The 144,179-nt window shown below is 45.7% G+C and overlaps 1 protein-coding gene across 1 annotated transcript; it reads left to right on the top strand.

Annotated features, from left to right (window-relative positions):
• The first annotated feature begins 13,747 nt into the window (after nt 1-13,747).
• Nucleotides 13,748-99,505, top strand: CLIC3 (CLIC family member 3). The gene is made up of 6 exons (XM_086921160.1): nt 13,748-14,059; nt 89,629-89,738; nt 90,699-90,824; nt 91,061-91,167; nt 93,444-93,619; nt 96,775-99,505. The coding sequence occupies exons 1-6, from the start codon at nt 14,009-14,011 to the stop codon at nt 96,934-96,936; spliced, it is 732 nt and encodes a 243-aa protein (XP_086777286.1). The 5' UTR covers nt 13,748-14,008; the 3' UTR covers nt 96,937-99,505.
• The last annotated feature ends 44,674 nt before the right edge of the window (nt 99,506-144,179 follow it).

Raw genomic sequence — 144,179 nt, forward strand, 5'->3', positions numbered from 1 at the left:
CCTCTGGGGGGAGGTTGGGGGTGCAATCAAGCTCTGGGCCAGGGCTGGTTTTCGGACGACTTTGATACAGGGCCGATTGCAAAAAACGTCCCTGTAACAAAAACGGCCCCCAACCTTGCGGCGCACCGGGGGATTGCCCGGTGCCCGCAACAGCCAATCCGGCCCTGCTCACAACACATCAGAGAGCGGGGAGAGTGGGTTGGATGAGGAAGACCAACTTGATAATGGAGGCCGAGAGAATTAATGTACAGCCTATATGTATTTGGTTTACGCCATGCCCTGTTCCTCACTGTGTTATATACAAGGATGATTATTTACCTTGTGATTGTTTATCTCCAATACTGCAACCTGTACCAAGTATCAACAACAAAAAAGAAGGTATGACCCTGTATGCTGTATCATTGACGATATGTTTTTATAATTGTAAATGAAAAATAAAGTTTTTTAAAAAAAAAAATCACCCCATGACCGTGGGACTACCAAACCCCCTCGCAGAGATTCTATAGTCCACATATCCTTGTAGCGGCTAGTTCACCGGTACGACACAGCATTCCTCCTTTATTCTAAAACAAATGCAAACACAGCCTTGAGATGATAATCAAGACATCACAGTACAATCAATCAATCAATCAATCAATGACACTTATAGAGCGCGCTACATACCCGTAGGGTCTCAAGGCGCTTGGGGGAGGGGGGGGGTGCCGCTACTGCTCGAACAGCCAGGTCTTCAGCTTCTTCCTGAAGGAGAGGTGGTCTTGGGTCAGGCGCAGGTCGGTCGGTCGGGAGTTCCAGGTCTTGGCGGCCAGGTAGGAGAAGGACCTTCCTCCTGTGGTCGCTCTTCGGATGCGGGGGACGGCGGCGAGGGCGTGGTTGGCTGATCGGAGGTGGCGTTTGGGAGCGTAGAAGTTGATCCGGCTGTTGAGGTAGCTCGGGCCTTGGTCGTGTAGGGCTTTGTGTGCGTGGGTGAGGAGGCGGAAGGTGATTCTTTTGTTGATGGGGAGCCAGTGAAGGTCTCTCAGATGTCCGGAGATGAAGGGTGACCTTCGTATTGGATAAAACAGTATACTTAGACAACTTGGGTTACCTTGTATCGGAGTGCATATTATCACAACAAATGATCTCGCAACCGGGTCGAGGGCACTAGGTTGCTGCGTAGTACATACCTGGTGCAAGTGTTTCAGCTCGTCAGATTGTCTGGTTACGAAATTTCTGTTCCTCCCACTGAGATTCTGATGGAGCTGGCCTCACTGGCTCTACTACTCACTAGTTCAGGGATCGTAGAAGGTCTACTTTCCGCCACAGGTACGTCTTCCAGATCGCCCAGGTCAGCGTCTTCTTCTTCCAGTTTTCGGACTAGGAGAGCCTGGGTATAAAACTGCTTGACCTGGGAGATGGTAACTTCTTCTCTGCGACATGCTGTCACTTTAGTACTATGAATGTGAACAATTGTCCATGGGTGTCGTTCAAAAGGCAATCTAAACTTGCTCCCAGGAGACCTGCCTCCGACCAACTCCACATTCCCTGTTTTGAGAGGGGACAGCTTTGCATTCCGGCACTGGCTGGAGCAAGCATTGGAGGCACGTCTCTTGTCAAAAACTCTCTGGTCATCAATGGGATCGGGTTTCCATGTAGGGAGGTGAGGGATGGAGTTCTGAACTACCCGCCCCATGGAGAGAGGCCCTGCAACCTGCCCTTTGGTAGAATGTGGGGTCTGGCACTATTCGCGCAAGAAGGAATATATAGCCCACTCATAGGGTTGTTGATTGGCATGTGGATTCCTGATGACTGTTTAGAGCTCTCATAAACCTCTCCACCTCCCCGGTGGTTTCTGGCCAACAAGAAATGACCTTCTTGTGGCCAATGCCTAAAGATTTTTAGTATGACGCTACCTCTTGCCCCTGAAATGGCAGTCCATTGTCAGTCCTCAGTTCCTTTAGGACGCCATGCATAGCCATTATTTTCTCCAATTTGGTAGAACCTTTTGGGCGCTTTGAGAGGTGATGATTTCCACTTTGTAATCTTCAATTAGCCTCATGGCATGCCTTCCAGCAGGTAGGCTCCCAAAATCTAAACTTGCACAGAACCACAGCTGTTGCAGTCCTCTCTCTGTTAGCACTTGCGCCGGTAGACTAGGCCCTACTGACGCCTGACCCCACAGGCAAGACCATACCATAGTCTTGACCTACTCATCCATCAAGGGGAACCATACCTTTGTTTGCAGACGGCTCTTGGTCTTGACCATCTCTTGATGCCCAGCATGGGCAAGCTGAACCACTTAGAAGGTGAGACTGGTGGAAATGACTAGATGATGTCTTATGACGAGAGGTCCATCCAGGTCAGCAGCCAGCTCCTGGCATACGTGATATAGGATTTCCAAAATGTGCTGGGTGTCTGATTTACGCAGAGCACAGTGGGCTTTGAACTTAGGCCACTAATTACTTCTGACAACCTCGATTTCTCTCTGGAGCTTTTGTCCTGTGCAGCTGCTTATGGCTTCCACGGAAATTGGGAGAGGGCTTGATCAATCCACAATATATCTTACATATTCTTCAGTTTCGTCTGATTATTCTTCCTGGACTCGCCTAGAAGCCCGGGTGTGCCTTGACAGATATCTGCACACTTTTGGGACCCCGGGCTGTATTCTACTTTATTTCCTTGAAGTTGAAGTATCTACTTCTCAATCTGTTGGGGTGGTTTAGAGGCTGTCCCTCAGAAGTGTGAAATGAGGGGTTTGTGGTCGGTGCTAACTACAAAAGGAGGTCCATAGGCATTCAAATGGAAATGGTGACACCCCCAATGCATGGTTATGGCCTCTTTCTCGATTGTCGAGTATCTCTGTTCGGTCTTCGTGGGGGATCACCTCTCAAATGCCACTGGGGAGTAATCTCCTCGTTCAGGTCTTTGCAGAAACACCACTCCCAAGCCATTTGGGACGGCATCCACTTTCATAGTAGTTTCTCTCCTGGGGTCGAAATACATGAGAGTCGTGTTAGCTGATAAGCTGTCTATGGTTGCCTGATACATATGTTCTTGTTCCAAGCCCCAGGTCCAGGGGACTGAGACTTAGTGAGGTGGCAGAGTGGCTGGGTCAGGGTTTTCAAGTTTTTAATGAATCAGCCACAATAATTTACCATGCCTAAAAAACAGCTAGCCTCTGACACTGTGTAAGGTGGGGGCCCTTCCTTGATATCTTGCACCTTTTCGGCACCCAGTGTCACTCCCTCAGCTGAGAATTTATGTCAGAAAAAAATAAGCTTATGCTTAAGGAATTCGCTTTTGCTTTGATTTAGGTTATGCCTAGAATCTTGTTTCCTTTGGAGGCCTTTCCTTAGCTTGCTGTTGTGTTCTGGTACAGACTTGGCATATAAGAGAATATCTTCACTGACACTGACTACTCCGGGGTGACCTACCAAGAGTTTCTGTATGGTGTTCTGGAACACCTCAAAGGCACTGGAAATGCCAAAGTTTAGTCTCCGGTAGCGCTAAAGTCCCATATCAGTGGAAAAAGATGTTATATACCTTGATTCCTCCACAAGGGTGAGCTGGTGGTAGCCTGATCTTAGGTCTACCTCCGAGAACCAGCTGGCTCCACTTAGTTCTCCTATCAAGTCGTCGTGGGAGTAGTCAGATGATATTCCCTTCTAATGGCAACATTGCGTAGCCACATACCTACGCATATGCACACTTCGTCCGGCTGTTTTGGCTTCCATGTCAGCATGATAGGGATACTCCAGGTGTGGGCCTGTCATTTTCTCAATTATCCCTGCAGCTTCTAGCTTCTCTATTCCCTCTCTACCTGAAGCCTCAGGTGAAAGGCAATTTGTCACAGGGCTATGGGCTATGTAACTTAATTTCTTTACCCTTCAGGCACTCAATACCCTTGAATACTACAGAGAATTCTGCCACGTTGTGGCACACTACCTCCTGATGAACTCCAAACGCAAATTTGACAATCGCCAGGGCCTCTGCAGCGTAACATCCAAGCAGCATGCCATGATCACACTCGGTGACATAGGTCTGGGAGCCTACAGACTGAGACCCATGGGCAATCGATGTCCGGAACTTTCTTCACAAAGGTGAAGGCGTATCTTGTTCAAATGCAAATACCCTGATTGCTGCTTTTTGGAGTGGCGGGACAGGGTGCAGGCCCTGATATTCCTCTGCGGACATTATGTTAATAGACGTCCCAATAACTGCAATGGCTAGTATTGGATGTACTCCTACTTATATTTGGCACTGGGGTAGATGACGCTGCAAACGCAATGCTACACCTATTGTAAATACAGAGTGGATCTTATGCTTGGCACCCATGTCCTTATCCATGTCACTGTTTCTTGTGTGTCCGGCACTGCGTTGACGGTAGTTCAAGAGGTCCATCCTCACACACTCCCTGTCACTCTGAAACAAAATACTAATTTCCAGTCTTTTAGGAAGTCTCTCAAAACATATCTATTTTCGACTTCCTAACTTACTTTACAGATTTTAATACCTGATTGGGAATTTTCCAGCAGCAGCGCAAGCGCAGAGATACCCCTTCGGGGGTCGAATCCTGCACTATATAAGAATATAAATAAATAAATAAATAAATCCTTTGCTCGAGCAAAAGACCTTTGCATATTGATTAAAATTCCCAAACCCTGAACATTTCTTTCCCCTCACCAAGCAATTGAAAGATGAGTTGGACTACCACAATAACCGCAGGATTGAGCTGTGTAGTGACATTCTTGGGTTTACTAGGGCTTGCAGTTGGTACAATGGCATTAACTGGTTCCATCATTACCGCCCTTTGTAGGGCAGATTCCATGAGGCCTGAGCTTTAGATAATTCTTTCTTTCTGCCCATGGTTAAAATGTCTGCCAACGATTTGCCTGACTACTGCAGGATGCGCTCACAGAGCTTTGCTGGTACGCACCCTTGGATTATTTGGCCTCGTATCTCCTCCCTCTCATCCGCATACCCACAGGTGCTTGCCAGTTCCTTCAGTTGTGTGTAGAAGATTTTGATTGACTCCTGCGCATGTTGCCTGGCCTGGCGGAACACGAATCTTTCATAGTCATGATTTGCCATCGGTTCAAAGTATGCGTTAAGAGCGTCTATGAGCATGTTATGCGTCTTCGGGGCAGCTTCTGTAATGGTTTGGGGGATCTTATGGATGGTTTTACCCCCAAGATGTAGGATCACGGCCCTCTTTCATTCGTCCTCATGTCAGTGGCTTTGAAGTATAACTCCACGCTTTCCACCCAGTGTCCCTACCTGGGCGCATGCGCAGAGGGGGCTCCCTCAAGTCACAAAGGGTTCTATTGCAGGAATGTTGGCCATGATAAGAGGTGGCACTCGAGTTGGTACTCTGCACACGTGATGCGAACGCTCTTTGCAAACTTAGCACTGTTGAGCTATATTTGGATGGGCTGGGGTCTCCACGTACGCAGCCACTGCCCTATGGACGTGAGGGCTTCTGTTGCAGCTAGCACTAGGGTGACCAACCGTCCGTAAATTTCACGGACAGTCCGTAATTTGGACCTCACGTCCGTTGTCCGTGAGGATCCTTTTTACGGACGCCTTTTGTCCGTACTTTTGTCCATCACAGGGAGCAGCACTGCTCCCATGTGAGAAGCCTTAGCCCCTTGATGGGGCGCTGCGCGCTCCTCCTCGAGCACAAGAGCAGCCCCACCCGCCCTTTGTCATTTTGTATGGGGCTGATGATTGCCACATACAGAATGACAATGGAGTGTTACTGCATGTGGTGGGCCTCCTCCTGCCTCGGTCTAGGGCAGCGCATTTTGAAAGAAATGTGCAAACACGCAAATGCTGCTACAGAATCCAGTTCATTTAAAGAAACTGGTGAAACAAGTTGAAAAGAAGGGGCCCGGGCTAGAGTTCTTTCTGGCTCATCATTTTAGAAAAGTGCGGTTTCAATATTGTATTGAACAAAGCTATGGTTGCTGCATTCTTATTTTATGCATCTAACAACCACTGACAAAGCCAATACTTCGGGCTTGTTCTAGGTGTAACGTTACTTGTTATATATCTGGATACAATGACAGAAGAGGGAAAATACCAGTCCAGTTGCACACTATGCTAAACACAGATTTTTAGCTTAGGTGTTTTAAGCCCCACCCTTAATTACATCGAACACCCCCTTTTGAGAGACGACCCCCCCTTTTTTTCATCCAGCTTAAAGCCCTGGAAACAACACCATGTCACAGTCACCTCACATCCTGGCACTGTACATTGTGCATGACTCATGACTTCCACTTTTTCAGATTGCCTATGTGCAGGGGCATAGTGAACCCTCCACCCCCCCCCCCCCCCTTGCTTTAGGAACTACAGCAGGGGTGACATTTTTGATAGGTCTCATCTGTCTGGAACTCTGCAGACGAAGGCTCAGCTCATAATTAATATGAAAAGGTTGGCAGGTGAGTGAGTGAAGGGATGAATGGATGGCTGGATGGATTGGTGAATGGATGATTGAAAAGGTGAAAAGATGGATAATGGCAAAAGGATGGATGGATGAGTGAAAGGGTGGATGATTGGTGAGTGAATGGGTGGATGGATGAGTGAACGATGGATGAGTGATAGGGTCAATGGATGGAATCATTGAGTGGATGAGTAGAAGCAGGGCACAAGTCCTAAAACAAGCATTTGCAATGCAATAGGTCTCGCATTAGGAACGTTTGAGCTGTTGGTATTGTAAATGACAAATTTTATATTTATCTGTTGGTTTTGAAAATACCAAAATTAATAGCTTTGTCATTTACAATGCCAATAGTTTTAACTTTCGCAAATGTGACACCTATAGCATTTGTAATGCAATATGTGTTGTATTTACGTGACTTAGATGTTGAGTGCAGTGTAATTATGTGGCGTGTAATTATGTGGCACTGAGTGGTATTTGGAGTGCATGTTGCATTGAGTGCAGTGTAATTATGTGGCGTGCAATTATGTGGCACTGAGTTGTATTTGGAGTGTATGTTGCATTGAGTGCAGTGTAATTATGTGGTGTGTAATTATGTGGCACTGAGTTGTATTTGGAGTGTATGTTGCATTGAGTGCAGTGTAATTATGTGGTGTGTAATTATGTGGCACTGAACTGTATTTGGAGTGTATGTTGCATTGAGCGCAGTCTAATCAGTAGAGTGTAATTATGTGGCGTGTAATTATGTGGCACTGAGTGGTATTTGGAGTGTATGTTGCATTGAGCGCAGTCTAATCAGTAGAGTGTAATTATGTGGCGTGTGATTATGTGGCACTGAGTGGTATTTGGAGTGTATTGTATGTTGCATTGAGCGCAGTCTAATCAGTAGAGTGTAATTATGTGGCGTGTAATTATGTGGCACTGAGTGGTATTTGGAGTGTATGTTGCATTGAGCGCAGTCTAATCAGTAGAGTGTAATTATGTGGCGTGTAATTATGTGGCACTGAGTGGTATTCGGAGTGTATTTTGCATTGAGTGCAATGTAACTATGTGGCATGTAATTATGTGGCACTGAGTGGTATTTGGAGTGTATGTTGCATTGAGTGCAATGTAATTATGTGGCGTGTAATTATGTGGCACTGAGTGGTATTTGGAGTGTATGCTGCGTTGAGTGCAATGTAGTTATGAAGCATAATTATGTGGCACTGAGTGGTATTGTGTGGAGTGTGTTGCATTCAGTAGAGTATAATTATGTGGTGTGTAATTATGTGACACAGTGGTATTTGGAGTGTATGTTGCGTTGAGTGCAGTGTAATTATGTGGCATGTAATTATGTGGAGTGTATGATGTATTCAGTAGAGTGTAATTGTGTGGCGTGTAATTATGTGGCACTGAGTGGTATTGTTTGGAGTGTATGTTGCATTGAGTGCAGTGTAATTATGTAGCATATAATTGTGGCACTGAGTGGTATTGTGTGGAGTGTGTGTTGCATAGGGTCCAAACCATGAGGCGAGCCCTCACCCCCCCCCCCCCCCTAGACACTAGCTTGTTGTTTATCAACTTCATGTTACGCAATCACAATCCGGCCCTTGAGCCCAGGCTCCTTCCTGCCAGTGAGATAGATCAAAAGAGACTTCTTGACCGTGCACAGACAGGCAAAGGGAAAAGAACACAATCATCTGAGATGCAGGTAGGTTACGTTTTAAATAAATACTATTATTGTGGCGACTCGTTACACATTTTTGCCAATACTAATATTGCATTGCGAATTCGAGGGTGACTACCGCTGTTGCCCCCAAAAGAAATCACCGCCGCAGCCCTGCTCCGTGAAAACCGGAAGTCAGGCACTTTTGGCCGAGACGGGGGCGGGGCCTGCAATCCAGCAGGAAGTTCCGCCCGCCGCCGCCGAAGGAAGCAGTGAAGCCGGCCGACTCCGACCAGCGCTGCAGAGGAGACACGCCGAAAGAGCCCGGTGAGTGGGAGGGGAGGGGGGTGTACGCTAGGGTGACCAACCGTCCGTAAATTTCACGGACAGTCCGTAATTTCGGCCATCTGTCCGTTGTCCGTGAAGGATTCTTTAACGGACGCCATTTGTCCGTAATTTTAACCGGGCACGGTCGCACATCCCTAAAGCAGGCACAGCTTCCACCCACCTCCCTTCTTGACTTGACTTGACGCATTCAGGGCTGTTCTCTGAATAGATGCCCCTGCTCTTGAAGCTGCAGCCCCCACCCCTCACACCTCCAACCTTGATGAGCTGTTAAGAGGTGCTTGAAGGTGGCTGAGAAGGAGGGGCTGCAGCTTCAGGAGCAGGGGCATCTATTGAGATGCAAACAGCCCTGAATGCGTCTTGTATCTGCAATTTGTATTTGTATTGCAAATTTCCTTTCATAATTCAGGTGTGGATAGTGCACATTTATTCCCACGAAAATTGCTTGGCACAAATGCATTTACACTTTTTTTCTAAACAAGACATTTTTTAAAACTGAAAGAAGATTGCATTGTTGATTTATACACTGGGTGTGTTCTGTGTGTGAGCAAAGTTGTTCCTCCTGTTGCTTTTCATGTGCTTGTTCTGAGGAAGTTTGTATTTCTGCTATCCGTGCTGCATATGTTCTGGGTCAGTGGACGATGTACTGTGCAGGGGAGAAGATTTATTTGCCCTCTTTGTGCCGAGCCCCTGGGGGAAAGTATGGGCTCTTCCAATCTAACGGTGTGCGCACACTGGTTGGCTGCATAATCTGGGTGTTCAGGAGTTATGAACAACTGTAGCTTCCATGGGACGGTTTCAGCTGGTTCATGAGGCTGAGATCGGTAGTAGCTCCAGACGAGGGGTCCGGTTCAACAGGGATGAAGAGGGTGCGGAGCAAGCAGCTCTATGTCACCTGCAGAGTAGACACTTCAAGGGGTAATGGCCAGCCCCTCGACTCTCCCCTCACCCAGCACATTCACAGGGACATCTGTACTAGTGGCAGGAGGAAATAAAATGTCAATGTGCAGACTCCCAGGTCCCTTTTGGAACTGTGTAGTCTCTATTGGAGGTCATCCGCCAATTTGAAAGCAAACTACAACCAGGCGGAGCCCAGTAGATGCCACCTTGTACAAAGGCAGTTAAATTCAAAGTCCTCCCATTCATTCACAGTTGTAGGAGCACTCTCCAAACCTGGCTCTTACGTGTAGAGGGAAGATGACCCCGGTTAAGGGAGACTGGGCGGACGTTTTACATAGCCAAAAGCATCTCCTTCTGAAGGGTGCAGGAAGTCCTGCTGCCACCACTGTAAGTCGCTCAGAGCCTGAGGAGAGAGTGCCGTGGACGTGTGTGAGACATTCCCTTTCTGCCCAGGGCCCCAAACATCCTACAACCGGTCTGGATTACACCGAGGCAGCACCTGGTTCTCATCACAGCACAGAGCTTAATAACTGTCACTAAATTGTAAACAAACCTCGATTTTTCAAACGTGCAGTCTTTAATGTAATAAAATAAAGAAATAGCACAATCGCACCCACACTGATTAACAAAGTAAGGAGGACAATCAGTTAAATCAGTTCTCTCGGAGTATCTCCTTTAAGTACTGTACACCACAGTGGGGGCTGGTAAAAGTAACATTTTGTAAAGAGAGACTGACTTCTCGTTGTCTTGTCCAGGAGGGGGTGAGGAGCCCTACCCCACCCTGGAAGAGACCAAGATGATACTAGGATACTGCATGCCCACCCCTGTGCCCACCCTGGTGAATCCTGGTCCCCCCCCTTCCCACCCACCTCCCCCCAGTGATGGCTCCTGTCCCTCCCCCTGCCCCCCACCTGTGGTGGATCCTGTCTCTGCCCTGGGTGGATTCTGTCCCAGTCCAGGAATGGCGCCTGCAGCTCAAAAAGGCTCAGCTCAAAATGAATATGAAAAGGTGGGCGAGTGAGTAAGTGAAGGGATGGGTGGATGGCTGGATGAATTCGTGAAAGGGTGCATGGATGAATGAAAGATTGAATAGATGGATAATAAAAGAGGATGGATAGATTGATGAGTGAGTGGTGGAAGGATGGAAGGGAGAAAAGGTAAATAGCTGGATGTATGGGTGGAAATGTAGCTGGATGGGTAAAAGGGTGGATGGATGAGTGAAAGGATGGATGAGTGAAAAGGTGGATGAGTGGGTGGGTGGGTGGATGGGTGGATGGATGGATGACTGAAATGATGGATGGATTGATGAATTGATAAGTGCAAGGGTAAATGGATGGACAGATGAGTGAAAGGGTGGATGTAAGGATGGGTGAGTGAAAAGGAAAGTAGATGGACTAAAGGATGAATAGATGAGTGAAGGAGTAAAAAGATAAATGGATGAGAGAAAGGATGGATGAGTGAAGGATCAATGGATGGATTTATGAGTGGATGAGTAGATGGATGGGTAGGTGGATGGATGGAAGGAAGGATTGCTAAGTGAAAGGGATGATGGAGAGAGGAAGGGAGGATGGTGGATGACTGAAAGGGTGGATGGGTGGAAGGATGAGTGACTGGGTGGATGGATGAGTAAGAGAAAGGATGGCTGGATGGGTGAAAGGGTAAATGGCTGGATGGATGAGTGAATGGATGGATGGTTAGAAGAGTGGATGGATGAGTGTACAGATGGCTAGGGTGGATGGATGGATAAAGGATGAAAGAAGGGATGGATGAGTGAAAAGATAGATGGAAGGATACATGATGGATAGGTTTGCAAATGGTTGAATATGTTTGGATATGGCTGGGCTTACTTATATACCATTGCGCGACCTCTGATGTGTCTGTAAAACGTATCCAATTGTCCTGACGTTTTGTCCTGAATTTTGACCTCCTGTCCTGAATTTGTGTCCTGAATTTTGACCCTTTGTCCTGAATTTTTACACTCACCGTCCTGAATTTGCACCAATGCCAGTTGGTACGCGTGTGTGTCTGTTCGAATGTGTCTGTGTGTGTGCGCGTGGGTCTGCGTGTGTGCGCGTGGGTCTGCGTGTGTGTATGCAGTGTGTGTATGCAGTGTGTGTGGCTGGGTATGTGCGCATGCGTGACTGTGGAGTGTGTTTGCGCAAGGGAATGAGACACGAGAGGGGCAAGGCGACGTGCGCGCCCACGAGGTGAAATCCGCGTCTGCGCTCGTGCCCCTCTCGTGTCCACTCTCCCAAATACGGACAACATTAACTGTCTTCGCTGACAGCTTGCAATGCTTCGCATTGCAAGCTACGTCAGCTCGCCCTAAAAAGAAGTGGGGGGACGCTGCCACCGGAAGTGACGTCACAACAGGGAGTAACATCATGAAAGGTGGCTTGCACCATCAGGCTAATTGCCTCCACTCGCTCACCCCTTAGATGCGATTGCATCTGAGGAGTCAGCGTGTGAGCAGCATGCTGTGAGCTCCGAGCTACTCGTGCCAAAGCGGCCAAAGAGTGAAGTCCAGCTGTTTGGCAGGGGGGACGGCATCCACCCGGTAAAATAAGTAGGGGGACGCCGTCCACCTGCGTGGTACCCCGACTCGAGAACTGAGTAGAAGGATGGGTGGATGGATGGAAGGAAGGATGGATGGTTAAGTGAAAGAGTCAATGGAGAGAGAAAGGGAGGATGCGTAGATGACTGAAAAGGTGAATGGGTGGAAGGATGAGTGACTGGATGGATCAGTAAGTGAAAGGATAGTTGTATGGGTGAAAGAGTAAATGGATGGAAGAGTGGATGGATTAGTGTACGGATGGATAGGGTGAAAAGATGGATGGATGGATGAGTGAAAGTGTGGATGGAGGGATGGATGAGTGAAATGATGGCCAGAAGGATACACTATGGATAGGTTTGCAAATGGATGAATAAGTTTGGATATAAATGGGATTACTTATATACTATTGTGCGACCTCCTTTTATGTGTCTGTAAATCCTACCTTTTGTCCCGAAGAGGTGTCCTGAATTTTGACCACCTGTCCTGAATTTTTGTCCTGTATTTTGACCCTTTATCCTGAATTTTTAACCTCGCCGTCCTGATTTTGCACCTAGCTGGCACGTCTTGAAAAGGCATGGCACTTATTCTGTTGCGCAGCTTTACTATCTATCCCCTTAAAACCCCAGCCAGGCGAACAGCGTTGATGCCACCCACCTTTGAGGCCTGGAAAGGGCGCCTCTTGAGCATGAAGATGAAGGGCTCACGCGCCTGGTGATGCAAGGCCCTTGCACGTGGGCGCGAGCTGGCACGCAGTGCTGCAGCCGACCCGAGGCCACCAGGTTATTTCTCAGCATGCATGTGACAGGGCCCTGGGGCCCTCCGCGGGTCTGACGAATGGGCTGTCGTGTGTATTTGCACATTTAGCCAGGTGACATGTACTACTCTCATCACCCCCTCAGGAATCGGAATGCTAATTCACTTTGACTACAATCCGAAATTTCCAGCATCTGTGCGTGTCCAAATGTAGCAAGATTCCAGAAGGAGCCAATGTATGCCAGTGTGTGTATAATGTAGATGAACGTGTAACTTGCCCACCCCCTACAACTACTCTCTTCGAAGCTCTCGAATCACTTTGTATTCTTTTTGCAATTGCTTTTATTCGGTGTTTCAAGCCCCTGATTAGGCGTCGCGGCGCTTTCAGTTGGCAAAAGCAAATATACTGCATGTTTCTAACAAGTTATTAATTTTCCTACAGCTATAAAGTTAACTCCCAATTTGCCGCAGGGCTCCCAGCACCAGGGCAGGGATTTTAGGGTAAAGCCGGACGACTGGAATTATCAGATTGTGCGACTGTGGTGTTTTCTGCATAATTATGTTTTTTCGGTACTTGCCACATACATCAGCTTCTACATCATTTGCAGATTTTAACAAAAAAACAGTTTCAATCAAATGTTCTAAAAAATGCTACCACGCGTGTTGCAGAACTTGGCATGCCTGTTGTCAGGCAGAAGCGGGCCACTTTTCACTTGCTGAACGTTGTGGTGTTCAACTGATATTGATGTGGTGAAACCTTTGCCAATGCAGTTTTAACATTTCAAAAAATGGCACAACAGTAGAGTAGTACTCCTTCAAAATTGACTCATTACACCGCATAATTTGCCTTTTAATATCGGATGATTTAGTCGACCCTACCGCATAAACTGTTGCTTTCCTGCCGCATAATTCGAGCGGTCTTGTAATTATCTGATTGTGGATGGACAGCTGTGCGTCTGGCTCTTTGCTGAGCCTAGTTGCAGCCCCCCTTCCTCCCTGAGATGGTACGTGCCCGGGTACATCTGTGGCACGCCCTCCCCCGCACTTTCATCATAGGCTGCCATGGCGCATTATCTGTCCTCATGGGAGGATGAGACAACTCAGCGAAACCAACAGGTTCGGCAAGTCTTCCGCTACCGAGGGTGAAAAATGTAGTCGGTGCAGTCGCGCGCAGGGAGTGCCAGCAGCACTTTTAGCTCTCGGGAGACTTCTCGCGGCTCAAAGACACACCTGTGCCCCGTGCGAGCGTCAGTAGGCAGAAGCAGGCACCGCAGCAGACGCAGCGCCTGGCACTACAGCAAGAGGACCATCAGCACAGCCCCACAGCGCCCGGGACCCACCAGCACCACAGCGCCCGGGACCCACCAGCACCACGGCGGCCCAGCAGGCAGCGAGCATGGCGGGACAGAAGGTGCCAGAAAAAGACAAGATACAGCTCTTCGTCAAGGTAGGGCATCTACTATCCATACCAAAGTGTGCGACATAGATTCCCACAATTAGGTGTGCCAAGTTCGCTGGAAACCATTGGACATTTCGTAGATTTTCGTTTCTTTTCAAATGCACGAGGTTTGCTGAAAGGGAGACAAAACTCGCATTGTTTATTCCTATAAAATTGTTTGCAAAGGAACCTTGCACTTTTTATATTTGTGGAAACAAATTCTTAAAAAAGGGAGAATCAATACGGAAATGCAGTTTTTTTTTAAAAAGGCAAAAGTTTCAGTTGTATGAGCTTGCAATAGCTTGCATTTTGCTGAGTTGCTTCGGTTTTATTGCAGTTTTACGCACCGGTTCCATCAACACGGACTTCACTAATGGGCCAATCTTGGCTAAACATTTACTGAGGGTTGCGCTTGTGAGGCGCATCGCAAAGCTGCACTGCGCGTGCACTCCTTTATAAACCCAAACTATGCTTTGTGCCCTGCGAGCACCCGCGCTAGGCCGTTGCAAACAACGCCCTGCACACTTTCTAACACAGCCAGCACAACAGAAATGCTGGGGGCACCGAGCGATCTAGAACATACCATGGGCCTGGGCCCACCAGCCTCCCGAGGCGTAACAAAGGTGTTATAAGCATTAAATTGGGTCTCCGTCCTCGCTATGCTAGTAAAACAGCCACTTACTGAGTGGAGTGGACTCCTGAAACCCGTGGATCCGGTGTTACTGCACCTGCTGCACGAATAACAAGTGCGCCTCTGTCTATCTAGATGCCAACATGCCAAGCTGCGAGGAAGGAGTTTGGCCATCCGAAAGGGGTATTTGACCTTAGAATTCTTTGGAGTTCCAGCCTTGAGGAACACGTTTTTGGGGCGCGCTTCTTTTAGGAAGCAGCGATACGGAATGAGGCAGTCATCTCTCGAAGAAGGTGACTTAGCAGTACCGTGAGACTCAGGTGACACTGACACCTGTCCTTCTAGGGTAGCTTGGGTACTCAGGCCCGCGTGCCCAGAATGCATGAATGAATCAGGAGGCGTCTGCGGCATGCGCTGTGCGTGCTCCTACCGGCGTTGCCAGATTACTCCAAGTCCCTAGGACGCCACGTTTCCACATCTAGGCGGTCACTCAGCATTTTACCGCATTCGGGGGAGATCGTGAACTTTCACTTTCTCATTGGAAGCGTCGATTCAGGTCTCCGCGTGCACGTGATGGTGTTACGCTGACATGGGGGAGTAGGGAGCCAGAGAGAGACACAGAGAGTGGCGTGGCACAAAATGATGGGGTCCCCTGCAGAATGTGACCAAATGCAGAAAGGAGGCTAGCGAGCAGCTGGCAGACATTTAGACTCTGCAAAAAACAACAGGACGGGCTTTAAGGAAAGGTTGTAGCGATTGTGGTTGGCGCCTTCCTGGTCGTAAATACCTTACACAGGTCAGCCCACCCATCCACCATCAATGTTTGCTACTTAATACCAGATCCTTACCTGGCCACGCTTTGGATATTTGGAATATGTTGCAGGATTCGAAGGTATCCTGTTTGTTCCTGACGGAAACTTGGCTGTCTGACTCTTCTGCCCCCGATTTGGCAAATGCCGTACCCTCCGCTTACAATATATTCAGAAAAGATAGGCCATCTGGCAGAGGAGGTGGAGTGGCGATCATAGTAAATAAGAACATAGCATGTCGCACTTTCCCTGTAGATAATATACAGGGCAGTGAAGCCCTTGGCTTCACTCTTCAGCTCTCGTCTTCCCAGGCTTGTACAGGTATTCTTGTATACAGACCACCAGGCTCGGTGGGGCCGTTTTTAGAAGAACTGCAGGCAGCCCTATCGACTCCATGCCTTAGATCTAATCACTGCCTTCTATTGGGTGATCTAAATATTCATATGGATAATAGTTCAGATCCGGACACTCAAAAACTGCTGGATATTACTTCCGTGCTCGGATTACTTCCATATGTGGTAGGACCGTCTCACAATAAAGGCCACACGTTGGATCAGATTTTTTCTACTCTGCCTATCTGCGTTGATCCTCCCATGCCAGTTCTGTGGTCAGATCATTTTCTCATTTCTTTCTCCTTTCCTGCTATGGCTTCATCACGGTTCAAACCTGCTGGGTCGTTAAAGCATCTCTCTAAATCTTTCCATCTTCTTACTAGAGAGATGCTATCTAATGCTTTAACAAATTTTCCCTGTCCTACCTCTGACAATTTAGAGGATTACATTGCTCTCTTTCATAATTGGCTCGCAGATTGTCTTGAGAGCCTGGTTCCGGTCAAGAAACAAAATTCTGCCGACAAGAGGACATCTGCCCCATGGTTTACTCCTCAATTAAAAAAAGCACGACAAGATCTTAAGAAAGCTGAACGAGCATGGAGGCGATCTTATGACCATTCTGAGAGGCTGAATTTTAAGGCGCTGACTCGAGCCTACCATAAATCAATTTGGGCAGGTAAAAAATCTTATTTGGAATCCAGAATAAATGAGGCGGAGCATTCTTGCAAGGAAATTTTCAGGGTGGTAAAAGATTTTACCTCTCCATCTGCTTATACCCCGATCCATGCTCATTCAGAAGCCTGGTTGAAGGAATTGGCTGTCTATTTTGTACAGAAAATTACCACTATTCAAGAATCTCTCCTGTCCATTTTTAAGCAGCACACTGTGAGTCTGGGGTGTCCTTTGCCAGACCATGGTCCTTTCTTGTGTGACTTTCCTCCACTAGATCATGAGAGTTCTCTTAACATCTTGGCAAATCTTAAATCCGGATCTCCACAGGATCCTTGCCCTGCCAAGTGTCTAGCAAATATGGCACCTGTTCTAAATGACCTGGTTAATCCCATCTTGAATCTGTCGCTCTCATCCGGGGTAGTTCCTAAGGCTTGGAAGAGGGCCATGATCCTGCCACTCCTTAAAAAACCAGCACTCGACCCTTCAGTCCATGCCAATTACAGACCCATTTCCCTACTCCCTGCTTTGGCGAAAGTGACTGAGAGGTTTGTTCACAGATCTATTTCTAATTTCATCGAGGAAAATGGTCTGTTGCATAATACTCAATCTGGTTTCCGTGCGAATTTCAGCACGGAAACCGCGCTCCTTGAAGTCACAGACGCCATCAGGGAGGAGTTGGATGTTGGAAGAAAAGTTGTACTGGTTATGCTTGACCTGTCGGCGGCTTTCGACACCGTTCCCCACGCACTTCTCCTTTCTAGACTCTGGGACTTTGGTCTGCGGGGAACGGTGTGGAGTTGGCTTAAATCCTTCTTAGCCAACCGCGGACTAAGCATGGGCGAATTTTGCGGATCTCGCGTTCGCGGATTTTGCAGATTTGCGAACTCGCAATCCGCAAAATCCGCGAATTCTCGCGAATTTGCGGATTTTTTTTTTTTATATTCGCACGGGTTTCTGCAAGTTCGCGAGGGTTTTGTACAATTTCGCAAATTGCGAAATTGTACAAAACACGTGCGAACTTGCAGCAACCCGTGCGAACACAATATTATGAAGAGAAAGAAGCTCCTGGTCACAGGAACAGCACGGGGATTGCGCTCATGAAAGTCAAGGATGCAAAGGCCTCTACCCAGCATCACAGCTGACTTTCCACGGTAGATTTGGGAAGAGGCGCACCTGTCCAGCCTCGAAGACGCTCATGATTGTTTTTGGGCTAATGAATGAGTCACTGAATTTGAGCATCAACTAGTTCGAGCGACCATGTGTGTGTTACTATGCAATCGCCCCGAAGGGCGCAGGGGTCCCTTGAGTGAGCTGTCCATCATAGTGGGTGAATGGCGGGAAGACGGTGCAAACTGCGAGTGTGTGCGCAGGGCCAAACGTGCGGGGCTTCCATGCGAGTTCACATGCCTCTTGTGTGCATAAAAGGTCAGAGAAAGATCAGTTCAGCAGATGAAGAGAAAAAGCTCCTGGTCACAGGAACAGCACGGGTATTGCGCTCGTGAAAGTCAAGGATGCAAAAGCCTCTATCCAGCATCACAGCTGATTTTCCACGGTAGATTTGGGAAGAAGGCACACCTGCCTCGACGACGCTACTGGAAGGGTCACAGGAAGGGCATGTGTTGTAAATATTTTTGGATGGCGCCGGCAAGCTGCCAGCGCCATCCTAAAATACTTACTAAATTAGCTTCAACAGGAAGCTCTAATAGATAAAATAAAGCAGGTGCGAGGAACGGATTTTCCGCCCATGCTTACCGCCGACAGACAATCTGGGCGCCTCCCTACTCCGCCGAGATGTCACCGCTAGAAGTGGGGGTTCCCCAAGGTTCCATCTTGAGCCCCCTCCTTTTTAACATCTTTATGGCTCCTCTGGCGGTGATGGCGGAGTCTTTCGGCGCCCGGATTGTCACCTATGCCAACGACACCCAGCTCCTCTTTGTAAGCAACAAGGATGGTCTGTTTGATGACGCCCAGGTTAGGGGTTGTTTGAGCGCGGTTTTTGAATGGTTTGGACGTCATGGACTGAAGTGCAACTCCGACAAGTCGGAGTTGCTCTTCTTTGGTTGCACTTCTGAGCCTGATTGGAAACCCTGGTGGCCGCAGGATATGTTCCCTCCCGCTAGCTCATCCTTGAAGGCCAAAAATTTGGGAGTTATTATAGACAATGATTTATCTTTCGGACCGCATATTTCCTCTCTTACTGGGAAATGTTTCGGCATCCTTCGGATGCTTCGTAAATTTCTCCCCTTAGTGTCCATCCAGCACAGGAAAATCATTGTCCAGGCACTGGTCGGCTCTAGGCTTGATTACGCGAATGTTTTGTTTCTGGGACTTCCCAAATATCTGGTTAGGCGTCTACAAATCGCCCAGAATTCTGCGGCCCGAGCCATCTTTGGTCTTCCAAGAAGAGCCAGAGCCACTGATCTTCTTTCAACCCTACACTGGCTACCTATTGCCAAAAGGATTCTTTTTAAAACTTTGACCACGACTTTTAAGGCTCTACATGGTATAGGCCCTAAATATATTTCCAAACGATTGTCCTGGTATCATCCCTCCAGATCTCTTAGATCTTTGTCCCTATCTAAAATGAATGTTCCCATTATCAAGCGCGCTAGAGCAGGAGGACGGTCCTTTCGCTACTTGGCTCCTCATGCTTGGAATGACCTCCCAATTTCCTTAAGACAGGCTTCTAGCCTTCTGTCCTTCCGAAAGGCCCTTAAAACATGGCTTTTCCCTTAAATTGGTGTTTGCTTTCCTGTATCTGCGTGTCCTCTCAGTGTTATGTTCTCCCTTCTTCGATGGGCTCCTTCGATAAAGCGCCGGGATACTCCCTGGAGTGGCCGTGCGCTATAGAAGTATAATAATAACATAACATAACATAACATAACAGTTGATGGACAGAATGCAGAACAATGCCATACATTCACCCCAGTACAGAGATCTGGGCCTAAAACCATCGTTTTTTTGCTTATCATGCCACTGGATTCAAGCTATCCTGGCTGAAGAGGGGTGAAACCCCGAATCCGGTCCTAGGATGCTTTTTTCCGGTCCAGGGAGGACCTGGCTTGGCAGTTCGGGTTGGACTGTTCCCATGAGGCACAGGGTCAAGACTGATTTGCATATGGCCAGGTCTAAACTGGGGTGGCATGGTGAGCAAAAGAATGATGGATTTAACCCAGATCTCTTGACTGGGGGAGAATGTTTAGTGGTTTAGACTCTATCAACTCAAAAAGATGATGGCCGTAATACTGAACACTGCCAAACATTCACCCCTAGTCACAGATCTGGGTTAAATCCATCTTTTTTTTGCTCAGTATGCCTTTCCGGTTTGGACCCAGCCATATGCAACCAACCAGTCATCTTTTTCTGTTGCTATAAGTCATTAAGACTCCGCAAACAGGGCTCATTAAGAGAAAGACGTTTGAGGAGAAAGAAAAGGAGAAGGAAATGTGGAGGAGGAAAACGAATGAAGACGTGAGAGGAGATAGGCCTTGTAGGGGAAGAAAATGAAGCTAGCAGGAGGAAGGCAGTAGAGGCAAAAGGAAAGAGCTCAGGGGGAGGCATAAAGAGGAGGGCACCCAGGGCATGAGTCGGGGGTACATGTGGGTGGACGGCGTCCACCTACTTTTTTCACAGGATGGACGCTGTCCCCCCTGCCAAGAAGTTGGGACCCACTGAAAAAGATGCTGACTTCATCCAGGTGTAATTTCCAAACACTGAGACACTTTCAGCAGCGCCTGCAATTTGTTATCTGCTTTTGATCTGCAACAACGCGCAGATGGGGGGGCTTTCTTATTTCTGACTCCTGCTGGGCCCATAAAGGCCGAATTTGAGGGGTCATAGGGCCTCCTTTTGTTCGAGTCTCCTGGCTGGCCGCAGTTAGGAGCCTCGCACCTAGAAGCAAATGCAGCAGAGGGAAAACAAAGGTTAGCACTTCACACATACTCAGCCGCGGTCGGTAGTGGGTGTACCTGCAGGACGGTGACGTGGGGAGGGGGAGGGTCAGGGTGGAGGGTAGTAATGTATGGATTACGGACCTTTACAGGTATGTAAACATTTAAATAAATAAAACGAATTTTGTTGCGTGCACTGCATCCCCAAATGCGATGCAGTGCGCACAACGAAATTCAAGAGCAAGGGGACTGTTTTCCTTGCGTGCATTAGGGCCCATGGCACCCTTTCTATGCCACTGAGAGTAAGCACTTATGTAGAGCACTTTACATTCCCACGTCTCCACTCCCTGTTCTGATATAACAACACTATACTGCATGATAGCTGTTAGCTGAAAAGCCAGGTTTGGTGTAGGTGTGACATGGCAAGGGGTTGCCCTAATGCAAAGAAACTGGGGGAATGCTTTTATAACCAATCTTGCCCGCTCTCCTACTTTTAGGACACGCCCATTTGTTTTTAAAATAACAGATTCACATTTTACCAAGTTGGCTCTCTGAAAACATTGCTGCCCAGTTGAAGGCACTGAAAGATTGGATCAATTTTACCTCCACGGTAGGAGTGAAACAAACTGTAATGTCTCTTGATGCTTTAATAAGAGGTTCTCCATTGCACACATTTCGCACTGGTGTAAAAATAGGAAATACAAAAAAAGAAACCCTAGAAGGAAAACGTGCAGTGTCAAAAGTGCCACCCATGGTCTGACCTACATGAGGCGGATGAGCTTTATACAGGAAGCCTAGAGAACAGAGTATCTCCTGTTATGTGCACAGCGTTCCTTTTTTATTCACTTATATCTTTTGAATCAACAATTGGAGGGCAATATACCCTAAAACCGAAGGGGGTGACAAGATAAATGAGCTTTGAGCCATCACGAAAATAAGGGCTACTAAAAATAAGGAAATTTCAATCCCGAAAGGCCACTACCGAAGGGCGTGTCCTTATTAAAGAATACAGTTAAGGTCAATCTATCACCTGGATGGTCAGTGAAGAAATAGTGTGAAAGTGAGAACGGATAGCTGAGAGCTGATTGTTGATTATATCGAATACTCGACGGAGGAGTGATATCCTGCTAAATTTTAGTCCTGAAGAAGGTGGTTGTATATATTTCCCTTATACCACCGAAATGCGTTGACGCTACTTTTTTACAAGGAGTCCAAGTAGCTATAAGGATAAGAGCAGGGCTCTCACCTGGTTTCCTCCCTTAAATAATAGAATTGGACCTTCATAGACAACGGAATCTTACCTGTGTCAATAGAGTTTCCTCTCGTAGATTTAATTTATGTGGTTCTTTTCATCATGCATTGTAATTGTGTGTTTTGTATTGTATACGTACGCTGGTTTTTAAATTAGAGGATAAGGAATTGCATTGATTCAAATCCAAGGAGCTGGAAGCTTGGTTCTCGTGTTTTAAATTTTTTTTTTTTTTTTTAATAAACTAATAGTTTTGTACGTGCTATACCTAAATCTCAGTGGGATTTATTTAGTTTGACCTTTTCAAGACCTCAAGGGGTCCGCCCTCTAGGCATTTTAATATCCCATACGTTGAATGTACTAGGGTGTGAATGATGCTTATCTGATGAATGTAAGAATGGTGCAATGATATATAAGGTTCTAGGGGAATATTGTGTTTTCACTGTAAAAATAGGAAAAAAACATGCTCATTTGGCACCCTCTGCTGCTTGTCTTGTATCGAACCAGTCCCACAGCGTCTACCTCAGTACACCCGTGCAAAAAATTAAACAACAGTAGCTTTGCTCTGCTTTGGTGCGTTTACATACTAAGGAATGCAACGTGTTTCTCTCCACTTCTAAAATATGAAGAAAAAAAAATATTTAGAAACAAAATCAGTTTGCTTCATTTTTCAACAAGTGTTAATCATAGGCGGGCTTTTGCCTTGTTAAAAATTGCGTGAGGTAACGCTATGGATAAGCAAAAGTTGTGCCGTATATTTTTTGCAATTTTTCCAGATCCGGTTCAGCGTGTTTATTGAATTGCAGAGCGGGGCAAAATCTAACTGTGGCCTATTTAAAAAAAACTTTGAAAACTGCAGTTAAGCGATTGTTTTGCTCCATTCCCAAGACTAACTGGGGCCCAAATAAGCCTCTTATTTGCTGAGAAATGTTGTTTATTTAAATATATTTTCTTCTCATTTTTGCACTGCTCCAGAAGGCCATGTGACCAAAAGTGTCAATAAAAAAACAATAAAAGGGTATCATTTTCGTAACCTCAGAAAGATGAAAGTCTGTGTCAGCATGACTGGGCTGAGTAGTGGTTTGAACTTGTGTTGTTTCATCAAGTATCTCTTTTGTAATCCCGCTGTGCCATCTCATCGGCAAAGAGAGGCATTCCAAGGCACTGATGGGCATCTATCTCATGTTTAATGACTGGTTCCTTTCTTACGCAGTGATTAGTCAGGCACGCACCACCCCTTTCTACACAATGCCTACTGTTCCAACACGCTTTGATGGGTGCCATTACACCTTTAATGAATCTGCTTGTTCTCCAAGCCCCTGACGTCAAACTCCTGTCCCCTTCCTTGATTCTCATCCCCCATGACAGTCTCCTTAGGGTAGAATTATCTATTACAATTAGTTGTTTTAATGACATATAACAAGTCGGTGTATCTCAAAGACAAGTTTGAGCAAAATCAGTCTCTCTCCAATTTCTCCCAAAGCAGGGCAAGTATTTCTTTGAGGCGAGGCAAGGCAGCGGCCTTCGTGTTGCACCAATTTAGAAGAAACAGGTAGGAAAAGATGCTTTTTTATTCGAGGTTGGGGAGAGCTCCAGCAACAAAATGCTATTTTGCCTGGAGTGATGAAAGTTCTTTCAGGTCCCTGTCCCGCACCCTTTTCCCAACAGCTCTGTAGGTTTGAAGTCACTGTCCAAAAAAAAAAAGAAAACATTTTTCCCTCAGCTGTCCTACTTTTGCTTTCATTTTTTTGAGACTGAACAGTATTTCTGCTTGAAAGATCTCACTGATCTGCAGTATGGCTAACGTTTTAAAATAAAAATCCCTAGAAACATTCACCTGCATCATTTTGTAGGCAAGCGCACCACGCGCCTACAAAATGACACAGGACGCATAACTAAAAAAACACAATGTGCAAAAGCATAAAAAAAAGGAGGCAGACCAGAAGAAACATGAGTGGTTGGAAGCAACACAGAAGGCGCGGTTGGGGGGAGGAGAAGCAATGAGCGGGCTGGGGAGAAACAAACAGGCGAGCAGGCAGTGGTGGGGGGGGGGGGGGTACAGTGCTGGGGAGGAGAAGCAACGGGTGAATGAGGAGGGTCAGTGTGGGGAAGCAACATGGAGGGTGGGGAAGGGGAGGAGAAGCAACGGGCCAGCGACCACCTGGAGCTGACGGTGGAGAAGCACACAAGTAAGAAAGCAACTGGGGGAGGAAATGAGAGCACTTTAGTGGAGGGGGCAGGGTACAAGAGGAGAGAATACACAAGGGAGACAGCTGGAAAAAGTATGAACTCTGATGATGTACTTAATGGAAAAAAAGTGGTGCTTGAAAAGCAAGCAGTGGAAACATAGAAGTCAGCCCATCCAGTGATGGTAAAAGGGCAATGCTCCATGGGAGGGACAAATAGATGCCTGGTAAGCTGGGACACAAATTAGAAGCAGGCAAATGAGAGTGACAGGCAAGCCAACCAATGGTAGGCCTTCAAGCCCCTGCATGCTTATAGTAAGCCCACAATTTGTCTCTCAACAGACAGAGCATGTTCTGCCTCGTAGGTGGGACCTGAAAATAAAGGGAAAACGGAGCTTTCAGCCTCTTTAAAGTCTTTGTATAGTGCACTTGTGAAGTGCGGGTCTGCTACACAGATAGTTGAAGTGCAAGTTTGCCTGAAAATGCTCCTCTTGTGCCTGCGGCATAAACATAGAAAGGAAGGGTTCCACTCCTCTTCAGCAGTTCTTGATCTGTAAAATAACTCTTCACATAGGGGCATGCCTCCGAGGGGGAAGTCTTGATGTACATATTTTGTTACATTGAGGCTAGAGAATGTGGTGTCCACATAATGTGCACAAATGCAGTGGCGGCTCGCAGAGGTAACTCTGTGGGGTAGTGAGGTGAGGCGGGAGTGGGGCTGGGGGGTAGTGGAGTCCGACATACGACGGCAAAGGTGAACGTAAATAAATAAATATCTGCCGTCATATGTCAGACTCCTATACAAACCCCCACCCACCCAGCCCGCCCGTCTCACCGCCCCACAGCATTACCTCTGCGAGCCGCCACTGGACAAATGTGTGTATTGTGTTTTATACTGCACCTGGAAGACGTTTACAATGTGTGTGTATTTCATTTTTGTAATTTCTTTTTTCTTAATATATGGTAAATGAGTGATCTCATATGATAGAAAGTAACATTTCCCTAGCTGTACCTCATGATGAATTGCATGCCACTTTGGTGTTCCTAGTCCTTACAACAGCACTTAGCGTGCGGCTTGCCTCTATGGTGCCACAGAAATCATTAACAGCTTGCAATATCTTAACTGTGTACAGTCAGGGGTACTTTATGTAGTATAATATGAATGGCAAGTCAGGGGTTTGCGCTGTGGAATAACGGCTTCTGCTTCTTCAGGGCGCATACAACACTCACTTCCGCACAAACTCTGTTAAAGGTTTGCTGCAAGTTGTTGTTTTTCTGCTTCTGTCACTAAAAATAGCAATATCTTCCCAGGTGGGCATGTTTTCCCTTGAATTCCCTCTTGTGTAATTACGCTTTGATTGAAACCTAAGCACAGCTTTTCTTCTCGCCCCAGGGCATTTTAAGGGAGTTAATGACCGTGCCTGATGACACTGGCAGGAAGCATGAGGGGCAGTAGATCTAAGAATTGTTCACCAGATGAAACCAGAATCCTGTAGCCCAAAGCAAAGCAAGGCAATGCTGACAATGTAATTTTTCTTTTAAAGCCCGCCCCTCTCACTCCCAGGTTGGCATTTAAATCAGAAGTCTCAAGCTCTGCAACTTGTATATTTATCTGCTGCCCTCCATATGCACAGAGTCCATGCTTGACAGAGCAGATCCCAGCAGGACGAGGCTTATTGGCCTTCTGTCTGAGAAGTGAGATCTCTCTACTGCGTTGTATATATTGGTCAACTGCCTGAGAACTTAGAGCGGAGCAGGAGTTTGCAGAGTATTTATGGAGTTTACAAACTTGTACATCATCAGCACACCTACTTTTCCTTGGATATGAGGTTCCGTAACCGCAAGTACATTTATCCTGAGATGCTTCAGTACCCCCTGCTACTTACCTGGCTGCTGGCTCCTCAGAGACTGTCTCCTGTAGACCGTGCCGGCTTGCCACCATCACAGCGTGGCATAAACAGTCCACCAGTGTAAATACCACAGCTACCCAGAGTAGGCGGGTCAACAAGTATGTCAGTCAGTCGCCTCATAAGGGATCCAGTCGTCACCATATCCCTTATACTCGCCCTTGTGGCTCGCTCTTGCACATGAGGTATCGTTTGCCATCTTGTGATTCCTCACCAAGGGCAGACGCACCTCTACCCTCCATAGTGGTAACCGTGACGCGTCCTACACCTGCCTTCGGGCAGTAGACAGAGTGAGGTGCCATAGAATTATGTGTCGGTCATTTCTTCGAAGACACTGAAGCATCCACATAAGGTCCTGAGTGCCTTGACTCCCTGGTGGAGTAGTGTCTGACTTGACATAGGGCCAAGTCTGGTGCAGTGTGCACTACAGGACAGGGCGGTGGGGCCCTACACAGTGGCCTCACTCATCCTTAGGGGTTGACAGATCTGTCAATAGTGGCCAACAGTATGTTCACGCTTACTGCATGTCCAGAGGCTCAGAGTTTCTCTGTTCTTGGCCCCTCACGCCTTATAAAGATGGAGTGCTTGGACCAGGAAGGACCTGAGAAAGTACTAGCCAGTGGCTCTCAGGACCCTAGGGTCCAGTCTGAGAGGGGGTCTCCTGAAAGAAGATCTTCCTTCTCCACTCCCCCATACCTTGGTGGTAGGGCCAAGGCCCTGCAGAGCAGTCTTTAAGCAGCTTACATTGGCTCTGTACAGACTGTCATTCAAACTCATGCTGATGTCCATTGCCCTGCAGGAGCATCCTCAGGGCCCCATGGACTAAAGCTTTGTAAAGCTTCGGCGGTCTTGTGAATGGACTCAAAGGATGGTGTCAATGTGCATTCGTACCAGACCATTCTACCTGCACCAACAGGACTGCACGTGCATTCAGGAAGCCTTTGTGAAGCACTTGACAGCACTTGGGGCACAACACAGCAGGCTCCATGTGAAATACACACGTGAAATGAACAAAAGCAGAAGAAAGAGAACAACGTGAAGGACGTTCAGCTCCTGCACCAAAGTGATGTTTTACTTGTGATCCTACTCCGACCCTATTGCGGACGTGAGATTTTTGATCGATTATCTGATCGCCCTAATTCTTATCTCACTTAAGTCCCTTTGGATCGGTTATTGACTGTCATTGAGTAAAAGGCAACCTTACATAGATTAAATCAATCCCAAAGACTGACGCAACTCTAAAGAACCACCTACTACTGAAAAGTTTTAAAGGTTTATTATAAAGCCAAAATCAATTGCAAGTACAAACACCTCAATATAAGGTTCAAAAGATACACAGGTAATAGGATGAACATGAACTCTCTAAGAGATCTCAATCGACAGAAGAAAACTACTAAAACCAATTCAAAAATCAGTAAGTTGAATATCATTGACACAAGGTGAATCTTAAGCGTCATTTACAGGAAGTAAATAAATCAGGTTAAACTGTCCCTACACTATGCTAGATGACATCCCTACTTAGCAAGTTCTTTACCTAAAAAGGTGTCAGCCTTGGACTTCCGAAGAAGCTCAATCTCTCTTAGTCTCAGATGGAAACCTATGTCCTGTAGCAGTACCCTTTCTGCCTACCCATCCGCTCTCTAAGGGTCCTCAGGCCATCTGCTCTACCTCCTCCCCAGGGTGCTGTCCCTAATACAAAATCACAGTATGGGTGGAACGCCCCTTTGGGACGCCCACCACGTATGCAATTCACGTGGTCTCGCTTCTGTTTTTTTTCCATAGTTTCGTTTCTTTGGATCGTCTGTTAAGTTGACCTTGCTTCCCAGGCTTCGTCTCCAGCATGGCGGTACCCCCATGACATTCCAGTCAACTCCTCCGGACCCGAGCCTATCTCCTCAAACAGAGCTCTATTCATCAAGCTTTTGATTGGTACCCCCCTCGCACCTGCAAACAGACACTTCGAAACAGGGCCCCAAATTCCAGGCTCCCCTTATCTTACTAGGCCGTAAAACTTCGACCAGCATTGGCAATTTATTTTAACGAGGCTTTGGCTTTTAACTCACACGTGCAGATCAAAGACAACCCTTTTTATCTCTTCTGGCCCACTAAATTATGTGCAGTAGTCTGCACTCTATGAACCCTTATTTCTTTAGCTTAAAATAATATGCTAACATACCACACTAAAGTTATACAAACACTTCTATAAAATATTGCCTTTAACATATATGTAAGCAAAATCATTGATTATAATGAAACCATGTCGTGTGAAAGATGCAATAATACATTTCGTTTTTATACAGTGCCAGATAGTCTGCACGTTTCTTCGCTTTGCATTTTACATCCTTCTTCATTTAGCAGCTACATAACATGGAACCTAATTAACACACCTAACATTTCTAAGTATTTCCACACATTTCTACATTAGCCCACACTCTATAAGGGCTTTCTAATTCTACTAAGACACTCTTGATACATTTCTCATTTCTCAAGTTACATTAGCTAACTTTACGCCACAGGCTTGTAAATATGGCGTATACATAGTTTTCATTCAAATTGCGCTCTCTCAGTTCCCCCCTTTGATGACCTCTAGGGGTCATCACTAGTACATCAATTTGAATGTGTCACACAGAACTTGTTGCAAGGCTCCCCCTTTTTATCGTTTCTAGAGCTCTCAGACTCCTATACTGATGATCTTGCATAGCAGCTAGTCTCCTATCCTGTTCTCTCATAGACCTTTGCAACCTGTTTGATCTATACCATTTGTACAGTCTCACTAAACCCCACAATATAATTATGCAGATTACAATTATGAAGATAGGCTTCAGAATATACCAGACAAAACTCTTCCCGAGATTGGCAAACCAACCTCCAACTTTACCCATTCCATGACCTACTTTTTCCCAAACATTTACCCTTGTTAGGTCTTCAATTTCTTGGTGAATCTTAGTAATATTCTGTATAGCCTTCTCAAGAGGTTTTGAATTGTCTGGAATGTAAGTGCAGCATTCCTGGACCTTCAAAGCCTTACAGACTCCGCCCTCTTTTGCTAGCAGAACGTCTAAAGCAAGACGGTTCTGAAGGACCATTGCCCTTATCGATTGCATCTCCCCTTCCACCAGCATTAGTGATCTTGCGGTACTGGCAGACAATCTATCTACAACTGTAGCCAGTCTCCTGATCTTGACATCATTAAGTATCAAACCTAAAAGAGGAAACATGGCGCCAAATACGTCTCCGACTACTTCAGCATCTCCTACATCTCTTTTCCCCCTTGCTGAAGCCTTTCCCTCTATGATCTCTATATCCTTTGCATGATATATTTTGGGGAAGACAATTGCCAAATAACATGAGCCGTACCAATTGTCAGGCAATTTCACGTAGGCATTTCTTCCACATACAAAATATACATTAGGAATCACTTGCATCTCTTTCAAGAAATCTTTTGTGTAATATTCTAATCGGAAAGCGTGTTCACAACTAACTTCACCTACAAACACACTCTCATAATAAGTTTTGCTTCTGGTTAGACATAGCTTCCCTTTCTGTGTACGATCTAAAGCTATTGGACCATTACTACCCTTCTTTTTGTGTGCCTTTTCCTCCTCGGTCCAATCTGTTTTCCACTGTCCTGACATTTTCAAAATCTTTTGCCTTCTGTAACGATCATCAACTTGTCCAATAAACTTTTTCTCAATCTCTGACACTTTGCAAGTCAGATTATTTCGGCGTGCATATGAAGTATCTAATGTATCCCAAGGAAGGAAGAATTTAGCCAATCTATCTTCCTTCTTGTAATAGTCCCACTTATTCATCTGTTTATAGTTCGGGACTTCTGGTAACACTGAATCATAATTGGAAAAGTAGTACTCAAACCCATCCCGTCCATAAAATATACTAAGCAATAAACTACATGTAATCCCATATGTCAATGGAAGATGATGATATCGAATGCCTTCATCTACGGAAGCCGGCAATTGCATGCAGACATAGCAATCCTTGTCCTCCATGGCGTCAATGTACTCATATAACAGTTTGGCATATGCGTTGGTTCTGAAATTTCCCTGGGACTCATCTACATGTAACCTACGGGCCTCAGCTGCCAGTAACGCTTTTTCCTGAATTACATTGTTCTCCTCCTTCTTTCCAGCAAGGGCAGGTTTCAAAGTCGTTACAGGCTTTACATCTGTTATCTCAGTTACACTTGCATGTCCCACTATGTATGATACAGTGACTACTATGGTTATAAGAGAAATCACTACTGCTATAAGTGTGCCTATTATGCATTTTGCTTTGCGATTCGAACCGCCGGTCTCCATGTTATCAGATAGTGTAGCTTTTCTCTGAAAGAGTCTCTTTTGATTACTTCATTCGACTTTCATTTGCTTTCTCAGTCTGCGAACCACACTTGGAAATTAACAAAGTCTCTTTGTAACAAAGTCTCTTTATGTTTCACAACAGACAACCCTAGCCCTTCTCCGTCCACTAAATGAAATGTCCCTAATTTTCTTCTTTCACTAGGCGCTAGGTTATCTTCTCTCTCTCTGGTTTATTTACAAAGTCTTTAAGTATCTACAATAATTCTGGTGCCAGCAGCTCTAATGGCATATTCCAACAATTCTAAACGAAGGATGGTTTCCTCGTGTGCTGGTACTGGATGACCCAAGGTTGGAAATTCTAATCTGTTCAGTACCAAATCTTTGATGCGGCTTAGATACAGAGGGACGGGGAGTGTGAACGTTAGCAACCCTTCAGTTTCTATTCCAGGTGTCAACAGCCGTACTTCCACCGTTACAATTGGATCGAGGTTGGTCACCTGCACTTCCCTCACCCTCCCGGATCTCTGCCCCCAAGACATCTGCCGCCAGGTAGGTCCACTCAGGAGTGGCGTATCTTCTGCAGGGCACACGTACCCTCCTTGATCTTCTTGGGCCCTCAGAGTCTGAGTCCGCTGCACCTTCGTCTAGGTCTGAGTCTTCAGAAATCGGGACAAGAGTTCTCTCTGGATTTGCTCTCAGGCTTGGCCTTCTCCTTCTTTCCGGCCAGCTAGCTTCTCCACTCCTTGTCCTCCTGCTCCTTGTTCTTGCACTTGACTCTTGACCAGTTGCAGCTTGATCAGTGTCTGATTCGTACTCCCAGCTACTTTCTCCTTCTGTAGCAGCTTCAGTTTCGCTGGTGTATTGACCGTCCTCGGCCTGGTCAGACACGCTCTCAGTCTCCTCTGACACCTCTACAGCTTGGCTGATCCCCTCTGTGGCTTCTCCGCTTTCAATTGGATTTTCATCCGAGAGAGGAGCTGTTTCTTCCGGAGGTGCTGGAACTCTTCGAGTGTGTGAGGCGTGGATCCAGTTGGACAAGCCTCCACACTTTACTGCAGTGTTCGTGATCAATATGACTTGGAAAGGTCCACGCCAGCGCACGTCTAGGCAGTTCTTCCTTACGTGCTTCTTCACCACGACCCAGTCCCCAGGGCACAGGTCGTGGCACAAGTCTTGAGACGATGGAACTTCAGCAGCCTGCACCTGAAGGGACACAGAATGAATGGCGTCAGAGAGTCCCTTACAGTAGTCCAGGATTAAATCATCTGTGATGTTCAACAATGCTGCAGTTGGAACGGATGGCAGTCTCATAGCCCTCCCCATTAGAACCTCATGTGGGGAGAGACCTGTCCTTCTGTCTGGTGTGCTACGTATGCTCATAAGGACCAGTGGCAGTGCATCAGGCCAACTCAAGGATGTCGATGAACAAACTTTGGCAAGTCGGGACTTAATAGTACTGTTGATTTGTTCCACAATCCCTGAAGCTTCTGGTCGATAGCTACAGTGCAGCTTCTGGTCTATACTTAGGGCTGAACACAGCATCTTCACAATTTCGCTGTTGAAATGTGTTCCTCTATCTGATTCCAAAGAGGCCGGCACCCCGAATCGCGGTATCAGTTCTCTAAGCAATAACTTTGCTACTGTAAGTGAGTCACACCTGCGTGTGGGGTAAGCCTCGACCCATCTGGAAAAAATGCAGACAATCACTAGGACGTATCTGAGGCGGTTGCACCTTGGCATTTCAATAAAATCTAATTGCATTCTATTGAATGGCCCCCCAGACCTCCCTATGTGGCTCAATGTGACTGGTGTTCTTTTCCCTACATTCAGTTGTTGACAGATCACACAACGTTGACATACTGCTTCTGCCGCTACTCTAAACTTTGGGTTGTACCAGGTTTGCCTGAATACCCTCACCATGGCATCTCTACCTATGTGTGCTGGTCCATGCAATCTCCTTGCCATCGGACTGACTAGTTCGTTTGGTAACACTGCCCTCCCATCTGCAGAGATCCAAAAATCCATCTCACTCTTGATACAACCAGCTGTTTCCCAAGCCTTTTTCTCAAAATCAGGTGCATTCTCTTGGATACATTTCAACTCATCCCAAGTGTCTACAGTTTCCAACAACATAGTTAACTTGGTCCTTTCCTGTATCCCCCCCACTTCTACCTCTGTAAAAGAGTATCCTTGTTCCGCACAGTAGCGTGCGACCTCATCAGCATACCTGTTGCCTTGTGACTCAAAATCATTATTTCTAGTATGAGCTGTACATTTAACAACGGCAATTGCTGCTGGACCCTGTAGTGCTTCCAACAATAAGCGAACAGATTCCCCATTGCGAATGGGTGAACCTGAAGAGGTCATGTAACCTCTTTGAGACCATAACTGCCCATAGTCATGAACTACCCCGAAACCATACTGGCTATCGGTGTAAATGGTAACTCGAATTTTATTACCTGCTAAACAGGCACGTGTCAAAGCAATGATTTCAGCTACCTGAGCGGAGTGTACTCCTTCCAGGCAAGCGGCTTCTACAACTCCGGTAATGGTACAAACGGCATAAGCTGCTCTCAGCTGACCAATATCGTCTCTTACGCATGAGCCATCAACAAAGAATACTTCATCGGGGTCGGTCAATGGCTCATCTACGATATCTGGTCTTGGTTTGGTGCATAGTTCAGTCACATCAAGGCAGTCATGATCTGTACATACATCATCATCAATGTCATTTGGAAGTGGCATCAAAGTGGCAGGATTCAAAACAGAGCATCTCTTGAGGGTCACGTTCTCGGCAGCCAAAATGACTTGCTCGTAGCGCGTGAGCCTGCTGTTTGTCATATGCTGTGTCTTGGTCCTGGTCATCAACAGTTCAACAGAATGCGGTACGTACACCACTAACTGGTGTCCCATAACTATATTTTCACACCTCTCGATGCTGACACCCGTTGCAGCAACGGATTTGAGACATCCGGGCAACGCTGCGGCTACTGGATCTAAGGTAGCCGAGAAGTATGCAACTGGTCTACGGGCATTTCCGTGTATCTGGGCCAAAACTGACAAAGCACAGCCTTCCCTTTCACAGCAGTAAAGTAAGAATGGTTTCTCGTAATCAGGCATCCCTAAAGCCGGGGCACGACATAAGTCCTCCCTCAGCTGCAGAAACGCCATCAAACAATCCTTGTCCCATGGTACCGGATCACTCACCCCCTTGTGCGTCAGTTTTTGTAAAGGTTTTGCCTTCAGTGAAAAGTTAGCTATCCACTGCCGACAATAACCGACCATTCCTAGAAACATCCTGACTTCTCTCTGTGTCGTGGGCGAATTCATTTTCATGATCGCCTCTATCCTGTCTGGTGACACCTTTCGTTTCCCTTTTTCAATCCTGTGACCCAAGTACTGCACTTCTGTCAAACAGTACTGTAATTTGCTCGGAGACACCTTGTGTCCGTTTTCAGCAAGATGATTCAGTAGGGTGATGGTGTCTATTTTGCAAGCTTCCTCAGTTTCTGACGCCACAAGTAGGTCGTCTATGTACTGGACCAGAACCGAGTTCTGTGGCAGTACTAGACTTTCAAGATTTTTCTTCAACAGCTGATTAAAGATCGATGGACTCTCTGTATACCCCTGTGGGATACGACACCATGTTAAAACGCGATTTTCCAGCTTAAAAGCGAAAAGATACTGGCTTTCCTCATCTAAGGGGATTGAAAAGAAGGCCTGGCACAGGTCTATCACTGTGAACCATTCAGCTTGGAATGGTATCTGAAACAATATCACGGATGGATTCGGTACCACAGGACAACATGAAACAACTATGTTATTAATCTTTCGAAGGTCCTGCACTATTCTATACTTCCCACTAGGCTTCTGCAAACCCATAATCGGAGAGTTACATGGGCTTCCCACGATTTCCTTCAGTATTCCCTGCTTAATCATGGATTCGATCACAGGCTTTATTCCTGCAATCGTCTCCGGGGTCAACTTGTATTGGGGTGTTCTTGGATACTCAGCATTTGGTTTTACCATGATCTTCACTGGCTCTACTCCTTTGATCAGACCTATTTCTTCCCCAGTGAAATCCCACACCTCAGATGACACCGCACCTCTCAAGTCCCATGGAAGCTCCTCCACCGTCAAGGTAGGATATAGTTCCACGCACACCTGTGAGTTTGCAACCTTAAAATCGGCATCATCATCATTAGTCTGCACTTCTACTCCTTGAGGTGTGCAATATATCGTACAGTTCAGTTTGCATAACAAGTCCCTTCCTAGCAGACACACAGGACTGGAATCGCAAACTACAAACTGGTGCTCATCACTGTACTTCCCAATTTTCACCGACACTGGTTCTGTCAGAGGATTTGTCATTCTCCTATTTGCGACTCCCACTACTTGGATCGTTTCCCCTGACATTGGCAGACCTGGGACCACTGCTGATCTCAGAGTGGATCGAGTGGCCCCCGTGTCCACCAAAAAGGTCGTAGGACACCCTGCCACTTCAGCCTCCACGTATGGTCCCCTCTGGTCTACCTCTAGGGCTGCCCCGAGGGTGCAATCTTCTTCTCTATTCACTCGCTGTCCCGTAAGGGGATCAACGTAGTAGCATTCCTCTCCTCCTACGAACAGTGGCAGTTGTCTATAGGTCTTTCCCCCGGTCGCAACTCGGGGTGGTTGAGGGAACTGGGCTCGAGGAGTCGGGGTCCCCCCTTTGATAAACTTTCCCTTTGGTATCGTCGTTCCCTTCACCAGACTGCTCTGGACATCGTCCTCCTCTGGTTCTAATTCTCCAGTCTCGACATTATAGGGGCACTCGCGTTTCCAATGTCCCACCTCGTTACACTGGTGGCACCTAGTCGTCTTTTTCAGTGTCGCAATATCTACCCTAGGTCTCTGTTTTTCCTCATCATCTTTACTCTGATTATTCTGCTTCTTTCCTAGGGTTCCGGTTCCCTGTTGCCGTTGTCCACCCTTTCCAGCTGACTGCATCTGTACCAACATCAGTTTTTCCTTAAGTTTCTTTGCTTTGGAGTCTATTTCATCACTGCAATACCTTGCATATCTCAAAATTTCATCTAATGGTTTGTTTTGCCAACAAATTAAATGCTGCTGGATCATCAAACTGATGTCAGGTCTCAATCCCAGAACGAACTTTGACACAAACTGTCCTATGTCTTTAGGATCCATTACATCCAACCCACTGTACTGTTTGAACGCTTTTAGCAATCTCTCATAATACTCATGGACAGTCTCCTTAGGTTCTTGGGTGGTTCGATCTATCTTAACCCAGTCTATGTCCTGCAACGGCACCTTATCTTTCAGCCATGCCATTACCCTCTCGTACTTCTCCATGACTTTCTCTGATGGCCCGTTTGTCTGGGCGTCCCTATCCGGTTCAGAAGTTGGCCATTCAACGCTAAGCTTGCATGCCGTCCACAAATCCCCTGGTACTACAATGTCAAACAGGGTGTTCAAGTCAACCCACAGTACTTTGGATATCTTTACAAACCTCTCTACCTGTTTATACCACTCCACGGGGTTCTCCCTCAGCTTAGGAAAAGAATTGGTAAATGCCGCTAAGTCCCCCCTACTCCAGGGTACATGCACGTAGTTTCCATTCGCGATTTCTCGCAAAGGGAAGGCTTCCATTCGCAGTGGCCCTCCCTCTGGGGACATCCCAATTGCACTCCTTCTGACAGTCCCTCTCTTGGACCATCTTTCCTCCCATTTATCCAAATCCCTCCACGTTCTTATACCCAAGATCAGTTCTTTTATGTGTATTTTCAACCCAATCGTCCTCCTTTCGTCTAAGTCCTGATCCGTGCAATGCAGTCTATGGTTACCCTGTAATGCTTTAGTTCTTGATAAGTCTATCATGTACCTGTTTGCCAAATCAGATAGTCTTTCATGTACTGATCTCGCCTTGCGAGTAACATCCTTTGCCATAAACAGTACCTCATCTTGTTCATACAGGTCGATTCTTTCCATTGGCAATGTGCCGTCTATTATCTCATCTAGATCTGATTTTAAACTGGTTACATTGAGTCTTTTTGCCTTTACCTCAGCTCTTAGTACCTCACTTCTAGATGGTCCGTCTACATTCCTCCCGTCCCAACTCCGAGTCCTACGCCTAGGCTCAGGTGAACTATGAGGAGTCCTCCCTTGTTCCCATCTTTCTAGATCCCAAGCTCTTCCGTCTTCCCTAGGTGTATGGTGGAATAATGCTCTATTCCCCACCACCCCGTTCTGTCTCTTCGGTTCTGCCCCTCTAGACACATGACAGGATCCCCCACTATTTTCTAAGCCTTCGCAATTCCCTTGCTGTCTAGTGTCACTCAGTAAATGGTAGGGTCCCTCACAACTCTCCATGTTCCCGCGATCCCGTCCGTGATCACTGGATGTGTGGTGAGATCCCTCGCGACTCTCCATATTCCCGCGACTCCAATGTTGTACATTTTCGCCCGGTGTGTGGTGAGTGCACCTGAAGCTGTCCCTATACTCCTGCGTTCTTCGATCCCCCTCACTGAGAATGGGGCGAGGCACCCCCCCACATCCTGTACTCCTGTCTTCATGCATTTGTCTATTGCCACTCGTGGTATGGCGGGTATCTCCTTTGCTTTCTTGACTCTTTCCGTCCCACTCTGGACTGCTTTCGCCAGCTCCGCAGTGGGAGAGGATTCTGTTATCTCGGTCTCTCCATTCAGCTTCCGATTCTATTCTTTTATTCTGAGTCTCTACGGCCGCATCCCATTCTTTCAAGTACTCCCTTAACTCCTTGAAGGATCTCGGTCGTGGTCCCCTCAGATCCATCAGCCCTCTCTGATCCCCTTGCTCTATTAAAGGATCCGTTACTGGATCCAATGGGGTACTCCGACCTCTCGGTCCTAGCAACTGCCTTTGTGAATTAATCGTATTGTTCCTGCTTTCCATCTCTGCTCTTTCCCTGTCCAATCGTGCCTGTTCTTCCTCTCGTGCTCTCTCTGGGTTGTAGATCGACACTACAGGACCTATGGTAACAGGTACTTGTAGAGCGTCCGGCAGTTGGTACGACCTTGCACACTCTGTTTCCGGCACCTTTTGTACCACAAACCTTCCGACTACTCTCTGTTCTGGACTAGGTTGAGGTATTTCCTCGCCTTTTTTGGGTTCCCAATCTGATATGGGGAGCGGTCTATATTCCCCTTTTCCGGCCCCGTCCCCCTGCTGGAGCTCGGGACGTTCGGCCTCTCTATTGTACGGAGGTGGTCTGTCTAATAATAACCTATTTATCAGACTGTCATCCGTCTCGCTCTCATCATCCTCCTCTGGAGGCTTCTTTTCTCCTGTGACTTCTATCACTGGGTACAGTTTATCTGCTTCTATTCTCTGCACTCTCCACTTTTTAGTTTCTTCATCCCATTTGGCATCCTGCACTGCTCTTACCGATCGTTTCACTCTTTCTTGGCGTCTGTTCAGGCTCCGGTCGTACGCCGCCCTGAACCATGCATTGAGGGCTTCAAACTGTGTTGGCCTGGGTAGAGGTCTCGTTGCGAGCATTACTGCTTTCAGCTGGTTCAATGCTTCTAACCTAAACGTTCCGAATCTCGGGAACGTCAGTTCCTCATTTCCCTCTGTTATCTTGCTCCACTCAGAGATCCACAGTATAGTATGTAACCCAACATTCACAGCCATATAATGAGCTGGTGTACCCTCCGGGGGGGCCTCTTCCCCAGCATATGAGTTCCTCCTGTCTCTCTTAAAGATCGCCCTTAGACATTTAAAACACTTCATTTTCAAGAATCTACGATTTTCCTTAATTCTCTTCCTTGTTTACTTCCCAATGATGAACCACCAATCCCTGCGCGGCTCTCGCTGACCAGCCTATCCCAGCGCGGCTCTACACCAACCAGCCTATCCCAGCGCGGTTCTCTCTGACGTCACTCGTCCCCTTCGCAGCAGTTCCCCTCCTTTCTCAGCTCGTCTCCCGGTCTCGCATGCGTCTCATTCATACACCGAAAAATGACTACTTCCGACCAAGCGATCACTTTTCTTGACTGTACGTCCACAGTCTAACTGTAATTGTCACCTCAACTGACGAAGCGTCTTCCGTATACGTTCAGACGATCGCCTTGACTGATAGGTTTCTTACACACCGTAAGCGTCCGACCAGCGTCCGTTTACTCATACACTCACTCTTACGTTCCCCCTATCACGGTCCTACGGGCGATCAATGGTACCTCATGACCCCCTTCACAATGGTAGACAATTACTCTGGATGTCCGATACACCCGAACCACTTAAGCCCTTCTCTGGACTTAAGATTTTCACCGGTTGCGCGCGCTCACAACCGTCTCACAATCACACTACAGGCATTCAACTCCGCTTGACATTACAACACAGTTACAACACAAAACACCGCAATCTGGCAACGCATGACCCTTATACTCACTCTTGACCGACTCTGCTGCTTTTTCTCTCGCACCGTCAGCACCTTCTTCTACAGGTGGCTCTTCTTCTGGTCGTCGATGACTAGGGGCCTTGGGGTAATCTTGACCTAACCTAGGTCGCCTTCCTCAAGAAGCCAACCATCTTTCTCTGCTACCAACTGCGGACGTGAGATTTTTGATCGATTATCTGATCGCCCTAATTCTTATCTCACTTAAGTCCCTTTGGATCGGTTATTGACTGTCATTGAGTAAAAGGCAACCTTACATAGATTAAATCAATCCCAAAGACTGACGTAACTCTAAAGAACCACCTACTACTGAAAAGTTTTAAAGGTTTATTATAAAGCCAAAATCAATTGCAAGTACAAACACCTCAATATAAGGTTCAAAAGATACACAGGTAATAGGATGAACATGAACTCTCTAAGAGATCTCAATCGACAGAAGAAAACTACTAAAACCAATTCAAAAATCAGTAAGTTGAATATCATTGACACAAGGTGAATCTTAAGCGTCATTTACAGGAAGTAAATAAATCAGGTTAAACTGTCCCTACACTATGCTAGATGACATCCCTACTTAGCAAGTTCTTTACCTAAAAAGGTGTCAGCCTTGGACTTCCGAAGAAGCTCAATCTCTCTTAGTCTCAGATGGAAACCTATGTCCTGTAGCAGTACCCTTTCTGCCTACCCATCCGCTCTCTAAGGGTCCTCAGGCCATCTGCTCTACCTCCTCCCCAGGGTGCTGTCCCTAATACAAAATCACAGTATGGGTGGAACGCCCCTTTGGGACGCCCACCACGTATGTAATTCACGTGGTCTCGCTTCTGGTTTTTTTCCATAGTTTCGTTTCTTTGGATCGTCTGTTAAGTTGACCTTGCTTCCCAGGCTTCGTCTCCAGCATGGCGGTACCCCCATGACATTCCAGTCGACTCCTCCGGACCCGAGCCTATCTCCTCAAACAGAGCTCTATTCATCAAGCTTTTGATTGGTACCCCCCTCGCACATGCAAACAGACACTTCGAAACAGGGCCCCAAATTCCAGGCTCCCCTTATCTTACTAGGCCGTAAAACTTCGACCAGCATTGGCAATTTATTTTAACGAGGCTTTGGCTTTTAACTCACACGTGCAGATCAAAGACAACCCTTTTTATCTCTCCTGGCCCACTAAATTATGTGCAGTAGTCTGCACTCTATGAACCCTTATTTCTTTAGCTTAAAATAATATGCTAACATACCACACTAAAGTTATACAAACACTTCTATAAAATATTGCCTTTAACATATATGTAAGCAAAATCATTGATTACAATGAAACCATGTCGTGTGAAAGATGCAATAATACATTTCGTTTTTATACAGTGCCAGATAGTCTGCACGTTTCTTCGCTTTGCATTTTACATCCTTCTTCATTTAGCAGCTACATAACATGGAACCTAATTAACACACCTAACATTTCTAAGTATTTCCACACATTTCTACATTAGCCCACACTCTATAAGGGCTTTCTAATTCTACTAAGACACTCTTGATACATTTCTCATTTCTCAAGTTACATTAGCTAACTTTACGCCACGGGCTTGTAAATATGGCGTATACATAGTTTTCATTCAAATTGCGCTCTCTCACTATCCCGATGCTTTACGTGTGATCCAGCGTCTGCACCAATACTTTGTTTACTTGCAAACCGTTTCAACATATTTATTGGTTTCCTTGTCGTTAAACGTCTTCATCAATGCATTATATTTCCAACAGTGCAACCGCTGCACGATGCATTTATTTACTTGTGATTCAACTCCTACACCCATGCATTGTTTTATTTGATATTCAATTCCTGCACACATTGCAGATCAGCCACTGAACCGATGCATTTGTTTGCAGTTCAACTCCCGAACAAATGAATTGTTTAACTTGTAGTCCAGTTCTGGTACTAGTGCATTGTTCACACGTGGACAACCACTCCACGAATACATTGTTTCGCGTGTTGGTCATCATCTGCACCAATGCATGGCTTCACCTGTGATACAACCCCTGCACCGATGGATTGTTTGACTTGTGACTGAGTCTCTGGTCAAATACACTGTTTTACCTGTGGTTCTCCTCCTGTTAGAATGTATTGTTTAACAGTTAATGTATAGTTCAAACTCTGCACTAATTTCTACAGCAATTGTTCTGTGTGTGGTTCAATGTATGCACTAAGGCATTGCTTTACTTATTGTTTAACTTCCATGCTTAGGTTTTTTTCTGCTTGTCACTTTAATATCTTGTGAAACAAGGCTCTGTTTTACTTGTTCAACCCCTTTACTAAATATATTTATTTTAGCACAGCACAAGCAACAGTGTTACTTTATCTGTCATTGGACAGATATTCAAATGCTTATACATGCCAGTAGCACAGCATATGCACTAGTGCATTGTTTTATTTTAAAAAGTTTCTAAAATTCTTTACCGCTTGGCTACTTGGCTTAGAGGCCAGCCAAACTAGCAAACAAATCCCCACACCTGCAACATTCACCCTCTTTTCTAAAATCCCCACCCTCCCTAGCCTACTCGCCTTCCCTCGCTCCACTTGTCATTCCGCTTGACCGTACTACCTGTAAACTCTCATCGCCAACCCTGTTTAACATCCGGTCAATGCTCCAAGACCTACCAGCCTTCCGTTGCCATCTTCAACCGACCCGGTCTACATCACCATCACTGACCTGCTTGTCCTTCAGAGGGCAGTGGCTCGATGCCCTCCTGACCAGGTGTCTGCACAGATACAGGTGTTAATAAACCTACAATAACACTTTGGAATTTTTCCTTGGTGACATTCTGAAAAAATGTTCTCATGGGGTTTTCCTGCGCATTTATACTGCCCTAGTCTTTCCTGGCCTGTAATGAACCAATCTACCATCTTCCTCAGCACCATCAAACAAAACTAATTTTCTATGAAGAAAACCATAGACCAACCCAATCCGATGGTGTCTAACTACAATCGTTACCTCAAACACTACCTCTTTTTCAGTTAAAGTTCTACATCTCATCTTTTTTCAGTACCATTTCACTTTTCCATTTATCTGTCTTCTTTTTTTTTTTTAGATGTAGTGGTGTCCACATTTTCCTCCACCCCTTCCCAGGGAGTAAAATTGTCCACGCCATACTCATCTGTTGCTCCTGTTCCGTTACTGCACAGTTTTTCCCAACTCCCCTTCAGCAGTGCTCTCCCACTGCCTTGTACCAAATATTTGTCTCAAGAAGGTATGCTGAGGAAATTTGGAACATTTTGCCCAATCTTATTTCAAGCAATGTAGGCAACAGTAGGCTCCCCCCTCGCTCTCCTGCTTGACCGGAGAACAGCCCCTTCTATAAAACTGCAACCCCGTTGCCACCAGAGTGACCGCCGCCCACTTGCTTCCCTGCCCATTGAACCATTGATGTATGGATCTGTGGCCCATTGAATGACAGCAGACTGAATGACCTTCATCTGTTTACTTCTGCCCTCCTTTTCCAGAATACGTGATGTGGGTCGAAAAAGAGGGAGCAGTACAGTTACTTCAACATAACCGAGCATCCTTGCTCGTGGTATTCTTTCAGCTCTGCCCTGCACCTCACCAGCTTCTCATCCTCTCCGTGGTGCTCTGATTTTAAAACCATTCTCCTCAAACATGTCCTTAATGGCTCTTGCTACTGAAGTCCCACAACAATGTTGTCACATTAGTGTCTAAAAAGCATCCCACTACTTAATCTTCTTCACTCCAAAAAATGCCTCAACAGCTCCACATGAACACAATCCAGGGCCCCTTGGTGGATCTAACACCATCTGCGATAACCTCTCAAAAGCCACCATGGACCAAAGTACTCTTGGTTCTCCCTGATTTACGATTCGATTCTTCAATCGCCTCTCCCCAATTGATGTCTCATGTTTGCAAACCCTTGTTTTTAATTTAAAAAAGTGACTTTCCCCGCACCAGTCCCGCAGCTTGCCTGCTATGGTGACCGGTGAAGGTCCTTTCTCAATCCCAACAAGAAATCCACTCTGTTATCCATGTGTCTCTCACGGGAAACAACAATTACAACGCAACTTTTACACCACACTACCATTACAACAAAACTTTTACAACGCAACATCCATTACAACGCATGCATTTACAACGCAACCATTACAACGCATGACACTACAACGCATACCACTACAACGCATGCCATTACAACACAGTCATTACAACGCATACCATTACAACGCATAGCATTACAACACAAAGTACCCTTACACTATCCAACACTTACCCTACTGTTGCACCCCCTGGAGTTAGAATACAAATTTTTACCCCTACACTATCCAACACATACCCTACTGTTGCACCCCCTGGAGTTAGAATAGTAATTTTTACCCCTACACTATCCAACACTTACCCTACTGTTGCACCCCCTGGAGTTAGAATAGTAATTTTATCCCCTACACTATCCAACACTTACCCTACTGTTGCACCCCCTGGAGTTAGAATAGTAATTTTTACCCCTACACTATCCAACACTTACCCTACTGTTGCACCCCCTGGAGTTAGAATAGTAATTTTTACCCCTACACTATCCAACACTTACCCTACTGTTGCACCCCCTGGAGTTAGAATAGTAATTTTTACCCCTACACTATCCAACACTTACCCTACTGTTGCACCCCCTGGAGTTAGAATAGTAATTTTATCCCCTACACTATCCAACACTTACCCTACTGTTGCACCCCCTGGAGTTAGAATAGTAATTTTTACCCCTACACTATCCAATACTTACCTTACATGCAATGTAATGTTATGCATTGTAATGTATGCATTGTAAATGTAGTATGCGTTGTAGTGGAATGCGTTGTAAAGGTAGTTTCAAAGAATTCGTTGTAATGGCATGCGTTGTAACAGTATGCGTTGTAATGGATGTTGCGGTGTAAAAATTGCGTTGTAAAGGTAGGCGTTGTAAAAGTATGCGTTCTAACGTCATACATCCGTCTCTCACAATCCAAACTGCCCCCAAAACTAATCTCACACCCAATAACTTTTCACCAGCATTGAGCACCCCATTTTCCTAGCATGTGCATGTGCCATGGAATGGGTCTCCACATCTTTCTTTAATGAGAGCTACTTAAGGTCAATGAATATCATCCTGAGTTACTGTTTTTCCTATTGTTATAGTCAGCATATCCAACAAGATTACATTAGCGGCCGCCCCCAGCATGATTACCAGCTGTGATCCTTTCAGTGCCACTGAGGCGCCACCAGTAATGTAAAAATGCTTTATCAATTTAGATTGCCTCTACATTGCTAATACATAAAAACCATATCTGTAATACCCCTGGTACTGCGGTAATAAGAGTCAAAAATCTCCCTGATGATGCATGATTTATCATTCAAATATTGTCTTTAAATATATTTGATGATTTCTATCATTTTTCTCAATACATCAGTTTATAAGTTCTAAAAACAGCCACATTTTCATTTCAAATACACACTTTTCGATTTTGGTATACATATATTAATTCAACCTAGTTAAAGCTTCAAATTTAGCAGTCTGGGCGGCACACACTTACAAATATCCGAAGAGTTACCAGTAGACACAAGCTGCTCGTTGGAGAAGCCTGTCCTATAGTATCTGAGTTGGCTGAATGTCCTACCGAAACTCTTCCACTGCGACCGAGACAAGGCACCTGCAATGTTATTATGCAACACGGTGGCATGTCTAGCTCTGAATACAATGTAATGAGTCATATACCCCATTACAAATACCCAGAACAGTTTTAACACTGTTTCTACTCCACCCACACTGCTCTTTATTAGTTCCATCACTGATTCATCGTCCTTCCTAAATTGAACTTTTCTATTTGGCAATTCATGCGGCCACAATAGAAATTGCCCCACCCATGTGATAAATTCAAACAAGATAATGCTAGCAGTCTTTGGCTTTCATCTACCTAGTCATTTCATTCTGCATCACCAGCCTTCCCAGTATATCAAAAACCCTTTATTGTTTTAGCATCGGCGAATAGCTGTACAGGCAAATCTGAGGGGGTGGTTGAAGAGGCTGCTCAGTGTAGAACAAAGGAACCATGTATTCCTCTTTACCCTGCCCTGCATCACTAACAATCGCCAACAGTCGGCATTCCAGAATGTCGCTTTGTTTGATGATATCTGCTTAGATTTTGAGACCTATTGTGACATCATTCACTGGATAGGACAGGGTGGCAATATCAAATGTCAACTTTAGCCCACCCTTCCTTGGCCCCATACAGAAGAGATGTGATGTTCCTTATCTGAACATGGCAACCCCCTGCCTGCTGCCAATAACACCCCAAACTCTAGGTAATGAAACACGCCGTCCAATCTTGACACAGCCTTAGATTCCACCACAAAAAGGTACTGAAAAGCTCAAAACAATGTGAAATGACATTTTATGGAAGGGGGAGTTTTAGCAAACATAATGAAAAGTCAGCTCCAAGAGAGATCAGAGGAGGGACGTGAAGTGGCCGGATGCTGAGGAACCTCACAAGAATAGGAACTTGGATGCCAGAGTTTTTAGTTTATGTCAGTGTTTCTGGCAAGCATGGTGTTCTCTTTGCAGTACATAGACAAATTAAGAAAAAGAAAAGTGACGTTTTAGGGGCTGGTGCATCTGGTTTACATTGAGGAGTTTATGGAAATGAGAGAGTGTGGTGGCCCAGGGTGATTTGGACATGGATTTGTGCCTCATTCCGATGGCTATTTTATGGCTGGTGTCGATACAGGTGGTGTAATGCCATGGCCTAATCAGCTGTTTCATGATGTCCCATCTGGGATGGGTAAAGTAATTTAATGAGTGATTAAGAATGCATGCAGAAGGATGTTGTTCTCATTCAAACGTGGATGTTCCAACTGCAAGAAAAGTCATGCGGTCATTGTACGGTGAGAGGAGTGTCTATCATCACATGCAGGCGGGGGGGGGGGCAAGCTAAATCTGCACGTGCTGCTGGACTAAGACGGCATTAGGGAGCCTAGATTGCATTGTTACTTTAGGACTTGTCTCATAAGTGACAGTCCTATGCAATGCAAGGAGAGTAAAGTGCCCCCCTGATTGCTTCTTAACCACATGCGCGCTAGTGGAATTCTGCACCTATGCTGAGATTTTAAAAAAACCATGTTACATGAGGAGCTGGGCTCGTCATCAGCGTGCGAGGAGGCTACACCATGACGAGCCCAGCTCGTCATCAGCCTGGAAGGGGTTAAACACAGGTAGGACATTTCCCTGCTTGGTTTGCATTAGACCAAGGTATGGCCGGCGATTCGACCCATTCACTTTTAATCATCCAGCCTTGCTTTTGCAGTTATTCACTGGCTCTTTCTTTTCCCTTCCACGTGAGGTCCTATTGGTATACCCAAGCAGTACCACATGACCCGAAGACAGACCAGACAGGACGCCGGGGGTAGAGTGGAGTCAGGGGATAGGGCGGCAAACCTAGCACTGTAGCAAGGAGGAGCAGGACTCATCGTGATGATGATTACGATGTTTAGTCAAATCATTACCACTTCCTCTCTCTTCCTCATCATAGTCCTTATCTTATGACGATATACCAAGGGGTGTCAAGTTTTGGACCACAAATCCTTGGTAGTCGCACAGATGAACCTCGGGCTGTACTGGTTCCAAAATACTACTAAGATAGGAAAGTCCTTGGTCAGTAAATGATCAAGTGATTTACTAGAGACAATAGCGCTGTTGCTTTTAACTTCATATCATAAGATGTATTGAAGGGTCATAAGGCCCAAATGCTACCTTGTTGGCATACAAGGGCATACCGTTGACATACAGTCATGCAACCTCCAGGAGTGATGAGACTTAGGACCTCTCACTGAAAGGCACACCTAGCAATCCAGACAACATGCTTTTAGGAAAGCAGCTGAATGAACCCATGCCATACTGACTAAGACTAACTCACAAAATTCCCACAGGAACTAAAAAAACACACAGGAGCGACAATCACCATCACTGAATAACAAAAACATGACACAGAATAACCAGAGAACATTGAAACCCTGGTAGGATACCTCCTTTGGTGCTCAAAGACACAAGTGCCACAAAGAGCATGACCCATAGAACCTAGCAGAAAACATTTCTCCTTGTGGGCACTTCATGAAATAGTAAAAAATACCAACAGTGCACAGGCAAAAAGGAAGGAAGGAGCCAGGATGTAAGAGGAGGATAGTGAGGAGCAAATAACCTGACTGCAGAAGTATGAGGTAACACTTGCACATCCACGAAAGAGGACAGATAGTGGCATACTGGCAAGAATGAATCATGGTGCAATGGTCAGTGGCTGACACCACAGCACAAACAACCAAGACGAAGAGATTGTCAGGTCGCCACTGAAAGCACACTTCCAACTCCCACACACTAGATGTACATATGAAAGGATTTGGATGGCATCAGGACCCCCCTACTGCACCATAGAGGAAATCCCAACTCCAATGTCCTCAAAGACAACACTAGAGAGTTCACAAGTGTCCGACCGCGAAAAGGGAGATGAGATAATCCTCGGAATGAGGGTGAGGAGACTGGGGAGCCCAGCGTTTACCTTCCAGGCTAGTGCCCCAAAACCTGACGTGTTACCTGTAATTTTTGGGTATAGAGTGCCACCAAACACCTGCAAAAGAAAGAGTGTGGTTGTGTGGTATGGGAAAAAGATCACCACAAACCTCCATTATAACATGACAATGGCAGGAATACTGATTGACTTACCGTATATGAGAAGGGCCGCTGACATGTCGTCTGCCTATTACGGGGTCACAGTTTTGTAGTCTGATCAACGACTGCAATGAGTGGAGAAGTGTGGCTCAATGGTTAGAGCGGCAGACCCTGATGCAGAGGTCTAGCCAGGGACCAGGGTTCAATTCCCCGCCTCGGCGGGTCTTGGGCTCAAAATTCCACGGACCTGATAATTCTCGCCTCGGTGCCTATTCTAATCATGGAGTCCCACTCTGGGCAATAGCTTGCTTAATCTCCACAACGGCCCCCACAACGCTAAGGATGCCTGGCCTCCACCTTGGGGGTGCCCAGGAGTGGATTGGTGTCAGTACAACGCGATGTATTACAACGCGTTCCGTTACAACGCGATTTTTACATCGCAAATACCATTACAATGCATGCCATTACAACGCATGGCATTACATAGCAGATACTTTTACAACGCATGGCATTACATCGTAAGTATAGGTAAGTATATCTTTTTTTAAAAATGTAATAAAGTTAATTAAATTAATTTAAAATAATAAAAATAATATAACATTTTTAAAACAGTAATTAATTTAATTATAGTAATTTAATTGATATTAAAATTGATATTAATTAAATATATTTAAAATAATATAATTAATGAAATATAAAAAATTTATAAATAGAAAATAATATAATGTAATTAATTACAATAAATATAATTATAATTTAATTTAGTTATAAATAACACATAATATAATTATATTTAATAAAATTAAAAGAATTTAAATAATTAAACATTTTTAAATAATATAATTTAATTATAATCGTTTATTAATAAAATTAAATTAATAATTGTAAATATAGTTATTAATGTTATTAAATTAAATAAAATTAATTTAATTTATATTAAGTCGTAATACCCCTGTACCCCAAAACCCAAACCCTGCCCTAAAACCTAAAAACACCCCTGTACCCCAAAACCCAAACCCTGCCCTAAAACCTAAAAACACCCCTGTACCCCAAAACCCAAACACTGCCCTAAAACCTAAAAACACCCCTGTACCCCAAAACCCAAACCCTGCCCTAAAACCTAAAAACACCCCTGTACCCCAAAACCCAAACCCTGCCCTAAAACCTAAAAACACCCCTGTACCCCAAAACCCAAACCCTGCCCTAAAACCTAAAAACACCCCTGTACCCCAAAACCCAAACCCTGCCCTAAAACCTATAAACACCCCTGTACCCCAAAACCCAAACCCTGCTCTAAAACCTAAAAACACCCCTGTACCCCAAAACCCAAACCCTGCCCTAAAACCTAAAAACACCCCTGTACCCCAAAACCCAAACACTGCCCTAAAACCTAAAAATACCCAAACACCCCAAAACATATACATCAGTACCCCAAAACATATACTCCTATACTCATACTTATTTTAAAAAATACTTAAATTAATATATTTAATTTATAATATTTAAAAACGAAATAAATATGTTTTAATAATTAATAATAATTAAATCAATTATAAAATATTAAATAAAAAATAAAAAAATACTTACCAATACTAATGTAATGGTATGCGTTGTAATAGCATCTGCTATGTAATGCCATGCGTTGTAATGGCATGCATTGTAATGGTATTTGCGATGTAATAGCTGCGTTGTAACAGCATTACGTTGTAAAAGATGCGTTGTAGTGGTAACACACCCCAGGAGTGGATGCCTCACAGGGAAAGCCAGGATGGGTTCCACAGCGGTATTCGTACAAGCGCCTTGAGACCCTCGTGGGTGAGTAGTGCGCTATACAAGTATCAATTTTATCATAAGTACATTTCAACATTCGTCTGTACTTCTGAAGAGGAGTCAGACCCAAGCAAAGAAGCAGCCCCAACTCATCATCCTCGAAAGGAAGGTAAGTGCACTCTTCATGTAAACCCAGGAGCAGCAACATTCCTGAGTCCATGTGCAGGAATGGATGAGCCAAGAAGAGAGGACATATGCTTTTTCTTCAATTTCTTTTTCTTGAACATTTTCATTTACATTAGCATTGTCATAGATACATTCAACAGAGTATTAGTAAACGACAAAACAGCCTTTAAAGCTGTAAATGCGCAGCGTTCACATAACTGCAAGACCAATCAGCTGTGCCGGGTTGGAATCCCCTCCTTCCCTTTCTCCTTATAAGAGTATATCACACTCTGCATCATTTTCCTGTTGTTGTGGATGTCCCGGGGTTCTCATGACACGACATTCGATCCCCTCTGCCCTCCTAACCCACATCACCACCACTATGGTTCACATAGGCCTCGTGTTCTTCATGCCCTCCACTCCCCAGCGTCCCCACTTGCATGCCCCCAGTGATTCCAACCAATTGTGAGTGTGTGTTCTGTTGGTTCTCCTCCCCATTGGTTGTTTGTAGCTCCGTTAGCAATGCAACTCAGGCCTTGAGATCATCTTGTAAGTTGTCATCCCGCTGATTGGTTCTTATGGGCGCTTCCTCTGCAAGCGCCCACTCCGCTTCATCCTTGTAGCACAGAGCAACCAAGGGGGATCTCTCGCTTAGACAGCCTATAGCCACCTGCCTTTTGCCCAGGACCAATGTCAATTATAGGAACATCCGGGACATTTTCCCCCCTCGCGTCTGTCGTATGACATCCAGCGGGCAGGTCAACGGTACATCCATGGAAGAGGACAAACAGTGGCATACTGGGAAGAATGAAGCATGGTATAATGGTCAGCGGCTGACACCATAGCACAAACAACTAAGACGAAGAGATCGTCAGGGCTCCACTGAAAGCACACTTCCAAATCCCACACACTAGATGTACATATGAAAGGATTTGGATGGCATGAGGACCCCCCTACTGCACCATAGAGGAAATCCCATCTCCAATGTCCTCAAAGACAACACTAGAGAGTTCAGAAGTCTCCGACCCCGAAAAGGGAGCTGAGATAATCCTAGGAATGAGGGTGCGGAGACTGGGGAGCCCAGCGTTTACCTTCCATGAATTCTATTCTTGTTATTGCATGCAATGGCATGGCCACTGCTGCCAAGAAGGCATGCACCAAGGGACAGATAAAGGCCAAGTGTAAGAAGGAGGCGTCCTCTGGCCCGCATCTCGGACAATCCGCCCTCCTGCCCCTGTACATCCTGTGGTGCTTGACTGGGGCTATGTATGTGCATTGAAAAAAGTGTGTCAGCTTGAACCTGGCATTGCATGAGACCTGCTTCACCAGTCCATGGCCATTTGCCACTCACCATCCGTCAGGGATGCATCCAAGTCCTCCCCCTACGTCCGTCTTGACCTTGGTTCAGCTCTGACTCTGTCATCCTTGAGGGTTCCAGAGCAAAACCACCAAGTGCAGTGCCATCCCTGCCGCAACATCACCTGCAATGCTACTGTCAGCCTGAGCGTGTTTGTAAGATATGTCCAGATTTCCCTGCAGTTTTGGCTATCTTGGCGTATTGAAGGGATTGGCCTCCCCACAGCGAAAGTCTCCTGAGTCTCATCAAAGGTGAGGAACTTCTTCCCAGGGTAGAGATCTCCCAGGGTGTGGTATAGTCTCTCCCCACTGGCATGCCCACTCTGGTGCGGCTAAAGGGTTGTAGCATCCACATACCTAGCTCGCTAGCAAAGGTTTTTTTTATCCAGCACCCTGGTGATCACCCTTTCCCAGGCCTCTGCAACCTGCTGCACCACGTAGGGATTCTAAAAAGGGTAACCCAATCGACCCTTGTAGGCTTGGGCAATGTTCAAAACAAAGTAAAGTTGTCCACAAGGGATTTGTTTAACCACTATCATTCATATTATTTGTTGAAACCTTAATCAAATGAGATTGTCATACAAGAACTATCTCACAGGAGTCCACAGAACAACTTTTAAAGATATCTGAAAGCAAAAGTAACACACGGAAGAACCTAGTTATATGAAAAATATATTCTGTATTTAATTACTGAATTGAAAATTGATTAAAGGGGATACATAAACTCTTGGATATAATGCAGCAATGTAATGAAAGAATGTATAAGTTAATTAAACAAAACAATTCATGACATAACAACCACTCCTATTAATCAAGTGAGAGCAACTAGAAAACATAGATTAGTATTGCTCTTACAGACATGGATGCCTTACATTGCTGCATTATATCCAAGATTTTATGTATCCCCTTTAATCAATTTTCAATTCAGTAATTAAATTCAGAATATATTTTTCATATAACTAGGTTCTTCAGTGTGTTACTTTTACTTTCAGATATCTATAAAAGTTGTTCTGTCGACTCCTGTGAGATGGTTGCACCATGTAGGGGGCATCTCTAGGCGCCCTTGACCATCTCATCAGCAGTTCCAACAGTGGCAAAGTGAAACATGTTCTATGCAGTTGTTGCAACTTAGAGGCTTTGTACCTTACTCCACTTCCCTGCCCAGACCAGGGAAGCCATAATTCTGTTCAGTGTTTTGAAAAATCTACATGGCAGCGTATCCAGTAAATTTTTAATTATGTATAGGCATCTGGGTAAGAACACCATATTTGCCACGGCCATCCCCCCTGCTATGAAAGCGGCACTGAGTTCCAGAAATTGGTTGACTTTGCAGTAGTTCAGTACTGTGGCACTGTTGTCCCTCCAGGGTGTGGGTTCCTATAATGCCCAAGTACCGAAAGGCTCTCGTTCCTCACTTTAGACCTAGCTCAGCCAGGGCCTCATCAGGGGTCCCACTCAGTGCACCTACCAGAAACAGAAGCGATTGACATCTATTGATCCGCCGTCCCGCTACCGCTCCGAAATCTTCCAGATGTGACAACAACAGGGGAACCACCTCCGGGTTATTTTGTAAATAAAACAATATGTCATCAGCATACAGTGAAATAAGATGCTCTGAATCCCCTCCCTGGAGACTTGAACCAGGGGTTGAAGCACCAAAGCGAACAAGAGTGGGGACAGTGGGCAACCAACCTCCCATTCTGCCAAGACAACCCCTTGGTTCCGCACTCTGGGGGCTGGGTATGGTAGCCTCACCCAGCTACAAAAGTAGGGCCCGAGTCCCATCTTCTACACGACCTGCCTCAGATATACCCACTCAAGGGCGTTGAACGCTTCGGTGATGTCCAGAACCATATCCTCCTGGCGATGCCGCACTGAGTGTAATACATGAGTGAGCCTCCGTAAGGCTGTGCGATGGCCAGGCATAAAGCTGCACTGGTCTTCGTGCACCAGCGACCCCACCACCTCATTGAACCATTTCGCCAACCCCTTGCACAGTATTTTGGCAACCACATTAAGCATAGTAAGGGGTCTATAAGAAGACAGGCTCAATTTGTCACCCTTCGGGCAGTGATGTAACACAAGCCCCTGCAGCGCCTGCGGTGCGGCAGGCCCCCAGGCTCCAAGGGGCCCCCTCAGCACAATACTCTGGTCAGAGAGCTCCTGATTGAGTCTGGAGGGAGCCCCTCTTCGAACCTTGCAGAGGGGCCCCCTCAAGTTTCGTTGAGCCATTGCCTCCGGGTTTGGGTACCATGCAGATCACTCCGTCTCGAAGGGAGGTGGGCAGTATACCCCTTCACATTGCCTCCTGGAACACCTCTAAACGTTGCTCTACCAACTGTGCCTCACAGGTCTGGTAAAAATCCCCAGGGAAGCCATCGCCTCCCAGTGCTCTACCTCTGGTCATTTTCCCCAGAGCCTCTTTTAGTTCTTCCAGCATAATGTCAACCTCCAGTTCCTCCCTGAGCAGGTGTGGCAGCACTAGGAGTTCCACCTAGCCAACCAGCCAGCTCAGACCAATCCTGGCACTGCTCTCATGCTGGCAATAGCATGAGAGCAGTCTCTGGATTGGCCATGGGGTGTCTGGGAGCCTGTGCATTGGCTGGTGGGAGTCGTTGCAGAAGAACAGAAGACCACTGAGGCAGCGGTCAGCAGGAAAGTTATATTTTCTTTTCCCTATTTTTCTCCCTTGTGTTTCCCCCTGCACTGCCCCCTTGCACTTCCCCCAGTTTGCCTTCACAGTAGCCGCCACTGCCTGATCATTTAGCAAATTGATAAATGAGCAATGCCCTTCCAAGCAAAGCTGTGGCTCTCACATCCTGCATGGTGGCCCCATACACCTACTATGTGATAAAGACCATCATCTTCTTTTTGAGTATAAACTGATAGAGAGAAATAGCAGAGCATAATCTGCCAAGAAACAGCGAAGGCTTATTACACTTTCTGAGGATGGTCTTGACCTCTAGCACTTATCCTAGTCCCTAAGACAAACTCAAAATTCTGGCAGGGAAGGATTGTAACTTAGTTCTCAAACTGAAATCCAAGGTCCACTTAAAGCATCTCCATTCATTTTCTAAACTCAAAACTGCTGAAAAGAAGCCACACGCAGAGACAGACGCCTATCAATATCACCAGAGCAAGCCTCGGGTTGACATTTGAAAAGAAAAAGACAAGCGTCACAGAGTAGGCGATTGGAATTCACATTATATTCCACATTTTTAGAACATTCCAGGATTTTTCACAATATGATGTCAATACTAAAGATAGGCGTGCATGTCTGGGGTTTGATCTAGTCAGTGCTTAATTTGAGCTGGTGGTCTCCAGTGCTAGGCACGGCACTTAATTGTCAACACTGGGGCTTGTGACAGTCTGCCACAAGGTGGCACTGTCTGGCTAATTTAGAGATGACCACAAAAACAGTTAATTATTAATTCAATATACATTAAAATGACTATTACCTGCCGCTCAAGCCATTCTTATAGCTTTGGAGGACCTGATATAGTCTGAATTGTCACACTTGTAGGAGTATGAAGGTTGGTAGTTGTGCTGTTACTATCATTGGTAGCATGGCAGGGGTGATGTGTGGTGCAAGCAGCAGAGGCCTCCTGACAAGGGCCCTGGCACTTATTTTTTCAAATTTAGAACTAAGCTAGATCCTAGTTTGAAGTATTTTGTTTTCATTTTGGCGAAGTGTGCTTAGCTGTAGTCTAGTAATGTCTCTGTTGCCATGATCGGCATCAGATTACATAAATCACAGCTCAGAAGCAATATCACCATATCATCCGAATGCGTAAGTAAAACACATAGGGCAGGTGGACAACAACCCACATGATTAACAGAGTTACTTTTGTAACAAGCTTTCCACCAGTCCTTCACAGGGAGCCTAACGGCAGTGTAAATGGAAATGTCAGCAATGGTGAGGCAAGTCAACAAGTCTCCTGCAAGCAACCATGCAGGCATGAAAGTCGGTGGGGAGACAGCGAAGCCGAACAGTCGGGGTCTACATGTCCCACATAGACTTTGATAGCTGGCTCTTACTTGTGCTAACCAATCAGTTCCAGCAAGGGGCAGTATCACAGGAAAAAACAGTACATAGGGAAAGAATGTATACTAGAAGGCCCAAGCCATACCTATCCCTGATGACCTCAGGGGTGAATGGGAATATCCCACAGCCAGCGGAATAACAAAGCCTTCCAGCAAAGGAGGCGGAGGGCCTGATTCACAAAGGTAACTCACACTTTTGAGTAATTTACACTTTGGCATACATTTACTACTTTTCTGTATTCACAAATGGTGAGTGTAAATGTACCACAAAAGTGTAGTTGCATGTCTCCACCCCTGAGTAAAGCAATTGGCTTACTCTTGTGAGAGTGGGTGATGTTCCTCTCTAAACCCTTCCTTCTCCTTCACTTAACCACTATGACTGCTCCCTAATCCCATCCCCTTTTGTAGTAAGTCTGCCCACTTCCTCCAGTCCCTCCCACAAATACTGTTAAAAACGTATGCTTACATTTGCAGAGACTGTGCAGCAGCTGCAGAGAGCTTCACGCTCTTCAGCATAGGCAATGCGGAGGCATAAACTTCGCGTGTAGTTTGTGAATAGCACATCATTTATTTGAACAAGGGCACTCTGATAGACATCAAAACATCCCTTTTCAGTCATTAGGAAGATTACTGCATTGCTTAACATTTTGAATTAACATTAACCCTGTTTGGAGCAGGCAGAGTTGCTCTACGCGGAGCTCTACGGAGTTGGGCAAAGACTGAGTGGAGCTTCACTCCGTGCCTCCCACCCGCCCGCAATAAATATTTTCCAAATAAAAATTACAATTAAAGTAAATAAAAGTTCACTTACCTTTATCGTGGCGTCCCGGGCTGCTCTCAATCCTCCTCACTGTTGTCCTGCAGACTCCCCTACGTCAGACGTACGTCATGGTAGCACTGCGTTTAAGCGCGCATGCGCAGTCCTACCATGACGTACGTCTGACGTAGGGGATTACGGCGAGGAGGAGGAGGGCAGCCCGGAGACGCCGCATTAAAGGTATGTGCGCTTTCATTGACTTTAATTGTAATTTTTATTTGAAAAATATTTATAGAGAGGGGGGTGGGTGGCGGGAGGGTCCAAGGCTGAACTCCGCTCCGCTGCAGTTGGAAGTTTTGCAGGAACTTCGTGTTCTCCGTGGAACGCGGAGTATGCAAAAATCCACAAACTCCGCCAGCGGAGAGGAGTTCATGGCCCAGGGTTAATTAAAATTCTAATAAGGGGACTAACAGGAGTGCAAAGGAACCTGTGCCCATATTTATGGCAAAGTAACGCAGCGCAGAGCAGCAAGTTACCTCGCTGCGCTGCATTACAGGGAAAGGGCAGGAATGCGCCGTATTCAAAAGAATACGATTCATTCCTGTGCTTGTCCCTGTGCTGGGGCCATTTTAGCTGCTGAGCTCCAACGCACCTTGGTGCAAGGGTGCCTGAGTTGCAGATAGGATTGTTTTTGTGCAGAAAGGGACACCTTCCTGCAGAAAAACAATCCTGAGAGGCAAATTCCTTATGTGTACTGAAGAATGCAGCACACATAGAAAGAGGGAGTAACGAGGAGAAATAAAGATATTCTCCTCGTTACGCCTCACCTGAGGAAGCGTATCTTTTTGGAGCATTCCAAGGTATACCAGCGAGGGAAAAGTTATGCAACGCCCATGGAGCGTCTTTCCATGGCAGAGTAAGGCAACGCCATGATTTGCGCTGCATAGCATTACGCTAGATTCATGAAGCCACTCAGGGACACACAAGGTGGCCTCACGTGGCTCCGTAAGTGCCTTCTTTGAGTTGCGTCACTCTTGAACCACGTTGCGTCAGAGTGACGCAACGGGGCTCGTAAATATGGCCCTTGATCTTTAGCCGTTTGATCCACAGACATACACCGCCTCTATTTGGCCACCAGGACTTCCTGTCTAGAGAGGGCTTGACTCACAAACACAGTTCCCCTCAATTTTGTCTTAGAAACCAGAAAGGTGACTGGGCATTTCTCACAGGATTTACAGCAGGCTGCCAATTACCACCACTGAAAACATCAAAAACAGATTTTGCTTAGGAACCCAGGCTCAGAGGGAGTTGTCATCGGCGTAGAGGAAACCAGCCACCACAGGAGGCCCCGGAGCGTATGTGCTAAAAGTCAAAACCAGTACTTAATTTAAGAAAAAAAGCGCTGTGTCCTAAGGATTTCTTAGCAGTCTACTGCCGGTGCTGCTGAATGCTGATGTTGTCAAACACCAAGGCTGCCTGGTCTTGAACCTCATGCCTCTTTTTTCTTCACTCTACACTTTCTGTCTTTTTATCTCACTCCTTCGGGTTGTTTTTCATTTCTGCTTTCTCCCATTGTCGCTGCTCTGCTATCTTTCTCTTCCTTCATCTTTCTCCCTTTTCGACTTTTCTCACCCGGGCAAAATCTGAAAATGTAATCCTGCCCCCCACAAATGAGTGCGGGTGCCCACCGCATGAAACTACCGGCACAAACTACGCACTGCTCACAGCTGTGCAGCCAGTTCCAGATGACCAAATAGGCCAAGTAGGCACCGACCTATGGCTCCACTCACTTTAGGGGCCCGAGACAACAGATCAAAATAATATTGATCTGATCTTGTAAGAAAATTACAATCAAGCTTTTCTTAAATTGTTTCCAATACATTTTTGTTTAATAACATTAATAATTGTTAATGTTTCGTTTTGGATATTAAAACTGGTTTATTAAAATAGTAGGTTGGTAAAATTAAAAACGTATTAGGAGATCATTGGAAGGGGCCCCTAAAATGTCGTTTGCTGCGGGGCCTCCACAGGGTTTAATCCGCGCTGTGTGCTGCTTGTTGTGCGGCCAGGATTCAGATTCCTGAGAACGCCTCTTGAACAGGGTCTATGAGAGCAGCTAGGGTTGAACTGATGCATCTCCCACCCGGACATGACTGGACTCGTAGGATGGGCAGGGTTAGTGCACCACAGGTCACAGGTGCTATTTTATTCAACACAATAATACAAACTTAAGGCCTTGTACATTGTAAGCGGCCCTACAGCTTCCTGTAAGCTACAGTCACCCTCCTCGTAAGACCAAAGAAAGGGATCTGGAGATGAGGGAAAGAACAAGCCCCACGCCTAGTAGGAGTCTTCCACCCCTGCTATAGGCTGTAACTGTAATGTAACTGTAACTGGTGGATGTATGACGGTACAATGCGTACCGTTACAACGCGTACCTTTACGACGCAGGTTTAACAACGCAAGTCGTTACAACGACTTGCGTTGGGGGGCGCTGGATAGTGAATAGTTTAATTTACTATTCCAACTCCAGTCCCCGTGGATAGTAGGGAAGGTGTTGGATAGTAAATTAAACTATCCCCTATCCTAGAGCGCCCTCCAGCGAAAGTCGTTGTAACGACTTTCGTTGTAAATCCTGCATTGTAACGGTACCGCGTTGTAACGGTTCCGTTGTAAAGGATGTTTCCCGTAACTGATGTAACGATGTGACACGTCTTAATCCTCATGTAAAGCGCTCTGATACCTCTGGGTCTAACCAGCGCTATATAAAACTCAAATAAATAAATAAATAGGCCAATAAAAGGTACAAAGCACTGATCAGAGACTGGTGCACACAAGCACAGCGAAAGGAGCCCCTGCCCCTTTGTGTCACAGTACACACTGCAGAGGGAATATCATGCCTCAACATGTCAGCTTGCACACACACATCCATACTGACAAAAACGACACCAAATTGGTTTCTGTATATCAACAAATAAGAACTGGAAAACCAGTCAATGGCTCATCCCAACATGATGAGACAGAATAGCAATAATAGAAAAGGCTCACAATAGAGAAGCATCCGGCTTCCAGTGCAGAGTCTGCCTCAGGGAAGACCTCAAAGACCACTTCCGGGTGAAGTGTCAGGTATTTATGGGCTCCTGGTAAGAGGGATGGCCTAAAATACTTTGTTGAATTCAACGGGCTAGCAGTGTTGTCTGTTTCCCTTGCATGAAGCACCCACTCAATCTAAGGATTAAGATCAGAAAGAAGGAAGAAATGGGAATGTATTATTGACTCTATAGGTCTGGAAAAGAGTGAGGGTGAGGAAGGGAGATCCCTCTGTCTTTCAACTGGATCACCTATGTGTCATCAGCGTATCGCATGACAGGGAAAACGTATAGACTAGATCGCCAGGTGGTCGAATATGCGTGTCGAACATCAATGTGTGGAAGCCATGTAGATTCGCGCCTGCCAAGGATTGGTTGTCAAGGGAATAATTCCTCATCATTACTCATTATAATGAGCTTTCTCGAAAGGACATTCGGGAGCAAATGGCGAGACCTCCAGACATCAGAGGAGGACTCTGTGCTCAGTGGTACCAAAATGCAAAAATCCAGGAACAACTACATTGCTGCAGGAACAGGAGATTAGCTTTCTATCAAGACCAGCAGGGATGGGCTTTCTCAGAATTGTAAGAGGCTCAAAGTCAGCCTGAAGGAGTCCTGGAGCTGGAAACAGATCCTTTGTTGAGTAGGCATGGCCTGGGAGACTAGGTTGGACAGCAAACACGTTTTCCATGGTCTAGAGATGTGAAATGGAACTTGTTTACTTATTGGGGCTAAAAGTTCTTTTTTACAAGTGGGGGGGAAAAAGTTGGAGATTCTTTATAAAGTAGGTGTTTCAGCTCCGCGTGGTGTGGCTGCCTTGACCAGAGATTTTCTAAAGTTTTTACAGGTTTTGCAATGTCCACGTTGCAAACTAAATTGACTTCATGGCACGAGCATGCAGATACAGACAGGCAGAAATCCAAGAATAAATATTTGATGAACTAAAGATCCAGAAAGGCCCTTAGAAGGCATCAACGATCGAGCAGTACTGATCTGAAGGAGAAGTTGATTCTGGAGCATAGGGACAATATCAGAGAATGCCTGGTCCCCATCATTTGCATTTCCAATAATGTGGTATTGACTAGAAATTGGTAATATGTTGACAAGTGTCTTTTTGTGGAAACTGGATGCATTTTCACAATAGAAATAAGGCAACGGGGGCCAAAGGCAGAGTTCCTTTTTAAGGTCATGGAACCCAAAGGTGCAAACATATTATGATAAGTTTCATGTAAATTAGGTTAAAAATGCTGTGATGAAACATGTATAGATTATATGCCTCATTTACTGACCTATCGCCTGGAAAAAATAGACACGTTCCCATAAATAGTTGCTTTTTGCTGAACTCTTTTCATGTTAGAAAAAAAAACCAGAAGGAAAAAAGCAGTTTGCGTTTTCCTGGTTTAAACCACTGCTGTTGAATTGACAGCTCCTTAACCTGCCTTTCTACCGCCTGCTGACTCTGCCAGCAGGCATTGTGACGTCAGAACCACTGTAATGATTATTTACAGTGGAGTGGCTATATTCTTTCTTTATTACAGGCTAATATAATAACAAGTGTACTGCAGGCTCCCATGTATTAAGTAGCACGAATGTGCCGTTAGTTTGGCATTCAAACACTTTGTGTAGGGCTTGGATAACTTGCTGTCACAGACGACAAATAACAGCGTTGCGCAGATGTGCTGCCAATAAGGGTGAAGTATAGTGTAGTATCTTGTATTTCCCTTTAAATGTCTCGTTCTTGTATGCCTTCATCCCTTGTGTATCCTTTTGAATGCTGGTGTTCTGTGTTCTATAGAGCACTGTTAGAATTCTGTGAAGTACCTTTATGTCATTCTACCATCTGACACTGAAGTACATGGATGTGCTTTTCTTAATGGATTAAAGCTACACTTAACTATTCTTCTGGTGGTATTTTTGAGAGAGAATACTACATATAGGGCCTGTTAGGTGAATGAGTTTTGAGTCTGTCGACGTCGTACATCACAAGCGTGGCCGATATCCTGTCCACCGTGTTTCAAGGCCAGAGCATCCTATGGCACTTGTAGTACTGCGGCTGGGATATCTCTCACATTGTCGGTCTGTCCTCCAAGGTCTGAATGAGGCCCTCAGTCAGTTACAGGTTTGAAGGAAGAGCCCAGAGGGGGTTGTATGTCAGAATATGGAGGACAAAAATATCGAACTGCTAAAATGTTTATGACCAGAATACTGTGATGGTAAGCATATATAGGTAAATATAGATGTACTACTCTTAGATCCACATCTACCAACCATGAAGATGTATGTATCATCAAGGTACATAAATGTGAAATCAAGTATAGTAAACAGGTGCTTACTACATATACTTATATGTATGATATTCTGGTTGTCAGTATTTTGGGAGGTCAATATTTAAATGTGATATTCAGGTCGTCAAGTGCATTTTCAACAGCTTCTGGTGGGAAACATCACTTACAACGCATTTATTACAACGCACTACCATTACAACGCAACCATTACAACGCAAACCATTACAACGCATTGCGCTGGGGGGCGCTCTAGCATAGGGAATATATTTAATTTACTATCCAACACCTTCCCTACTATCCACGGGGACTGGAGTTGGAATAGTAAATTAAATAATTCACTATCCAGCGCTTAAAAGCACTATGCGTTGTAATGGTATGCGATGTAAAAACCGCGTGGTAACAGCAGGCGTTGTAATAGCCTGCGTTGTAACGACACCAATCCGCTTCTGGTGCATGAGCAATCCAGTGCCCTTGGAGTGATTTTGTTGAATATTTGTGCAGTGTGGCCATCTGACTAGTGTTCTGTCCTTATGCAGACATAAGGGTGGAGTCGTATGGTGAGAGAAGTACCGGGCAATCACATAATACAATTTGTATCTGAAAAGGGAACCTACCATGAACTGCTACAAGTTAGAGGGAATGAAAGAAAGAAGTCTTTTGAGTTGACATAATAAAGGGCCAACTTTTGGAGATTGGATTAATCTGGGGTTCTTTCAATAAGTAGTCCTAGTGTCTTAGGGGCATATTACTAAGGGCCTTATCGCCGCTTTAGCGGGAATTTTTCCTGCTAAAGCGGCGATAATTTTATCGCCCTATTACCTAGCTGTCGCTAACACCCAGTTAGCGACAGCTAGTAGGAGATAACGATCATCTTGGGGCCCACTTTGCATGTCAGTGATGTTTATCACTAATGACATGCAAAGTGGGCGTGCCAAGATGTTAGCGACTGGAAACAGTCACTAACATCGCTATCTTCTATTACCTACTTTTGGAAATATTCACGCTAAGCGCGAATATCTCCAAAAGCTAACGCCTGCCCAGTGCAGTTCTTAGCCATGTTATCCAATGGTAGGTGGATAACATGGCTAAGAGCATTAGCTTGGTAATGCATGAATATTGCTGACTTTTCAGCGATATTCATGCCTTTCGGCCGATTTTTATTGCTTGTGAGATAAACCTTGATAATAGTAAGGTTTATCTGCGATAAAAATCGGCGGAGCTCAGCGATAATTATATTGCCGCTAAGCCAACATAGCGATAATTATCGCTAGTTGATGGTAATATGCCCCTTTGTCCTTTTGGCCAATGTGGCAGGGTGAAGGTAGAAAGTAGGTGGTGTGACGTTTATAGAAGGAGAAGTGGGCAGTGTTCAGAAGCTAAAAGCCTGGCATCTGACTTGGCGCTATAGAGTTTCAGCCTTCTTCTTTCAGTACATTCTTCTAGAAAACTGAAGCTCTTGCACCTAGGCAGATGGAGATTCCTGTTTTCAACAATAGGGGTGTGGGGGAGGATGCGAACTGTGAATTTCATCCCAGATTCGGCACATTTCGTATTGCTATTTGAAACTGAGTCGTTTCCTTTACTCGGTTGTGATGTCCAGCAGCCGTGTTTGCACCCAGACTTGGCACAGTGGTAGGGGTTAAGTAGGAGCAGCTTTCAATAACATTGAACCAGGAGTGCCATGTTCATTTACTGTTATTGTTACACACCAAACATGATGATAAAAACTAAGGGGCATATTATCAAGGGGGGTTATCTCCGCTTTTTTGACTTTAAAAGCCAAGAAAGCGGAGATACAATGATCTCCCTATTACCTTGCTGTCACTAACACCAGTTAGCGACATCTAGTAGGAGATAACGACCATCTTGGGCCCCGCTTTGCATGTCAGTGATATTTATCACTAATGACATGCAAAGTGGGCGTGCCAAGATGTTAGCGACTGGAAACAGTCGCTAACATCGCTATCTCCTATTACCAACTTTTGGAGATATTCGCGCTAAGCGCGAATATCTCCAAAAGCTAACACCTGCCCTGAGCAGTTCTTAGCCATGTTATCCAATGGGAGGTGGATAACATGGCTAAGAGCATTAGCTCGCTAATGCATGAATACCGCTGACTTTTCAGCGATATTTATGCATTGCGGCCGATTTTTATCGCATTTGCGATAAACCTTGGTAATACCAAGGTTTATCTGCGATAAAAATCGCCGCAGCTCGGTGATAATTTTTTCACGCTAACCAAGCAATAGCGATAATTAGCGCTATTGCTTGGTAATATGCCCCGAGATCCTTTGTTTTGTTGGTTGTACATCTAGACCTAAATATTTTCACAACGTTGAATGTAGATGCTTGCGTATGGCGGGGGCTAGGTGTGAGATCAAATGTAATGCGCTCCACTGAAAACCTTCAAACACCCGGAAGACCAGACACATTTTCGCAATGGTCGAAGATGCAGTGATAACAGCGGCTTGTCCATACGTGGCTGATGGATTGGTTGTTGCAGCAGTAATTGCATGGTGCTGGTTGTCAGTGTCAGATTGGTGTTCACTGATTGTTGTTGGTTAAGAAGGATCAGTTTTCAGGAACCAAGAATAGTTGGTGATTACTGATGAATGGTTGTTTTGAGAGGCATCAGCCTTTGATGACAGACCACTGCGGAATTGGGGACGTCAACCACAGCCCAAGAGATTAGGACAGCAGGCGTTTTACTCCAGGCCTACTTTCAGGCATTCTTAGTGAGTCTCCTGTTCCTGACTTGCAAAAATGCGACTCTTTTTGAGTCCTACTCAGTGTTATTCCCCTGAGCAATGTTGATGTTACCATGTTCAGCTGACTAAAGTGGAAAAATTATTGGTTTAAATCAGAGTTAAGGATCCTTCTGTGGTCAGAAAGGCACGTGGCAACTTCACAACCTTAAATGATTTACACCTACTTAGTTGTGAATCCGCTGGCCTGTTAAAAGTTAGTTGCACCGTGGCAGGTATTTATCCTTATGCAATTGGCCCTTTTGGACTAAGTCCCACTCTACTGTTGTCTTTTGAGCATGACTATCATGGATGAAAAAGTGAAGTTTAACCAGCCAGCGAGTCACTGTGACAGGCCAGCCTCCGGCATAAATTGAGCTCTACTTCAGAAGGACAATTAATTGGTTTGTTATAAACAAGATAGGCATTGGTAAGAAGAACAAGTACGTTCATGTATTCTGGACATACATGGCACTTCCTAGGGAATGATAGGTTGGTGTTATTCAGCATTGCTTGGGAAAAGGCTTGTCTGCCGGTACTGAGCACCATTACTAGCAGAAACCAGATTGGTGGATGCTGCATCGGCCCTTTTAAATGGTCTTCAGTGGACACTGTTGGTGTGAGCTGGAAAATGGAGCTCAGCTCAGGCTTAACTTTATCTGTGGCCCTCCTTCGAATGCCAGTCTTCAGATCAGGCTAGCTCAACTGTTGAGTAGCAGCCTTGATTGGCACTGATAGGGACAGGGCAGTGCAGCTGTAATTTAGGTGGTATGCTTGTCACTGGGTGGGACAGGAATGCTCAGATTTTGTTTAATGGGCTGGAGGGACACCATAAGACAATGATAAGAAAAATACCTTTTTAAGGTTTTCATATACTTCATTTGAAGTGCAATTCTAGATTTTCAATTATTGTATATAATGCAATGTAGTCAAATGCGATAACTTTTTCAATTTAACTAAAATATAATCTAGACAACACATATCTATAGACAACAATGTATGTATACCAAATTATTAATTCAACTGTGTGCACCCAAATGTTCTCCTTCACATAGCCAACGCCAGAATCTTCGGCCGTTTGCAACCTGATGTTTCAAAAGCACATTAGCGGGGATCTAACAGGCATCTGTAGTGATCTATTCAGAAAGGAAGTTCTGCCAATTGAATACATTGGGGACCTCAATAAGTTCCAGCAACTGAATCAGCATTCTGTATAAGGCAGTTGTGATTTAGTTCGCCTGGTTGGTACTGGTTGGGAGACGTTGGTTAAGCAGTATTGACTGCATTCAGTGGCCAATCTTTGGGCCCGCACGTCTGTTACATAGCTCACATGGATTATAATTATTGGGACAACAGAGCTCCATTTGTATTTTTCTATTGTGTTGGCAGGCAGTTAGATCGGGCAGCACAGCTGTTGTTTGGATGGCTTGCATGGCACTTATTGAGGGGTCTGGTTGACACTGCCTAAGGCGAAGCAGCTCTGCCGCTACCATACCATGGTTGGGAGAAGGTAGCCATATCCATTTCTGGTACGGCTGGGTGGGAGAGAACACTGAGCTCCTATATACCCGGCTCTGATATCAGTGGTTAGGAGTGGGCAGCTTAGCTGTCATTTAGCTGGCTCCATGGTACTGATGTAGCTGGGCTGGTTTGCACTGTTTGGGAGAAGGCAGCTTTATTTATCTAGTTTGGTCAGCACTAGCACCGAGTGCCTGGCTTGGTTGTCATGGATGGGGATGGAGAGGTCATCTGTTAATAGTTGACTTGGAGAACAGTGGTTAGGGGACCGGAGCTCAGGTGTTAATGTCTTAGCTAGGTTGGGACAACTAAACTGACATAAGACTGCCTCGGTTGGCACTGCAAGTGGCTAGCTAGCTTATCTTCTATGTGGTTGACTTCGTTTGCTCAGATTGGTCCAGGGCAGTTGAGCAGCTCCAATCCTACATTGGTTGGCATTGGTTGTGACAGCTCGGCTGGTATGAACCTGGTAGTGTCTGGGAAGAGAGGACAGGCTAGTGGGCATGGTTTATCCTACTTAAGGGAGAGTGTGAGGCTTTCAGTGTGTTTTGACTAGTTGGCTTCAAGGAATGCTCTCATGCCTTTTTCAGCCAATATATATCTAATCACTGAAAAAACAAAGGTTAAAGTAATGTTATAGTTAGGTGAAAACCTAACAATTTCAACTTCAAAAAATCACAGAAATTGACCAGTTATAGATTTTTCACCTAACTATAGCACGTGCTCTAAAGTAACTATAACTTACACCCTGCCATGCCCAGTTTTCCCATCAATAATTTCACTGCAAATGTTGCAGTGATGTTATCCGTGATGTCATAGAAGATGTCATGAGTGATGTGAAATGTGGGGTAACTAGCAATGCATGGCGAAGGCGCAAGTTATGCGGCCCAAGCCACTGTAATAGCTTTGGAGGCCCGGAATAGTCTCAACTGCCACACTTGAAGGAGTGTGATGGGTATCAGTTATGCTGGTAGTGGCATTGGCAGCAACAGCGGGGCAGTGGGTGTCGCAAGCTGCGGTGGGCTCCTGACAAGGGCCCTGCCACATATTGTTTCTCAAATTAAGCACTGATTAACAGCTCTGGGTATGTTTGGGAGTCACAGTGTTGCACCTGTAGCACATAGACGTATGCTATTGTATGCCACTGGGAGTGAGCAGCTTCTCATGCGGCATTGGTTGGAGCACTTACCAGCCTCTTCTAGTGTAATATTACCCAGTACAACACACAGCTATATTGATGTCTTAAGTTCAGTCTTGAAGATGAAAGATGCAGGTGTTGCAGGCAGACAAACCCAGCCCTCTTCACTGCCGCTGGACGAATTCATACACGCCCCAGCCCCACCCCGCCACTCTTGACTTGCCAGCACTGGATGCCAATGCAGGGAGGGTCCTCCATTTGTACAGAACAGGTTCCTCAGATGCACAAGCGTGTAAGAATGCCCAGTGAGGTGTTCAATTGTGGCTGGAGAGGAAGGCGTGCCTTGTGAAACCATCCCAATGGCACCTCAGGAATGCAGATATTTTTAGAAGTTGTATTTAAGGACAAGGACCGTTCCTTAAAGATCATTTCACATGTGGTCCTGCTGGAGTCACAGGCCAGTTCCGGAGACTGAGGATCACTAAAAAGAGCAATGGAATAGCATGCCTAAAATATTACCAATCTAAACTTAGAGAGGAAACTAAACCACTCCTGCCCTTGTATAAATGTATACATTTTCAACAGAGTGAATGAATGAAATAACATTTATAAAGCGCGATGGCTACCCTGAGGCCTTTCAGCGCTATGGACGAACAACTGAGGACCGAGCAGGTAGAGTTAAATACAGTACAGTCCTCAAAGAGCCATGTTTTTAGAAGCTTTCGAAAGGCCATCAGATTGGGCTCACTTCGAAGGTGAAGTGGAAGAGCGTTGCAGTGAATTGCAGAGTTATAGAAGGACCCTCCGCCACATCTGGCTCTCCTTATCTTAGGTGGTAAAGTGAGAAAGGCGGCCGTTGAACAGAGGTCTCTCCTAGGTTGGTAAGGAGTGATCAGGGATTGGATAACAGCAGGGCCATTCTTCCAGGAGGCTTTGTGGGCCAGACACATGGCCTTAAACTGAATCCTTTCCCTGATCGGCAGACAATGATGGGTCACCAGGGCTGGAGCTTGTTGATGGTGGTGAAGTCAGCTGGCATCAAACCTCAAAAATATTGTTTTCCTCAGTCATGAAGGACGAGGCATCAGCTCTTACGCACGCACACTCTAGGCCGAGACTGGGCAAGGCTTATCCGACAAACCGATTTACAAGAAAGTGCCACAGCACTGCACCACTAGGCCTTCGGCCGCGCCACGATGCGGCACTTTCAGAGCACAGGAATGCAACATATTTACAATGATATGTTGCTTTCATGTGCTCTCCCCTGTACTGGCACACAAACAGCTGCCATGCGCCGGCACAGGCACACTGCCTGCATCATGGGGGGATTGTTTTTGTGCGGGAAGGGGCACCTTCCTGCACGAAAACAATCACTACAGGCATTCTCCTGTTTCAATGTGTGCTATAGAATGCACCACGCATTGAAAGAGGAAAAAAACGAGGAGAAATGAAAACATATCTCCTCGTTGTGCCTCGCTACGCCACCCTTAGGCGTACCATACAAAAGTATTTCCGAGTTTGCAATTCCTCGTAAACCTGGAGATTTGTCTGGTTCCATGGCTGTTGCGTGGGCACAACCACAGCAACACCCATGGAACGCCCCTTTCACGCAAAGTGCTGCATGTAAAGGGGCCGTATTTACAAGGACAGGAAAAGCCACGCAGGGTCCAGTGCTGGGCACCGCTTATCAGTGAAACAGAAACATCCTGTCTCTCAGGTGTGTGGACTCACTACTATAAGGACTAGTGATGGGCATGGTCTGTCAGTGAAACAGAAACATCCTGTCTCTCAGGTGTGTGGACTCACTGCACTAGGCTTTAGTGCTAGGCACCGCTTATCAGTGAAACAGAAACATCCTGTCTCCCAGGTTAAAAACTCAATGCACTAAGCTTCAGTGCTGGGCACGGCTTAACAGTGAAACAGAAACATCTTGTCTCTCAGGTGTGTGGACTCATTGCATTAGGGTCCAGTACTGGGCACCGCTTATCAGTGAAACGGAAACATCCTGTCTCTCAGGTGTGTGGACTCACTGCACTAGGGTCCAGTGCTGGGCACCGCTTATCAGTGAAACAGAAACATCCTGTCTCTCAGGTGTGTGTACTCACTGCACCAGGCTTCAGTGCTGGGCACGGCTTATCAGTGAAACAGAAACATCCTGTCTCTCAGGTTAAAAACTCAATGCACTAGGGTCCAGTGCTGGGCACGGCTTATCCATGAAACAGAAACATCCTGTCTCTCAGGTGTGTTGACTGACTGCACTAAGGACTAGTGCTGGGCATTGTCTGTCAGTGAAACAGAAACATCCTGTCTCTCAGGGCGTAGACTCACTGAACCAGGCTTCAGTGGTAGGCACCGTTATCAGTGAAACAGAAACAACCTGTCTCTCAGGTGTGTGGACTCACTGCACTAGGGTCCAGTACTGGGCACCGCTTATCAGTGAAACGGAAACATCCTGTCTCTCAGGTGTGTGGACTCACTGCACTAGGGTCCAGTGCTGGGCACCGCTTATCAGTGAAACAGAAACATCCTGTCTCTCAGGTGTGTGTACTCACTGCACCAGGCTTCAGTGCTGGGCATGGCTTATCAGTGAAACAGAAACATCCTGTCTCTCAGGTTAAAAACTTAATGCACTAGGGTCCAGTGCTGGGCACAGCTTATCCATGAAACAGAAACATCCTGTCTCTCAGGTGTGTTGACTCACTGCACCAAGGACTAGTGCTGGGCATGGTCTGTCAGTGAAACAGAAACATCCTGTCTCTCAGGGCGTAGACTCACTGAACCAGGCTTCAGTGCTAGGCACCGCTATCAGTGAAACAGAAACATCCTGTCTCTCTGGGCGTAGACTCACTGAACCAGGCTTCAGTGCTAGGCACCGCTATCAGTGAAACAGAAACATCCTGTCTCTCTGGGCGTAGACTCACTGAACCAGGCTTCAGTGGTAGGCACCGTTATCAGTGAAACAGAAACAACCTGTCTCTCAGGTGTGTGGACTCACCACAATAAGGACTAGTGCTGGGCAAGGTCTGTCAGTGAAACAGAAACATCCTGTCTCTCAGGGCGTAGACTCACTGCACCAGGCTTCAGTGGTAGGCACCGTTATCAGTGAAACGGAAACATCCTGTCTCTCAGGTGTGTGGACTCACTGCACTAGAGTCCAGTGCTGGGCACCGCTTATCAGTGAAGCAGAAACATCCTGTCTCTCAGGTGTGTGGACTCACTGCACTAGAGTCCAGTGCTGGGCACCGCTTATCAGTGAAGCAAAAACATCCTGTCTCTCAGGTGTGTGGACTCACTGCACTAGGGTCCAGTGCTGGGCACCGCTTATCAGTAAAACAGAAACATCCTGTCTCTCAGGGCCTAGACTCACTGCACTAAGCTTCAGTGCTGGGCACCGCGTATCAGTGAAACAGAAACATCCTGTCTCCCAGGTTAAAAACTCAATGCACTAAGCTTCAGTGCTGGGCACGGCTTAACAGTGAAATGGAAACATCCTGTCTCTCAGGTGTGTGTACTCACTGCACCAGGCTTCTGTGCTGAGCACGGCTTATCAGTGAAACAGAAATATCCTGTCTTTCAGGTTAGAAACTCAATTCACTAACCTTCAGTGCTGGGCACGGCTTATCAGTGAAACAGAATCAACCTGTCTCTCAGGTGTGTGGACTCACTACAATAAGGACTAGTGCTGGGCACCACTTATCAGTGAAACAGAATCAACCTGTCTCTCAGGTGTGTGGACTCACTACAATAAGGACTAGTGCTGGGCAAGGTCTGTCAGTGAAACAGAAACATCCTGTCTCTCAGGGCGTAGACTCACTGCACCAGGCTTCAGTGCTAGGCACCGCTTATCAGTGAAACAGAAACATCCTGTCTCTCAGGTGTGTGGACTCACTGCACTAAGCTTTAGTGTTGGGCATGGCTTATCAGTGAAACAGAAACATCCTGTCTCTCAGGTGTGTGGACTCACTGCACTAAGCTTTAGTGTTGGGCATGGCTTATCAGTGAAACAGAAACATCCTGTCTCTCAGGAATTGTGCTGTGGACAGTGTTGGAAGCAGGACACGAACTGCCCAAATTCAACTTTGGGGCGGCGGTGGGTGCAGGGCTGCGAGCGAGGGCAGGCGCAGGACTCCAAGTCCCAGGAGCGCCTGACCCTCTGCATTACCATCAGCTGCGACGCTCTCCCTGCTGGCTCCTCCCCCGCCTCAGCGCTGCTAAAACCTGTGTGCCTGAGGATCTCGCTGGATTGCTCACCTGTTTGGTACTGCTAAGGATTGTTGGACTGCGAGCACTTCACGGCGGATTTGCTCTTCCTTCAGCCCAGTCTACCTCTAGCGCTCTCAGCATGCTCCGGTATTGCCCCGACGTTGGGGGGCGTTCCGATTGCATGCCTCATGTATGCAGATGATATTTTGATCCTCGATCTTACTCCGAAGGGCCTGAATAATCGCCTGCAAGCTCTTTATGAATACGCTGGAAACCATTATCTGTTGATAAATACTGCAAAAAGCAAAGTGATGTGCATGGCTGGAAGGAAGAAACCTAAATTTTCTAACTTTCCATGGGTAGTAGGGGGTCAAAAATTGGAAACCGTGAGTTCTTATGCCTTCCTTGGTAAAATTGTCATGAGTAATTTAAGCGAGAAAGCTCACATGGCCAATAACTCCCGGAAGGCTATCTCGCAGGGAAAGAGTCTGGTATCCTTGTATAAAGCCACAGGTAGAAGGCATTTTTCTATTTTACTGGATGTATTTAGAGCAAAAGTACCTGCCTCCCTTCTATACGGAATAGAGTTAATTGACCAAAAAAATTGGAGCTTTTTAAATTCCTCGGAAGGAAAAATTTTACGTAGTCTATTATCCGTTAGTACAGCAAATTCAACTGCTACCCTAAGACAGGAACTCGGCTTACGCAGTAGCTGGGTCCAAGGTTTGGCTGGTATCTTACGATGGGTTGTAAGTCTTGCAAAGAGTGAGCCCAATACCTTAAGACATCTCATAAAAAATGAATTGCTGGGAAACTTTAATAACTATTCTTTGATTGTAAAAAATTTCAGATATGCTGTGGGTCAACTGCAATTAGATAAAGATGCTCTATTTTCTTTATCTTCCTATCAGTTAAAAACCGTCTTGAAGTCCTCCACGTGGGAACTTGGGTTTAGACTGGATAGAGATTTCCGGTTGTTGAAAAAAGGTTGTACTCCTGTTATTGAGTCCTGTCTATTGAGGAAAGCTCAACCGTACACTCAATGGAACATTCCTCACAGCGTTAGACGCCTAGTGTTTTTAGTAAGACAGGATTTGCTTCCGTTGAAATCTCTTTATTCCAGATGGTATGGCCTTTCAGCGGTCTGTGAATTTGTCAGATGTATGACCAGGATTTGGCTCATGTCATTTTTGTTTGTCCAGCTCTGATGACTTTTAGGCGAAGATGGTTAAGACCAATTTGCCTACAACTCAACATTTTGTCAGCCTCTGCTTTTCGGGCGGCCATGATTAATCCGCCAAATGAAATGTTTTGTTTTAAACTGTACAAATTCTTTAAATGTTTTTTGGATCTGTATTAAGATGGTAATTTTTAAACTACTGTGAATTTGATACTATTGCATGTTCAGAATTTTACGTGTAATGCTTTTTGTATGCATATTTTATGTCTTTTATGTGGACCTCGTAAAGAGTTCCGTTATCATAATAAACTTGAACTTGTGTTGGGCATGGCTTATCAGTGAAACAGAAACATCCTGTCTCTCAGGGCCTAGACTCACTGCACCAGGCTTCAGTGGTAGGCATGGTCTGTCAGTGAATAAGAAACATCTTGGTACTCAGGTGTACAGGCTCCCTAAACTAGACTCCAGTTGTGGGCCTGTCTTTCAGTAAAACAGAGACATCTTGCCTCTCAGGGTGAAACAGAAAAAGTGTCTCTCAGGGAGTAGACTCACTGCACGAGGCTTCAGTGCTGGGGATGGTTCGTCAGTGAAAATGAAACTTCTTGTGTCTTGTGTGTGACCCTCGCTGCACTCAGTGCTGGGCGGGGTTTGTTAGTGTAACAGGGACACCTTGCCTCTTAGGTGAGCGTTGTATTATACTTCGATCTCCTGCTGGGCGTGGTTTGTCAGTAAAACAGAAGCAACTCCCTTGTTTGAAGCGACAGGGAGCTAGGCGTTGGTCCTTTGCATGGCTTATCAGTGAAACAAAAACGTCCTGTCTCGTGGGGATAAATACAAAGATGAACAAGTCTATTTGCGCGGACTCTGTTTAATTTTTGCAAACCATGTTTACTTGTGAGAGCTGTTACTGCCGCAAGGGTCGGTAGGACTGCCGACTTGGTAATGGGAGGAGCCAGGTTCGGTTCAACATCCTGTGATCTTGGGCAAATCACTCACCTGCCTAAAAAACATCCCAATGCCCTTTGGCTGAGCTAGTGCTGTATAAAAATGCAAAATTAAAAAAGGATTGAAGGTGTAATCTGAAAAAATACTGGGGCATATTTACAATAACTGGTGCATCCCTGCAAATCAGCAGAGATGCGCCAGTAATTGTGCGCCACAGCTCCTCCATCATGGACGCACCGCATTTACAATGCGGTGCACCATGGGACAAAAACGGCACAGATGCGTCACGCATCTGTGCCGTAAAAGTGGCGCATTGCTGGAGTTTCGTCGCAAGCGCGACGCCGCTCCAGCAATGCTCTGGGGGCCCTATCTAGTTAATGCTGCGTCAATCCTTATGACTGCTCCAGGCAGGCGCAGGGTTTTGCACAGCATGGGCCTAAAAGTGACTGAGTGAAATCTTGTAGATTTCACTCAGCCACTTTTAGGATGCGTTCCTGGGCCGGAACGCCCCTCCCCCCTCGCGCCAGAACGCCTACATGTGGCACAGGGCTTTACAACATGACGCATCTCCCAGATGCGTCACGTTGTAAGTACCCCCGCACCATGGTGCAGGATTTGCGCCGCTGCTCCGTCACAAAAGTGACGCAACAGTGGCTTAAATGAGGCGCAAGGGGCTTGTAAATCTACCCCAGTGAATTTTAAAGAGTCATAAACCTGCACTCACGTGAAATGGAGAATGTGCAAGTGCAGGTATACTGGACTCCTCCACTTTCAAATTGTTCTCATTCGGTTTAAACTGAAAACGGTCCTTGCTATTGTTCATTTCTATCATAACAGCTTTATTCAGAACCATGTGAATGTAACGGTACCACTTAAAAAAACTCTCAGCCACCTTCTAGGTGAATTTAGCTTTAGGTCAGGGTACTTTGTAATCTGGGGAGGGGGCTTTAATTGCAGACTGTCCAGTATCAGATCTGGCGGCATGTGGGCAGACAGGGTGGGCCATTGAGGATTCCTTCCATTTCGAGCACACCCCTTGTGGGGATATCTTTAATCGAATATTGAACACGATAAGGGTGACCAGAATTTTAAAGCAATAAACAGGGACATTTCTCAAAAAGAGAAGAAGGACTACAATTTTACTTCCACACAAGGCACAGAATGGCAGGGCTCCTTAGAAGAAAATGATAGAAAAGGCAGAAAGAAAATACATAAAATCCCATTTTAAAGTCAGTTGCATCATGCATGCCTGTTAATTAACTTGCTTTCCTATAACAGCTGCGAACTATCCCTGCTTTGCGAAACACAAAAAAGAACTCTAAAAAAACCAGGACATGAGCTTAATTTCCTGACATCAGCTGCCGAAAAACCGGGACTGTCCGGGCAAATCCAGGACGCCTGGTCACCCTAAACAAGATGTCACGATCGAGGTTAGGTGGCCAGCCAAGCGCAGGACACATCTCCTTTCCGGGAAGAGGTAAAGGCCGCCTTGTTGATTTTGACGCACTCAATTTGTTATTGCACAAATCTGCCTGAGTGACCACTATCCCCTATGTCGGCTTTTTGTACCAGGCAAAGACACTCAGCAACAGATGGTAGCCCTTAATACTCCCGTGACATATAGTACAAACAAGAGAATGACACGCAAATGTGCCATGTTAGACCCCGCCATATCTTACAGGGATTGTTAGCAACAGATGGGGGTCAGGTATTAGTCTAAACAATGAGCTTAACCCTAAGATTATGTTGAAGGCATATGAGGAAATCACCCATTAAACCATGGTCCTCCTCATCACTCACAAAAAGAAAAGGGAATCTAAGCTACACAGGTGGTTTGATAGTAACTGTTCTAACACACTCAGACACCTGATGCGTGCTTCAGAACAATCTCACCGTGACAGGGGGTTGGCGAGACTCTGTACGCACAAGTACAAACAGACCATGTCCGGAGGAAAACAGACATTAGATGTGAAGCCTGGGAAAAATGACATGCAGCTGGAGTAAGTACGGATCCCTAATTATTTTGGAAAACAGTAGATAGCCCACTCTTCAACGATGATCATAACACACACATAGATGCCACCATCACCCCACATGATTGGGTTGAGCATTTTACAAGGGTATATAGCTGTAACTGCAGATGTGATAGTCAGTCTGACTAAGATCTCCCCACAATCACATGTGTTAGTATGGAGATAGACTCGCCCAACTACAAGGAGGGGGTCTGTGCACTGAATTGCACTTAGAGAAATAAGGCCCGGGCTCTGGTAGTGTAGCAACCGACCTCTTCCTAGATCACCCTAATCTGTGGGGTCCCGTGTTTAAAAATATTACAAGGAGTGTGGCCATAGAGAAGCTTCCAAAGTCTTGGCTATGGTCAAACATAATACCTATTTTTAAGAAAGGCAACAGAGCAATTTCCATAATCGACACCACAAGTAAACGTATGGGTAGAATTTTACTTGATCATCTGGAAACTTGGGTACAAGATGGGATTGCTTTTCCGAGATACAATATGGGTTTAGGCGAGGACTAGGCATTGTGGAGCAGTGCCTTAATCTCCATCTCATCAAATCCAAATATACTGCAGCCAAGCATGGCTCTATCCACCTAGGCTTTATAGACTTGACATCAGCATTTGACTGGGTGGATACAAGGAAATTGTGGTTCAAGATGCTTGACCTGGGTATTGAAGTGGTACTGGGTCACTGCTGGTCCATGTGCATAACAGGGTGACGGGCAGTGTGAGGTATGGGAAGAATGGAGAGCTTAATGGCTCAGTTGGCCTCTTTCTTATTATGCCTATACATCAACAATTTAGAAGAACATCTTAATCTAGAAGAGGTTGATGTACCGAAGGTTTGTTCTAGGAAACTACCCGCCCACCTATACGCAGACGATTGTGTCCTAATTTAAAAAACAAGCCTTGGATTACAAAAACAGCTAAATAGATCATATCTCTTTATGAATGGTCTGGGTCTTAAAACCAACATCTCTAAATCCCATGCCTTGGTTATTAGGAAGACACGTATTACCCTGAAGATACAATACATCAACGGTGACAAACTTTCACACTTGCCCACCTTCTCATACCTAGGAATACCCTTTGATGAAAAATCCTCATGGTCTTTCCTGACTAAGATCAGGAAGCTAAGGCTCGTACAAACCAATGAGGCTCTTTTTAGATTTGCTGGGAAGCTGGTTGGCAAACCCATGGATGCTATGAACAGCATCAATTCTACACACTGCCTTTCCACAGTGTCACATGGAGCTGGGGTATGGGATTACTGTGATATTGCCGCTATATAGGTTGCTGAAAATAACTTCTTAAGAAGACTTTTGCTTGTCCCAAATAGCCTCCCCATATATATCTCTGCCCTGCAGAATTGGGACTAGTCCCGTTAGAGGACTATATTAGATTAGCGCCTCTAATGCTCTGGAAAGCAATCTGAGTCAAACAGGAAATTCTGCTCAACCAGGATTTAATCGACTGTAAGTCCCTGGATAAAGTGCAGAACCTGACCTGGTTGCAGTATGTAAAGGAGCATCTTGCTCTAATGGGACTGGAGGATTGTTATCACAACCCACTCTTAATGACTACCATCCCTAAAAAGCGACTAAAAGCTTGTCCAACAAGGCCAAGGGACAGAATCATGTAAGAAAAGCGTAAATGATTACCTCCCTCTCGACACACCAATACCATGGAACCTTACCTTTTGTTTCCACTGTTCCACACACCATGATTTTATCTAGCTAGATTTAGATTTGGTATAGCTCACAGCCGGGTCTCCTACCCCAGTACTGCTCATCATGAATCGCTCTTGGAGCCTTGTCCGTGTGACTCTACAACAAGTCAGTCTCTCTTACACTCTCTCTTGTTTTTCTGTAAGCTATATATTGCGCCGAGGAAGCGATTCCATTATTGAAGCATTTGAATATTAGAAGCTGCAGGAAGCCCTATGCTATCTACAGCTTCTTCAAACAGAGTACACATGTCCCATGGTTTACAAATTCATATTCACTTTAAAAGGAAGAACTGTGTGGCTGACCAGGGTTGAGCACCTCAGTTTCAGAGTAAATCCAATCATTTTTTGTTGTGCACAAACGCGTCTAGAGCTCGCCACGCCAAAGCTCCACTGTAGAAACTGATACAAGGGTTTTTTTGGACCAAGGACGGTGCACTAATGATAAGTCCAGAGAGCTTCAAGTTTTATCACAACAAGTCCTTTTTATTTATTTAAAATTCTTAAAAAGCCTCAGCCAACCCGTTTCGTTCCTTGCGGAGCTTCGTCAGGGCTCAAAAAAGTATCAAAACAGTCCAAAATAGAAAAATATATGGAATATACAGGTCCACTTCCCATTCACAAAACCGCGACATATGGTCTGTATGGGGCTATTGTAAGCTTTTGTCTTAGGATAGGACTTAACACAGTAGTGCATTTGGCGGCCCTCATCCAAAGTGCTTTATGCCAAAAGATATCACTTGAGACATGCCTATAGGTATCGCAATCGTAGTGTGAATAAGGGCAGAATCAGGGTCACCGTCTGGAATAGAGATCGTCCAGCTAACTTAAGTACCACTGTCAGGGCATATATAACCCCCAGTTTATATTCAGGCACGTGTCCTCCCTTAAATGTCGGGAACACAGCCAAAGAACCGGCAATATCATATTCACTTTTGTTCGGCTGAGAAAGTTAGTGGGAAAATAAGCATCCTTTGCCCTATCTGCTGTAGTAAACACTGCACATCTGGGAAGGACCATATTGTATTGCGCACAAGGCACTTTATCCTGTTTGTGTTTACATCTGTGCAATGCACTTCTCTGGGAGATGGGGGTACTAAATCTGCTATTGTGTTTAATATGCACAATATTAAAGCAAGACCGCGCACATGTACGGCCTTCCATTCATCCGCGAACTTAATTGCTGTGCGTATATCTGCCCTTTTACACTCCTGAGAAAATTTGGCATATGGGCTTGGATGGTGTAACCAGTGGACACAGTTCAATTGTTAATATTTTCTTTATTAGATAAGTTTGTGGCTGTAGTGCCTGCTCTAGGCAGATTTTTTAAATGGATTTTATGTCATTGGCACATGACATGTTTTTACTGTGATATGACAACTATTAATATGCTGCTCATTGTTTTATTATGTGATTTTTATTCTACATCTTGTTTTATTTTTCATGATTATATTTTTATATACCGAATAATAATTTATCAAATTTAAAGTCAAAGGAATATATCTATTTTTTTAAATATTTAGCTCTGGTGGAGCGAGTGGGAAGTTAGATTGGTGCCCTCTTCTTAGGTGCACATACACTTTGCTTCAGTGTTGCAATTCTTAGCCCGAACTAAACTCCTTTTAGGTGTGCAGACACAAAGGCTGTTGCTAGTTGTAGAGGGAATTCCTGTCTGTGAAGTGTGCAAACTCATGGAATAGGTTCTGATGCTGGGGGTTAGCATACGCAGACCACACCCACTAAGGCGGAGGAGCGTCGCCCCACTGCTGCAAAGCAGTGGAAGAAAGAACAAATACAATGATAATATCTTGAGGTTATCATTGTATTTGTTTGCTGCGCTTCTTTGCAGGGTGGGCGGGTTGCTCTGCTCCCAGAGCAGGGGAGGAGTGGTTTGCCCACTCCTAAGTGCACATGACTGTTTGGCCGGCCCTCTTAGGGTGACTAAACAGTCATGCACACTTTGCATATTCTCCATGTAGGCTGCATTGCAGCCTGCAGGATGTATGACGTTACAACGCATGCTTTTACCACGCATGCCTTTACAACGCGGTTTTTACAACGCATGCCTTTACAACGCATAGTGCTTTGGGGCGCTGGATAGTGAATAGTTTAATTTACTATTCCAACTCCAGTCCCCGCGGATAGTAGGGAAGGTGTTGGATAGTACATTAAACCTATTCCCTATCCTAGAGCGCCCCCCAGTGCAATGCGTTGTAATGGTTTGCGTTGTAAAAGTTGCGTCGTAAAGGCACTGCGTGGTAAAAGTTGCGTTGTAAAGGATGTTCCCCCAGCCTGCATGGAGAATATGCCCAGGCCCCCATTCCCTGGCTGAGAGCCGAACCATGGCGCTCTGACCATCTCAACACTGCATTGCAGCGTTGTGATTAGCTTAGGGGAGGGAGCCTGGCTGCTTCCTGTTCTGGCCCCAGAGAGGAGAGACTGACACGACATGGGAGAGTGGCGAGAAGGTATGTTTTTTTCTTTTTATTTTTACATCCCCTCCCCCTGTCCCACCCCGCCACTCCCAATCCATGCCGGCCGCTACTGCACAAGCATGAAAAGGCACCTATGCTTGCACTAGCAAACCCAGGCTTGGACGCCCACTCTAGGAATTGCTTGCTAGTGAGTAGGAGCTCCCCGCCTCTGTGGAGTGCAGGCACACTGATTGGGATTCTGTTTTGAGTAATTGTTTGTTAGTGACAGAGAAGCTGCCCTAACTCTAAGGTGTGCAGGAGCTGGTTCGAGGAATGGTTTGTTAGTGATTTAGAAGCTCCCTACCTCGGAGGTGTGCAGGCACACTGCATGAGGAGCTGGTTCGAGGTATTGTGTTTATTGATAGAGGAGCTCCCCACCTCTGAGGTGTGCTGATACACTGCATGAGGAGGTGGTTCGAGGCTCCCTACTCTTCAGGTGTGCAGCCACACTGCATGAGGTGTGTGTTAGAGGAATGGCTTGATAGCGATTCTCAGAATGGTTTGTTAGTGTCAGAGAAGCTCCCTACCTCTGATGTTTGCATATTGTTAGTGCTGGATACGTTCTCTTCCTCTGAGGTGTGCAGTGTTGTATGAGGTTCTAGTTCCAATAATGGTGTGTACGTGTCAGTGTTAGAGAAACTCCCTGCCTCTGTGGTGTGCAGACCCATTTTGCAAGGCAGTTGTGCCAGCCGTGTTTTTGAACTGAGATTCGCTTCATCTCTACGGTAGTCAGAGTCCCTGCAGTAAGTTCCGTAATAGTTTGTCATCTGGAGATGCACCTGGGCCCAGGCAGCTTGCGGTAATCTCAGATGGGATATTTCCCAGAGGAATTCTGCAGCACACTTAGAAAGAGGAAAATGCCTCTCAGTATTGTTTTTGTGCAAGAAGGGTCGCCTTCCTACACAAAAACAATCGTGCCTATAATGCAGGCACTGTTACACCACAGCGCAAGGGTGCCTGTGCTGGCTCTAGGCAGCCAAAAGGGCACCAGCGCAAGGAAAGTACAAGAATGTGCTGTATAATGTTAAATACAGTGCGTTCCTGCCCTTTTCCCTTCGTGCAGCGCAGCTCAGCAAGGTGGCTTGCCGCGCTGCATGAACATTGGATAAATCTGCCCCTGGAGAATCAAACCCAGTTATCAATAAGCAGCCACTGTAACTCTGGCATTGGTTTAACCCCTTGGCTGCAGGCCGATTCCCCCGCTGTGCTGGGGGGGGGGGGGCGCACACAGCGCCCCAAGGCTCATGACGAGCTCAGCTCGTCATGACCACGCCCGTTTCTTAGAACGCCCAGCACAGCAGGGGAATTAGCCCAGCGCCTCAGCGTTCTAACGGTCATGACGAGCTCAGCTCGTCATGAGCACATGAGAACCGTGGCTCGTCATGAGCTGAGCTCGTCATGAGCGTGGGAGGGGTGAACATGCACTACTGCCCCCGTGCTGAGTATAGAAGAGTTCCAAACTAACTACCCTTTCAGAAGTGGTGTAAATTTGCAAAGCATATTATTTTGCTTAAAATAAAATTGTATATATTTTTGAAAAAGAATACCTCTGCTTGAATATCTCCTGAAAGTCAAAGTTTATAGAAGAGGATGTTCAGTGAGCTTGCAGTAGTGTCCAGTACTTTTGTTTCCGAGGACAATAACAAAGAATCACCTTCCCATTCTGATCCATGTGCCGAATGGCCAAGACTGAGCCAAATGAGATAGCTCAACCCAGCCTGGTAGGGTTTAGGATGTGGGGTTACCACCCAAAGACATTTTGAAAAGGGTCAGATGGTGCGTTTTACAGCACAATATACAAATAGTTGAGCAAAAGGTTGCAAGTTTACACACAATTTTGAACGGAAACCTATGAAACAATTCAATAAATGAAAGTTTGCCTTCTACGGCTGGCCTTTCCCAGAGGTATAAGTGAACATTCATATGGAAGGTTCACCCTGACATATTTTTTAAATGATCGAATTGTCCGTCAGACAGTCAAAGATCTTTATTCGGCTAATTTAGCCATAAAAGAGCAATAAGAAACATTTTAATTACATGAATACACATAACAAGATTTATCTTTGACAAAATCAAAACACAGGAATAATTTTTTTACAATGTTACGAAGCCGAACAACAGTGGAAATAAACCTACAAATCATTAAACAAATACATTCGTCGTTTAAGAGAAGTAGATGGCGTAGCGCAGATTGGCACTTTCTAATACAATTTAAAATCTTAATAATGGTTTTAAAAAGGTACGTCTCGGGCCAGAATACAGTTTATAAAAAAACATGAAATGTAAGGTGCTCTGTGCAGAAAGTTACCGATTGTTAATTTTAAGTTTAAATCTCTTTTATTGGTTTTCAAGACAAGAAAAAAAAACAACATACAAAGCCAACATGTGCCATGATCATCATAATGCAATCCATCAGTGGGACTGCCACTTGTGGCATAACTACACAATGAATAGGAACAGAAAAACGGGCCCCTCACCCGCCCCCCTTCTTCCCTCCTCCAGCTATTAGTTGATTTATACCTGTGTTGTTCCATAGCTTTCACGATGGATTACCCCTAGCGAAGAAGCCCTAGTGTGGGGCGGGATTGCCTGAATCTGTGTGTTTGGGTGGGTCCGCAAGTCGCAGCAGTCTCAGATATTTGGGGCAAGTAAGTTCTGTGAATTCAGAGGTCAACAATTTGAGGAAGGGTTCCCACAAAATTGTTAATTTTATAGCATCGTTGTTTAAATACATTTGGTTAAAACAAACATTGTGGGGCATATTCACAAGGAGAAATCGCCGAATTAATGGTGCTTTATCGCAGCCAAAGTCATGATACATTTACCTCCCCATTCACAAGCTGGTGTTAACAGCTCACAGCACCAGTTAACCCACGATAGAAGCCGCAAAAAACATCGCCACAGAGGACCTCCGCAACTATCACTAATGAGATTCAGAGTAGGCGTTCCCATGCAAAAAGCCGCAAAAAACACCACACCTCAACATTCACAACGACCAGCCAGATCTGCGATAAGAACACCAAACATGCTATAAGGCGCGTTAGCAGCAGGAAATTAACACCTGCTCCGACCTGGTGTAAAGTCAGACAGCAGCCTGCACCACAAAAGGGAGCCCAGCCCAGGGCATCATCGGTAGGACAACAGATGCCATGGAGCCACTCATCATGCAGCCCAGACACCCAAGTGGGCCACAACACCCACCCAGCACATCACCCCCGGACCACCACAGAGGCAGTGCAGACAAAGACAGCGGCCCCCAGGAAATGCACCTGCCTCACAGGCCCAAAATCTGACAATGGCACTGTCCACTACAGGCTGAAAGGGACAACCATCCTACGCATCCTGGCCATCATCGCCTAAAAAGCCAACGGCACCAACACAACGGACAACCAACATCCCACCCCACACCAAGCTGCTGGCTGTGCTGCACCTTTTGGCCCCTGGCACACCCAAACCAACACCCGCCAGAGTTGGAGGAGTCTCAAAGCCACCCACATCCAAGTCCCCCACACCTGTCCTGGACATCACCATCACCCTGGCACCCTTGTCCCCATACGTCCAACACAATGCGCAGGAACCGCTGGACACCAAGCAAGGACCATACGCCATAGCCGGATGCACGCACGTGTTGGGAGCAATTCATTGCACACATGTCCCACCTGTGCCTCCTGGTGACACAGCACACAATCAGCACAACAGGAAGCACACGTCACACATCAATGTGCAGGCAACATCGGAACACTGTGGGAACTTCACCAATGTCGCCTCCAAATACACAGCGAGTGTGCATGATCCCTTCACTCTCCTACAGTCTATTAGCAACCAGCATTCCCAGGATGGCACCAAGGGAAATGCACTGCCCCTTGGCAAGTTCCAAATTAACACCCCCTCACCTCCACTCCACAACCATGCAATCCACCACTCTGGTAATGCACACGTCACAAAATCACAACCAACATGCGCAACAAAATGCCCACCCACTAGACACGATAGAACAACTTACAATGGTAACCTGATCAAGCCGTGAACATGACCAATCAATGGCATGGCACCTCAGCCACACAATAGCAGAATGTGGGGAGAGGTGGCAACCAGGCATGTGTGAAGTATGCAGTAGAACCATGATTGGGAAAGTACACAATGCCAAGAGTGGCGGCGATGTGCTGGACAGACTGCAGTATGCAGAACACACCCATATCCACGGCAACATACACCTCAGGTGTATGGAGTGTAGTGGACAGTGGACGCAACCATGTAACCCCAGCAAGTGGGGGTCATCGTGGAAATGTTGCCAGTTACGTCCCCCCCCCCGTAAGCGTGAGCAGAGTGGGATGGGCCGACGTACGCCAGGCCAGCGTAGGGGTGTGATTAAAAAGCACGTAGTCCTGGGCGTGGTCCTCTTCTGGAAAGCCCAACGTCTCTACCAGGGCGATGCCTCCCACCCCGCCACGAGGCCGACGCTGTCCTTGTTAGTGGAGTTGCCTGCAATCATGTGCGCCTGCCGTACCCCGGCCTGCTGGACCACAAACCCGTCAGGCCCGACCCTGCGCAGCCAGGCCACACTGATCACCAGCTGACACCGGCGTTGTCAAGGAGGGCCCACCACGTGCCTGTGTAAGCTCTAATCCGGAGGCCCACGACCCTGCCAGCCTCTCAGACCATACTGGCCCCCCAATGCTGGCCCACATTACTCCTTCCTCATTTACATATTCCACCAGCATCCTCTTCATTCCAGTAGGTCCCATGTGTGAAACTGTGTCCTGGCTCCTGATTGGCAGTGACCCCAAATCCGGGCCAGCAGCCACCTCACCACACCCCTCCCGATCAGTGAGGCATAGTTCCATATGGTCATCTTGCGACACGTGGTGCCACTAACCCTGTTCAATGCCAGCCGGCGACACGTGCTGCCACAAACCCTGTTCAACGCCAGCCGGTGACACGTGCTGCCACAAACCCTGTTCAACTCCAGCTAGTGACACGTGCTGCCAAAACCCCTGTTCAACACCAGCCGGCGACACATAGATGAGGGACCAGGACTACCCTGCGGATCAGTACGTCTTACATCCAGCACCTATTTGCGAATCACGAATGGCAGAGTCCACACCAGTGGTCGCACGGAGAGGAGTAAGAGGAAGATGCGGCTCAGTCCGGATGAAAGCCCGGTCACAGTCATGGAGGTGACCAAACATGTGGTGCCAGTGAACCTGAACTGCGCAGGCTGTTGGGGCCACCAACCTATTCCGGCGACACTCGGTGAATGGCCCGTGCTGACCGCTGCCTCTGGCCTACACTGCTCTCGGCCTAGTCTGCGCTCAAGTAAGTCACACATTTGGAACTGAACATCGAGTATGCAAAAGCAGATTGCATATCTTTGCACGCAAGGACAGGTGTAATAGGATGACGCCTTGCATCTTAGTGGAGAGAAAAGGATCATCGTTACGGAGGTGTTCGTACACTACCGACAACTGCCCTGGTGTCACTAGCGCTGTGCATCGCAAGCCAACGACACATGGCTGTGGGCGACTGCTGACCGCTGCCTCCGGCCTACACTGCGGTCCAGTAGGTCACAGAGTCATGATTTAGCAATGGCGGAGATCATATCAGTGTACCGGCATCATCGCAGACTGCCTCCCCTTTTAGCCCCGATGCCACTAAGTCTGTTCCCCGACATTCATGGGCACTCACTGTTCGTACATTGGTGGCGTCTGAGTCAATGGACTAGGGGCTAGTTTTCATCCTCATGTAGCTGACACCGAATTGGTGATGAAAACGAGGCATGCGCTTACCACCCCACAATTTGCTGCTTCTGGATAAAATCAAAACTTTTGGCGTCATGCCCTGGAGGACACCTTCCACTGTCCCCCACAACCCTCTGCAACATACACCTCAGACATTGATGGTGACCCGCTCAGGTTGCATGGCCCATCTGACTGCACAGCAGGTCACCGTCCCGTGGCTGGGTGCCTGTGCCAGCCACAGTGCATCCGGGGCCACTAACTCTGTGCTGGTCCAGTACGGGACCCCTTCTCTAGAGACATTGGATGGCCCCTGAAGCGTAGGCCTTGGGGTCATCAACGCCATTTCTCTGTGGCCTTGCGCTGTACGCAGCCTCCGGGCCCAAATGTGTCCCACTAGGGCTCACACAACAAAGTGAGTCCAGATCGGCCCAGACATCGCATCACTGCAGGAGGCACACGCCACCACCCAATGGAGCACCTCCAACCGCCATCTGCCAGAGTTGAAACGGTGGTCCTGACAGACTTACGGAGTCACTCAGACCTATCGTGGATGCCATCATCGGCCTGATATCAGCCTGATATGGGCCTGCGGTGCACGGAGTCACTGGCACCTGGAGCGCTCTGCTCTGCACTCCAGGTGCCAGTCACTTAGTGCACCGCAGGCCATTGTCCGTTGCTGATTGTGTTTTGTGCTGTGGAGCGGTTGCGCAGCTGTCACCTCAAACAGTGCGGGGCCCTTAGATGCTGATGGGGAAGATGATGCAGGTCTAACACACCCCACTGCATCTGCATCAAGAATTTATCTAAGGCACACGATCCGAGACTTTTTCTTCACATGAGCGTGCTCATCTCTAGTGTTCCAACCCCAATGCACTGCATCTCACGGAAAACTTCTGTTTGCATGTTGGCTTTCCTCTGGACTTTCTCCAGCCCACACCATGTTGCTCAGCAGTTGACTCTGTTATGCATGTGTTTTCTGTTTCCGTTGCACTGGTGTCCAATGTTCAAGTGGTTGCCAGCAGCAGACATTCCATGAGGAATGGCTTACACTCACCCCACACACATCTGGCACAGGCGGCACTGTACATGTGGCCCTGCCAATAAAGGGGCTGGGTGCATGTGCCTGTAGCCAGCTCATTGTGATATCTGCGTGTGTCCCTGTGGTCTTGTTGTATGCATGAGGGCCCTGGGCCCTACGACATTACATTGTGCTGTGTACATCGGAAGCAGACATGTCACCGCAGGCAGCGGTTTGGAGCTTGGGCATGTAGCTTTGTCGTCACCCACTCAATTCGTATGGGGAGTGGCCAGGGTTGTCGTACGCAGAGCCAGCATGGGTTTGTGACTGCTATTTGAGCGCCCCTGGGCGTGGTTCTGTACTGTGAATGTACATCTGCATGTTTCTCTATGGCAGGGTGGGTCTCCTTAGTGGGGTGTGGGTGGTCCCTGAAGGGTGATAGACACCTACGTATGTGTCCTGGTTCGCATTGCATTCCATGGGTTTGGCCCCCACCAACACCTGTTAGACCACCTCCTTTTGGCGTGCTGACACATGGCATTGGAGGGCATGTGTGGGTGGGTGAAGTGTCGTGCGCCAGCTGTGCTTGTGGGTGCATTCCTGCTGTGTGGTCTGTTGCAGGCTTGATGTTCTCCTCTGAGTAGCTTGGCTGGCCTGGCCATGGTGGGGGGTTGCATGGGATATCCATGGGCTGTTGTAGGGCATCGGTGTCGACTGTGTGGTGGTCCTCTCCGGCATCACTGATGTGTTGTATTCTAAGCTCTGCTGAAGGAGTTGTATGCCCCTATGCGATGTGAAGGGGAGGTGCGTGTTGACTTTGTGTTGACATATATGTTGGTGCATTGTGCTAGTTTGCATGCATACTGAATGGCAATGTATGTTGTGATTGTTTGGGGGGTGCTGGGGGGTGCTGGATTCTTCTGCAGGACAGTGTACATTTGGACTACATGACGGATGTGAGGTCGTACACGTACATTTCCATTTCACAGTTTTCGGCTCTGTCAGATGTAGTAGGCATGTTTCTGTGCATGTGCACAGCCAGTTGTGACCTCTGTTCTGAAGTGTTGGCTATGCGCTTTGTTCCACTTTGTTGTCAATGTGGGTGTGCTGTTCGTGCTATGTGTGTGTGCTGCATTGTGCCAAGGGGATCTGGGACATGATCCTGGGTGATTGTGGGTGTGCAGTGTGCTACACCTCATTGTGCATATATGCCATTGTGCCCATCTCCCCCGTCCCCAAAGTCCCTATTCGTTGCACTCCCTGTTGATGTTGTGTCAGCTCCTCTCGAGCTGTGTCCGTACTCCCTACTCCTTGCACCGTCTTAACACTGATGACTGTGGCCTGGGTTTCCTCCAGCTCTTCCGGTGGCGCTGGACTGCCACCTCCTGTTGCCATTACTGCCTTCCTGTTGGCAGCGGGTAGGTGCCTGGCTTAGGTAGTCACGTCATGCCGGCGCCTATTGGCCTCCTCTGCACTCCCACTGATATCCACGTGGTCTGCTAGTGGGTCAGTTGCTGGTAGTGTTCTGTCACCTCCATGGCGCTGGTCTTGTTTTCCTGCGGTGTGTACCCCGTCTTCCTCTCCCTCTTTTCCTTGGCCTTCCCGACCCCGTTGTTCCTTGCTGGTAGTCTGTGGGGGTTGTGGGGTTCAAGCTGGTCTCTGCACTGGGTCAGGGTGCATCCATGTTGCTACGTGCTTTGGCTTGTTTCTGGTGTATTTTTTCTGTGGTTTTTGTGGTGCATTGTCCCGCCAGACGCATGGGATTTCCAGGCCTGTGGCTGGTTTTCACTACTTTTTGTACCATGGTTGGCCTTATCGCATGTTTTTTTATGTTCGTGTATCGCATTTTTGCGGCGTGGCGTTGATTTTCACATGGGCATTTTACGTGTTATCTGGTGTCTATCGCATGCTACCGCCGCATTGTGAATTCCACGTTGAGACGGGGTTATTTTCCCGCGATAGGCTGCGATGTTGAAATTTGTGTTATGCTACTCTTGCTGTAGTTATCACGCGTTCTTGTGAATATACCCCTGTATGTATAAACAGTTCTAAAGTAGCACTCATAAATAGTTGATTTCCCATCTTCCCCTTTACAGCTCGACTTTCAATCACACACTGTAACTGAGAATATACATGGAGCGAGCAGTGTGGGGAAATAGAATCATAAACATGTTACCAATAATTTCTCCATAAAAGTATACAATAACAGGCGTAGCAGCCCTAGTAATAAATGCATAGTTCTGCATGAATTATTGCTCATTTATCATCTTCAAATGACCTATAGAAGCACAATAATTTTGTCCCTCCTTGAATACTCATTTCACATTTTCCAAAAAGAAAAAAACCTCTTTATTCCCAAGGTTTAGCTCACCATTTAGGTAAATAAAAACAATTCCGCTGCAAAAAATCTCAAACATTTTTAACCTCATAGGAGCGTCGAACGTTCAGCGCCCAGTGCTGAACGTTCGAAGAACGAATGCTGGCCCGTCGGTCAACGGTCGTGCGCAGCACTGGCATGGTAGTGCTTGCGACGACCGTTGGCCGACGGCAGCACTTAAGGGGTTAAACAACTTTGTCACCCAAATACAGGTTTTTTGTTTTCAGAAAATCCACAAGGTTGGTCTCCGAAGATCTACTTGACATTTTCATCACATGGTTGAATCCCGAGCTGCGGCCACTTGTATGGACTCGGTGCACCCAGCCTTGCCAGCATTGTTTCCCTGCACCATGCATGCCTGGAAGTGTAGGAGTGGCCTGCGGGAGAGCAGTTCGTTTTGTTTTATTTGTTATTTTATGTAGCATGAACTTCACCCAACATTGTTTCCGAGAACTACACATAGGGAGGAGGGGAGGCAGCCAGGAATGAGTCAACCATGAGTTCACTGGGGACATAATAAAGCTATTAATATTTACGGTACAGCGTTTTTAGGCAGTTCAGTGGAGAGGCACATTAGGTGGGCAATGGTGCATTACACCTTTTTGGGGTGGTCGTGGGCCATAAGATCTTGTTCACTTGCGGTATAACATGGGAGTGTTTATAATTGCTCTTTTGCCCATGTATCAAGGAGGGCAGATAATGATTTACTATGCTAAGTAGACAGTAGTCTCAGCTATTTAGATGGATTATTTTTTATGACAATGAATTTAAGAAAAGGTTGTTGTTTCTTTTTAAAAAAGGGTTTAAATTGTTTTTATGGTATTTGCTATTCATATTTCTAATCTATATTGATCAAACAGGCTCTTGAACTAGTTTTTAAACCATATACATTCTGTATTTTATGATATGTTCTGCATGATGCTTTTATGACTAACATGAAGAATAAAGCTTGTTTGGGCTGGATTGGTACTGTACAAGGTTTGGGAATTGCAAAGGAGTACAGTTCAAGAGCATAACAAGCTAAAGACGAGATAATGGTGTCTTGTCTCATAGTAATGACAGAGCAAATCATATCTAGCAGTTCGAAATATGTCCATGATAAGCAGGGGGTAGCAATATGAGAGGCACAACAATATGAGCGTGCTAGAACCTAAATGATGCAGGATATATATATATATATATATATATATATATATATATATATATATATATATATATATATATATATATATATATATATATATATATATATATATTTTTTTATTATTATTATTTTTTACCGGTTTATGGAGCGCGAACTCGACCCGAAGGTATTGAAGCTCTTTACATGAGCACCAGTTACATTACACAAGAACACATTCATTTTTGGTAGGCACGGGGAGATTGAGCCCACGCTGAGACTCGAACTGGTTCCCCAGCTCCAAATTTAGCAGCTCTGGCCACTAGGCCGTTTGGGTGGAGAGCGATATAATCTGAATAGTCGAATACATTACAACATCACAGGTACAAATATGTAGATGGAATAGAGCAGCAGCCTGTATGATGCACCATTAGTCATACAAGTAGAAGCGTGTGAGTACCAGAGGACTGCAACTAACTACACTGAGTCTGGCCTGGTGGTACAGTACATAATGCATCCACTACAGGTATATGAGTTTGAATTAATGGTCATAAATTTGAATCCCGGTGGGTCCGCTTAGCCGTTCATCCTTTGCAGATCGAAACTATAAGTATTATTGAGTTGGGCAACAATTTATATCTGTTATTCAAGAAGTCCAAAAAATGTGAGCATGTGCATTACAAATACACATATATTGTTAAGATCAAACACTACATAAATCTAGAGATAGAAAAATGCAAATTGCGAGACCACTGGTCATACAAGTATGGGCTCATGAGACATACAAGTTGACTATGTCTGTCCTCTTTCTTTAGGCCAGCGATGATGGCGAGAGCATCGGGAACTGCCCCTTCTGCCAGCGCCTCTTTATGATCCTGATGATGAAAGGAGTGCCATTCACCCTCACCACCGTGGACATGAAAAGGTCTGTCTTGAATTGACAACAACATGGAGGTCTGAATATATTGATGAGGGTGACAGGGGTCATTGAATGAATGAATGTAGCATGCAATCAGTGAAGTCACGCAGAACTCCGTTGAGTTCCAAATGTATTACCAATACTTTTGTCTTTCTGTAAAATTGAACAAGGAGATCAGGTCTTGCAGGAACTCTTAGGGGCATAGTACCACAAGTACCGATATTTATCGCTAAATAGGCTTACCTACTATTTTTTTATCGCTGCCTATCGCTGGGTATGTTAGCGGAGAAAACATGCTATTAGCAACGTTTTTCTCCATTGTGCTGAAATGCTTGAATATCGCTGAGAATACAGCGATATTCATGCATTAGCAACGAAATGCACTTAGCCATGTTATCCACCTCCCATTGGATAACATGGCTAAGAACTGGTCTGGGCAGGTGTTAGTATTTGGAGATATTCGCGCTTAGTGCAAATATTTCCAATGCTACACCTGCCTTGCTAATAGGCGATAGCGATTTTAGCGACTGCTTTCAGTCGCTAACTGGTTGGGTACGTCCACTTTGCATGTCATTAGCGATTAACATCACTGACATGCAATGCGGGCCCCAAAATGGTCGCTTTTGCCTAAAAGCTGTCGTTAACATCAGTTAGCGACAGCTTGCTAATAGGGCGATAGAATTATCACCGCTTAGCGGCCGAAAACGGCCGCTAAATTGGCGATAATTGCCTATCGCCCGCCTTGGTAATATCCCCCTTAGTTTTAAGTCTTCTCAAATAACACATTTTGGGGATAACACTCACCCTTGTTGATGGTTCTTGTACCGAGGAAATACTTAATGGTTCCAAAGATGCATGTGTCACTCATTCCTCCACCCAAATCCTGCCTACCATGCTCCCCCTTAATCTACTCTCAGGTGATGGCTGGTCTCATGTTTTTTTCAAAAATTCTTTTCCCCACCCCAGATGTCCTGACGTGCTGAAGGACCTGGCGCCAGGATCTCAGCCACCATTTCTGCTTTACAATGGAGAAGTGAAAACAGACACAAACAAAATTGAGGAATTCTTGGAAGAGAAGCTTCGGCCACCGAGGTAACGGGCATCAGGGATAGGACATGGGGTTAAAAGGTGCTTATGTAAAGTTTATCAGTCCCCATTAATGTCATGCTTTTAAGCCACCCAAGGGGTCCTGAAGAGGATCAATAGGGCAATGGTCTGGTTTGAGCCAGAAGAGAGGGCACTGGATGTGTACACTGACATGTTCACATGTGATGCTTCTTACCATTAGATTCATCTTGGCACTAACAAAGATGATTCCTTTCTCACAGTTACCCCAACATGACTCCCAGGTACAAGGCATCTTCCACTGCCGGGGATGACATCTTCCAGAAGTTCTCTGCTTACATCAAAAACTGCATTCCACAGAGAGAAGAGGGTAAGTGCAGAACCCCAAAATAAGCATCTCTGTCTTAGGTGGGGCGCGTATATCCAGAAGGTGCTTCCAGTGATAGCGCAGTTGTACCTTCATAAACGAAAGCATCTTGGTGCTTGTAGATGAAGATATTCAGAAATTCGATTTTTGTGATAGGTAGCTGCATCAGTAGAGTTCTGTTAGTACTGTTTCCCTGGACCACCATGCACATCCCAGATTTTAAATCAAAACGAATGCTTGTTCTGCATTTTTCCAGGCATCGTTTGCAAGTGTTATATAGGGCCATGAGAGAGATAACTGTTTTTGGTTCTTAAGCCTATAGGTGACTTTAAAGTTTGTTTTTCATTTTATGTTTTGCATAATACTTTTGTACAATATAATATTGATTCAGATTATTCTATTACAAAAGATGCATACATATATTAGAGACGATTTCCAAGTGATTTTCTCATCCAGTACGGATTGAACATTACATTTTGCTCTGCTTACAGATTAGCTCTTGGCACGTAAAAGAATGAACGACTTCCACATTCTTTACAATACTAAGAGCTGCCCGTTTCCACAGCTTATAAATACTCACTTTAAATTGCTAGATCTTCTGGCTCTACACTGTATAAGTCATGAAAAACAGAATTTACATTAGGTGAGTTTTCCGACACACGTCACAAGTTCATCAGTGGGGTGGTCTTGGTCTCACAAACATGGTATCATTCCACCTGGTATGGCCTCTGACCATCCTCATATCTGGGCATCATGGCTTCTATAGATCCAGCACCATCAGCCTATTGCTTATTCTGAAATTCCTATTTACAACCTCAAGTTTTGGAACACTGATAAGCAATGTGATTCCTTATTGACAGAGCAACTTAAGTAACTTCTACCAGATAATTACCTTCTTTCGGGTGGTTCCTTGAACGTGACCCTTTATTTGTTTATTACCAACTTTGTGTAGTTCTATGTGTTGCTTTTCGATAATTTTAGAAAGCTGACCGGTAAATAAATATTGCTTCATTGTTGGTAGGGGAAGTTAGTGTCCAGTCGGTTGGGATGAGTAGACAAGTCCAATATTTTCCAGTGCAACCATATCCCATTTTGACCCCCACTGGAGGCTAGTCTCAAGGTGTCATTGTTCAGGTGTGTCCTGAAGAGTGAGTGGTTCAGTACAGATCTTAGTTTGTGGCCTAATGGCATTCCAAGTTCATAGTCCTTGTACACACAGAGTTCTGCCACCATGTCCCATCCTCTGGAATGCTCATTGGTCGACTGAAGGGCAGACCTTGAGCGAAGCTCTCTGGTAAGAAGCTTGAATTTGATGCTAGTACTCAGAAGTAGCCAGTGGATGGTTCAAGAGTGTGCATGTGATGCAGTCCCACTTCCAGACATTAAGACATATTAAGGCTACCTAGTTTTGGAAACTTTTGAGCCTGGCAATGAGTTTCTTGGGGAGACCAGAGTAGACGATGTTACAGTAGTCAACGCATGTCAGGGTGAGGACTCTCAGTCTGATTTCTATGGGTAGTCTTTGCAAAAGCTGTGAATTTTAATAGCCGTTGACAGGGCCGTGGGCTATTGAATTGGGCTGTTTACATCTTTGCACTCTATGTTCTTTAACAAATCAGTCGATAAGGTTCTGTCGCCTGGCCAACAGTTGATCGCATCATGGACATCAATCAGATATAGTCAGATCCACCTTCTACCAATCTGTGTTATTCATTCTTATGGAAACAGAAACAGGAAACATGATAAATTTCTGCCACCGTACATACATGTTTGCTTAAATACAAAGAGTGTAGATCACTAAAGTGAATGCAAACAGTCTGCAGACATTTGCATGCAGATCTGTAGAATATCATGAACATTGTGTTGGACAAAAGTGCTTTGGAAGTAGGTACATTATTACTGTGAAATGAAATATTTATTGGTTAACTATTTTAATCAACTCGTTAAAAACATCTGCAAGACCACATCATCTGCACACAATTTGACTATTCAGTTACAGTCAGCAGTTCTGCACCAATGAGTTTCATCATGGCTGTTAATATGTTGGACATTGATAAATGTAATTATTAGGAGGTTTTTGGGAAGTGTTAAAAAGTATTTTCCTCAGCAACAGAAGTGGAGAAGTGGCCAGTTTGGAGGTTTTTCTCTTTGTGGTTGCTCACTGCATTTTGACTTACACATCTCAGCCTCCAAACAGTCTGTTCTGAGAAGGCCCCTTGCATGGGCAGACAACAGTGAAATCCATCAGCTAACACCACACTCATTCTGATCATTTTCAGCACTGCAGAAGAACCTGCTGAAGGCCCTACTAATGTTGGACCGACACTTGCTCACCCCTCTGGAACATGAAGTGAGCGCCAACCCTGGTATCACAGTATCCCGGAGGAAGTTCCTGGATGGAGATCAACTGACTCTGCCTGACTGTAGCTTGCTACCCAAACTCCACATTGTGAACGTAAGATTCCATATTTGGGTTTCGTGCTGGTCGGCCACCACTGGTTTACTAGAACGGCCGCTGTTGGCCTTATATTATTAGGGAAGGAATGGAGGGTTGAAGCTTGTATGCTGCAGAAGGCGCAACACAGCACAATGGCAATTCATCACAGACCTGACCTGCAAGATGCTTGACTATTCCAGTAGAATGTCTCCTCACAACTTTTGCAAGTCCATAATTGGTTTGAGTTGCCCACATTGTCTAGCCTTCTACCTTGCCTCACACCACCCCTACAGCTCATCCCATCTTCTTCTTCAGTCTTACCCTAGCCCTAAGAATGCTACTCTGAATTCTCCCCACCTTCAGCATGTTGTCATACGGTTAAAATTATTGTTTTTAAAAGCAGCACCTGTCCTTTTAATGGGCAGGCACTGCTTTTAAAAAAGAAATGTTTTCTGTTTGGAGAGCAAATGCAAATATGGTGGTCTGCTGTCACTTGCAAGCCACCCCCTTGCATATGCAGATATTCACAGAAGGTCGCAAAGTGTGACTGGTCAAATTAACCCCTTTCGAATCTCATGACGAGCTCAGCTCGCCATGAGGCACGGTGCTCGTGTCCTCATGACGAGCTGAGCTCGTCATGACCTTTAGAACGCTCGAACGCTGGGATAATTCCCCTGCTGTACGAACGTTCTAAAGAAACGGGTGTGGTCATGATGAGCTCAGCTCGTCATGAGCACACGACCACCGTGGCTCATGACGAGCTGACCTCGTCATGAGCACAGGGGCGCTGTGCGCGCCCCCCGACCCCCGACCCCCAGCACAGCATGGGAATTTGCCTAGCTGCGAAGGGGTTAATATTCATTAGGCAGGTTGTTTCGCAAACATGTTCAACTGTTCATTTTGTGACGCAGCCTACTAGTACATTATAAAATAACAAGATCGGTTGCACAAAAAGCTGGTCCGAAATTTGCACCCCCTGGGCCCGATTCACAGAACTAACTTAAGACAAAATCCTAAACTTAATATCAGTTTGGTATTCACAGAAGGCACTTACTCATTTTGGTATTCACAGAAGGCACTTACTCATTTCGGTACTCACAGAAGTTAGGAGTCCTAACTTTAGGCCTCCTAAATGCCTTCTGTGAATACCGAAAGTCTTAAAGTTAGGATTTTTCTCAGTTTAGAAGTAGTAAAGTTAGGAGTCCTAACTTTAGGACTCCTAAATGCCTTCTGTGAATACCGAAAGTCTTAAAGTTAGGATTTTTCTCAGTTTAGGAGTCCTAAAATTGGGAGTCCTGACTTGAATACTCCCAAACAGAGAAAAATCCTAACTTTAAGTCTTAAAGTTAGGATTTTTCTCAGTTTAGGAGTCCTAAAGTTAGGAGTCCTAACTTTACTACCCCTAAACCGAGAAAAATCCTAACTTTAAGACTTTCGGTATTCACAGAAGGCATTTAGGAGTCCTAAAGTTAGGAGTCCTAACTTTACTACTCATAAACTGCGAAAAATCCTAACTTTAAGACTTTCGGTATTCACAGAAGGCATTTAGGAGTCCTAAAGTTAGGATTCCTAACTTCTGTGAATATCAAAATGAGAAAGTGCCTTCTGTGAATACCAAAATGAATAAGTGCATTCTGTGAATGCCAAAATGAATAAGTGCCTTCTGTGAATATCAAAATGGTAGTAAGTTTAGGATTTGTCTTAAGTTAGTTCTGTGAATCGGTCCCTACATCTACAACCTGCCTATATGTACATAAGACACTTAGGAGCAGATTTACTAAGCTTTATTGCAACACAGCACAGAAAACAAAGGTGAAATGGAGAGAGCATATTTATGAAGATATGACTCTGTTCCTCTGTCCTCTAGCACTGGCACACTTGACACTGCCTTGCAGAAATGCACACAGCATTGCATTATAGCGGAATGGTGTGTGCATGATGTGAGTATAGGTTTTGTAGTGGAATGGTATCTTTTCAGTATAAAATACTATACTTAAACAAAGTTAAAACGTTTTCAAACTTTGTATATTTACTGACTTCACAGCCCCCTTGCAAACGTACAACTTTTTTTTAGGAAAGAAAATTTTTGTCAGTCTTTACATGTGCCTCAAGGAGGCATATTTTTTATGCAAATCCCAATCTTACTTTTTAGTATAATGGGATTTGCTTTAAAAAAACATTGCGGATTGAATGGGAACCCCCGTGTACCACCCATGTAACACCACCTACATGCAAAGTAGTGCATAACAATACATTCTGTTTCTTTAGTGCTCCTTTTCTGGAAAGTAAAGCTGGAAAGTAAATACAAAAACAACATTTTGCATTGGTTGGTATTAGTTTGTTGACACAAATCCTGCATTAAAGGGTTTGTTAATCTGGGCCTTATATTTTACTTGCTGCATAGCCTTCTATTCTAGTTCTGATACTGGAAACAACAGTATCTGTTCACTAGAATCTGACTCTGCTGCACCTCTTGAAATTGTAGATATTCAGCCATTAGATCCAGGTTCTCCTCCATGAATTCCTGTTAATCCTTATTTGCTGGCCCTCTGCCTGTTGCACTATTGTTGCTTTAACTGCCTGTATTTCTTTAACTAGGTCTACAATCCAGAACTACAATCGCCCTTATTATCACAACAGAAAAAAACAAAAAATAATCTGAATATAAACGTCAAGCACACATCCCAGCTTGTGGAAGTTATTTTACAAACACGCACAGCTTTCATGAACAGTTGCACAGCTTGCAATTTATTATTAAAATGGTGAGATATAATTCTTACAAAAGTAGGTTTTGTGGAGGAAACAAATCCTGCAAAACACCACTTTTAACATTTCTCATTAAAAAGTTTGGTGAAAATATGTTCTGCGCGTAATTGTTTTAAGAATTATTATCTGCAAGTAAACTTTTACCAAGTTGATAAACTTTACATTCTTTGGGAAGTGCAAAATCTGTCAACTTTTCAAAACTTAACTGGAAAACATTGAATTTGTCATGCCTTGATAGCACTCTAGGTAGCCGTTTTTGCAGCAGGACCCACGTTACTCTTTCCCTCTGTTTTATCACGTTCGTGTTTTTAAAAATGTCAGATATTTGTTGTTGAGAATTGTCAAAGATATTGTTTAATATACTGCATACAACATTACAAGACAAATTTGTGTTTCCTTTGTAACAGACGGTGTGCAAATTCTTCAGGAAGTTTGAGATCCCAAAGGACCTGGTGGGTGTCACTCGCTATATGAACAACGCTGCAGAGTTAAAGGAGTTTAAATACACCTGCCCAAACAAGGAGGAGATCTTGGCGTTCTACCAGCCTGTGGTCAAGCCCATGTCATAAACACTTAGCGTATCATCGCCCCCCCAATTTTCACCCCTGGACTCCGTTGTTTTGGACAAAGTGCTTTACCTACCCCTGTCGACCTGCCAGAATTTAACGTGTGTGTGCTCAACAAAGGGTTACCAATAGTGACAACAAAGGAGGAAGGCTTGCACTCAATGCTGATGTCATCATATCCTTCGATTGGTCAGTTTAGTAATTGGACTTCTTGGCTCACAAAAATTCCTAAACGAGCCATCAATGAATGCAGTGATTCTCGAAATGCATAACCACGAATATATTTCCTGATTTAGATTTAGACCTAAAGGTGGGAATCCTTCTAACTTTTGAATCCAGGATCTACTCTTATGTGGCAATTGATATTGATGGACGCATTACTTATCGGCTTGTTGTCATCCTGTCAAATACTCAGCATTGCCAGTCTCTGGCACCTGCATGTCCCAGCAATAGGTTCTAGGTTGTAATACCCCGGCTAGATTTGAAATACAAATGAAGAAAACTGGTGGTGGGGTTGTATAGTTAGGGTTTACAGACAAAATGGAGATGTTACACCACTGCGACCGAATAAACTTAGGGCGCATAATACAGATCTGAGCTATGATGCACAGCACGCTCTCTGGGGTTCCCAAGGTAAGTCCAGCACTAAGAAGCCCCTGTAATGAAGATCTGAGCTGGGAACCTGAGTAGTGTCCATACCATTGACAGGTAACATTATTACAGAAATCTAGCAGCAAACAAATGGTTTAATAAATATATATTCATGTTGGGAGTAAGAAAACACAGTTAATCCTAACATCCAAAAAGTCAGGATATGCATCAGAGCAAATTTGTCTTATGCTTATGTGAGCTAAGTGTCACTCAGGAGGACATATGTGCAATCTAATGTCCTACTGACACCTTGCAAATTCCCACTGGAACTCTGAGGCCAGATTTGACTTGCTCACTTTACCAACACTGCACTTTCCCGTGTCCTCCTCCTTGAGAATCTTGTAGTTTAAAATCATAGAGCTAAGCACACAACGACATATTTATGAACATATAGAATATTTCTATTTATAACATATATCTATATAATTATCAGCAGTAGTTAACAGTGTTTCAATTACTTAAAGAGCATTTAGAACCTTCACAGTTTTACTTCTTGAAAAGCCGGCTTCGGAGTCTTGCTTGGGATAGTAAGCGCTACACAAATACCCATATCATCCAACGAAAACACTTGTAGAATTCTGACTTTATTATTATTTTTTATGATGGCAGAAAGTAAACTCAAAGAAGTGGCCATGTGTCATATGGCATAACTTACTAGCATTTAGGTCAAGTACCCCTAAAATGGATGCTGCAATAAACAAGCCATAATAAAATGGGACCAGCCACTTTTAGGGGGAGAGGCGTGACAAGACATCACCTCAGTTGTCTTTGAGAGTCACATTATTACAAAAGCTGGCTGGTCTGAAAGGGTATAGGGGCATTTTCTGACAAGCGAGGGCCTCTGAAAAGCTGGTAGTGCTGGGCACAGACAATGTAAGGCCTTTGTCCCATCACCATTAGTCTATGAAAGGCAGAAATGCAAGTATAATGGTCACATTTATAGGCTCAGATGGTCTATGATTGCCACGGCTCACAGCTGTCAGGTTGCAGAGAGCTTTCTGACCAAACCAATACGATTTGTTGTCCCTGTAGAATAAGTACACCCTGGATTTACAACAGATTTACAGATTTTTGAGGCCCAAACATCCCTGCTACAGAATTTGATATCAAATGATAGCTGAGCTTAGGGCAGTTTCAGTTACAAATAGTTCCTGTGCCAGAATTGTGTCCTTGCCTTTGTATGACCTCATGGAACAACCATCAGGGGGTCTTTCACAATGTACTCCCCACACATTATGGGTTGAGAGAACAGGCTATTTCTGAGGGCTTCCTAAAGCCGAGCAGGCTGGATTGTTTTGGAGGTCGCTTCTGGAGTATCTTCCTGATGTCTGGAGTAAGGCACCAGAAGGATCCTACCAGAAGCGCCCCTGTCAGTCTGTGACCAAGCTTTAGACCGATGGCCAAGGGATGCCAAGACCTCCAGAGAGGGAGAGTCTATTCTGAGAGACAGTACCCACTCTTGCTGGGCAGTGATTCACATGCCAGACAAAGGTGGCCGACTTCTGTTGAGTGGTCTGCAGTTGAAGGGTCTACTGACAACATCTGACCATCTGACTTGATATCATCACACCACAGCTTTGCCATATGAACACGTGTCCAATGCAAGAACCCACCATAACTGAGGGTCACCCAACAGCATTCCACCTTACTGTCTTTTTATTTCAAAATCTGCCTGGAATTTTAAGTTTACTTTTCTGTTGTAGACAAATGAAGCTCCTTTTATGATGTTTCCTATAATGCATTTGTTTTCTGCTTCCTCTATCCAGGCTGTCCTCCACATCTACTGTTTGCTTTTATTCCATGTTCTCTCCTCTGGTGCTTTATTTCCTCCCCGGTGGCATTCAGAAGATAGTAACCCATCATATGTAGGGGGAGGGAATGTTAGAGAAATGTAAATAAATAAATAAAATGTATAAGAAGACTTCTGTTTCAAGATTTTGTGTCTGATAATGGTAACTAGAATAGCAAATGTGCCTTGAAATAGCTAAAAAGAATGTTGCTGCTGAATACGCATGGCTATGCTACGAATATCCCCAAAAGGCCATGCCTAGTTTGCACAGTGTAAATGTATATTTATGTTTAGGGCAGGTTTCTTAAACCTTTAATTGGCATTTCCCAATTATCCTTTAGTAACTGCTGATGGTCAAAGTTGTAGCAATTTTGCATGTCAATTAAATGGTTAAGACCGCGTATTGGGGATTGTGGAGATTTCACAAAGTACCTGAAATCTGCAAGTCACAAATCATCAAAGTGAGATTGACACTTGTTTGACCCTGTTGCATCCCTACCCACCTTTGAGAGGAACCTGCCTCATTCCTTTGTACATATACATCTCCGCACTGGCTATGTGGACGCCATGGGAAAGTGTCATTACTATCAAGACAATAGGTTGAGGACTTGCACAGCGATAATTCCAATTCTAATCGACAGTAAACTTCTATAGCGTGCAAACAGGTTTGAGCGCTGTCCGTGCCTCCCAGCGAAAGTCTGAACTAATACAAAGCTCCTCCCATTAGGAAGGAGACACCCTGTTGCACAGCTTTAAAATGAAGACGAGTAAGTCTTTTCAGTTGATCATCAAAATTAATTGCACCTCATATTGGGGTTCCAAAAAATATTTAATGTTTCATCGAGGTTTCCACAAAACTTAAAGTTCTAGTTGTATATCCAACAACAACATAATCCAGTATAATTCCTTCCCCAATGCATTTCGGGCTGATAGGAAAGCCCTTCCTCAGGGGACAACTCTACAAAAAAGGAATAAATCAACGTATCACTACGGATGTCATGGAAGGTTTCTGTACAGTTGTCATTAAACATCATCCAATTCATAAAGTTAACTTCAGTAATAGCCAGGATATCCAAACAAACGCTAAGATACCAAGCATGTGTGGTGAATTTCTCGTCATGCACTGGGTCACCCGGTGAAATTATGTAAAAAAATGTGTCTTCTAAAACTGTGTTAAAAAATGAAATAAACGTGCTACGCGTACAAATAATAACCACATGCCCCGGTCACCGAGTTGTGCAACTCAACCGATCCCATCATTCTAAAAAAACGCTAACGTGAGGCCAATACTCACGGACTGTATCAAAGAGCTGCGGCGCGGTAACTGTAATATAACAGAACAGCGCGTGTCACCATTTAAACATATAGCTCGTGGGCTCCTATCGTAACGCGGTCTCCTGAACGGAGTACTTACATGGTGGTGAAGGTGAAAGGACGCATAGCCGTCTCTGTGTCGGGAACCCCAAGAGTGTTCTCAGTCGATGGCGTTTTTACCGGCTCGTGTTTACATGCCAAAAGTGAAGACGGACTACATAGTGAAAAGCAAGCTCAAACAAAAACGCGGCGGCCATATTGAGTGAGGAACATAGGTGAAAATGAAAACTAAGAATGTGAGGAGAGGTTGTAAACAGTGGCATCACATAGATAAGCTGGACGTTCACACAACATGAAGAAATGCATATAAAACTAAACATTATGAATTACAAGTAGCACAAAAACTCCATCCGATCATTCAGACCGTGTGGCTGCATCGATGCCATATAGCGAATCCAAAAGTTTTCTCTTTTGAGCAATGTCTGTTTGTTGTTATGAGTGGGGGTGATTTGTTCTAGTATCACATATTTCAGTTGAGCTACAGAGTGTTTTTGTTCAACGAAGTGTGCAGCAACCGTGGATTTCATATTTCCAGTTCTTATATTACTCTTGTGTTCCAGTAGGCGGATCCTGATCTTCCTTTCCGTGTGTCCAATGTAGCACTTGCCACATGGGCACTTGAGCATGTAGATTAAATTGCTTGAGTTACAGGTGGCATTCACTCTTAATTTCACAGGATGACCCTTCATGGGGTGGCTGATGGTGTTTCCTGGAATGCAATTGTTGCAATTGCTGCAATTGTAACAAGGACGTAAGCCTCTAAATGTGGTTGGTTCACTATCTTTGATAGGTTTGTTCAACATCTCTTTCAGATTGCGACCCCTGGTGTACGCAAACATGGGTGGTTGATCAAAAATACCTCAGAAGTCCGGTTCAAAACTCAGTAATGACCAGTGTTTGCGAATGATGTTCTTGTAGCTGTTGCTCAGAATGCTGTATTTGGAGACCACCACCATTCTGGTGTTCACTGGCTTGACTGTGGTTTGTAACAGTTCCTCTCGTTTCATGTCTCCGATTAGGCTGACTGCTGTGTCTAAGGTTTGTTGTGGATACCCACGATTTCTGAACCTTTCCACCATGTTAATAACTTCCTGTTGACAAGTGTTTTTCGAGGATACTATTCGTTTCACTCGCATCAGTTGGGACAAAGGTAAGTTGCGTTTCAACCCAGGTCTGTGGAAACTTTGGTAGTGCAAGAGTGAGTTCCTATCTGTAGGTTTCCGAAAGATCGTTGTGTTCCAATTTCTATTGTCACATTGTATTTCCACATCCAAAAAGTGTATGCGTGCTCTGTCCATGTTCCAAGTAAATTGAATTCGCTCGTTGATACCATTCCATGTAGTTAGAAATTCTGTCAACTCCAACTCTGTTCCTTTCCAAAGGATGAAAATATCATCTATAAATCTCAAGAAGATTTTTCCATGTCTTAGCCATGTGTTCTGATTGAGAATATGCGTTTCTTCAAACGCTTTCATCACAATGTTCGCGTAGGACGGCGCGGCACAATTTCCCATGGCGGTCCCATTTAATTGGTGAAACCATTGGTTAAACACCGTGAAATAACTGTGAAAAAGTGTAAAGATCATCAGTTCCATCAATAGTGTTTTCATGTCTGGGTCCAGATCCGAATTTGCCAATTCTTGTTCAATGGCCGTTATGCCCATGTCATGCGGTATGGATGTGTAGAGTGAACAGACGTCCACCGTACACATTAGTAAATCCTCATCCTTCGACGTTTTGATCACTGCCTCCAATTTCACAAGGAAATCTGTAGTGTCTCTTATATGTGATCTGGTGTTCAGCACAAAAGGTTGGAGGTATCTGTCCAAAAACTTGCCAGTGTGTTCATGTATAGATCCTTTGGTGGATACTATCGGTCTGAACGGTGGTCTAGTAGGATGCTTGTGCATCTTAGGCAACATATACAAAGTCGGTGGTTTGGGATTCTCTGGTGTGAGGTAACGTTGTGTCCGATCATTAATGGTTCCCTTGTCGAACGCATTTTTGATGATTTCCAGTAGTGTTGTCAAGAATTCATTTGTGGGGTCAGCCCTCAATGCGGCATAAGTGTTGGTATCGCTGGTATGGGCCAATACTTCTTCTTGATAAAATTTGGCGTCCATGATGACTAACGCGCCACCTTTGTCAGCTATATGGCACACTATAGTGGATTTACACAAACATAAACATTATTTGTTCCTATCAGGAGCGAACATTACAGGGCATATAAACTAGGCAAAAAGAAAATAATATAACAATGAGTACATGTGGTGATTCCTGGGTAAACCGCTGCTCAGAAAGGGGGAACTGGGAACCCCGACAAACACATTCTCTGCTGACGTGTACCCGACACATCCGTACCGCACCCCTACCTTCCACAGATTCAAACCAGCTCCACCCTGTATCAACCCACAAGACCTGCAATGGCTACCAAACCCCATGGGTGCACATGCATCTGACCTGTACAACTATCCTAAACAATGGTCAGAAAGGGGGTCCATATTTTGTCAGAACGCAACTTTGTACCTCTCACAGTTGCCCACATATTCTCCGTATCGTAAATATCTCAGATCTTTGCCCACCACAATTGCATAGAATGGAGTTTGGGCCCTTCCAAAGAAAGGCAATCACCTGGTGTGCTGCCACCAAACCATGCGTAATCGATTTACGTGAAGGGGGATTAAGTGCGTAGAGTCCCTCTTCGTCTGACGACCCCAAGAGTGCCTGGAAGGGGGGCAGGGGGTGAGTGTGATCTGTAGTATTTCAGAGATTTGATGAAACATTTTTCCAAAATTTGGTGATTACTAGACATTAAGGGCCTCATTTATGAGGTTTTACCATAGGGCAGCGCTGCAGGCCTTCCTTCTGCACTGCCTTACGGTAAAAGAAAAGGGCCGGTATGTGTTGTATCTATCAGATACGCCGCATTCCTGTCCTTTTCCCCTGTGCCGGCGCACAATGGGCTGCTGTGCTTCAACACAGGCACCTTTGCACCATGGTGCAAGGGTGCCTGCGTTGCGGGATGATTATTTCTGTGCAGGAAGGTTTCTCTTCCTGCACAAAAATCAGAAGAGGCGTTCTCCTCTGTCTATGTGTGCTTCAAAATGCAGCAAACATAATAAAAGGAAAAACAAGGAGAAATAAAGATATAAAGATATTTCTCCTCGTTGTGCCTCCCTTACGCCTCCCCTGGGGAGGCGTAACTTTTTGGCGCTGCCTCAGATTACGATTTCTCATAAATCTGGGGTAGTGTGAAAAAGCCATGGAAGTTACTGGGAACGCCCCCAGCAACACCCATTGCACGCCCCTTTAACTCAGACAACTGTGTTAAAGGGAGCCATATTTACGAGGCAGCATTAAGCCAAAAAATAGTGGCTTAGTGCTGCCACGTAAATATGGAGCAGGCGCCTGTGCCACAGAATGTCACAAAAAGTGACGTTCCGGCAGTGCAAGGGGCCTCCTAAATGAGGCCCTAAAAATGTGCCTTCGAGTCTCGAACCCCCACCAACAACTTTTGCTCATCCCCATCATGTGGGATAGTCAGGCCGAGTGGCGGGCAGACAGGCCGGCACGGCTGGCCGTCGCGTGGAAGGTTACGCACATGGCTGCGCAGCACAGACCCACAGTCAGGACCAAATCCAGCCCAATCGGTGACTCGCCCACCGGCAGTACTAACTGAAGGGCAGGCATGCATTTATCATTAGCTAAGCACTCTTCACCGGAGAGAGTGGAGACAGAATGTACAGCCCATTATATTTTTGTGGCATACGTTCTGCAGTCATTGATGTAATTTGGCACTCAGGTCTAGACCCAGCCCTGATGAAAAAGTGCCGGTGCTAAGCACCGGAAAGCAGCAGCACAAATTAAGCACTGCAGGCCGGGGTGAAATAACAGCCCATGAGCAATTTGTAAGCACTCTCCCTGTATTGGGTGCAAATGGAGGACTTAGCTGCCCTATGCCAGATGGCACCCCAGTCTCCCTCACTGATCTCAATGCCCAGGTCAGTCGCCCATTGCATAATATAACTTGTCTTAGTGACATCTACAGGGCGCTCTAGTGTTCTGTAAAAATGTGAAATCCCTTTCTTTTTGTCTCCACCTTTCAGAATATCCTCTAGCAAGTGTGTCTCCAGTGTACCTCCGTGGCGGGTGGCGGTCTGGTGAGCCCAATGGCTCAACTGAGTAACTCTATACAAATAGGTATGATGTGGTAAAAAGTAGGTGCACACTGATCTCTAGTCTTGGGTACCCTTTTAGCATGTAGGTCTTGAAGAGTGAGGTTGCCTCTCCTTTCCCACTTGCGGAACCGTCCATCCAATATTCCAGGAGGGAAATCTGGGTACAGCTTGAACTGAAGCATACAGGCAGCTTGTCTCCAGTGGTGTAGAGTGGACAGGGTGGAAGATAACAGTGTGCCAGCAGAAGAGAGGCAGCGGAGCGGCAACCACAGCAAATGTTTAATTGGAACTTGACTCGCAAGCTGTTCTAGTCAGACCCAGGGTTTTGCGGGAGCAGAGATCTAATCCAATGCCGGGACAAGCTTGGCAGCCATGATATAACGGGCAACATTTGGGACCCCAAACCCGCTCTTCTACGAAGAACGGTACAAAACTACTTAGGTCACCGTGGGAGGTTTATCATGCCATTTAAAGGACATAGCTATCCTCTTAATCAGTGCAACTCCCGTCTTTGGTATCTTAGGTAGAAGAACCCTGGCAACCTAGAGACGGCGTTGTAAGAAGTTCATTTTGAGGCAGTTGACTCTACACATTCAGGAAATCTCTAGCTGACCCCATATATGGAGGTCTTTGAAAAGAACGTCCACAAGTAGCGGGATTTTAAAAAGAAAGACATCCGAAGGAACCCTTGGAATGGACATCCACAAATATTAAAAGTCAGTAGAGATCCAAGCAAAGCCTCTGGACTCAGCCTGCTATTGCAAAGATTACACAGGCCCTACCCCCATACCGACTGCCTTTTTGTAACTAATTTGGAAACCTCCCTGAAGGCACTTACTGTGGGTTGGAGTGAATCCAAAGAAGTAAGACATACAAGTCCTCTTTGGAAAGTTGCCATCTTTGATTTCAGGTTCCACCAGAGTGCCATGCTTCAATGCTGAAACAATTACAAACTGTACATGTATGATGGACCAAGTGCAGACAACCTACACGTTAGACATTGTTCGTGTTTTTTAACGCTCTCTGGAAAGCTGCAGTTGTCTATTTCAGACATTATCTGTCTACAGTTGTGCCAGATTTCAGCTCTCTAAACAATACAAACTGTGTGTGTATGAAAGGGGCAGCTACTCCGCAACAGTGAAGGAGCGTCACCCCACTGGCTCAGAGCCAGCACCTGAAAAATAAAAATAAATACTATATTTGTTTTATTTTTCATTTACCAGCTCTGAGCCAGCGGGGAGTGCCATGGGAGGAGGGAGGAGGACTGGTTTGTACACTGATAACAGGGTCGGCCTTAGGCATGTGCGAGCTGTGCACTTGCACAGGGCCACAAAACCCCAGGGGCCGCCACGCCAATATATATCCTTAATATAATAATCCGCTGAGGATGGATACATATTTGCGTGGCGGCCCCTGGCAGGGATTTGGCGGTCTCTGGCTCTGTTCCACTTCCAAACACCCTGACCTCCACCCCTTCACTGGCCTCCACGCCTGCATTCCTCCTGGTTCCTGATTAGCTTCTTTTTTCTCTACCCACTGCTGGCCCGCTGGTACAGTCGTATATAAGCCACGGCCACCGCCATCCTTTCATTCCCTGTTACTCTTGCGCAAAAGCAACTATAAACGTTTCCTCTACCGGCGTGCGAGTCGTCTTACAAGCTCATCTAGAGTTTTTATAAAGTACTGGTGTTGGCGCAATAGTCATAGTTAATATCCGGTGGGAGGGGCACATGACATTCGCGTACCCATTGCAAGCAAAATGAAGAGAATTCGAGTACACAAATCTGGTTATTTGAAACGAAAAAGCAAAGGTGGCTCAACAGGCTTTTGTAGCGTCACAGGAAGGAGCAAGCCGCAGGTACTGGTCATCTAAAGCCTTTTCTGGAAGTTTTATTAAAACACCTTCCTGAGCTCCGGGGGGCTCTGCCCCGCCCGGACCCCCTCTTCCGGGGCCCCCTACCTAGGCTCTCTGCCCAGGACCGCCATGACGCTAGAGCCGCCCCAGCTCATAAGTGCACATGTGTGTTTGGCCGGCCATCTTAGGCTGGCCAAACACACATACGCACTTAGGTTTCTCCAACCGGCCTGTATTGAACAGTTGAGTTGTAAAAACAGCACAGACTCCCTGTCCCGAGCAGAGTGTCAAAGCAGCCCGCTCAGGCCAATCCCACACTGTTCTCGTAGCATTAGAGCAGTGCGGGGATGGCACAGGGAGTCTGTGATGCTGCCCCCAGTGCATGCTGGGATAAGGAAGAGGGAAGAAGAACACCGCTATGTGGGAGGCGGCTGCCAGCCTCTGGTAAGTGTTCTTTTTTTATTATTAAACTCCCCCTTCATGCGATCCCCCTCCTACTCTCCCCCCCCCCCCCCCCCCGTGCTCCCTCCACCCGCCCCACCACCTTTTGTTTGTGGCAGCCACCGCTGATGTATGATGGGCAAAATGTGGATCGGCAGCCCATCGGACGTGCTGTTAGTGTTTTCCTCTCTGTCGGCCTGGAGCTGTGCAGCAGAATTAGCCCTAAATACGCTTAGTCCCACTGAGGAACAGAGAAATAACATGTGGGACACATGTCCGATTGCCTCAATGTGTAAGCCAGGCCCAAAATGGGACAAAGGTTTTTCAAAACACACAGTGAACAAAACATGTGGAGCACCTAAAATAAATACTAGCAGTCCACGCTTGCATTGCCCCCCCCCCCCCCGCTGGATCCCCTGCTAATAAAGTGTTTCACAATCCACCCGGGCAGACTTTCAATGCCACTATCACATACACCCTACTGACACTACTCCACACATAACCCTCATGCTCATTTTATTTCACCAGCACGTTTGTGGTGGAGGGAAGGGGAGAAACATAGCCCCTTAGACCCCTACCCTTCCCCAGTGGCTCTTTAGACATTAGTGGCCATTATTGCTCCCTTCACTTTGGGACACATAATACTGGAGAGCAAATAGAATAGCAAAGAGAATATGGTTTGCACGCTAATACCCAGCCTGAGGAGCTTCACACCTCCAACCTGGTATCATGAGATTCATAGGTATTCAGGCAGCTGTCAACCATCACTCAATGAGGCCCCATTTCTAGAAGTTACACTGAGCAATTCCTTGTAGGGTCCAAAGTCCTCCATTCTGTCTCATCAGCAAGGCATGAAGGAAATTACTCCACCAGGGACACAGGGGCATATTATCAAGCCTGTGCGCTAAAATTATCGCCGCTTTATCGGCTGAAAACGGCCGATAAAGCGGCGATTATGGGCTTGATAATATGCTCTGTGGAATTCCAATCGAAGCCCATGTTAGACGTCTTCACATCTAACATGTGCTTCGATTGGAATTCCATAGAGCATATTATCAAGCCCATTATCGCCGCTTTATCGGCCGTTTTCGGCCGATAAAGCGGCGATAATTTTAGCGCACAGGCTTGATAATATGCCCCAATGTTTCTATGTTGCTTGAGAAAGACTGTTGGAGCCCGAGCCCTGTAAGGGGTGCACACAACAATGACTCATAGACCCTGCATCTATTCTTGGCTTGAGTTTATGTCCATTCTTGGCTCATGGGCAGTGTGCAGTCCAAAGTTGTTGCAATCATGATCCATCCCGGAACCGTAATCCACCGCAGAAGCTTAGAATTAATCTAAAGCACTGGTCTTCATTTTGTGAGCCATGTGTCAGGGCCAACAGGGCAAGCAGGAACTACTGGGCCTCAGCTGTATGGACTGGGCGCTATTTGCCTCTGATGCTCAGGTCTGCCCTACTGTAGCTCTGCAAACTGGGTCAAGTTTAACCCCTGCAGCACTTGACTCTGTGGTTGCAATGGCAAACAGTCACCGGAGGTACTGTGGGGTTTTGCCATCTCAGAACTTAATCACCCAGCAGTGTAATAACCGAATGTCCAACTCAGTGCTTTACTTTAGAAAAGAAAAGTACTGTATTACACACACTTAAAATGGAACACTATACAGAAAATAATAACAAGAACAAATAAAGGTGCTGGTGCTAGGGGTACTGCACGTAGAGATACCACCCCCCTACCAATTACCCAGGCCTCTCTCCTATAGTAAGGCTGTCTTTGCAGCACGAGTCAAGGCTCAGATGCACATTATCCCTGTTTATCATAAGCTGCCCACACATCAGTACAGTCCCCTTTGAAGTCTCACCATCTGCAGGTTTCCATGTTAAAATCGTAGCCGGTGGGGAACTGATAACATGCCTCTTCAGTAACTCTCACTTCTGGGAGAAGATGCACTGTTTGCAGGAGCAGCTTCAGTCTGTCCAAGCAAACCAAAGTAGAAGATACCAGCAGAAGCCATCGTACAAGGTTCTCCGGCACGAACAAAGATTCCAGAAAACATAGCGGGATCCATACAAGGCACAGCAACCTGGACTCCCCTGGGTGTCCAGTTTTCAGAAATGTATGGTTTTGGTAGTTTTCCATTGGTGGTGGTCAAGTCAGGGCACAAATGCCTCAGCTTTCTACATCGGCAAAATGGGCCAATTTTCAGGGCAAAAACGTAATGCATCCATGTTTTGTGGCTAGTGTGTCACAGACAATAAGCCCAACCACACAACTGGGGCCCATTTTCGATGAGAGAAGTGTTGGGACGTTGGGTGGCAGGAGTTTGGTGGAGCTGCACAGAGTCCTGAACATTCCTTCACAAAAATATGGGGGAAACATGATTTTAGCCATAATTAGAAGTCTGCAGGACATTCTGGGAAAGTAAATGTAGTGGGATCCACAGAAGTCAGACCACACTGGAATACTCTGAGTGTCTATGTTTCAGAAATGTTTCCGTAGGTGGCAGCCATACCAGGGACCAAATAATGCAGCTACCCACACTGTCAAAAATAGTCAATTTTTTACATACAGAAAACTTGATTTTCCCATGTTGCGTTTTGGCCCTGCTGTATCTCTGGGGATAGATCCAGCCATGCCAGTGGGGTACCGTTTTTATTGAGAGGAATATTGAAAAACTGGGAGAGTCGGAATTTTGTGGATCCACACAATTCCAGACCTTATACTCACAGAAATATGAGAGAAATGCAGGATTTCAGCCAAAGTTTGAGGTTAACAGAGCACCCTTGTTAAGATAAACATGGTGGGATCCATGCAAGTCACACCACCCAGGACTCCCCTGTATATCTAGTTTTCAGAAATGTCTGTGCTTAGTAGGTTTCTCCGGGTGGTTGCAGAGCCAAGGCCGACAGCTTATTTGACAAAATGCACTCTGAACCTTGTGATTGTATGGGTAACCCCATATTAAGAGTTGTACAAAAAACACTATGCCGAAACTCAGTATCTTGAGCACAATTACAAAATGCATTAGTTCCATTTTTATTCATTAGATTTTACTATGTGAATTGCTGCATGGTCAGTAAAGATATAAATAACAGCTCAGTTGTTGGACTCGGGTATCCCTTGTTTTTGGGCAATTAACAAACACTGTACATCCCAGTGACCAGAAGAGTCTGACAACTTGATGGAATATTACTTTTGTAACACCGCCATTGGAGCAAAAAGTTACAGATTAAAGTGTTGTTATTTTTATTTTTCCTATGTTATACATTATTTACGATTTCAAATATCAATTTTGGGGGCGAAAACCAGGAGCAAACCACACAAATCACTCATTTCTGAATTTGCATTGTTGTCCACATTTCAGAAATGTATAGGTTTCCGGGTTCATTTATGGGTTTCAAACCTGTTCCCACCACAAGCTACAAGTGGATTAAACCACAAAAAAAGTAGGAGTACAAGTCGCCTGCTTATTTTTTGCTCTACATTACCACCATTATGATGGATGAAATTCGCCATGTGGGTTCTACCCCACATTTAGAGACTTCTCTAGAAATTGGGGAATTTTCAGTTACCACTGTACTCTCAATCACACCTAATTGAATCCCTTCAATTTCTGGTGGAAGTTATAAATATGGAGTACAATCTATCAAATGAATTTCCTCTGCCGAGTGTGGTGGAAATTCCACCAGTGGATTCTACTCCATATTTAAAGATTCCTTCAGAAATTGGAGGAGTTTCAGTTCCCTCCAAATTCTAAATGAGCCCTAAGACCTTACAGTTACAATGCATCAGCACTCGCAGAGTGGCATTGTTGATATATTATCAAAGCACGTGGGTAATGTAGGTTGTGATCCAAGAGCCCAGAATTTTTAAGGAAAAGATGATTAGTTTTTCAGCTGTACTTCCATTGCAATCCAATTTGAGCACCTCTGTTTTGTTGCTGAGTAATACAAAGCAAAGCAAAACTAATTCTGCTGCAGTGGCTAAGAAACAAATCCCACCAAATGAAAACCAATTTTCAATAAAAGCAATGTCTAGTTTTCTATTGATCATAGACAGAAGAACATTAACCTTGAATGCAGATACATAAGAGCAAGGTCTTTGTGGTGGTGGAACCTGTCACTGACCATGGGTGACATTTAGGGGCATCGGCTGCAGCCATTGGTGCTGTTTGGTACCCTGGGTACTACCCTTCTTACTCCTGATATCAAGGGTCCTGAAGAGTGGGGCTGGATAGAAAGTAGAGAAGGCACTAGGAACTATATTTACCTCCTGCGGCTTTAACTCCTTGCCCTTCCAGTAGACATCAGTAGCATGTGGACAGCTGCTGAGTGACTACTACTGGGGTAAGGAGTGAGTCCTGTTATATCACATGGGTGAGAGGGTGAGTAACCTTACTTTTATATCTGTATCCTTGGCATTCAGTGATTCGACTGTCATGCCTCATCAGTCATTAAGATACTATAGGAATTCAGAAAAATGCCTTTGAGGAAGCTTTCATCCCTTGACCAACCAGAACAGAGCACCCTTCCCTCCTCCAGAGGTTAAAAAACATCAACTTCATGAGAACTTGGTTAGATGTTGAATTATGGGCCCTTTAATGTTTCTAAACAAATGTGTACTGTAGTTAATATATAACAGCCATTAAAAAAAATAATAATAAGATACTGCTTAAAAAAATAAAATAAGATACTGCCCATTAGTCAGCTCATGCAGATGCTCCTCTTTAATGGTGATAAAGGTACCACTCAGTATCGCCTTCAGGTTTACGTTTTAAAGAAATAACATGGGAAAGTCGTGTGGTCGCACATTTCCCCCTTATTTCTTGGCGCTTGCTTTTCGCAGGTCTTTTGCCATAGGAGACCATTCACGGAAATTCTGTGAAGAAATGCTGTATTATTCAAGTAAAAAGCTGTTAAAACGATCACACGTGGGGATGCCGCACCTATACTTTTTTGTTTGCAGTTTTATATAGTGCCAACTCGCCCAAAGGTTTTGGGGAGCTTTACATGAGCACCAGTAACTTTACATAAGGTCGCATTCCTCTTTTAGGCACTTGGGGAGATTAAGTGATTTGCCCAGAATCACAAAATGTTGAACTGGTGCCGAGACTAGGGCATAATCCACCAGTATCAAAGTCGGCAGCTCTGGCCCTAACGCCACACTCACTCCAGAGAAGTCCCATTTTGGGTGAACTCAGAAGAAAGCACGTGATGCGCCTCCAGATTCCATCTTTGGACACATTCCGCTGCCATATAAACAAGAACACGTGAACCTGTGGCACTGAGTTGTGGCTGAGGTTAGATACACTGTCGATAAAGCTTGCATGTTACAAACAACCGACCAGCAACAATGGCGTAAAATGTCTACTCAATTAACACGGCCTTGTAGTATGTACCGTCGAGCCTGCTCTACCGCTTCCTTCGGAATGCCGCCCTGCCGACCTGTCTACTCAACCGCCACTCACACCTGACAGCCCATCTAGAATGTTCTAACTCAAAGAACTTTTTATTTCAAATTGCAATGATCCACAGCAGCCAGAATATTTAGAGGACGGGTTCCCGCCTTTCTTTGGAATGGGTTTCACGGTCTCCCTAGAATGGACTTTTCCCCTAAGGGATTGTCTCGTTGAGGCCAAGCTAGTAAAGGGAGGAAATGGAGTTCTTAGCCTGGGCGCTTCCATATAATTTACTTAATGTGTGTGGCATGTTTCAACATGTCGCCGCAGGTCTGCCGTGCGCTTCCGGTACTCCGCCAACAATGATTTCAGATGTTATCTCTGTGTCTGTCTAGGAAATATATGGTGCAGGTCAGCGCTGCCTGGTCCGGGCAGATAATCAGCCTGGCCAGCTCAAGGCGCTGTACTTTCACTGTAGTGACATTCATCCAGCTTTCCCTTTTATTGAAGTAAAGAAGAGCAACAAAGGCGTGGGCATTGCCTCTGTTCAGTGGAGACAGGCATGCCAGCTGTATGCTGTGGAGTGCATATTGAGCGGAAGGGGATTTGTTCAGTCAAAAGCCTGTAGTAAGTGTGAAGGAAAACACACACTCGGGAAAGCTGATAGAAAACTAACATGTTTTTTGCAAAATTAGCGAGAGAACATGAAACATATTCTAGGTGCTTTGTGCAATGTTGACAGAGTAGCACTTTGTAGTCTGATCACTTTGAGCACATAGTGCTAAATTCAATGCATTTTGATGCTTCTTTCATACACTTTTTCTCAATACAATAAACAAAAGAAACAACACTTGATCAAACCAAAACTCCAAAAATGAGCAGAGGCCTAGCTCTTTACGTGATAAGAATGGGAAAAGACCTTGAGATAAAAATACAACATGTTCCCTAAAGTAAGAAGCTGACTTCACTAAATCTGCAGTTCTCGTTTGGCTATGAGGACATCAGAACAAGGCTACTATTACTGAGCCTTCATACTGATGCCTAGATTTAAGATTTACTCACACCAAGCAGGGCAGGAAGATACCGTTCTGCGCTGCGTAAAAGGCAAAGGGGCAGGAATGCACCAGGTCTATTAAGAAATGGTTCATTCCTGTCCTCTCCTTGTGCGGGTGCACTCAATGCAGCCTAGCGCAAATGCACTAGCCACTGTTCCGAGAATCTACAGGACCAGAAGTGGGGGCCAAGGCCAACGCTTCTCCTACGTGGCCTCCAAAAGATGGAACACTCTCCCCGACAACATTCGCCTGGAAGAAAACCATTTGGCTTTTCGTAAACAGCTGAAAACATTTTTAGGTCTCGCCTGTCGGTGCGCATGCGCATCGAGCAAGCGAGACTATGGGGGCTTATCCACTCTTTATCCAACTTGCAAGGAATCGTGGCGATTCCTTGCAGTGCCCGTGACTTTTAAGCTCAATGCGCATGCGCATTGAGCTTAAAAGCGCGTGCACATCAGTTCCCTCAGCCGCACTAGGCCCCCGCTCCGCCCCCTCCCCTGCCCGCCGTGTCGCATTTCTTCTCCCCCCTCCCCTTATCTGCCTTCCCTCCGTCTGTTCCCTCTCCCCGCTCCGCCCCCTCCCCTGCCCGCCGTGTCGCATTTCTCCTCCCCCCTCCCCTTATCAGCCTTATCAGCCTTCGCTCCATCTGTTCCCTCTCCCCGCTCCGCCCCCTCCCCTGCCCTAAGCTACCATGTTTGCCACCTGCCTAACATCAACATTTATGATCTTGTTGCAGTCAGTCACTCTTTCCGAATCACAGACCTGAATCAGTGCCTCTTTCCTCCCTGCCACATTAAGTATACATGTGCCCTGTATTGCTCTCTCTGCCGTGACTTCTCTACAACGCCTCCCCAAGCTCTGCTGCAACTCTGCCTCCTGTTCCAAATTGGCACACTTTTCTATCCGACGTATGTCTTCGGTATTTCTAAATCCCTAGCTCTCCTGTACCTCACTTACCCTCCGTTTACTCAATCGGTTAGCGATAACATCCTACGCATTAACTTTCCGGATCCAGGCGGAATGTTCCTGCATGTAAGCCTTACCTGAAAACTTCCAAATGAAGATCACAAACATCCGGGCGTCTCTACTTTAAGTCCATTTCTATTAAACTTCAATTTCCAAAACAAGAGAAGATTATCGGAAAACTGGTGTTAAACAGATTGACAGGATGATAGGCGGAGCTTGGAGAGTCTTTGTGGCTGTATTTTCCAGTTTACCCTGCCATTGGTTAGAAAACACATAACCCGCCCCAAAAAAGGTGGGCCAGCCAACCTTTCTGCAGCGGAAGAGGTCTCTCTCTAGCTGCCCCGGAACTGACCCTTGATTATCAGGAAAGAACGACCCAGCCGCACAGGGCCGGCGCACGCTGAGGTCTGCGCTGCCACGCACCACTTCCTGACGAATGGCCCTGTGGACTCTGGCATGCGGGAGGGCATTGGGCGTTCTTGTATAGAGGTCGATTAACTCACCGCAGCGAGGCCTCCTGTAGTGCACTGGGAGCTGCTGGCTTCCTGGTGCTTCTCTCGTTCCCTCGCTGACATGGTAGCTGGGGCAATAATCCCGTAAGCTCCCAAAGCGTCAGTGATAGAGTGTCTGACTTGGGACTAAGAGCAGTGTTTAATTTATTTTAAAAACAAAGTGTCTATGCCCGAAGCTCTGCTCAGAAGCCCACGGTTGTACGAGTAAATCTCGTCTCGCCTGATATCGAGGCGGATGGTCTTAAATACAGGTCATGACTCATTAATCCACTGCCAGACACCTTACATTCCAACCCTCCCGGTTCAGATCGAAGACTACTGATTTCAAAGCTACCCCCCAAAAACCGATTTGAACCCTCACTCACCCTCACTCACCCTCACTCACCCTCAACCCCTCACCCTCCTTCACCCTCACTCACCCTCACCCTCACTCACCCTCACTCACCCTCAACCCCTCACTCACCCTCAACCCCTCACCCTCACCCTCACTCACCCTCAACCCCTCACCCTCAACCCCTCACTCACCCTCACTCTCACTCCTCACTCACCCTCACCCTCACCCCCTCACCCTCACTCACCCTCAACCCCTCACCCTCACTCACCCTCAACCCCTCACCCTCACTCACCCTCAACCCCTCACCCTCACTCACCCTCAACCCCTCACCCTCAACCCCTCACCCTCACTCACCCTCGCCCTCTCACCCTCACTCACCCTCAACCCCTCACCCTCACTCACCCTCACTCACCCTCACCCACCCTCAACCCCTCACCCTCACCATCACTCACCCTCACTCACCCTCACTCACCCTCACCCTCACTCACCCTCACTCACCCTCAACCCCTCACCCTCAACCCCTCACTCACCCTCACTCTCACTCATCCTCACTCACCCTCAACCCCTCACCCTCACCTCACTCACCCTCAACCCCTCACCCTAACTCACCCTCAACCCCTCACCCTAACTCACCCTCACCCTCACTCACCCTCAACCCCTCACTCACCCTCACTCACCCTCAACCCCTCACCCTCAACATCAACCCCTCACCCTCACTCACCCTCACCCTCACTCACCCTCAACCCCTCACCCTCACTCACCCTCAACCCCTCACTCACCCTCACTCACCCTCACCCACCCTCACCCTCACTCACCCTCAACCCCTCACCCTCACACAGTGCAATAGGTCTCGGAGCATTTGAGTTAGAGCTTTTAGAAATGTTTATGGCTTTTTTTATTTGTAATTTTTTAGCATTGGCTACAGGAAACAAAAATGCTAAAGATTTACAAAAAAAAACCCATAAACAATTCTAAAAGCACTAACTCTAATGCTGCGAGACCTACTGCATTTCCAATGCTTGTTATATCCATCCAGCTAAAGTGGACATTCACTTATCAGGTCCTTAGCGCTGGGAGGCCTTAAGGTAGCCATGCGCTTTACAAGTGCCTTTTTCATTTCATTTTGTTTCAAATGCAGGCACCATTTCGCTGTTGGGCAAGGATGCCTGGTAACAGGCAGCATTATTTTTGTGCAGGAAGCGACACCTTCATGCACAAAAACAATCCTTAGAGGCATTTTCCTCTTTCTGAGGGCCAGATTATGTATTCAACTGTGCGGCAGCAGATCAGCCCTGCTGCTGCACTGCCAAACCCGTGGTCGGGCCGCCCACCAGATTACAAGCTAAACCTGTGTCTGGCTGGCTTTTTGTAGCTTTCCCATGGCAGTGCCTTTAAAAATAGTCACCGCAATGGGAACACCAAAAACCGTTCCTGCACAGCATGGACTCGAAAGTCCATGCCGTGCAGGAACTGGTGTGCAAGCACACAGGGGGCCACATGTTGTGCCACCCTGTGTGCATACTTGGGGGGTGAGTCACAAGGGGGCCTGTATGGCCCCCTTTGTTTCCCCTCTGCCTGGATTTTCATGGAGCAGTAACCATCGTGAAAACCCTGGTAGAGAGGAAACTCGTAATATGCTTGGCAGGACAATGGCGGTCCCACCAAGCATATCGCAGACTCAGGGAGCCGCGCCACCTCCATGGAATGGCAGTGGCTCCATGGTGGTCCCACCACCTGAGTCATAATCAGGTAGTCGGGCGACCGCCACCGCCATGCCACCGTAGGTCTGGAGGTCCTCGAACCACCACACTTGTAAACAGGCCCTTAGTGTGCTACAGAATGCATCACACTTAGAAAGAGAAAACAACGGTGCGCCTCTATTGGGAAAGTTTACAATTCCGATGCATTCCCAGGACTGCCAGTGTTGGTAAATCTGGTAATGCTTCAGAATACATGGATGGGTGCATGGCAAAGCCTACCCTCCACCCATGTAATGACTTCCTACAAGGAATTAACACAGCGCGGTGCCACAAGCTATTTGGCTGCGCTGCATTAATTCCGAAGCATAGGGATGTGTCATATCTACAATGATATGACGGATCCCTTTGCTCTTCCTTGCGCTGGTGCCCTTGCACCAGAGCAAGAGGTGATTCCCCCGGTCTATGTGTGCTGCATAATGAAACATGCATAGAAAGAGGAAGAAAACGACAATAAATGATAACATTTCTATGTGTTGCTCCTCCCTATGCCTTCCCTGGTGAGGCGTAGCATTCTGATGCATTTCCATGTTTACGATTCCTCGTAAATCTGGAAATGTGGCAGATGCCATGGGTGTTGCATGGGAACATCCACAGGAACACCTGTGGCACCCCCTTTCACACAAAGTATTGCACGTAAGGGGGTAAAATTCACAACAACACAAGACTTTACATATCCTTGTAAATATGGGGCAGCAGGTTGTGCCGCCGGTGCGTTGCAAAAAGTGATGCAGCGCAAGGGGCTTGTAAATAAGCCCTTAAGTGTCAATGCACTTTATAATGTTGCATGAGAGTTTTCTAAATTCTCCTCATCCACAAGATTATCCATCAACTTTTAACTTTGACAATGCAGTTTTCGTCAGTCGCCACCAGCACAAACTGCAGATCTATTACTCTTTTCCGATGAATCCCAGGGTGTCTCAAGAACTTCTCGAATTTGTTCCCCTTTTCCATATATTCATGAGTGTCTGGTCTTCTATCCTCTTCGAACCTGGAATTCAGGGACAGATTTATTTGCCCTTTGTCCTTCACAGGAACTTCCTAACAAGGAAATTTGATGCTGTTCCAGTCTTCATTATTTAGTACTATGTTATCTGCCGCGGGGATACCTCTGTTATGTCTTTAAAGCCAGAGTTCCAGGCATGTCTTCAAAAGTCATAGTGCCTGATTACGAATGGGGCAGGATATACCGGTCTGTGCGTAAACGCGTAAAGCCTTGTTTTCGCATGGGTCAGATTCGCGAGTTGTGTTAAATACCTCAACCTTTGTTAATATTCGGCAGGTGAAATCTTTCGTAATTTTTTTATATATAGTTCATTTATTGCATTTTTCAATAATACAGAGAAAGACGAGAATAAAACATATCAAATCAGAAACACAAACACACAGGGATATTTCGATTGTAACTTCAAGACATCAGTAGGAAAAAGTATCTTTTACAATGAGGATTAGAGCATTATCAATATAGGCACCATTCAATTATAGTCCAGGGGATGAGGGTATGACAAAAAGCATGGCTTGAGAGGAAAATTGCATCCCTAAACAAGGAATGCCACATAACGCATCACCGACACTGGACAAGCAAGAACAGATCACAAAGGCATCTTATTAGCATTATCCATCTGCATGTCTACAGGGCGGTATGTAACTGTTACCACGCATCTTTTACCACGCATACCATTACCACGCATACTTTTAAAACGCAGGTCATTTTACAACGAATACCTTTACAACGCATTACACTACAACGCACATACTATTACAACGCATACCATTACAACGTAAGTATAAGTATAGGTAAGTTTATCTTTTTTTTATAACATTTATTAGGGGTATTGGGTTATGAGGTACAGGGGTATTTTTAGGTTTCAGGGTGGGGTTTGGGTTTTGGGATACAGGGGTATTTTTAGGGTTCAGGGCTGGGTTTGGGTTTTGGGGTACAGGGGTATTTTTTGTTTTCAGGGCTGGGTTTGGGTTTTGGGGTACAGGGGTATTTTTAGGGTTCAGGGCTGGGTTTTGGGTTTTGGGGTACAGGGGTATTTTTAACATATATTTACAAATAATAAAATTAAAATTAATATTTTTTATACAAATATTTAATAATTAAATAATAAATAATTAAATAAAATATTAAAAAAATTATTATTTACATTATATATTAATAATATATACTTACCTATACTTACGTTGTAATGGTATGCGTTGTAATAGTATCTGCGTTGTAGTGTAATGCGTTGTAAAGGTATTTGTTGTAAAATGACCTGCGTTGTAAAAAATGCGTGGTAATGGTATGCGTGCTAAAAGTATGCGTGCTAACATCATATATCCCTACAGGGCCCCACCGAGTAACACACAGGTTTATATTCACTCCGTCTCCTCAGGGTGCAAGAGTAAGTAGGAGAGAAGTGGCTGCCAGATGTTTGTGGGCCTGGAGGTGAGGGATTGCAGGGAAACACAGATATCGCTAGTGGTGTCGCAGTATATTGAGGGCCTCATTTATGAAAAGTGACGCATCACTTCTTGCGACACCAATGATGCGTCATATTTACAGTATGCAAAAGTGACGCATTGCTGGAGTGTGTCACAAAAGTGACGCAACTCCAGCAATGTGTCCTTTCACATGGGGCAAGCCCCATGTGAAAGGGCCTGCGTCAGTCTTATGCTGTTGTGAGGCAGGCGTAAGATTTTGACACATTTGAGTCCTAGAAGTGGAGCAGTGAAATCTCATAGATTTCACTGCGTCACTTCCATGACCCTTTCTTGCGTCAATATGCCCCCTTGCATACATTATACCTGGTGCAGGTATAATGTGGCACAGGAGTTTAAAAAGTGACGCACCTACCTAGATGCGTCACTTTGTAAATATGGCGCAACAAGGCGCATTTTTTACGACACTGGCGCATCACAAAAAGTGACACATCAGCGGCGTAAAAGTGACGCACAGCCTCATAAATGAGGCCCTAAATCTCTTACCCAGGCCTTAACTCTTGGAGTTATGGGGCTACTCAAGTGTTTAGAAACTTGCCTTTTAGCAAGGTGCAATGCAAAGCAGAAAAGTGGCGAACTCCAGCCTCTAGTAGTTTCACATAACCTTGCAAAGCCATTAATGGGGATTGGGTCAGTTCAGAGTCAATCATTAAAGCAAGATGGCAAAAACTTCACCCTAATATGCCTATACTGGTGCACAGCTACACACTAAATGGGAGAAGTCAGCAGACTCTGCTGCACATCTAGGGCAGCTGTGGGATTTTGTGGGGTCTATCTTCGCTTGTAATTTAGGTGTAATGTATTCTCTTTGTATATACTTGAAGTGCAGCAGCTTATGATCATGATTGCAAGAGATAAGCCAGGTTTGCTCACATCAGATCAGTAGGTCCTGGTCTTATCTGGCCAGGGATGTCCAAGATCCTCCACCCAAAATGCGCACGCCCCATGCCTACTTACGGTTGAAGTTTAAGAGCTAGATGATCAAGTCGGGGTACCAGGTGGGTGCTAGTAGAAGATGTAATAACAAGTGAAAGCGGGGGAAATCAGCCAGCTCCGTAGCAGACGCTCAGAGTGCAGCCGCCATGGAGGCGCGTGTCCTATGCAGCAAGAACCTGTCCATATGGGACACAGTATGCCTGTCCGCAAGATCCGTGACGGAGCGCAGCTGGGCAGTATGGAAAAGATGGCCAAGACTGTGCAACTCGCATCGAGCCAGGGTTCTTTTGGTTAATGTTTCCATAGTCTGGGGGAGCCATGGGTTGTCCAAAAGCGGTATGTGTGGGGAGTAAAGGAGATCAGCACGCAAATATCTACATAATCTTGTCCAATCCCAGTATGTTGTCTGAAGGGTCTGTATTTCATTGGGCGATCTAGGTAGACCATGAGATAAAATAGTTGGGAGGGAGTGGGGCTGAGCCTGGGTCCATTCTGGTTTTAAATATTGCAGTCTGGCATCCTGATGGAACCAAGCGTACGCAAAATGTGCCTGTGCAACCAAGTAGTACAAATAAAAGTCCGGGTCACCGAACCCTCCTCACTAATAAGGCATTGGCAATGTCTGCCAACTGATGCGCGGCAGCCCGCCAGCCCATAGCAGTCTGGTAAGCATACCCCTTAGCGTGCCAAAAAACGTAGAGGTGAGTTAAATGGGAATAAAACGAAAAATTATATTGGAAGCGAGGCAGTACCACCATTTTTATGATGGCAATTCTTGTGGCGATAGATAGGGGGAGAGTGATCCGTCTCTCAACTTGCTTGGTAAAAGGTTGATTGCAGGTCCAAAATTAAGCCAAATCACCTCCGCTGCATTGCAGTGCAAGTACACACAAAGGTATTTGGGGGGGTGGGTGGGGCGGTTCATTGCAAAAGTGCAGAGGAAAGTCAAGAGTGAAAGGGGCTGTGGTATCTGTTAGTGGAATAATTTCAGAGTTGGCCCAATTAATGACAAGCCCAGAAAAAACACTGAACCGCACTACCTCATGGAGCAGAGGGGAGAGGGCACGACAATTGTTTCAGGGTCCTGGATGAACAGTAGGGGCCTCTGTGAAATCAGAGGCTACGCTGCATCTGACACTTCCGCAGGTGACACACAAGGGGGTCGATTGCGATGATAAACAGTAGCAGCAACAGAGGACATCCCTGTCTGGTTCCCCGTAATAGTTGGAATTGATCCGTAAATCCGGCATTTATACAAAGCCGTACAAAAGGGGGTGGTGATGGACGGAGCATCTGAACCAATCAAACACTCACACCCAGTCAACAGATCTGGGTTTAATCCATCACCGTTCTTTAGCCCACTCTGCCACCCCAGTTCAGACATGGCCATATGCAAATCAGCCTGACCCTGTGCCTCATGGGAACAGTCCAGCCCGAACTGCCAAGCCATGCCTTCCCTGGACCGGAAACAAGCTTCCTAGGATCGGTTTCTGGGATCACAGCTGTCTTCAGCCAGGCTTGCTTGAATCCAGTGGCAAAGTGAGCAAGGGACTCACGTCTGAGCATACCCTGCCAACTTATGGCGAACAAAGCGGTACAAAAGGGGGTGGTGATGGACGGAGAATCAACCAATCAAACACTCACACCCAGTCAACAGATCTGGGTTTAATTCAATACCATGCTCAGACGTGAGTCCCTTGCTCACTTTGCCACTGGATTCAAGCAAGCCTATTTATTCAGAGTCGGCAGCAGGACTCATGTATAGGAGGCACATTAGTATTATTATTATTATTATTATGCTGTTTTATAACGCGCTCCATTACTGCCGGAGTATCCTGGCGCGAAGAAGAAAAAAAACCGAATAAACAGCCTACCCTACACAGAACAAAACTAAAAGGCTAGTCGAAACAAATGGGTTTTCAACCCTTTTTTAAAAGAAATAAAGTTCACCGTAGCTCGCAAGGATAGAGGGAGCTCATTCCAAGCTAAAGCGGCCTTCACCGCCACTGATTGCCCTCCCAGCCGAGAAAGCCGGAAGAGCGGGACCTGGAGCAGATGTTGAGCGGCAGAGCGCAAAGGTCGCTTAGGAGAGTAGCACCTAAATCGTTAGTACAGACCATTTTTGGGGATCCCAAGTTTTCGCAATGTAGCATAGAGGAACGACCAATACAAGGAGTTGAACGCCCTGTCAACGACAAGCATTATCACTGCTGCCGGACGTTCGGGAGTAATTTGATTCATTATCGCAAAGACCGTACGGAGATTCACAGACCAGGAGCGATTTGAAATAAATCCAGTTTAAAATGGTGGTAGTACTTTATCTACCGAAAGGGAAATGCGAGTTGCGTGGACCTTGGCTAAGATTTTATAGTCCTGATTTAGCAGGGAGAGGAGCCTAAATGCATCACAGCTTGAAGAAGGTTTGCCCGGCTTGAGGATCAGTTATGCAAACCTTGCACATTGTAGTGGGAAATGACCCCTTATCCAGAGGTTCTGCATAAACCTCCAGTAGGTGGGGATTTAGCAAAGGCTTGAATGCCTTATAAAAGACGCCAGACAGCCCATCAGTACCGGGAGCACTGGCTCTGCTGAGGTCATTGATGGCCTGAGAGATCTCCTCAACCGTGATAGGCGATGCCGAGAATTGATGTTGGCAGACCTCAAGCCAGACCATGGCCACTTCAGATAGATAGTCGGCAACTAGGATAGCGGGTGGTATAGAGTCGGACGTAATATGATAGAAAGGTGGCGATTATGTCAGTACTGTTAGTGCTCAGCGTGCTGTCTTCCATCTGGGCCTGTGTGATAAAGGAAGACTAATATTTATGACGCAACAGCCTGGCCAGTGTACGCCTGGCCTTTCACCTTCTCCATATACCCGAGCATGTACATATTTTCCAAGGTAATTGGCCTCAGGAGTGGAGAGTTCCTGGAACTCTGTATCATGCTTCACCCTTTGATGTAATGGCGGCAGGGGATTTCCCCATCAACGCCCCTTCTTCAAGATCCTACATTGCCTTCTCCACAGCCTCAAGGTGCCGCCGGATGGAGCGGATGACCCCAAACTGTTTGGCGATACAAGTCCCCTGAATACACACTTCAAACTCTTCTCAAAGCACAGCCTAACTGGACACTGAACCAGTTTTCAGTTGAAAAAATTCCACTATGGCATCCCTGATCTCACTTCTAAATACGCTGTCATGCAAAGCTTCGGCCGGGCAGCACCCAGGCACACAGGTTTGCATGGCCTTGGGGATGGAGAGGGTCAGAAGTACCAGTGAATGATCCAAAAGAGTATGGGGAAGATGATCAATAGAGAGGGTAGCCAATATGAGGTTGGGGTGAGATACCAATGATCTATAGGGAACCACGTCCCATGTGGGACGAATAAAGGGAAAAATCTTTACTTGGGGGTTTGCAGGTGCGCCACACATCCGTTAGAAGAAAGGATCGCAGCAAAGAAGTCAGTGCCTGCACAGAGTGGTGTTGGTGATCAGTAGAGTGCCTGTTCTGTCCTGAGTCGGATTCCGTGTGAGGTTAAAGTCCCCACCCATTAAAATGGTGTCAATGTCCAATTGGGAAATGTGCGTAGCTGTACTAGGGAAAAAGTCTGGCATATCTCTTTTGGGAGCATAAATGTTTTCTAGGAGTATAGCCTCCGTTCCCAGGGGACCAGCCACTAATAGATAGTGGCCCTCGTTGTCCGCAACTATTTAAGTGCTTGAAAAGGTGTTGCTCTATGAATGAGGATACATACCCCTCCGAATAGGAACTATAGTTTGCAAATAAATGAGTGTCACCCCAATTCAATGCAAACAGATTAACAGAGTTTGGGGCATAGTGAGTCTCCTGCAAAAACACCACCTGGACATCGTGCCGGAAATTTGTCATAATTTGACAGTGGAAAAGCATATAGTATTTACCAAAGTATGAGATTTTGGTGCGTTACCAAAATCTACATGCTATTCCACACATCCACAGAACTCAATATAAGTGTTTATTGCGCCCAATAAATAACATACCCCCTATATCGTTATTTATCAGACAGGCCTGTACGATACACTCTCACCCTTGGCCACAAACCCTCTGGCTTGTCTTTGTTTGACGCAGCTCTGTCAGAAAAATAGGGGGTTGGGTCATTCTCAGGTGACAGCAGGTTAGCCCCAAGTCTAATATAAAGATAAAAACTATTGTCACCAGCCTTTTTCATAGACAAGAGAAGATCATATAATAGTACACATATGAGATTCAATTGTACTACGTAGAAAAACATAATGACAAGTCAGTGTACCATGTATGCACTCTACCACATCTGTTCCTATGACGGGAACTAATTAGACTTATTGGGCATCACAAACGCAAGCCATAGTCACATTTCCCTAGCGGGACAATCAAGGTATCACACAAAATAGTACAGTTCTTTCAGACGCGATACTAGTTACCCACACTAATGGTGCCACAGCCAGTCCAAATGACCCAAACTAAGTCTTGATGGAGGAGGAATAGTGATTCTCTCATTGCCTCTGTCAACCACTCCTGGTCACCCATCATCCACGTCTGACTTCACACTTCAAAAGTATGCACTCACATGAAATGGCACACATATGTCAACACATAGGTAACATGAAACTTCTAAGCCTGACCTGTCTATTTTTTGTAGGCCATGCTAATGTCACAATCAGCGTATTTCAGAGGCACAAAGACCAAAGAACTCTTACTGGATCATTGAATGTATGTTTCTTCATACATGTGGACTGGAGTTATGAGTAGCCAACACTGACCTTGACTTTATGCTAAGCGTGCAATGCTTCACGGTGGCCATACTTTATTTCATCTATCGCCAGCGTCAATGAGTAGAATGCTATGGCTCTCAACTCATACCAGCTCTATGGTGCAACTTAGATCACCACCTATAGACGACAATTGATAAAACAATAACACGCGAGCATTTACTTCGTAGGTCTATAGACTTGAACTTACAAACCTTGACCACTGTGTGGCCATTTTATTGTAGAGGGTGATAGTGCTGAGCCTAGCACCAGATTGCTTATATTTGTATTGCAGCAAGGGCTACTCATACACGAGGTGCTACAACAGTGTGGTTTAGGGTGTGGTTGCAAACAAACTACCAATCCATGATGTGATTGAGGGAGAGGTAAGGACACATCATTGGAAAAGTTAGAGGCAGCAGATTGTAAATTGGTATTACATATTAAGTGCTCAGATGTACTACTACCCAGGGCGCAGCTGAACACTGTGCTTGCAAAGCACCTGCAATGCAACGTGTCCAACTTTGTGTGCTGTGTGTACTGATCTATCACTTTGCAAGGATTTGACGAACTCCTACCTCATTAATATTCAGGAAGCAGCATTTCAACTGCGAATCCTTGCAGATCACTGCAAGGCAAATGCAGATATGGGAGCTGGCGAGAGGCAGCAGACCCCGTCTCTGCATTCACAAGATGCTGTTCTGGCAATAGCAAAAGTATGGCAGACTGGGAAATGGCCACTGTAAGGAGAACGCAGCAGTATATTGGACCACTACGTTCTCCCTTTGATGCCCAAAGCTGGTTCTTCCATCAGCTTCACTGTGCAGATAGTCACAAACTGTTGTTGTCAGCCAGTAACTTTTCAGTGCGTTACAACCCAAGAAGTGATCGCAAGTCTTTGGCATCTTTTCTTTAGAGTCGAGGGGTGGTGGTGCTGCCCCGCTGCCAACCCTGCTCACTATCAGAATACACCATTCTGAAAAATCTTTTGGTCGTGTAATGAATGGGACCGAGAGGCTTGCAGAGATTTTTGGTCAGATATAAAACAATTTGAAGACAGAAAGTATGCCTTGAATAATGTATGCAATACATTCATGCGTATTAGTTTCAGCTTGCAGTATAATAGAGAATAATGCAGGCCTAGATTTACTCAAATTCATGCATTTCAGCACAGCAGCTAAAGTGTGTGAAACGGAGAGAGAGCAGAACAGCGACATCTACTACTATATTGGTGCTGTTGTCCTCTCTCCCAGCGCTGGAATACCCTAGGTTGCCTTGCGCCAAAGCATACACTCTTGCACTGTAGTGCAAGGGTGTGGCACTCTGTAAGGAATAGTTTTTGAACTGGAAGACTGCCCTTCCAGTCCAAAAACTATCTTTTATCAATGTTCTTGCTTTGTATGTGTGCTGTACAACACAGTAGGCATGCAAAGTAGGAAAAATGAGGGCAGTGAAAACATTTCTCCGAGTTATGCCTGCAGAGAGAACGCATACTTTTTTGGTGCAAATCCTCGTCTACGAATGTTTGTAGGTAGCAATTTGGGCAAAAAACTATGGGTGACTGCATGGAAACACCCATGTACCACCCATAGAACCACCCCTTGATGCAAAGTAACTCAAAGCAGCAGATAGTGTGACTTTGTTTTACTTGTGGAAACTATCCAACATAAATCTTGCTTTCCATCAGCACAAATGGCACACGCGGTCCGCATGGGTTTGGATCCATTTTGTTTACCTGCTTTCTCTGCTGTTCTGTGCATTGCGCTGGGCCTTTCTCTTAATCTGTGCCAATCCTCCTCCTATCCCACTCATCCACCTCTCATTTACTTTTTTAAATCAGTATGTGTGTCTTTCTTTGCGCGTATTTAACATTTTAGTATTTTTTTTACTTGCACTTTTATTGTTTTTCCTTTCTTCAATGTGTTCTACTTCCTTTAGTTCTTCCTATTTGCTGTGCTGCTTGCTTTTGTCCTTATTCTTTTTTTTTTCACCCAGCGCCATAGCAGAACAGGCAGCAAGTGGTGCCACCAGTGTGGCAGCAACTGTAAGTCACACAGTGGTGCCGCTTACGGGTACAGCTCCACCCCGTTTTTACAGAGGCAGAGGAGGCCATGCTTGTTTTTTTTTGTGCAACGCCACAATCCCCTCCGTGCTGCCAGCAGGTGGCAGGTCTGGTCGAGGATACGCCCTGTGGGAGCATCGCCACTGTGGGTGAAAGTGAGCCAGTGCATGCGCCTTAGCAGCTTATGCACCACTACGCGGACCTAATAGATCATGAACCGTACCTGCTCAACCATCTGAGTGTTTTGATTGCGGGGCTCAGTGAGTACTTTTTTTTTTCAAATAACATGATACTTGTGCTCAGAGATAAGTAAAGTTTACGGTACGAATAATATCTGATCCAGCTTGAGCCAGTCAGGTGCTCGGTCCTACCTACTCGTAGGTGCTCGCTTGGGCTGATTTAGGAATTGATGCAGACTCCTCTGTCCGGTCACTAAGATAGTAGTATATCAGGGAGTTCGAGTTCTCTGTTCCTTTCTTTATGTAGCTCATACAGTCCCAATCTCCCAGTGATATATAGTATGCATTGAAAAGGGAGGCTGAGTTGGCCCATCAAAGGGGTTGGAGAAGCAAAGATCATTCATTGCAATGCATTAGTAGTTTAAAATGTAGTTTAGGAAATTAGGAACAGGCCTTTGATGTAAGAAATTAGGAATAAGTCAATAGGTGATCTGATTTAAAAAAGTACAATGCTACTGCTTCTGCCTGTCAAAATATGTTTGGGGAGATTACCTGTACCTCTTCTCCATTTTTTTTATCGTCTTCATTTCTTACATCAGCACCCAAGGGTAAGAAGGCATCACAGCAGGGTGAAGAGGCTACCACCACCAGTGCTGCAGTGGGTGGGTCGACCAGCACCAGCGACACAGTCAATGGTTCTGCTGGCCCCAGTAAGTCCTTCTATTATTCTATTATTTTCCTAACTTTTATCTCTCTCCACTATTAGAATGATGTGTCCTTGTTTATTTTTTATACTTTCCCCCATTTTTAAACTCCTCTATCTAATGTTTGCTAAATTTTTGCTATCATATCCCTGCATTATCCTTATTTCTATATTTTGTGTTTCTGTCACTGACTTCCTCCTGTCTCTAGCTTTTTTCTTAAGCTTTGCCTCTCCCATTATATGTCTTCTGGTACTGTAAGATTAAGAGAACAGATTTTTGGTACTGTTTGTTGAGAATACTTTCTTGCTCATGCACAAACAGTCAAAATGAGAGAGTTGCCATGGTCATGGACACTCCCCTCCCCCAATGTTATGTTATTGTTCATTTATACAGTATACCAGCCATTTCCATGACAGTGCAGCATGGCAGGAAATTCTGAAATCCCATTGCATTTGCCATCCAAGACCATATGTCCTTCATAGACCATTCCGCCCTTTCATTGTGCTTCAATGACTCAGAATCATCATAGCTCTGTCCCTCCATTCCATAAAGTTTTTGGTTGGCTTGCCTACCTGGCTTTTCAAACATGTCAACCAACAAACCTCCCAAAGGGATAATTTAGAACGAAGAATGCTAACCAAACTGTAGTGAGGTATTGTTGTTGTACTTTATTAAAAAAAAAAAAAAAACTTAGGAGGTGAATCTGGCATTTAAAATGTGTAATTTGGTTTTTAGCTGCACAGAACACCAGGGCAAGCAGCGGAAGGACCAGTGTGCACAGAGGTAGCCTAGGATAAAGTTGAAGGGGAAAGAGTCCCAGTGGTGGCAGAGATGGGTGGTGGTAGTATGGTGTATTGCTTTCTTATTGACAAATCAAGTATACTGTATTTGTTAAGCAAGACCGATATCCCACCCACCATCATTTATAACCTCCCTGCCCATGGCATATCGCCAACCGTGACTTAACTGCAGCATGGTTCAATTTGGCACTGCAGTGTTGGCTGTGCAATGTGCATCTGCTTCAGTTAATGCGGCATTACGAAGTTTTCAATGCATTACAAACCGAAAAAAAGGTGTTTCCCAGTGCCCACTCAGTCACCTCCAATTATACTCTCCTAAGTTCTGTCCGAGCCTACCAAAATAATTGAAAAATTCATTCTTGGCATGTGCTACATTTTTCTGGCCAAGTGATTTATGTATATATATTTCATGGCTTCCATGATGGATTTACGCATGTTCAAATGTTTTTCTTTTTGTCATTCGTCAGCTACAGTGACTAAGCAAAAGCTTAGCACATGATGACCAGTGACATCCCACTAATCTCTAGCAAAACCTCTACCTACCGTAATCCTTTTAATTTACCTTGAAGTAGAGTAACTTTCTATACTGGAAAGTGATGGTATTTGTTGAAAATAATTTCTGGTGGAGGGCGAGGGCAGGGAGTAAAGTGGGAATGAGTGCTTGATTTAGAGTTTAGCAGATGGGATACTCTTTGATGAATGTGACAAATAAAATATATATCATCATCATCATCATCTTACTTTATTTCGGCAACATATTGCCATAAAAGATACAAAAAAAACATGATATGAAAAACAGGTAAAAATAGAAAGGTAAAAACATTATAAGACCAATTATAAAACAAGGGCCAGCCTCACACATATAGACATTGTTACTGTGATAGATTTGCAATTTAACTGTTGTCATACGTCCCCAATTAATAAGTTTCTTCTCTTGTGCCAAACTATTCCCAGATATTTGGCTATGGCAAAAACAATAAACCCAGATAAATCGGATTTGAAGACCCTATATGCATGCAGACATTGGGAGAACGCCAGGTTTTTACACACCGGGATAATCCATTGCCTCCTAGCCTGCACATAAGCATTGCAAAAGAACAGTATGTGCAACTCGGTTTCCTGCTCTAGTTTACACCCTGGACAGTGGCTCGGCGAGGACTCAGACCATTTACTGGTATAAGCTCGAATCAGCAAACTGCCGTACCTCCATTGTAGGTACAATTTCCTAATGGTGATTGAAAATATAACATCTAAAACAGGTTCGAACCTGTAGATGTCCTTAGCCATTAGAAATGCTTCCGTAAGGGTGCACAGGCCTGTACTTTGTGAGTGTGCAGCAAGTTTACTTTCATGATTCAGTGTGGCAAGCCGCTTCCGTGAGACCCTAGAGCATGATGGCAGTGGATCGGACCATAAGGTGGATAGTCCTATTCGCCCTGGTTCATTTTTGATGTAATTCAACCAGGGGATTTTCCCAGCATTTGGGAGAATAAGGATTTCCTGCAACTCTGACCTATAGTTGAATAGCTCTGGTACAGACCATAACCTACGCCAAATGTTTAGGGGCCGTAGGCCCAGATCTTCATCAAGGGGTCTTAGACCCAAATCGAGCCTCATTGGCAACAGAGGGGTGCTAAGAGGAAGTGATAAAAGCTGTCTAATAAATTTATTCTCTATTGCTACTAAATCACGTTTACACGCGTAGCCCCAGAGTTCGCTTCCGTACATAACCGCACCCCTGGCCTGTGCTCTATATATCTCTAACGGTGGGCCAACCGGCTTAGTTGAAGATTTATTTTTGCTTATCAGCCTAATGATTCCTCCTGCTGTTTGGGCCAGTTTTAATTGAGATTTCTCCTGGTGGTGCCCCCACGACATCTTTTCATTTAGGGTGCACCCCAGATACTCAAAAATTTGAACCCTTTCCAGCCTGTTAGCACCGATATGTGGATTGGGGCGAGTTTTAGATAGAGGGTTGAAAACCATATATTTGGTTTTCAGTGCATTGATTTCTAGGCCATGTTCTTGACAGAATGTCTCGAAACCATTGAGGACTCGCTGTATCCCCATACCCCCATATGGAGAGCAGTAGGGTGTCGTCTGCAAACATAATAGCCGACACCCTGCTGCCTGCGAGCTTGGGGGCATCGCTGTTTTCAACCCCATTCAGATGGGCAATTACCCCGTTGACATAGAGACAAAACAGGGTCGGTGCTAACACACAGCCCTGTCTTACCCCCCTGTCAACGGGGAATCTGTTGGATAGAGTTCCATCCCTGCCACATCTGACCCGCGCAAAGTTATCTGTATGTAATCGGATAACTATATTTAGAAGATGTTGCGGAACCCCCAGGTTAGAAAGCACGGACCAAAGTTTCATACGGGGTACAAGATCAAAGGCCGCTCGTAGGTCAACGAATACAGTATAGAGGCTGCCACCCTCCAACTGTACCATTTTCCAAAATAAGAGAGCGAGACGGAAAACTTGATCTATAGTAGATACTTTATTCCCGAACCCAGCTTGGTAAGGGCTCAGCACAGAGTGGTCTAGCATCCATTCTAAAAGGCGATCCAAGATCAGCCTCGCAAAAATCTTTTGTGGGACTTCAATTAAGCTGATGGGCTTATAATTGGCTGGGAGCAGAGGGGCACCCTTCTTAAAGATGGGGACAATATCCGCCCCCAGCCAGGTAGTAGGGACCGACATCCCTCCAAGGATTGCATTAAAAACCACCTGTAAATATGGGGCCCAAACCATTGGTTCGTGTTTAAATAAATCGCCTGGGAGTTTGTCCAACCCGGGGGCTTTTCTACAGAGAGTCTAGAAATAGCTGCCCCAACCTCTGCCGTGGTAAATTTATCCCCCTCCAGAAATGGGATGAGGGTGGAACCTGCCACTAGGTCTGCTTGGTCCCCGGACTGATCTACATCAGCCTGCACATACAAAGATCGAAAATGGGCCTCCCACACACTAGGTGCAATATTAGCCTCAACTGCTGGAGTTGGATCAGCAGAGCCGCTTTTGACAATCTGCCAGAATTTCCGGGCGTCTCTAGATTTGAGAGCACCCAGCATATCCGACCAGTTGTCATTGTCCCATTCGATCATGGCGTTCTGGATAAGATGTTTATACGCCTTCCTCTTAGCCCTGATCAGTACAGTATTATCATGGTGCTTCATGGCCTCCAATAGGTCAGCTTTGGCCTTCCTGCAGACAGCGTTATCCCACGAAGCACGCATCTCCTTGTCTTTCTTTACCCTCCGTACCGGGTTCAGGAGCTCGGCTAGGGTACCACATAACTCCAAATAAATATCCCCCAGTTCTCTATGGCTCTCCACAGACGGGGTTGTTGGATAAGATTTTCAACTTTTTGTAAGACAGGGACAGGTTTGGCATACAGCCTCTGGATATCTTTGGGGTTTCCTATGATTTTGGGCCATCTAACTCTACGCCGATTGCTAGACAGGATCATGGTAGGCTCCATAAGACCATCGCCCCCCTGGGTGGCAATAGTAACACCGCAAATTTTAAGATCAGCGCATTATGGTCACTTTCATCTCGGGGGTTACCTTGAAGTTCACAACTCTGACCCAATCACACGTTCCCACTAATATATAGTCCAGGCGAGAGTTGTGCCCTGGTTTATTAAAAGTCAGTTTAGGAGGAATGTCTCAGTTGACCCGGCCATTGCAGGCCCTTAAAGAGTTTACTAGGGTCAAGCACATGATTTGGGTGGCTAATGGTGTCCAAGGCTTCACTGGAGGGCCCGCCAAGGGGGGAATTCCCCATTGGTCATCCTCCTCCATGGTTGCACCATCCAGAAATGATGGCAGCGGCTCGAATTGGCAGTTGAAATTTCCCCCTACCACATACGAGGTGCCGTGCGGGATAGAACTCAGAAACAAGGCTAGTTCCTCAATTGTGCCAGAGACATTTGCTATACCCACTGGTCTTGAATAAACATTGACCAGTGCCAGTTTGACGGCATTTGGCCACTCCAGAAGTACGCATTGGACGTCGACAGAGTTGGTTTCGAGGGACCTCGCCTTACACCCTAAGTGGGAGCCCACCCAGATAAGTAATCCGCCAGACGGGCGTCCCTTCCCCCCCATTTCGCCGGGATTGAGAATGTGGCAAACCCCGAACGCCAATAGTCCTCACTAGCCCATGTCTCCTGGAAGAGGCAGACGTCTTGTTATCTATAAATGACCCCCAATCAGGGGAGTCAAGTTTATTAACTAGTCCTGCCAAATTCCTGGAAACAATAGAGATAGGTCGCATAACACCCATATCTTTATTGGTGCAGTTGTTTGGCCCGTTTGCATCTAGATCAGGTAAGTCCAGAGGGACCTGCAAACTGTTCCGGCCACAAGGGGTAGTGATCCTGTCATTGGGACTGGGGGGAGGTTTCTCGCATGCCCCGGCTAGCATAAGTGGTCCATTATTGACATCTCGGGCCCCATCTTTGCTCTGATCGCCGATAGTGAGCGCCCCTATGTCTCCAATGCCACTAGACCCAGCTAAGCTAGTGCACCGCTGCTGTTTAGCCCCATCCCTGATACGATGTCAGTCAACCATGTCCTGGGAACTAAATCTGTAGGGGTGCAAGAATTGACTATATGGACCGTGATGGTAGGGCGAGTTCCAGTCACCTCTCCCACGGACTCTTGGTAGCGGCCTTAACCAGTCACCCCTGCGTGGTCGTCTGGGTGTTACCCATGACCAGCCCTCATCCGTCTCATCCCCAAACCGCTCAAATTTATCAGGATAAAAGGCTGGCAGTAGCATAGTTTGTATAGAGGTGTCTGGTGAAGCCACAGACCAGTTACAGATATGGGCCACCATCCTCGGGTCCCTGAAATTTATCAGGACACAGTCACCAGTGGTATTTTTCCTTGTCGAACCCACCCACGGTACTCGCCTGACTAACATAATTTCACTGGTGACCCCAGAGGGGAGAGGTCTATATTTGTTTAACCAACTTAGGACTTTATTTTTCAGGGATGCAAAAGTTTCATTAACAGAAGTAGCTAGCTCAGGGACTCTTCTTAGGATGACCACAAACGGAGATGCCTCAGGGGGGAAGGTGAAAAGTTTGCTTATTACTGTGGGTTTTGCCCTCCGAGCCAATTTGCCCCTCTGTCACCATTGTCCTGGTTGTGCCCAAGGATGGATTAATAGAAGGGATAGCAGGAGGAAGGGGTTGGGAAGATGGAGGTGGGATACTCGGGGGAGGGGGCACTACAGAAAGGACTGGCCCCGCTATGATTGCAGCCCCATGATTATTTTCAGACTTCCCCTGTTGGTGATTAACTGCCTTAAGATAATCTGCAGTAGCCCCTGTTGCTTCTTCTATTCTTGTAAGCCTGGCCTCCATTTGTGAGAGTCTAACTTCAAGCAGGTGAATTAGAGACTCAAGCAAACTGCCCAGATTGTTATACTCTGCTGAGTCTTCACCCGCCCCTCGGAGACCATTGGCTGATGTTAGGCTAACTGTGAGTACTGGCTGATTTTGAACCTGTATATTAGCTTGGGTATGGGTATCCCGAGGTATGGGCTCACCTTCCTTCCTCCCCTTCTTATTATCTGTGAGGTTATGATGTTTAGGGACCTTCGCCTTTTTGCCCCCCGATGTATGTGGTCCACTCTTCCTTTTGGGGATTGCTCTTTCCCTATGCCCTTGATGGGGTCGATTGTGTAACCCATCATTCTCAATTACAGGTGGTGGAACTACAGTGCTTGGCGATGGGACTGACTCCGGATTAACAGAAGTAATCAATGGGGAATCTCTCGGTTGAACCGCGGTACTTCCCTGGTTCAATGGAGTACTAATTAATACATTTGTCTCCACAGGAAGTTCCTGTATAGTGGGAGTTAGGGCTTTGGCTATATGGCCTAGGGAGGAGCGCTTAGCGTTCTCAATTCCCTGGGAAAGTCTGCGTTCCAGGGTGGCAATTTCATGTGTCAGAAGCGAATTGGCTCTAATGATAAAGTTGTCCATAGCGCTAACTGTGTGAGCAACAGAATTTACCGCTTTGCTCCTGGTTTCTCGCCCGCCATGTTATATTCAAGTGGTCACAGTCCCTGTTCAGGGTCAAAGTCAAATCTTACCCCTATGTAAAAGCTGAATGAATGTCCCAGCAACAGCCTAGAGGGGGGGCCCGGTATGGTCTCAAACGGGCCCGCCCTTGGCCCAGGCTTCGCCCAGCGCCGCCAGCACGCGTCCCGCGTTGCGGAAAAATGACGTCAATTTCAACCTTCCTGGTGTGGGCGTGACCACCGGGGGAAGAGGCACCAGCTGTGAGGGAGTGTAGCCTGCTGGTCCTCGCAGTCCCCCAGTGATATATACAGCAAACAGCAATCACCCACAAGTCACCCGTGAAGCGCTGACCGACGATCCCAGGCAAAGTTCGCAGTTCAGGGCACGGGTCCTCGAAAAGTTTAAAATTCTCCTCCAGACACGTCAGAACAGGCAGCGAAGACAGAAGGCTATGAGCTATCCATTTCCTTTACCTTTTCAGCAGTCCCAGTTATTTCCACGGTCTACTTACAGCAAACAGGCTATCTGCCTTTATATACATGACGTTTGTGAAAATTTATAGTTATTATTCATTTGCCTCTTTGGAGTAAGGGTAGAACTGAAAGGCAGTCACAGAAGAGCAAGGCCATTGGAATTAAAATAAGATAATAATTTGTCCATGACGGATAATAAATTGTCCATTACAGCTGCTTCAGCTGCAGACTGCAGAGAGTACCAGACCCAACACTAGCATGGCTCTATTAATGTTGAACAACAAGAATATAATTCTATTAATTGTGCTGCACATATGCCAGAACTCATTAATGAGGTAATTTTAATTTTTGTTGTTTACTTTTTACGATGAATGCCTTTAAACAAAATAAAATCACTTTTATTCTGGTGGCATTCTGGCTTACATCTTTGCAGTCACTGCTGTATGTGATGCATGTGTGGAGAATACTTGGCCCTGTGACTAATCACATCAAGACCTTCAATGGCCCTGGGGGCCAAACAATGTTTTACTACTGTGCCACAATATATACAAGTGTTTGCACGGAGCATTATTTACACTTTGTCTTTTCTTTTCTTGATATAGCTACTCCTCTTGGTCCCCCATCTCAGCATGAGATAGCAGCCCTGTTGGCGTGCCACAGAATGGAGGTCATCTAGGCCGAATATCGGCGGCTGGTGGCTCTGAAGGAGGAGGAGTCAGAGGCATGTGCCACTGCTCCCGGTACCTCCAGCACCTCCATCCTGACCACACCATTGACCGCGCCGCTGGCAGTCTGAACCCACCCCTGCTGCAACCCCTCCTCATCATCATCCAGTGACCACCTCCTTCACGGCATCCTGCGAGATTGGTGCTGCTTCGCAGTGAGGTGGCAAGCATCCAAACTGGCATCAATGCCCTCTAGGCTCATTTTTTAAATATATTTTGTTAGGTGGGAGGGACTTTTGTTGTGGTTTGAGAGGGTGGAGATTGGGACGGGCAGTTGGGGCAATTTTGGACTCCTTGGACTTTGGCTGGGGTGATATTTATTTGGGGAGAGGAGTGGGTCTGCTGTGGGTTGAGAGGGTGGGTTTTTATTCGTTAAAAAAAGAAATAGGAATTGTTTATTCATGTCTTGTCTTTGCACTGCTTTAAGCGCACTTAATTGACAAAACGCTGCTCTCTGAACAGTCACATAACTTCAACTTTTCCCCCTAGAGGATTCTGAAGTTCCCTTACCACATAATTATTTGCTAAGTTACCTGCTTTACTTATACCCTTACAATACCCCACTAATAGAGTGGGAACATCACACACTAGGTCTAATTCTTGCTTGTGAATTTAACATCTGCAGCACCAAGCCTCTTATCAAAGTGTATACACAAATTAGTTATACACTCATCCTCTTTATCTATATTGACCACTAGGAGGGTATGCCTATGCCCATATTGCCTTGTGACAAGTTACATACAAAAAATACATTTTGTAATGATCTGCAACATTTTTACCATATTGTGCATCTTTTAGCAACAAACAACCTTTTTCAATGCTTCTATAAAAATGTTCCTCGACAAACTCCCTCTGAGTGCTGCTTGGGTAAGCCTTCAATGGAACTGGGAAGTGGTTGCAATACTCTGCCATCATCACTGCTGAATGCACGGTCTACTTTACCGGCACCCAGCAGCATTAGCAGATTGCATGCGTACGCTGCCAGACACAGCCTGAAGTGGAACCAGGAAGGAGTTCCATACTCAGCCACCATTACTGCTGGGCGCCCAGTCTAGTTTTATCGGCACCCAGCATCCTTAACAGTTTGCATGTGATACACACACACTGCAAGACACAGCGTTTAAAAGCCAGACAAGCGGATTGGCACATATAACATGCAGGTACCGGTAATGTGATTCTAGGCTATTTAACCAGGCGAGAGCTTGAATAGTAAGTATGGCACAGCCGAGTGAATCCTCTACTCGGGATCACGCATATTGATACTTAGTGATTATTTTTGCCACCCTCTTTGTACGCAAAGTGAGACAACAGACTGGCCTCATCACAGTGGGACCTATGAAGCACTATTAGTGCTTTTTATATGTATGTAGGGTTCTTTTATACATTTGTTTGTATTGTCCAGTGTGCATGTTCAATGTAGATGTTATATCAAAGGGGTTTTGACCAATGAGTGAATTATATGCGCTCACATGTTTTTCCTCATTTACTCACTATTTTTAGGTGCATGGGCAAATACCATGTTAGGGTGCATTTTAAAGTGAGCGGCGCTTCCCTAATGTTGCAGAGCTTATTTCAGATATTGTGGAACAAAACACCAAGTAGGTGTGTGGTTTATATTTGCATGCAGAGTGTGTGATGTAATAACACTTTGTGCTTATAAAACAAGGAGTGGTCTGAGAGAGTGAGATGAAAGCCACAGGGAAGGGCAGCAGAAACATGTAGACCGAGTTTAAAGAAAGGAGGGTCATTAAACTCAAGATTACTTTCTACTTTTTCCTCACCAATTTTAATCATACTGAATGGAGCACTGAATAAAGTAGTTTTTCCAACCAGACAGTTATTTTGAACTTTACAAACCCCTCTAAATCCCATCCTCCATCATTTGGATAGATTAAATACGACAGTGCTCCTATGTAACCCACAGGTTGAAGCATGGCCCGTTCCACAGCAGAATGGGAAGACCACCATGATGACACATGCCATCAAGGAGTAACCCTGGTGGGTTAGATTAACATTATAAAAAGCTTTTTGCTTTTTGTACCAAGGGAAAATGAGCCCACATGTACGAGTAGAGCTCCTGAATTTTGATGTAGTTTAATTTTAATCATAGTCAATCTCTTCATGTTATGAGGCGAGAGACTAGTCCTTCTCACTGTGGGAGCTGTGCCAGCTGCACTGACTACACGCTCAGCAGACATACTGGCTAGCAGACAAGCTAGATACTATATTGCCAACCTGCAGCTCTCTGGCCAATGGCACATCTTCTCATACCAATGGGTTTTGATCCATGTAGACCTTTTTTGGGTCATCCAGATAGTCCTGGAACAAACACTGAATGGTCACTGGTGCTGTCACTTTTTTTGACCTCTTTTGCCTCTGCACTTGACTTAAGCCCTGCCACTTGTAACCAAGCCATTGAAGAAGTTGTTTTAGATTATTCTATTGCTGTTGTTGATATTGCCGGTGTTGGCTGATGTGAAGCAAAGGCACTGCCCTCTCTGTATGTTAAAAGCTGCATGCCAGAACTTCTGCCCGAGACGCTGACAGACATTCATCTTTCAGGTCTGTGACTTGCTCAACAATCCACATCTTGTACAGTGAAACATCCAATTTTGAAAAAGGAATAAACGTGGTCAGTATTTTTTGTACTGTTGATCAAGTATTGTAGCACAGGTATGCTCTTTTGATGGCGCAATTTCTCTTAGCATCTTTGGATCAACGGCCAAGTGAAGGATTAAGCTCTCAATCAACTCATGCGCTTAACCATTTCCTTTCACACAGGTGAACCTTTGCAAAACCATTTTTAACTGGTCCTGTAGCAGATGCACAACAGGATAGCTTGGCACATCGTACTGACCTCTTTGCCGATTTTGCGTATGAAAACCTCAGAAGGAAGTCACATCTATCTCAGGCATTTGATTAGGCCCCATTTGTCCACCACCATGGGCATGCTTTTCCCATTTGCATCCCCTCCTCTTTGAATGACAGTCATTGATCAGTTTATACTGCTCAAACAGGCATTACAACTTGTAATAGGCTGAGTTCCAACATGTTGGCACCTCCTGTATAAGGGCTTTAACTGGTACACTATTAGCACATTGAATGATCTTCAACTGCTTATGGGATTTAAAATAATGACTGAAATAAGTGCAGATTCTTCTGCAGGCGGTCAGTATGTTGCTGACTAGGTCTTCTTTTTTGGTAAAGTCCTGCACAATTAGGTTGATGCAATGCACCAAACACCGGACCCTGAAACAGCCATCATTCGCCATGGCCTTGAACATATTGCTACCATTGTTAGTGGCAACAAATCCAATTCTGAGACCTCTAGGTTGTAGCCATTCAAATACTTTGCTGTTAAAGTCTTCCAAGATGTTTGCTGCTGTATGGGATTTCTCCACAGCAAACATCGATCGTGTTGCATGCCATCGAACGCCCTTAAAAGTGAGTGAAGGGCCGAGACCTGTTGACAGCCGTTGCATAACCCCCCACAAAATATAAAGAGGATGGGCAAACCACTGACCCCCACTGAGGTCAGGGTATCGCTAACTATAAGGTAAGGTGCTAACAGGGGGATTACTTATGCAATTATATGATCACAAAAAATGATTTGTAAAAAAGTGAAAGAATAACAAATGAATGGAGGAATAATCGCTCAAATGAAGGAGATTCAAGTAATAGATATCAATCAAAACAAAAAAATAGAAACAGGCATACACAGCTTAATAATCATTTATATTGATGCTATATATCCATTATTTGGGGGGTTACAACAATGATAAACCTAGCATACAGTAATCCTGTGCATTGATTTAAAGTTCATATAAGAGTCCCATTGATTAACGCATGAATAACTTCTCCCTGAAGTACTGGGGCCCATTGGATGTATCCTTCATTTGACTGATCCTTTATGTGATAAAATATTTGCATGAGTAATCCCCCTGTAGGCACCTTACCGTAGAACCCTCCTACAAAAGAGATCCAGTGTGCAGAAATATACATGTAATCAGTGGCTTGACAACTGGTCCACATGTCTGTCGTCAGGTCGATAGTGTGTACAACTAATTACAGCATATCATGATGGAGCACTGGAACAGTAACTATGGCAAAAGAGGTTCGGCTGGGAAACTTCCATTTCGGGCAGCTGACTGCCACAAATTCTAAATCTCCCACTCCTTCCACAATGAGTAGAAGGCCAAGAGCTAACATTTTAGCCAGCTTCCCATTGTACAAACATGCAGTTGGGTGGTTGCATTTGTGGGGCCCTTCCTGCCTACACATGCCCGTAATAGTAGCCTCAATCTTTTTTTGTAGTGCCAGAATACTTCCGGAAAGAACTAGGATGTGGTAGACCAATGAGCGTCGTGGGGCAGTCAGTGTATGCGGAGGGGTCTCCTTCTGACTCTTGTGCAATTTCGAGGTTGCTGATGTGGGTGATGCTGGCTCACTGCTGGGGGGGCTGCTTTGCATAAAGTTGTCGCTCTCTTCTTCCTCATCACCTCCCACCGTGTTTGGAGCTGATTCCGCTCTGATCACCACCACCACCACCACCTGCAGCAATTTTTTAAGGTACCCCTCCCACCGGATTGTGTGATTTTTTTTCATATTGGTAGTTTGGCTTCCAGTGCCATAGTATGAACCAGGCTTACCTCAATGAACACACACCTGGCAAATGGAGCATATTGCAATGATATCCTCATGCTTGCAAATCGTAAAGAAATCCCAAACTGGGGAGAACCTTTTTAGTGTGCCATTGGTGCCAATGCCTGAAGAACTGGAGTTAGGAAGATTTGTTGTAGATTTCCTCACTGCAGTGCTTACTTCAACTGAGGTAGTGGTGAATATACAGGTCTCAGTGGGGGCATTACAAATATGGAAGCTGGCGGTGGTACCAGTGCCACAACCCTACGAGCAGGTTGAATAGGAGGAGTAAAGCCTGTGTCCTCTGAGCCAGCTACCATGATAATGACAGGCTCGTTCCCCATCATCCCCTTACACAATTATAAGGCTTTGAGGAACTTTCCTTTTCCATTGACTCTTGTGGCGGGTCCCAGACTTAGCGAGGATCCGATCCATATCATCAGAAGAATGGCTTCAATAAGATGGTGGAGTACCCCTTCTGTTTCTTGCTGAAGATCGGGATGCTAATGGTTCAAGAAGATGTACATCTTGCTCAGCAGGAAGCTCAACCTCCTGTTCTGCTCCTACTTCTGGAAGATCTATTAGTGGCTGAGGCTCCTGTTGTCCACTTTGCTCAGTTTCCTGCAATAATTGGGTACTGGTTTGTGGCTGAGACAAATCCAATTCAGACTCGCTGCTCGCCGCCATGATTGCAGGAGCTGCCTCGCTGACAGTTAAGGACTTGGGATTAGGTTGGGGTGATGTCGTCGTTGATGCAGAATGCTGCTCCTAGCTTGCTGCCCAAAAGATGGGGCAGCAGGCACACAAGATTCCTGAAAAAGGAGGAGGGTGACAAGCCAGTGGTGGCAATCTGCTGCGGCTTCTTCTCCTCATTGGCCACTTTCTTGGCAGTACCTTTCATTGGTGCCAAATTGAAGCTCTTTCAGTTGGCACTTAGCTGCAGAAGAAAAGAGGACTCGCATTCTGTGGTCACGTCACTCTGTGTTGCCATCTGGCAGTAATGTGGGTGATGTCTCTTGTGCACCCAAAAGCAAACAAGCAAGAAAAATATTTACTGAAACGTGGCATTTTTGCAGCTTGAATTATTCATAGAACAGACAATATAATTTAGTGAGGTTATTTATTATCCTAAATAATAACACAATAGTGAATCCATTCTAAAATCAAACACCACCACCACAACATATTTCAATCAGGAAAACAACATTTAGATGTACCTGTTTGCTTTATGTGCATCTAAGGGGAGAGATGTGGCCGAAAAAAATATGTATGTTTTTTAAAATTAAAAATAAATACAATTCATTGCTGGTGTACTAGGGTGCTATGAGATAGCCAATGGAAGGCAAGGAGGCGCATATAATAATAATAATAAACACTGTTTATATTTACATATGCTACAATGATCCTCTAGCGCATTAAACTGATATCAGGGAAAAGTTTTAAAAAATGAACAAAAACAACGAGGCATATCCCTTTCCTATCAATCTCACTAGAAAATAGTGTTGAAAACTGGAAAAGAAGGACTTACACTGGCTGGATGCACAAAATGGCAGCCGGTCAGACAGTCAACCAACAACACAAGCAAGTAGGCATGGACACAACAAAGAACACATGCGAGTCAATGGCAATACCACAGTGGCTGGCTGCAAAAAATGGCCACCGACCACTTAAACCAATAACAAGCAGGTCGCAGGTAGGTCGCTCCCCACGCCGCGGTACTGCCTCGGTTGTACTTTTCTTCTGCTGCACTGCTTGACTGTTCTTGTCTTTTTTTTTGCTCATTTCACTTTTTTTCTCCCCCTGCTAGTTCTGTGCCCTGCTTGCCTTCTGTTTCCCCTGCCGTCCGTCACCTTTTTCCTGCTCTTCCCGCCGCTGCGTCCCTGTGGCCCCACCCCCTGCTTACCCATTCGTCACCCCACTCCTGCCTCCCAGCTGCTCCTCCCTCCCAACTTCCCTTATATGGAGGCGGCGTAGCGGCCACGCCGCTGGCGCGCCTAACGCAAGCCTGTCTGTGCCCGTCCGCACCTGGTCCATGCCCAGCGCCAGAACCCCTGGCCCCCGCAATGACATCCAACACGGCGACGAGGCCAGCACCCTCCACGCACTCAACACCAGATAATCACACCTCTGCTCCCTGGCCGCCCGAAGCACACCCACGGACCTTTCACCTGCCGGAACTGCAGCTTCACCAGCATCCGCCCCACCAAGCCACCGACCAGGTAGGAACCCAACTACCTCAGATGCATTCTCCTCAACACCCATTCCGCCCGCAAACACGCCGTTGAGCTCTGGGACCTACTCAACTCAACCTCCCCAGACGTCGCCTTCCTGACAGAGACCTGGCTGAACCCCGCCTCAGCACCCGACATTGCCATAGCCATGCCGGAAGGCTACAAGATCACCCGCAGGGACCGCACCCACGGAGTAGGAGGAGGAATTGCCATCGTCCACAGGAACACGCTCAGAGTCTCCACCAACACCAACGACACCCTCAGCACCGCCGAACACCTGCACTTCCAGATCCACACCGACCCCAAAACCACCCTCAGAGGACCCCTCATCCACAGACCTCCCCGAACCAGACCACAGTTCAGCGGCTCCATCGCCGACTTAGTCAGCACACACGCCCTCGCCTCCACAAACTACATCCTCCTCGGTGACCTGAACTACCACCTCGAGGACAACAACAACACTAACTTCACCACCCTGATCGCCAACCTAGCCAACCTCAGACTCAGAGAACTCGTCACAACATCAACCCAATCTGCCGGCCACACGCTTGTCCCAATCTTCTCCGCAAGCTTCCACGTCTCCTTCAACCAAACCACCGAACTCCAGTGGACCGACCATTGCTGCATTCACTTCACCTTCAAGAAGCCCACCATGCAGCACCGCACCCAACAGATGCCTCGCCGCAGCTGGAGCAATGTCACCGAAGACCACCTTAACACCACCCTCGCCCAGAGCCCACCTGGCAACCCCACCGACCCAGACACCGCTGCCCGCAACCTCAATCAGTAGATCGATAACTGCGCCAACACCCTCGCCCCTTTTCAAGAAGCCCTCAACAGTCACACCAGCAGGAAAGCCAGCGGGTTCACTGAAGACCTCCAGGCC

Source organism: Lissotriton vulgaris, chromosome 5 (genome assembly GCF_964263255.1).
Source record: "Lissotriton vulgaris chromosome 5, aLisVul1.2, whole genome shotgun sequence".
In the NCBI taxonomy this organism is placed as follows: domain Eukaryota; kingdom Metazoa; phylum Chordata; class Amphibia; order Caudata; family Salamandridae; genus Lissotriton; species Lissotriton vulgaris.

Excerpts from the sequence above, each read along its gene's own strand:
- CLIC3 (XM_086921160.1), top strand. The coding sequence starts at position 14,009 with ATGGCGGGACAGAAGGTGCCAGAAAAAGACAAGATACAGCTCTTCGTC. Across the intron at positions 14,060-89,628 it reads AGATACAGCTCTTCGTCAAG|GCCAGCGATGATGGCGAGAG; the intron begins GTAGGGCATCTA and ends CTCTTTCTTTAG. Across the intron at positions 91,168-93,443 it reads CATTCCACAGAGAGAAGAGG|CACTGCAGAAGAACCTGCTG; the intron begins GTAAGTGCAGAA and ends GATCATTTTCAG.